The sequence below is a fragment of the Podarcis gaigeae genome (genome assembly GCF_964106915.1).
Source record: "Podarcis gaigeae genome assembly, chromosome: 10".
Taxonomy (NCBI): Eukaryota; Metazoa; Chordata; class Lepidosauria; order Squamata; family Lacertidae; genus Podarcis; species Podarcis gaigeae.
The window spans coordinates 57,194,318-57,338,496 of NC_139686.1; the positions used below are offsets into that span (position 1 = coordinate 57,194,318).

Here is a 144,179-nt window from a genome sequence, read left to right on the forward strand (position 1 = left end):
ACACATTTAAAATTGGGGGGGGGGGGGAGAGAGAAAAAGAAAAAATACCCAAATATAAGCTACTCCATTCCTCGCTGCTCCTGGCTGCATACTGGGCGGGGGGTGGGGAGCCATGCTGCCTTGGTGGTGGCTTTCCCCCTTCCTCGCTCTCTCCCTTCCCAGCTTTGGGGGAAAGAATAGGGGACTACGCATGGGGCGGGTGCCTCTTTGCTGCACTCCTGGTACTGTTTGGCCCGCACTCCTGGCTGCCTACCGTAAGGTTGCGAATATAAGCCGCACTTTAACTCTTCATGGTTGGAATTTGGGGAAAAAGTGAGGCTTATATTCAGGCCAATACGGTGATTTTCTCATCCATTTGCTTGACCGAAGCAAGTATTCCCCAAACATATGTATTATGTTCTCTTTCCCCAGTTACGTTAATAAATCTAATGCAGGGGTCAGCAACCTAAGGCCCATGGGCTGGAAGCAGAGGTCGTTTGACTGGCCCACAAGCTGCCCCCAAACTGAGCTGCCCGCTCACACACCTCACTAAACCGGCACAGCGCGGCGCAGGGACTTGCTTCAGCGGTACTGAAAATCTTGTCTGTGCATGCACAGATGTCAAAAATCGCACACACACTTGCGCACTCGTAATCCGGCCCACAGAGGGATCTCTGCGGGACTAATCTGGTCCAGGCAAGATTTCTGACCCCTGATCTAATGGGTTCGCCCATTGGGCATTAACTTTGCAAGCCTACCCATGTCCATTCAACTCAATAGTGTTTAGCCCCAGGCAAGTGGATATAGGAATGTGGCCTTAAAAAATTATTTGAAGGCCTTGATGACTACTTTAAAATGTCTTCAGATGAGGATGGGCATATCTGAATGTGAACAGGGCCGACCCTATCATGAAGCTGAGTGAGTTAACTGCCTCAGGAGGCATATACTAGGGGAGCAGTGATGGCAGCCCGACTTCCTCACCTGCTTGAGGGCAGAACTGTGTGTGCTCTGCAGCCTGCCCTGTGTTTCCTCAGCTGTGGTGGACATTGCTGCACCATCGCCAGTATTGAAATAAGATTAAATATTCAGTCCAGTTGGTTTCTGTATGTGGAATGGGGTGGTGCCGCCATCTTGTTTCTTTACCTCAGGAAACAATATGTCTTGGGATAGCTCTGTTGCTGACACCCATTTGTTGATGCTAGCATTAAAACCAATTGGATAAAGTGGTTAGAGTGGGCTGGACTTGGATTGGGGACACCTGGATTCAAACAACCCCCCACATGATTAATGTAATTTTAAAATAAATCATCCATAATGAATCAGAAAAAAAATGTTTAAAAGTACTTTCCCAGAAAAACCAGAGTCCCTTCTGTTGGGGATAATTCAGACTGAAGTTCCCAGGTGTCAAAAAAGGTTATTTGTGTATGCCACTACTGCGGCCTGTGTTTTGTTAGCCCCAAAATGGAGAATGAGAGAGGTCCCAACCAAAGAAGAATGGCAACTTAAGTTGACAGAATATGCGCAGCTTGCAGAATACGAGAACAAGAAAAACATACGTTTATAGAAGATTGGAAAACGTTTATTAAATATATGGGAAATAACTGTGTAAAGCTGTAAACGTTGGCTGCTTTAAGATAAATTCAGCTGTGTAAATAAGTTTTGATGGATGTAATAATGGAATACTGAATGGTATAGTTTTTGTAAAATATGCAGGGAGTCTTTCATATCTTAAGGATGTAAAAATGAATACTTTAAATTGAAAAACAGAAAATTTAATTTAAAAATTATGTACAAAAACAAAAAACACCAAACATATACTGCAGTTTTGAAAGGGTCAGTTATCCTGTCTTGCTTCAAGATGGTGTCCAGTTATATCCAAACATAGATTGAAACCTGCTCCTTGATCTCAGGAACCACCATTTTTTGATCACGACGTTTTACAAAGCGTCCAAATGCATGCCTACAGGGGTGGGCTTTGTTAATCTTTTGTAATATGGCGCCCTGCGCAAGGCCAAAATTTGGCACCCCAAAATGGATCTTCTCAATTATGGATCTTCTTCATTTTGTGACCCCCTCAAGTATTGTGCCCTGTGCACGGAAACTGCCCATACTGCCGCCAATCCAGCGTTGATTGTAGGCAAACAATGTTCTAAAACAAAAAGTAGAAATATGTGTGTGATGTCAGGCTTCCCAGCTGAAAGATACAAGATGGCCACCATTTTGTAAGAAGCGGGGCTGAGTCAAAACCACTGATGTTGTTTCAGTTTTGCTATTACCACTCCCGCCACTAATTTGAACATGCCAGTCATCATGTGGAACCTCACACAATTAGGGGAAGCCTCACTCACAATACATTTTTGCTCTCCAAACTGAAGAGAACATTTATAATAATTATAAAAATAATTTATTATTTATACCCCGCCCATCTGGCTAGGTTTCCCCAACCACTCAGGACAACTCCCAACAGAATATATGAAAAACACGATAAAACATCAAACTTTAAAAACTTCCCTAAACAGGGCCGCTTCACTTCCTCCAAGACTGATGTTTATCATATTTTGCAACCAGGTTCATATTGTTTGGAATCCTCCCTGTGGTTGACTTGGCACTGCAGATTGTTAGAGCAAAAGGACACTCCTTGGTATTTAGGGAAGTGAATAATTTTGTTCTTATCAGCAATCGGATATCAGTATGAGGGTGGATAGGCATGATTATTCTGTCATCTGAATATAATGTTTATGAATAATGTGTATGATACATCATTCATAAATAAGGATGGAGAAGATTTTCTCTCTTTTTTGCATTTAAATGAGAAACTACCTGATGTATACTTCTTGAATGAATATGAGAATTGAAATTCGCACTTCTCTGGATTTTGTAACGCAGTTGTACAAAAATGTGTACAAAAATGCACAGTGAAAAATAACATACCGAAATGCATTATATTCAGGGAAATTGCTTGGTATACTAGTCAAAACTGCAAACAAAATGTGTTTGTTAGGAGAAATTCACACCAAAATGCTCATTTTCAGAGGAATTTTTATTTATTTATTGCACACAGTGGAGATCTGAATTTAAGACTGGAGAAAAATGAGAAACTTAGAGGACTAAAATGGACAGATTTTTCCATTCTGATAATGTTATCTGTTTACCTCACACTGAATAAAGAAGGGCATAGGGAGGTACCACTGAAATTTGAAGCCACTGATACTATTACATAATGTATGGGTCATGACCATAGACTGATAGGTATGAAACTGTTTCATCCCTGAGACGATCCCTTTTATTAATCCACCTGAGCTTTTCTGTTGCAAGGAACATTGCCTATATAGAGTGCTGTCTGTACTTTAATCTGGCCGCGCTGTCAAAACAGTCAACGCAGTCTTAACAGGAATCTCACCAATCAACATTCCTTTCCTATGTGGAAAAGACAGGATTCCTGTCTGTTGTGGAAAATATAATTGCATATTCTATGATTGTTTAAATGACTCAGTGCACTTCATTTAGCTTAGCTACAATTAAAATTTAAACTACGACGACTGCCTCGTTGTGTTCCTGAAAAAAACAAACACATGCTACCCATCTAAATGTGAGGCCAAACACTGGAATTGACCGTACTCTTTCAAATGTTTTTGCAAACTGAAAATTGCTCTCTGAAGCAGGAGTGGAGAACCCCCTTTTCAGCCCGAAGGCCACATTCCCCCATGGGAAATCTTACGAGGGCCGCATTTCAGTGATGGGCATAAAGTAAAGGTAAAGGGACCCCTGACCATTAGGTCCAGTCATGGCCCACTCTGGAGTTGTGGTGCTCATCTCACTTTATTGGCCGAGGGAGCCAGCGTACAGCTTCCGGGTCATGTGACCAGCATGACTAAGCTGTTTCCACATCTCATTTTTGATGCTTTATAATTCTCTGTCCCTGAGTCCACAATTCTCAATCATGTCAAACACCATATACTTTCATCCGTCGAATACAGCTTTATTAGTACCTCTGGTTATGTACTTAATTCGTTCTGGACGTCCGTTCTTAACCTGACCTCCGTTCTTAACCTGAAGCACCAGCTAATGGGGCCTCCCGCTGCTGCCGCACAGCCAGAGCATGATTTCTGTTCTCATCCTGAACCAAAGTTCTTAACCCGAGGTACTATTTCTGGGTTAGTGGAGTCTGTAACCTGAAGCGTCTGTAACCCGAGGTACCACTGTATATATATTTCCAACTGTGGGAACTTTCTACTTCCAATTTGGGTTGAGTGCCGGTATTCAAAGGTGCCCTCAGACCATCTCTTAACATCTCATGGCCCACATTTACACACCCACACCCACACACCATGCGAATGATGCTATGTGCTCATGGAATGCCATTCCCAAGTGACTTCTGGGGAAAAAATGGCAGCTGCAGGTGGAGTCCCAGAGGAGCGTTTTTAAGGCACCCTTGAATCATTATTTCAGCTTTCACCCCAAGTTTGTGCCCTGAAAAATGTCAAAGCCACTCCCATTTCATGGTTTGTGAATGAAGTATTAAAATGGTGGTGACATATTTATTCATTTTTAAAATAATTGTTTCTATGTCATTTTTTTTTCAGGTAAGAAAGAACATTTCAAGTGTAACAAGAACAACAATGTATAAAGGACAAAACAGGCATTTGACCCTGACAACCGTTCTACCCTTTCTTCTCATCCTGACATAATATTTTTGAACATTACAGTATTTTGAAACAGCAACTTGGCTAATTCATTTATCTAAAAATATATATATTAAAAATCCAGAACTTAACCTGAGATGCAGACAGACCATAGAATAATGATCATTTGTTTATGTACATAACAGATGGAAACAATAACATTGTGAATTAAAATCCTTCCCCCCTCCTAGTTCTTTACTCATGCTAGTTTCATGTGTACATTTGTTGTTGTTTTTGTGTGCAGCTGGAATATCATTCAGGTGTATTTTTAAAAGGGTGGAATGATTCTTGGTACAAAGTTTTACTCATTGAAATTAATGAAAACACTACTAAGTTAGGTCCATTAATTCCGTCCACTTTCCTTGAATGGAGACCTCCAGTTCCTCTCTGCTCAATCCTGCAATCTTTCTGGATTTCAAAAACTTATGAAAAATGCTTCTTTCTTTGGACCAGGCATTTCCCAACTGTTAATTGTTGCCTTGTGTTGCTCAGGATTTACAGTGTTTTTAAAAGTTCTTTAGTTTGGATATTCGTTATTTGTAGGTCTGTGTTGTGCTTTAATGTATGCTTTAGAGTTTTGGCCCTCTTAATTACAACCCATTTTGAAATAAAGGAGGTGGTCTATGGCCTCAGCTACATTAGTCCAAAAATAGTGTTTTAAATGTGTTATAAACATGCAACACCAGAGGGCTCTGTAGAGCACAAAACTTTTCTATGCGATTTTACATAGCGTTTTTTTCTTTTCTTATAAAAATGTAATTTATGCCTTATTTATGCCCCCCACCGTGTAGATCCATCCTATCCATTGATTACATAAAATAAATAAAAGTGTCATATATGATAAATAAAACTTTCAAGACAAGCTAAAAATTGAAAGGAAATGTAATAACGTGCTAGAGTTCTAAACTGGATATTTTTTTTTAAAAAATGGGGCACATCAGCAGGCTCATTCCCATAATGTCACTTAGGCATTGATGTGCTCAGACAATGCCACATGGGACCTGTAGTTCCTAGATAAAGTAATGGAGAATAAGACTACAATTGTAACTTGGATCCCAAACGCCTTGTGAGTCGAACGTTTTGGCTCCCGAACGTCGCAAACCCGGAAGTGAGTGTTCCGGTTTGTGAACATTCTTTGGAACCTGAATGTCTGACACAGCTTCTGTGGCTTCTGATTGGCTGCAGGAGCTTCCTGCAGCCAATCAGAAGCTGTGCCTTGGTTTTCAAACATTTTGGAAGTTGAACGGACTTCCGTAACGGATTCCATTCTACTTCCGAGGATTGACTGTATTGGTGTCTACTAGCCTTGTTCTCCCTCCACAGTTGGAGACAGTGTGCCTCTGAATTCCACTTAGTTACTGGGAGTTACAAGTGAGGAGAATGCTGTTGCACTCACGTCCTTCTCAAGAGATTCCCATAGACATCTGGTTGGCCACCACGAGAAGAGAAATCTGGACTAGATGGGCTGCAGAACGGCAAGGATGGTAAGTCCTCTCTCCTAGTCTCCCAGCCCCTGTGTCTGCCAATGTTGACCTTGGCATACTGTGAAGGCCAGTTTCATGATGATGGCTGTTGTCTTGATAGCAGCTGTTCTAGTGGTCAAAATTGTGGAAACCTTTTGGAAAAAGTGTATTTCTGAGGTTTGATGGCTCATAACACCACTTTTTTTGGAGTAATACCATAAAATTACATATCAATGGAAAGATGATTTAATGAAGAATGTAATACAATAACTTTGATTATTTATGACAACAACGGTCCTAAAGAATAAACATGCAACACACAGAAAAAATGACGTATACAGAAATTCTCACCATGACAGTTAATACTTAGTTGGGTAACCTGTAGCTTTAATGATGGCCTTACAACACCTTCCCAAGGAGTGAACCAAGTTTTTTTAGTTCTGCAGTTGTAATAATGTGAAACCAAGATTGAATTATTGCCTCTGTTAATTGGGTTTTATTGTTGGGTTGCTTCTAACAAGTTTCTTTAGTCTGCTGTCGTAATAAATAATCTTTCATAAAGGTTATTGCATTACATTCATTAAATTATCTTTCCATTGATATAAAATTTTATGGTAAAAGGTAAAGGTAAAGGGACCCCTGGCTATTAGGTCCAGTCGTAGACGACTCTGGGGTTTCGGTGCTCATCTCGCTTTACTGGCCAAGGGAGCCAGCATACAGCTTCCGGGTCATGTGGCCAACATGACTAAGCCGCTTCTGGAGAACCAGAGCAGCGCATGGAACCGCCGTTTACCTTCCCGCCGGAGTGGTACCTATTTATCTACTTGCACTTTGTGCTATTACTCCCCCCAAAAGTGGTGTTATGAGTCATCAAACCTCAGAAATACTTTTTCCAAAAGGTTTCCACAATTTTGGCCCCTAGTGTAGGTGGGAGGGAAGAAGGAAACAAGAACTCTCCCTCTACTCCTTCTGGTGCCTGGTGATGCTGAACTTACCTCTGAAAGTGGGAAACACATGACTTTGATTTCCATTCTTTAGCCAGTCTGCTGTGTTCCAGCGCTCTCTTCTTCATTATACGGTTCAGCATTTGAAAACAGCAACAACAAGGACCGTGCTAATTGGAACAGAACAATCTTGCATTTTGTGCAATTATTCAAGGCCTAGTAGATGAAATTGCCCCATCCTCTCCAGATCGTGTTAATATCTCATTAGTTAACAGCATGCCCAATAGGAGGACGATGAGGCTTTAATATAAAATGCAGCAGCTAGTGTATGTCGTTCTGCCAAGTTTTCTTCTCCTGATTGGCTCTCTAGACGTAAGTACCACTGTCTTCATCAATAAATATGTATAAACAGCACAGGGTTTTTGGGTGTGCTTAGAGGCTAATGGCTTAAAACTCCTGAAAACTCCTATTTATTAATAGAATTTCACCCCCAGTCTTACAAGTTGACTGCAAGCTCAGCTTTGCTAGTATACGATTCTTTCTTTTTTTTAAAGTGTGTGCCATGAATTTATATATATATATATATATATATATATATATATATATATATATATATATTGGCAGCATAGAAAATGTTTGCAAATAAATTAAAAAGTGTGGATTATGAAAAACTGAAGGAAACCTCTCTGGACATAAACTTCAGTGCTAAATAATGCCAGTTGTTTCTAATTTAAATGTTTCAAGATATAAGTACACCCCACAGTGCTCTGAATTAGAGGCATAGGGTTAGGTTTATCTAATTTGATAATGTTCAAAGATTTTGAATTTTAGATATAGGTTTCTAGGATTTTTAATATTACGGTTGAAGCATTAATAATTGGGTCCGGGTTTAAAAATGACACAGCATGCACTGATTTCAAAAAGCCGTCGAAACTTCCTACTTATAAGATATTCAGGGAAAGATCAGAATTTGCTGTAAATCTAGATTCAAACGGGGTGGGTGTAGGGGAATCATTCATTAAACGACAAAGCAAAATGACTAGTTGGTTGGATCTTGAATACTTACAATATGAATGAAAGGATCATTTAAATGAGCAGGCAAGATGCGCTGTGAACATCTCAGGTGCAAACCTCACTGAAATGAATGGGGAATTGTGTTCTTCAGTAGTCCCAAGTATTGGCGCCTTGGCAAATATATATTCTTTGTAGATGGTGCTTTATGCCTTCAAGCATTTGTCCCACTAACTAATGTGAGTTGAACCTACAAAATTTAGTGGGGCTTACTTTTGACGAAGCATCTGTAAGATAGGGTGATTTTCTTGAAACCCAGGCTAAATGGTTGTAGATTCTTGTAGAAGCAGGTTGTAAAAACTTGAATGGTTCAAATGATCTTTGCTTTTTAGTGAGATGAAGTGCACCTCTCCTGATTTTATTTTCAGGGGGATAAACGTCTCTTCTCTCCAGGTTATACCACAAAGGACTAAGGATATCAGGAGTGACCATATTCTGTTCCTTTATTGTGCCTCCATTTTGCCCAAGGAACTCTAAGTTCGATTCCATTCCATTATACCCAGTGTTCCGTTCCTCCTGGGCACCAGTTTACCTCAGAGAACTTCCAGAATTAGTTGCAGAATTGAAAATGCAGCCATTTAAGGTAGCTCTCAGTTTCTTCAGTTCATTGTGTCTTTTTCAGTGTTACTGATGTAATCTTATGTACTTACAAAACAATGCAAAATGCACTTATGTCATGGATGGAGAACCTGCAGTCATCTAGATTTTGCTGGACTGCAACTCCCATCATGCTTGATTATTGGCCATGCTGACTGGGGTTGGTGGAAGTTGGAGGAACAATATGTGGCAAGTCATAGCTTCCCAATGCCTTATTTATATGATTTTATGCACTTTCTTTTTATACAGTATTTTACAGATGTGCACATCAGTCCATGCACATTATTGAAATGCCACAGAGAAGAATCTTGATACTACTGTGGATACAGTCACATTAAAATTTACATTTTTTGTAGTGTTTTATCAGTTCACATTGTTAAAACACCAATACAATGAATTTGATGTAGTAGTGCATGTATTTTTTTGGGTATCATTCATTTTGCGGTTTCCCCCCTAATGCATACATACAAATTGGATGAAGACATGAAGGAAGGAACTGAAAGCTGTGGCAAGCTCCTTAGGTACAAAGCTCTGTACAGTGGTTCCTTGGTTCTCAAACGTAATCCGTTCTAGAAGTCCGTTCCAAAACCAAAGCATTCCAAAACCAAGGCGCGCTTTCCCATAGAAAGTAATGCAAAATGGATTAATCCGTTCCAGACTTTTAAAAACAACCCCTAAAACAGCAATTTAACATGAATTTTATCTAATGAGACCATTGATCCATAAAATGAAAGCAATAATCAAAGCACTGTACTATAAAATAAGACAGATAATTTTTTTTAAAGGTGATAAAAAAATTAATTTCCCCCCTTACCTGCACTGATGATAGTCATTGTTTAGATGGGGGACTTTTATCCATTTCTGTAATCACACGATCAATCAATCAGTAGCTTGATTGAACTCAGTTCCACACCATCATAAAAACAAATTAACTGAATAAAGGCTCAAAAACAAAAATGCAAAATAAATAGCAAAAACAAAAGCGCCAAGCTTAATCCATTCCAGAATTCTGTTTGACTTCTGAAATGTTCGAAAACCATGGTGCAGCTTCTGATTGGTGCAGGCGTCCCGGAAACAATAGCCGAAAGCCGCATCGGACATTCGGCTTCTGAAAAACGTTCGAAAACCGGAACACTTACTTCCGTGTTTTTGGCGTTTGGGAACCAAGGCGTTTGAGAACCAAGGTACCACTGTACACAATTTAGGAATAAAGAACAAAACAAGAGATAATCCCTAATGCAGTTGTTCGGCTGCAGGAGGTGGGCATACCTGGGTAATTTGGACCTCTAAAATCTGGGTGAAAAATTGGTTGAGGAACATTTTGGAAGTATCACTAAAAGGGGAGGGTTTTTAGTGCCCAAGCCAGTAGCAGCCAGTGTGATGGGGCAGAGTTTACCTGGACAGGGTTGAGGTGGGACAGGGTGGCAGTGAGATTGTGTGGATGCATTGAGAGAGGCAATATGGTAATCTTGCTGGTGCCCTCATGCAGCCCTGTCTTCACCACTGTCCTTGCCTTTCCCTTGCTCTGTCCAGGTAAGCTGTCGCAACATCAGCATTGGGAGGGGACTTCCTTCAACTCTAATCCACCACACCAACCGCCAATGCCTCAAGCATTGGTAGTAAAGTCCAATTTCCCTTTGCTAGCCCCATTGCTATGATTAAAGACATGTATGTAAGGCCAGGGGCACCTATTGGCTAGTGTCAGTAACATCATGTGAGGTGTGATACATCGTTTCTCTCGTCTGTGGCCATGCAAAGGTTGCTGTTGTTTTAAAACTTCCACTTTCTGTATTTTTTTTAAAAAACACATTGCTTTTATTTAAAAATATGTCGGCATCAGAATATTGATGTGGCATTGTGTTATAATGCCTTAAATGCACATAAACTATACTGCTTTATACTGAGTTTGAATGACCCAGATTTCCCTTCCCACAATGTTTTTCTAAAGGATAAATTAATTTTGACGTGATTTAAAACAACATCTTTCTAGTTCCCTATAAAGTGGTACCTCGGGTTACAGATGCTTCAGGTTACATATGCTTCAGGTTACATACGTTTCAGGTTACAGACTCCACTAACCCAGAAATATTACCTTGGGTTAAGAACTTTGCTTCAGGATGAGAACAGAAATTGTGCAGCGGTAGCGCAGCGGCAGCAGGAGGCCCCATTAGCTAAAGTGGTGCTTCAGGTTAAGAACAGTTTCAGGTTAAGAACAGACCTCCAGAACGAATTACCGTATTTTTCGCTCTATAAGACGCACCAGACCACAAGACGCACCTAGTTTTTGGAGGAGGAAAACAAGAAAAAAAATATTCTGAATCTCAGAAGCCAGAACAGCAAGAGGGATCGCTGCGCAGTGAAAGCAGCAATCCCTCTTGCTGTTCTGGCTTCTGTGATAGCTGCGCAGCCTGCATTCGCTCCATAAGACGCACACACATTTCTTCTTACTTTTTAGGAGGGAAAAGGTGAGTCTTATGGAGCAAAAAATACGGTAAATTCTTAACCCGAGGTACCACTGTATTCTTGGGCGAGATACATCCCTCACTTTTCTCTACTGCTGGATAGAATAGGTATCCATCAATGTGTGCTAAATAAAACAAAAAATTCCTTCCAGTAGCACCTTAAAGACCAACCAAGTTAGTTCTAGGTATGAGCTTTCGTGTGCATGCACACTTCTTCAGATACCTGAAGAAGTGTAATATTCTTCAGATATCTGAAGAAGTGTGCATGCACACGAAAGCTCATACCTAGAACTAACTTGGTTGGTCTTTAAGGTGCTACTGGAAGGAATTTTTTGTTTTGACTATGGCAGACCAACACGGCTACCTATCTGTAACTGCTAAATAAAAGCTCATTTTGGAGATGCTTTATTCCAGGCTGAGTTGTTTCTTTGTTTCTCTACATGAGTGCTGATAAAACCCTTTTAAAAAGCGGCATTTGTGAGCAAGTTCCCCCTGCAATTTCCAGCTCCAGGACTTTGAGGACACTCGAGCATAGTGTCCGTAACTGACCTCTGAGACCTGGAAGAGGAGGGGAATGGAAACTGAAAATTTCTCGTGTTGCCTTTGACCATCATGGATGTGGTGCTTCTGACCACATTGGATATCCTCCACAAAGTGAGAATACTAGCTGTATCTGTAAAAATACAAACAAAAAATTTCAGCATAAAACACCAAATATAGCAGGAGGCTAATAATACCTGTGATATTGTCTGGGCAACTCATAGAATAAATTAACTGTTAATTGGAATGTGTATAAGCTATAAATTCATATCCACGTTACTTATACACGTAATTATGTGCTGTATTTGAAAAAAATATTTCCATGTTTCCAGAAGGAAGGAAACATTTCAAATAATGCAGCCAAGTGTCACGTGGGACCTTAAAGACATTTATTATGGCATAAGCATTCACGGACAGGAAACGATTCTTTAATACATTTAAACCATTCGCTTTGCGAGAGTAAAACCGAGTAAATCTTTCTCATCATTTGCTGAGGAATTGACAGGGGAAGATAAAACAAGTTGATGTATTGTTTGGCAGACCACATCAATTTGCTGACTATAGTTAATTTTGTGAATCAAGGTTCCCTTTGAAATGCTCCCATTGGTTTCAGGAAGCTTGGACACAAACCTTTAACTCGTTCATTTTCAGGGGACCTTTTTGTGTTTAAAATATGGAGCAGAAAAATTTCTGCATGCTTTTCCTTTTGGGACTCTCCTATGACTAGGAGAGAGATGTGCATCCTTTGGATGTTTAACTAAGCATGACAATGTGGTATTGACTGAGAAATGTCAGAGAATCTGTACCAAGCTGATAATGAGGTAGCAAACTGAATCATTAGCGCCTATGCTCATTACAGAGTTTGGGATTAAAACTATGCAAGATAGCCGTAGAAGAAAAAGAAGCGGCAAAAGGAACGAAAGACACCAGTGCCCCTTTTTTTGAGCAATACACAATAATAAGCAATTTATTTATCATGGGATTTGGATACCACAGATTATTAATCTCCCTAAAATTCAGCTTTGCATGGTTCAAAATGTGCTTTTTACATATCACAACTGTAGGAAAAATCTCAGCGATACGATTTCTCATTATTGCGTGGACAGGCAGAGTCCCTCAAACCCTGCCCCCCCCATGTGGAATAACAACTCAAGACAACGTGCTATGGGATTCAATTAGCCACAACTTTATTATATTTCAGATGTGGATAGACCTTGGCTCAGGCATTGGGTGTTATCCCTCCCCAGTCCCCAGCCGGGGTTCTAGGGAACATCAGGGTTATCCAGTGTGTGTGTGTGGGGGGGATGGGCCGGCTCTGGAGAACATATGTTCAGGCAGAGATAGCCACCCCCATTATGCCGCCATCGCAGGGGAGAGCAATGACGACCTCTCGGCATATGGTCAAAGCCTCCCCTCAGAAACCCCTTTAACGGGGAACCCTGGTATCGCCGCTGCAAAGAGGAAGGGGCGTGGGTCATCGCTGCACTATTGTGTGGGCAGGTAATCCCTCCCCTACCTGGCCTGGTTTCCTTGGCAACGCTTCCCCCAGATGGGATTGGACAACTGATTGAGGTAGGTGGAGACCTCCAGGTATCCCACCTGGGGGAAGGAGAAGCCAAGCCTGTGCTGATGGAGCCGCACTGGCTCCAGGGGCTGCATGTGTCCATGCAAAGGGCATCCCCCATTTAATGAGGGGAGCGGTCATTATTGAAACAGAATATGGAATATTTTATGGCATCTTCCAAAGACTTACTGTGCCCTCCAGTGAAGATTTGAGTAGGCGTAATGATGTCAATTTCCGTGGGAAATCCTGATCGATTAAAAGCAATAGAAAGGTTGCCTACTCATAGCCTAATCTCATGAAGCTTCATTAACAGACAGTTTCATTGGCACACCCCGGTGGCTTCACAACTTTGGAGATGGTAGAGACCACGGTTTTCCCAAGGGAAGGTCTCAAGGCTTGCTTGGGGAACATTGCCTTTGTGAGGGAAGAGAGCTTAAAAACAAAGAAAGAAAGTGGTGATGGAGGAAGAATCTTGGATAGCTAACAATAGCAGCTGCAACAGCCTGTTCACAATCCCCTCTAACAGGTCCCACACCGCGCCTACCAGGCGATTCACATAACACCATTCTAAAATGACAGATTTAAGGACTCTCAGCATTTCTAGGGTCCTCCAGATGTGGAGAAACTGCTTTGAGCTGTTGGGGAGAACCTGATATGGCCACCTGAATATTCAGCACCATAAGGCAGTCTACCAGGGTGTGAATGGAGCCCATGGACAGGTGAGACGTGAGAACTAGGGCATGTGGGAAGACCATGCTGAAGTTCAAGGAACCAGCCTTTCAACCTGCCTCACTGGAGCAAGCATATGAACATGGCCACCCCTCCCAACACTAATATCCAATGGAGGGGATCGTGTAGATGTGGGAGGGTGGTAGAAAAGGGGAGCACACTGTGTGCGGAATGGTCATATGTTCAGCTTTCCATGTGGCATACTGTTCATAAAACTGACCTCATGCTCCATCTCTTTTACCCCAGCTGCTGTGGTGGTAATAATAATAATAATAATAATAATAATAATAATAATAATATATTTATACCCCGCCCATCTGGCTGGGCTTCCCCAGCCACGCTGAGCGGATTTCAACAAAATATTAAAATACAGTAATGCATCAAACGTTAAAAGCTTCTCTAAAGAGGGCTGCCTTCAGATGTCTTCTAAAAGTCTGGTAGTTGTTTTTCTCTTTGATATCTGGTGGGAGGGTGTTCCACAGGGTGGGTGCCACTACCGAGAAGGCCCTCTGCCTAGTTCCCTGTAACTTGGCTTCTCACAGTGAGGGAACCGCTAGAAGGCCCTCGGTGCTGGACCTCAATGTCTGGGTAGAACGGTGGGGGTGGTTGTTGCCACCTTCACTGCTATCACTGTTGCCACACAATCCAGTGCTGTGCCATCACTGTAGAGTAATTTGGCAGCTACTTGGCCCGAGATGCAGAGGCCTGGTAGCTTAAAACAGTGTATTGTGGGAGCTGGCGGATGCGCATGATAGGAATGGGGAATCTAAGAGGTACCTAGTGAAATTCCTAACTATAGGAATTATCCCCTGCCAGGTTCCTTCTTGCATTTGAGGGTTCGGAAAAAGGTTACCAACACCCTTAAATTCACGTTTCTTGGAAGATGTCAACAGGCATGGAAACCAAGGAGAAATAGAATGGTGAGATTATAATGGAACAGAACTTCAGTACACAGAAGGAATCTGATGAGGAATGAAGGACCAGGGATGGTTACCACCAAACCTGTTGGAAGCATCAGAGGAAGTGATGAGCAAATAATCTATCTCCTTGGCGGTCCCTGCTCTGCCTACATATAGGGTTAGTGTTTGGGCCATGAAAAATATAACAGAGTCAGAAGCAATAGTGTAGTGTAAATGGCTTGGCTCTTCAGTGGGGCTGGGGGAAGATGATGGGGGAAGTCATTTCCCAGTAAGGGGCCTCCAAGGAGTCTGCCTGCCTCTTCCCACTCAGCCGCCCTACATCTGAGGGGGAGGCGGCGGGCAGAACATTTGGCGCAGCGTGGAGCCTGTGAGCATCCAAGCCACTGCGTCACTCCCAGGAGAGATGCGTGGCTCAGGCGCGCTGCAGGCCCCATGGTGAGTGCCACCCTTCATTTTGTCACCCCCCTCCTCAGTGGTGACACCCGGGGTGGCCCGCCCCTACCACACACCCCTTCCTCCACCCCTGGTTAGGCTACTGTACAAAGGCAAAATTTCCATTCGTTGATCCACCCACTTTGAATGAAGGGATTTGAACTATTCTACCCACATAACACAGCACGACAAATATAGGCATTATGGTGGCATGACAGTAACATCAAAAAATGTTGCAAAATGATGAGCCAATGGAAATGTTTAGCATTGAGATATTGCTGCTGTGTCATAAATTTCATCTTGCAAAACACTTGCTGGAACAATTTCTACGTTGTCAATATGCTGTGTATTACATACATTCAACAGCTAGGAATAATAATAAAAAACTAATAAGAACCAGTAGGAGGGGGAAATGTATGTTTTATTTAATGTTTTTATAGCAATCAAACCGACATAGCAGGGATTTGCTGATTAGTGCACGTTCCCAAGCCTCTCTCTGTAAATATTGAGTAAAAGCAGATGGCAAGGCGTTGGCTCCTCTGCCACCTGATAATAGTAATAGTAATAATAATAATAATAATAATAATAATAATAATAATAATAATTTAATATAATTTATTATTTATACCTCGCCCATCTGGCTGAGTTTCCCCAGCCACTCTGGGTGGCTTCCAATCAAGCATTAAAAACAATACAGCATTAAATATTAAAAACTTCCCTCAACAGGGCTGCCTTCAGATGTCTTTTAAAAAGAAGATAGCTGCTTATTTCCTTCACATCTGAAGGGAGGGCGTTCCACAGGGCGGGCGCCACTACCGAGAAGGCCCTCTGTCTGGTTCCCTGTAACCTCACTTCTTGCAATGAAGGAACCGCCAGAAGGCCCTCGGAGCTGGACCTCAGTGTCCGGGCTGAACGATGGGGGTGGAGACGCTCCTTCAGGTATACAGGACCGAGGCCGTTTAGGGCTTTAAAGGCCAGCACCAACACTTAGAGGGGCAAAGTTCTTCCCGACTCTTGCTTGACACTGTTCATTACCGTTTCTTTTTTATCTCTTTCAGTTTTTCCTTTGATGAAGTTACCTCATACTATGAGCCACCTGTGGATTAAATATCTAGCACTGTGGGTGTTGCTGATGGTCGACAACGGAAGTGAAATCATGCAGGCCAGAGCGCCACTGTTCCCTAACAAACCATTTCTAGTAGTTTGGAATGCACCTACTGAGCAGTGTCGGCGGCGCTACAAGGTCGATTTGGACCTCAACGTTTTCGACATCCTGACAAACCCAAACGAGACTTTGAGCGGCTCCAGTGTGACAATATTCTATCACACTCATCTCGGGTACTATCCCCATGTAGAAGACAATGGCGAATCCATCAATGGTGGGGTGCCGCAAAATGAGAGCCTCATCAAACACCTCATCAAAGCCAAGGCTGACATTGAGCATTCCATCGCCATGAAGAAATTCCAGGGACTCGGGGTCATCGACTGGGAAAACTGGAGACCCCAGTGGGATAGAAACTGGGGCCATAAAGCCATTTACAGAAATAAGTCTCTTGAACTTGTCAGAAAGCAGCATCCCCAATGGCCTGAGAACAAGATCAAGAAAGTTGCGAAGGAAGATTTTGAAAATGCAGGGAGGGGTTTTATGAACAGCACCCTTTTCCTAGCTGAAGATATGAGGCCAAATGGGCTCTGGGGTTACTATCTCTACCCAGACTGCTACAATTATGATTACAAGAACCACCCAGACAAGTACACAGGCAAATGTCCAGACATTGAATCGTTCCGGAATGATAATCTACTTTGGCTGTGGAAAGAAAGCACTGCCCTTTATCCTTCCATATACCTGGAACACATGCTGAAGTGCAGCCCAAACGCTTTGAAATTTGTACACCATCGGGTTAAAGAAGCAATGCGCATTGCTTCGATTGCTCGGAAGGACTATGCTTTGCCTGTTTTTGTGTATGCTAGGCCATATTATGCCTATACATTCCATGAGTTGACGGAGGTAAGGATGCCGGTATCTAATAAGCTCCCAGATCCACCAACACGTGTTACCCCTTCTGATATTCTTGCATATTGACGGGATTGTACAGAGGTGAAAACCATAACATTAGAGAAAGGGACTTATGGAAGATTGCAGGACAGCTTTTGCTAGTAATCTGTACTTTGAAACCAGGACTCCCTGCTATGGAAGGTGGACTGCAGACTTCTCTTAAATCTGAGGGTACACTAGTGATGCCAAACATTCACATGAGCAGCAATGTGCATAAAAGAGACTGCAAAGGTGGTATGGGAACCAGGGCCTAGCAGTTAGAGGTCCTCAAAGATGTTTCTTTATGGCAGGGATAGGGAACCTGTAGCTCTCCCAGACATACAACTCCCAGCTTTCCTTTTTTAAAAAAATATTTATTAATTTTTCAGGTATACATTTTCCACAATTAAATATACAATACATCAAATGACTTCCCTTCTTCTCATTCCATGGTTCCTTAGACTTCCAAAATTAACTGCATATTCTATTTCCTCCATCTACTTTCCCCCTTTCCATTATATCTTAATCTACATTATACTGTTGAATTTACAATTTTCACTTGCTTACAGTTGTTTTCCAAATACTCCACAAATATTCTCCATTCCTCTTTATACACCCATTCTTATTGTTTTCTTACCTTGCTGGTTAGGCCTGCTAGCTCTGCACATTCCATCATTTTCAGTTGTTCCTCCTTCTCTGGACCTTCTCCCACCTTCCATTTCTAAGCTAACATAATCCAAGCTGCTGTTGTTGCATACAGAAATAGCTTATTTTGCCCCCTGTCTGTACCATACCCAAAAGAAATGCCTCTGGGTTGTTTTTTTTTGGGGGGGGGGGGAATGTTCTTTTAAACAATTTTTTCATTTCATTATAAATCATTTCCCAATACAGTCATACCTTGGTTTTCGAACAGCTTAGTTCTTGAATGTTTCGGCTCCCGAACGCCACAATAGTTCGGTTTGCGAACTATTTTTGGAAGCCGAATGTCCGGGGGGGCTTCCGATTGGCTGCAGGAGCTTCCTGCAGCCAATCAGAAGCCATGTTTTGGTTTCTGAATGTTTTGGAAGTTGAACGGACTTCCGGAACCCATTTCGTTCGACTTTCAAGGTACGACTGTACTCCTTAACTATTCTGCATGACCACCACATATGATGAAATGCGCCTTCTGCTTCTTTCCATTCCCAACAGATACCTGCAACTCCCATCGTTCCTGACCATTGGCCACATGGACTGGACTTGATGGGAACTGGAGTCCAACAACATACAAGTTTCCCATCCTCGTTTTAGGGAAATGCATATTAAGGCTATCCCCAAGGCTTCATTGAGAGGGGAGTGGGACTCACCTCTCAAAGCACTCACTGGTGACCATGCCTCAAAGTTTTTGCATTTGGCATCTGTGAGGATGGGGTTTTATGTGGGTACATCTTCATGCTGTTGGGAATCCTGACTGAACCTGGGTTCTTGACGGTACGTGTAACATCAGGGAACTGTGGCTGGCAGGCATGTTAATCCCATTCCTCTCAAAAATTCACTAAAGTTACCTTTGCCCCATGGGAAGGTGCTTATGTATATACCTCAGCTTGATTGGCAAACTGTTAAATGTCTCATGTAAAAGCACTGATCTAAAATACAGTGGTACCTCGGGTTATGAACTTAATTCGTTCCGGAGGTCCATTCTTAACCCGAAACCGTTCTTAACCTGAGGCATGCTTTCGCTATCCACTGCCACTGCGCCGCCGGCATGCGATTTCCGTTCTCGTCCTGCGGCAAGGTTTGCAACCCAAGGTACTACTTCCGGGTTAGCGGAGTTTATAACCCAAAGTGTTTGTAACCCGAAGTGTTTGAAACCCGAGGTACCACTGTAACCAGAATAATTATGCAGTGATAGATTGAACTATTTTTATACAATCATGCGCATTCTTTGTAAAGTATTTTCGCAGTCCACTCTATTTTCTGTGTTGGCCGGTATGAGGAATAATACAGGGCCGGCAACAAACAGAGGCTGGTGTGAGGTGTATGAGAATGTGAGGGGAGGACGGTGTGTGATTTCTATTACCTCAGTGAGAACAAGGCCTCAGAAGCTGCTTCCAGATAAATGCAGTGTATAATACATCAGCTTTATTTGCTCTCTCCGGTCAAAGAAACGTCACAGGTTGACTGTGGTCACCTGCTGAATTACAAAGGCCAGAGTGAAATTGCCAGAAGCAGTTAAAATGACAAGACCATATAAAACAAACAAACAGAAAAGCACACCACTGATCCAGCGTAGTACTGAAACTCAGCAGTAATTAATAATCAGCACCATAAAATACAATACAATATAAAAATAGCTCATTAACCAATGCAGAAAGAAAATATTCATCATAAATGTGCACTTAAGGACGATTGAAAGCAAAGAATTAAAAACGTATTTTTATTAAAATGTTTCCAGGCTATGTCTCATCTTGGGGAGTGCACAACAGTTAATGAAATAAAAAATACTAAAACCATAAAAAGTCTAAAATCAAATATACAATGATTGCAAACATTACAGATCTCATCCCTCCACAGATGCTCGACAGCACAGAAACATTTTCATGTGGCAATGAAAATTTGGAAAAACAAGCTTTCCCACATCCCAGCAGTTTTTTTTAAAAGAACTGGCAATATATATTTCCATTTTCACAGTCACGCAGAACCTGCAGAACATGTAGTTTCCAGACCATCTTCAAGAGCAGCCTTATGTATAGCATGTTACAGTTGTACCTTGCTTTTCGAACGCCTAGCGACTCGAACATTTTGGCTTCCAAATGTGAGTGTTCTGGGTTGCAAACGTTTTTCGGAAACCGAACGTCCGATGCAGCTTCTGCAGCTTCTGATTGAGTGCAGGAAGCTCCTGCAGCCAATCGGAAGCCACACCTTGGTTTTTGAACATTTTTGGAATTTGAGCGGACTTCTGGAACGGATTCCGTTCGAGAACCAAGGTACGACAATTCTAGGAAGTAAAGAAGTTACTACTACTACTATTAATAATAATAATTTTTATTTATACCCCACCCTCCTCAGCCAAGGCTGGGCTCAGGGCGGCTAACAAGCAATAATAAAAACAAGTTGAATGAATACAACTTAAAAACAAGATTAAAATACAACATTAAAATATTGAAACTTTAAAATATTAACATGCAGCCTCATCACAGGAGGAGAAAGGAAAAAGAAAAAAGAAAAAAGAAAGAGGGGGAGGGAATCAAATTGGCTCCAAGCCAAAGGCCAGGTGGAACAACTCTGTCTTACAGGCCCTGCGGAAAGAAATCAGATCCTGCAGGGCCCTGGTCTCATGAGGCAGAGCGTTCCACCAGGTCGGAGCCAGTGTTGAAAAGGCCCTGGCTCTGGTTGAAGCTAATCTAACTTTCTTAGGGCCCGGGACCACTAGGGTGTTGCTATTTATGGACCTTGATGCTCTTCATGGGGCATACCGGGAGAGGTGGTCCCATAGGTACGAGGGTCCTAAGCTGTGAAGGGCTTTAAAGGTCAAATCCAGCACCTTAAACCTGAACCTGTACTCCACTGGGAGCCAGTGCAGCTGGAAAAGCACTGGGTGAATATGAGGAGCCTCGCTGCAGCATTCTGTACCCGCTGGAGTTTCTGGGACAACTTCAAGGGTAGCCCCACGTAGAGCGAATTACAGTAGTCAAGCCTGGAGGTGACCGTCGCATGGATCACTAGGGTTTAGACCATCATGGCTAGGCAACTCCAGGAAGGATTTCATTTGGCAAACCAGCCATAGATGGCAATAGCTGTGGCTGCATCCACCTGGGTTTCCAATGCTGGTTCTGGGAGTATGTTCACCCGATTATGCAGAGATTTCCACTTCAGACCTCCCACATAGGTTTGACACTGAAGCTGATGGAGGTGTTGGGGGGTAAAATTAGCATGCAGAGCCCCTTCCTCTCTGTCAACATGTAGGAGGAGGCAGGTAGAGCAAGTGATCAGGGCTATGTCATCTAAATTTTCTATCACTTGTATATATTCAAGGCAGTTCTCGTGGATACAAAATTCCCTACATTTCAGTTCTGTATTCAAGCTGTGTACAGAACCATACGCTTAAATCACGCAACTTCCTCTGAAAAATCTGGGGAACTGTAGTTTATTATAAAGGTGGTAGAAATTGGAGCTCCATAGGAGATAAACTAGGATGCAAGTGGCAATGTGGGTTAAACCACAGAGCCTAGGACTTGCCGATCAGAAGGTTGGCGGTTCAAATCCCCATGACGGGGTGAGCTCCCATTGCTCAGTCCCAGCTCCTGCCCACCTAGCAGTTCAAAAGCATGTCAAAGTGCAAGTAGATAAATAGGTACCGCTCCAACGGGAAGGTAAACGGCGTTTCCGTGCGCTGCTCTGGTTTGTCAAAAGCGGCTTTGTCATGCTGGCCACATGACCCGGAAGCTGTACGCCAGCTCCCTCGGCCAATAAAGCGAGATGAGCGCCGCAACCCCAAAGTCGGTCACGACTGGACCTAATGGTCAGGGGTCCCTTTACCTTTACCTAGGAGATTTACCCTTTACCTTTACCTAGGAGGTTTACAGTTCCCAGGATTCTTTGAGGGCAGCAATCTACTTTAAATGTATGGTGTGTACAGAACCTCTCAAAGCAGGACACTTTATGTCATCTGTAATTCGGGGTTGGTACAGGGATGGGATATCACAGGATCAGTGCTGAATTATATAGCTGTCATGGGATGGGGGTATAGCTTTCTGGATTCAGAACTTTTGAGTTTAATGGATGGTTCACTTTGCTTCAAAGGTTATATGTTTACTGTGCTCTAACCTGATCATTTGGCTGTCTCTTGAAACTGCCACCATTGCTTTTACTGCAGACAGTGTTTGCTTATTTTTTTAAAAAGAGAGTTGATAGTGGTGCGAGAGAGGTATTATTGCCTATGATGTGTGCATTCAACTCACTGAGATCTCTGGCAAACAGGCGCTACAGAGTATTATTGTAGTGTTTCAAAAACCATCCAAACTTGTTTCACAAGAGGTGACCCCCCCAACCCCCCCCTGAAAAAATGGGTGGATACAAAATGGGCAATGATGCTTTGACTGTGCATCATGCTCTATTAGGGTCGCCATGTGTCCTCTTTTTCCAGGACATGTCCTCTTTTTCAGGGGTGAAATTTCTGTCTGGGTGGATTTTTAATTTTTTTTTTTTTTTTGCCAAAATGTCTCTGGCTATACTTTCTGGATGAGACGTAGACATAATGGGTGGCTGAAGACTTGCTTTCCTCTTCTCTTCTCTTCTCCTGACTCCCTCAGCAATATATCACAGCTACTATAGGGACGTGGGTGGCACTGTGGGTTAAACCACAGAGCCTAGGACTTGCCGATCAGAAGGTCAGTGGTTCGAATCCCCACGACGGGGTGAGCTCCCATTGCTCGGTCCCTGCTCCTGCCAACCTAGCAGTTCGAAAGCACGTCAAAGTGCAAGTAGATAAATAGGTACCACTCCTGCAGGAAGGTAAACAGCATTTCCGTGTGCTGCTCTGGTTTACCAGAAGCGGCTTAGTCACGCTGGCCACATGACCTGGAAGCTGTACGCTGGCACCCTCAACCAATAAAGCAAGATGAGCCCCGCAACCCCAGAGTCAGTCACGACTGGACCTAATGGTCAGGGGTCCCTTTACCCTTTCCCTTATAGCTTACATGTCGTAGGGGTATTTAGAATGAGAGCCGTCACTGCATACTCTTCTTTGCTCCTCAAAATATGGCAGACCTATTATATTATGCGTATCCGTGGCTTACTTTTCAGGAAGACTTGGTGAACACTATTGGTGAGAGTGCAGCCTTGGGGGCAGCAGGAGTTGTCCTGTGGGGAAGCATGCAGTATGCCAGTTCTAATGTAAGTGAATTTGGGTTAAGAAAATGAGCTAAGTTTTGCAGGAATTCTTGGGACACCCCCTCCTCCTAAACATACCCCCAATCCCCAAAAGATGGCAGCAAAGATAGCAGGTTCTTGCTATTTCTATGGCCCACAGATCTGGGAATGGCAATATGCATTCCAAGATTGGCCTTCCCAGGAAAAAGATCTCCAATGGTTTAGCTCATGGGTAGGCAAACTAAGGCCTGGGGGCCAGATCCGGCCCAATTGCCTTCTCAATCCAGCCTGTGGACGGTCCAGGAATCAACACGTTTTTGCATGAGTAGAATGTGTACTTTTATTTAAAATGCATCTCTGGGTTTTTTGTGGGGCATAGGAATTTGTTCATTTTTTCCCCTTCCAAAATATAGTTTGGTCCCCCACAAGGTCTGAGGGACAGTGGACCGGCCCTCCTGAAAAAGTTTGCTGACCCCTGGTAGCTCACACAAATCCCCAAATCAAATTTATTTTATTTTATTTGTTGGTACTGATCCAAAGATACACAGAAATGCATACCCATTACAAAGTATCTTTTTATAATATACTGAGATAAAATGACTAATTAACCTAAAAAAGAGCAAAGAAAATACAAGAAAATGAGAAATCTAAAGAAGGAGAAAACAAAAAAGAAGGAAAAGTAACAAAAAAAACACCTAAAGAAAGATAGAGTAGAAGAAAAGGATTTCTGGCTCTCTACAGCTACATATGACATTCATTCTTTAGAACACAACCATTATATCTTCTGTAAGCTAGTATTTTTTTCAACCTTCAAATCCAGATAGGATTATTTTCTCTTTTATGCAAAAGTCCATAAGGAATTTCCAATCCTTAACAAATGTTATTAATGGTTTTTGCTCTAATGTTGGTTTTGCCATCTCAGCTAAGTCTAATAATTTTATCAGCCATTCTTCTGTAAGTGGGTAAGGCACACTTACACATCAAATTTAGAATACATCTGTACAGGACAAGCACGGTGGCTCATCTGAGTGAGAGGTAAACCTAGAGATTTGCATGTGGTTGTTGTGCGCATGCATTTGGAAGAATACGGGCTCAGCTACATTAGTAAAGAAAAAGCGTTTTATATGTGTTATAATACTGTGACGCCAGGTGGCGCTGTAGAGTTCTGCCTTTTGCCAATGTGATTTCCCACTTTGAGGTTTACAACACGTTTTCCTGAAACGCTTTCCTGATGCATCTAGATCCAGCCTATAGCAACACTTGGGGTGTCAAATGTAGAATGCACGGGCTGTGCAACATTTTGTGCTGAAGAACTCAAACCCAACTTTTAATTTTTTGGTAGCGTGTAAATAGAGATATTCTAATGAATGTACTCTTTTTGTGCATGTGCAATTTTGGCTTCAAAGATCTGTGATCTACCAAACCTATTTATGCTAGACTTTGAATGGGGAAGCAAAGACGAAGTTACTACTTGCCTTTAAGAGACTGGAGGATGGGGAGAACCTGGTACTGGGATTAGCAAAAGTCAGACCAAACACTTTCCTTACCCACCCATTTTGTCATTGTCCTCCGTACTCCAGAAATTTAGGAATAAACAAACCTGAGATTTTTGCGATTCAAAGAACTTTCATAGTCACTCATGACTGAACCCATTTCACATCCCCTTGAACAAATATCTGCGCTAGTCATTTAGACAATACAGTGGTACCTCGGTTCTCGAACGAAATCTGTTCTGGAAGCCTGTTTGGCTTCTGAAACATTTGAAAACCGAGGTGCAGCTTCCCATTGGTTGCAAGAGCTTCTTGTACTCAGTGGAAGCCTGGAAGCCACGTCGGAAGTTCAGGTTCCAAAACACGTTTGGAAACCGAAACACTTCTGTGTTTTCGGCTTTCAGGAGCCAAAACGTACAATAACGGAAGTGTTTGGGAACCAAGGTTTGACTGTAGTGCCAACTGCTTAGAGGTGGAATCCTATAGTTCTGCTTACTATTTCTGTGAAGACATCTATAGGATTGCTCTGTAAGTAAACCTGTCCTTGTTTTCTTTTAGGACAGCTGTTTAACTGTGAAAAAGTACGTCGATGGTCTCTTGGGACATTACATCATGAACGTGACCTCTGCAGCCAAGCTCTGCAGCAAAGTTCTCTGTAAGAAGAATGGAAGATGCATTCGGAAAAACAGCGAATCAGATGCCTACCTGCACTTGTCTCCTGACAGTTTTAAGATTTGGCTCAATATCTCTGAAACGGAGAGAAGAGTAGTTGTACAAGGAAATCTGAAGCAGGAGGACATGGAGGTCATGAAAGAGAAGTTCATCTGTCAGTGTTACCAAGGGTGGATGGGGTTATTTTGTGAACTGCCTACTCACCACAAAAAGCGGTGCAAACCTAATTCAGTCTAATATTCAATATTTCATTACCAAACTCTTACTGTGGAGTGTTAGTCAGATTTTAATCAAAAGCAGACAGACGTTTATTGACGGATGAATTCCCCAATACAAAGCAAATTACCCAAGAACCCAAGTATATTCATAAATCCATTTACTCTAAAATCAGCAAGTTGCGTATCCCATACAATTAACAGAACTGTGGAATAGTCTTGAGTGAATACTATACTGCAGAACTCTCCGAACTTTTCATGCTGGTGACCAATGCTTTTCTAAAAAAATGTTTAGGGGTACTCTCATTTTAACTTAAAGAAAATCACCATTTTATAGGTCAGACCAGGGAAAATAAATACAGAAAAAAGTACAAAGATTCACAAAATGTTTAGGGATACGCATACCCCTGCATCCCCCCAGAAGAAAAGCACTGCTGGTGACATACTTTTTAGATATGCATCATTTCATGACACCGTAATTTAGCTTTATTAGCAAACCGGAGGTTAAACTAACCTCTTTCCATTCCCGGGAGGAGCGCAGGGAGTGTTTGCATGACACAACTATACACTACAGCCGACACGATGACGTGTCGCAACATACGGTTTGGAAAGCTCTGCTATACTGGGTCCAGGAGGATAATCCTCTCAGATTCTGTGAGAGCAGGCTGAAGCTATTTCTCACGTTGAGATACCCAAATCTTCCAAAGATCTATTAAGGAAGTCCTTTAAAAAAACTTTCTACATGCAAAGCTTATGTATCTCAGCTGCTATGCAGAATTAGTGATAGTTCACCTGTTCTCAGAGGGCTTGAGGTTGTCCTATCAAAGGGGTATAGCTCAGCAGTAAAGGAACGCAGACACCAGTATCCCCAGTTAGGACTACTGCCGGTCAATACTGAGGTCGATGGACTTGGTATAAGGCAGTTCCTATGTTCCTTGGTGGATAATTGTTTTATATGTCTTAGCAGAAGAGCTGGTACCCACCCCAGGGTATCTCGTTTGTGCCTTCAGGATACACTTGTTATTATTATTTATTGAATTTAGATACCACCTTATACCTGGAGGTCTCAAAATTGCATGTAGCATTGTGATCATTGAAATGTGCATCCGTGGTGTGTCATCGTTTTCAAAGTAACATCACCTTTATAAGAAAACACAATCCTTGATCAATGATGTCTTGATCTGGTTTGCATGTAACACTAACACTAACTCTTTTGTAAAGTTCCTGAATTATCTATCTCATGTATCTGTTTCCACTCAGGTAACAAACCAGAGCTCATTCACTGCTGCATTGATGGCACAGAGGTTGCTGTCACTCCTCAATGCAAGGCATAAACAACACTTAGCTTCTTGGCTTCCTAGAAACTTCAACCATTTGATATGCCAAATACTCTGCTCAACATAGTTCAGCATGTGAAAAATGGCATCAGAGAAATGTTCTACCCAACATAAAAACCAGCACATCCCAGTTTTACCTGCAAGGGAAAATTCCATTTATGCCAGACATAGACAATGTGATTCTGACACAGCCTCCAGGCAGCATGGCCAACGCTCAGGGATGACAGAAGTTGCAATTCAGTCCAGCAACATCTGTAGGGTATTAAATTGGCTACCCTTGATTCATGACAACTTTCCCCCCATAAGAACAATGCAAGATTCACATTGTGGGTTAATATTAAAGGTGTCTACTGCAGCAAAATAAAGAAGTACATTCTTCATCAGATCTAAAAGGACTTATGGAATAAGGAGGTATTCCTCTGTTCTTGAGAATGGGCATCAATACTGTGGGATTTTTTTGGTTACAGTGGGACCTCGGGTTACATACACTTCAGGATACATATGCTTCAGGTTACAGACTTCACTAACCCAGAAATATTACCTCTGGTTAAGAACTTCGCTTCAGGATGAGAACAGAAATTGTGCTCTGGTGGTGCGATGGCAGTGGGAGGCCCCATTAGCTAAAGTGGTGCTTCAGGTTAAGAACAGTTTCAGGTTAAGAACAGACCTCCAGAACGAATTAAGTAATTAACCCGAGGTACCACTGTATAAGCTCTCTTTAAAGTTCAAGTTCTATATTCTATGGCCCCATTTGCACCATGTCTTTAAATCACTCTTATACCACTTTAACCGTCATGGCTTCCTCCAAAGCATCATGGGAACTGTAGCTTGTTAAGGTAGCTGAACATTCTTAGGAGACCCCTATTCCCCTCCCAGAACTATAATTCCCAGAATTCCCTGGGAAGAGGGATTGATTGTTAAAATCGTTTCCCAACAATGTTTATGCCATTAACAAACTACAATTCTCAGGAGTCCTTGCAGGAAGCCATCATTGCTTAAAGTGATACGATGATGCTTTATGTGTATAATGCAGACCTTATAGCAAACTCCTTTTGCCTGCTTTCTAGCGGCTTTCTTTTACTTTGTCCAAAACACCATTGTTGCCATTGCTAGTTTTAACTTTCATCATTCTGAAGTAAGATAAGAAATACTAAAGGACTTGAATTATCCGCAGTATTCATTTCCCAGTGTGCTATGATTTTGTAGAACCAAATCTCTTACACTTCTCATATCTCCCACCTGCACATTTTCTTGGACTGCTTTTTGTGTGGTGCTTGCCCCTACATAAGACTTGTTTACAAGATTTTTCAGTGTGTTTGATGTTCTGTCATGTTCAGTATTTGCTCTATCCAGATTGAAGAAGAAAATCAGAAAATCTTCCCATCATTCATTCATATTGCAGCAATGAGGTTTACATGACTCTCTGAATCATACTGTTTATTATTTAAGATCCTCTTCAGCTAAGACTCTTGTATTTTTAAGATTTCATAAGAGTTGAAATTTGAATTTGGTATTAATATATTTGCCTAATTTGACTATTGATTCTTTAGCTCATTAAACTCTAAGAGCAGTATCCAGTGCATTTAAATTCATGTATCATACCTGGAGTCAACGGCAAATAATTCTCAAACAAAAACTTGTGATATTTTCTCCCCTCCTTGTCACAACTCTTTATTTTTTTCATATTCACTGGGTCAAAAGGAAGAAGGGGGATAACTCTCTGTCTCTGTTTCTTGTAGAAACTTTATTGCTTTTTCCTAGTGTTTATCCTAGGGAGAATTTTAATAATGGTTTCCTGTTGAAAATTGTAGCAGAAAAGATGAGTGAGTGTTCCAGTTTGCGAATGTTCTTTGGAACCTGAATGTCCGATGCGACTTCCAAGAGACCTTGGTTTCTGAAAGTTTTGGAAGTCAAATGGACTTCTGGAATGGATTCCGTTCAATTTCTGAGGTAACACTGTATTGCCCAACATGCTCCTGGATTAATTTCACCCCTGAAGAAACTGGGTGATTTGTAGAATCCAAGTTACACACTATCCCATGTGAGTTTTCCCATCCCCATACAGAAGGACACCTAGATTTTTTGATGGAACTGTTCCACCTAGAATTTGGGAGAGGGGGAAGATATCCCAAAATTCATCTGGTAGCAGCATTATTGTATTTTTTCTTACATGTATACCCAACCTTTCTTCCATCCTGGAACACATGGCGGCATGCAAGTTGTCTCCCATCTGGGTAGCACTGACCAAACCGAGACCTGATTAACTTCAGGTAGACAGTGGTCTGACTGATGTTATAAGTCCCACTGAATTCGCTGAGTTGTACTTCTGCATAGACATGCTTAGGATTGGCCTACACGAGTCATGGCTCATAATAGAATCGTAATGAATATTTTAAGGCGGTAATGGCCAGTTTAAACCAAGGCACACAAGTGGGACTGACTTCAGTTAAATAGAGATTTAGCGAAAGTCTCCAGTTTTACTCTTTGCCCTGAGTCACCTCTGTAATGACATGTTTGGTGGAAAGCAAACAGAAAAAGGTTTGACATTCAACTTCTCTCTTCTGCATGGGATAGCTGGCATGACTGATGGCAAATCGGAAGGTAATCATAACTGTATTTTTCATTTAAAATGCGGACCTCTTCTTTTAGAACCAAGTTGGAAGTCTTGAGATTTCTGTTATTTATTTTACCTGTCTAGGGTTGACTTTTAGTATCCATTGTTTTTTGTTTTCTTGCTGGTGCCATTTGTGCCTTGGGCAAAATTAATCCAAACTGTTATTTTGAACAACATGGAATTTAATATACATCAGGAATTATATTCTTAGATCCTAGTGACATCCCAACAATACAGAAAAGTGCTCTTAGATGCTACCTGCAAGAGACCTAAAATTGGCAGTGGTAAGTAATCTTGGGGAATAACTGTATTGCTGAGAATTATTCATTTTTCATTTCTGCATTATGAACAACCCTGTGTAATTCCAAAGCTTGCACACCAAAATAGCAACTTTTGTACTTTAAGATTCAAATTTAACAGGTGCAACTTTCCAAACAGGTGCAACCTTCAAAAATAAAATAAATGTCTTCATTAAAGGGTGCAGACTACTAATTCCCTTCAAGTAGGTTATTTTACTACCGCTCCCATTCTATATTTCCATTTCCCTTATCAAATTGGCACTCAATATTTCACAGCTATTGAGCATGCTCAATTCCCACTGGACTGTTTTTTGCCCCATAGGTTTGTTTCAAATCTTTTTAAGTTTACGTCTGCAAATTTTGGTGTTCTCCTGAGCATGTTGATACCTTCTTCTCATTTTTTGGTCGCCCCGTTTTGCCTCTAATCCAGCCAGCACACACCACCTGAATTCATTTTCCGAGTGAATGATGATCATTATGCCGTTCATTCTGCAATGTTTGCTCTTATTCCATTTTGCACGTGCTTCATCTGTTTAGATTTAGAAGAATGAAAAAAAAACAAACCAAAACCAAAAACAATTAAAACATACAGGAGTCCTAGAGAGCCAATGTGATGGGATGGCAATAGATTGTTGGACTGGGACCTGGGAGACCAGCATTCAAATCTCCACTCAGCCACGGGTGATGGTGGGCAAGTCACTGCCTCTGTCTAACCTATCTCACAGGTTGTTGTTGAAAATAAATGAGGAGGAGGAGAGCAATAGATACCATCTTGAGATCCTGGGAGGAAAGGTGGGGTATGAACGGAATAAATAAATATACTGCAGTAGCACAAATGAAACTAAATTCTATATAGAATACATATTCAGATTATGTCGGATGTTTGTCTAATTTCTCCCCCCTTAACAACCCAAACTGCATGTGAGTTCCAATTACCCAAACCTTTGATAGCTGTGATCCTGATTTCTGGAACTGACCGTGTGCTACTATGGCCAACAAGGAAACATTCAGATAAATGGGCCATTTTATTTGCCACATTTTAATGATGCTCTTCCTCAAAGCAGCTCAGTCTAACTTGTATGGGAGAATTCCATTTTATCTCCATAACACCACTATGGGATAGGCTAGGCTGGTGAAGTAGGTTTGCTGAGGGCTGCCCAATGCAATGGGTGGTTGAGTGGAGATTTGATCCCAGGACTCCATTTCCAGTTCTAACATTCTAGCAATTGCACCAGAAGACCAGCTTTCAGGCATGTGAATATTGCATTTCCTCCTGAAGCATGATTGTCTAGCCTTGAGCAAAGTTTACCATCTTGATTCAATGCATTTGAATAGTTTGTTACTGAAGCTGAACTTATACCCTCCAACATTTATCCGATGAAAATAAGGATGTCCTACTTAATTAATTAATTAATAAATAATAATAATAATAATAATAGTAATAGTAATTTTATTATTTATACCCTGCCCCTTTGACTGGGTTGCCCCAGCCACTATGGGCGGCTTCCAACACATATAAAAACATAAAATGTTAAAAAAATTCTCTATACAAATTTCTCTATTTAAATGCCTTCTAAAGGTTACATAGTTACTTATCTCCTTGCTTCAGGAGTCACAAAACCCTCCAATGAACATTTCTCCAATGAAAATACAGATGTTCTAAGGAAAAGCGGGACATTCTGGGATCAAATCAGAAACCAGGACAGCATCTTTAAATCAGGGACTTTCGCTGGAAGATATGGAGACTTGGAGGGTCTGTGAACTGGGGCTATCATTTCAATAAGCATAGGAGCCAACTCCTAGGGGCTGAGGTTCCTTCACCTCCCCAACAGAATATTTGAGAACCACCCTACACCAAGTTAATGGGCATTGCTATTCAAATGTACATGTAATGCAATTGATGATGTGGGGTGGGATTTACCTGCCCATTAACTTTATTAAAGTCGGCACCCCTGACAATAAGGGGTACATTTTCATTGCCTTACAGAAATAACAAACTGTCCACAATTATAGTTGATTGCCAAAATCTCTGCAGTGCAAGTACAATATATTCCAAAAAGTAGCTTAGTTTAGAATACAGTGGTACCTCGGGTTACAAACACTTCAGGTTACAGACGCTTCAGGTTACAGACTCCGCTAACCCAGAAATAGTACCTCGGGTTAAGAACTTTGCTTCAGGATGAGAACAGAAATTGCGCGGCGGCAGTGGGAGGCCCCATTAGCTAAAGTGGTGCTTCAGGTTAAAAACAGTTTCAGGTTAAGAACGGACCTCCAGAACGAATTAAGTTCTTAACCCAAGGTACCACTGTACTGGCTAATTGTACAATTCTATACATGTCCATTCAGAAGCAAGTCCCACTGAGTTCATTGGAGTCTGCTCCCAGGTTACTAAGTTCACAGTTTCCACTATGAGAAAGTAATACAGTGGTACCTTGGATCCCAACCGCCTTGCGAGTCGAACATTTTGGTTTCCGAACGCCGCAAACCTGGAAGTGAGTGTTCTGTTTTGCGAATGTTCTTTGGAAGCCGAATGTCTGACACAGCTTCCGATTGCGTGCAAGAAGCTCCGGCAGCCAATCAGAAGCCACACCTTGGTTTTCGAACATTTTTGGAAGTCGAACGGACTTCCGGAATGGATTCCGTTCGACAACCAAGGCACGACTGTACCTTATAAAAAGACTCAGCACCTGAAACTGATTAAAAATGATACCTTCCCAAAGGGTTACACATACTGTATTAGCAATCGTACTCTAAACATTTTTTTAATGAGACACTTGCAGAACACAATTCGTTAGGAAATCAGATACAGCTTTTATGTAGGGAACACATTTCTCTTTACATTACAGGAAAAGTCATTTCCTGTCAATCTGTGCCAGGTTCAGAGAGTGGGAGTGTTTGCAAATACAGGTTGTGCTAAAAATAAATTGGAAATGATAGTTTTGCACACAGAGAATGAGAGTCTGGAAACAATTTGGGGCTTCGGGAAAAAACAACAACCATACCAACCTAAGCTTCTATGAAACATGGTCGCTCCAATCAAGATAAGGATGCAATAAGGATTCCATGCATAGAACATCTGCTGGATTCAGATCCATGAGCAGGAACTAGATAAGCATTAGATGCCCATTTGAATGTGCATCTGAATGAAGCTGTTATCCATCTGTACTGAGTTACTTTCTATGGGCTTCAGGGAAGAGTGTTTGCCTTTATTGCATAAGATGAAGTCATTACCTCTTTATATTTTTATCGCACAAGATCAAGACATCACCTCTTTATATTTCAAGAAACAGCAATACCTTTTGCATAAGATTAAGGCATTGCTTTTTTATATTTAAAGTGGCAACAGTACTTTTTAAATTTCCCATTAACAGCATAATACATATGGCATTTTCACTGCAAGGTCATTTGGTACTTGGCAATCACATTCAAAGTCCCCCCTGCAAGCACTTATACTACTCCTGCCATATGTCTGGAATTTTCCGGATATTGCCAGGATTTGTCTACAAAAAACAGTGTCTGGGTGGAATTTTCAGAAGTCGGTTAAAATGTTTGGGAAAACCAGAATTGGGGGTGGGTTGTTTTTTTTGGCAAATTTCCTTTAAAAATAGCTTTAAAACTTCAATTTTTACTATTTGAAATATGACAACCCTAAATTATGCACATGTGCAGCTGAGGTTTTCTATCTTTATTGGGTCTCAGTAGCTCCTCAGCCGCAGGGAATGTCATCTGACTCAGAAACCATGGGGGATGGTAGAATCTTCCAATTTCACTTTGAGAATTTCCAATTTCCCCCGTCTTAAATCAAGTCCCCCCCTCACAGTTTTTCACCTTTTTGTAGCAATTGACAATTAAAAAATAAATACAAATAAAAACTATTATGAAAATTCATTGGAAGTTTAGTACGAATTTCTCATAAAAAACATTGAGGTACCCAGTTTTGACAAATCTACACATTTTTTGCAAAGCAATTTCCCCTAATATAATGCATTCGTGCATGTTCTTTTCACTCACCTATGCATTTATATGCATGCACATTTTTTACCCCATTTGTACACATTACCTGGCTGGGATTGCAAAATTCATAGAAATGCAAATCTCAAAAGTTTGCTGTGTTTTTGGTTTACTCAGAAGTATTGAGCTCAATGGGACTTTCTCCCAAGTAAGTATGCATAGGTAGCTTTAATTTCTATTGAACTCCTACTTCTTTAAGCAATGTTTTTCTTGGCTAGTATAGGCTCACCTAACACACACAGGTATTATTTTCTTCTTGATCTGTACTTTTAATTGTAGTTCACCCCCCTTCTCCATTTATTACATTCTGGAATGTCTCTCTGCCCTTATTCCTTATTCCCTTAGAGACCTCACCCCTAAGCAGAAGATTAGTCTTTGTTCTGCTTAGTTCCTCCTGCCACTTAGATTAACCTCTAAGCCACATTGCATTTGGAAAATACTTCTTAGTTTCAGCTGTATTCCAGTTTCCATACCCATGGAAAAGACCAAACACATATATACACACATATGCAAAACTGCACAATTTACTGAGACTCTCTTTTACTGTATGTAGCAGCAGAAATTAAATCAGCACCCACGTTAAATTGAGATTCCCTATTACTGCCAATTAGGAACGCGGGTGGTGCTGTGGGTTAAACCACAGAGCCTAGGACTTGCCGATCAGAAGGTCGGTGGTTCGAATTCCTGTGATGTGGTGAGCTCGCATTGCTCAGTCCCTGCTCCTGCCAACCTAGCGGTTTGAAAGCACATCAAAGTGCAAGTAGATAAATAGGTACCACTCCAGCGGGAAGTTAAACGGTGTTTCCGTGCGCTGCTCTGGTTTGCTAGAAGCGGCTTAGTCATGCTGGCCACATGACCCGGAAGCTGTACGCCAGCTCCCTCGGCCAATAAAGCGAGATGAGTGCCGCAACCCCAGAGTCAGTCACGACTGGACCTAACGGTCAGGGGTCCCCTTACCTTTATCACTGCCAATTAAACTACTGAATAATTTCATCAACTTCAAGTGTATAACTTTGGATTTGTCTAGTTGTTCTGCTGGTACCTAACCTTTGAGATTTTTTTTTTGTGGGGGGGGGGGAATCTCTCATACACATGTTGGAATGATTATAATTTTTCCCCAGTCACAAAATGCTAAGCAGACTTTCATAGTGTTCCAACACATTCTTTCAAACACTGACCTGCCATTTATTCCCCCTTTTATGCTGGGCTACATTAATATCACTTCCTCTTGCTAAGACAAATGTTCTCGCAACTACTTCTAGCTGTGAATAATGCATAGCGATGCCGTGAGCTTTCCGCACATGCAATGAAGTGATGAGCAGAATGCCCTAATGGCATAGCACTGCAGTGAATGTCTTGCGCCCTGAGGCTCGAGCACAACAGGGAGAAGTTACTCACCTCAAGATTATGCAGTGAACAACTGATGACTGATAATAGGAAGGTGCATCGTTCCAGGCTATGAACAGGAACATTTGGATAGGAAAACGAAGCAGCACATGATGATTTCGGCAAGATCCTTTGTTGTGCTCATAGGTAAAGGGACCCCCGACCATTAGGTCCAGTCGTGGCCGACTCTGGGGTTGCGGTGCTCATTTCGCTTTATTGACCGAGGGAGCCGGCATACAGTTTCCGAGTCATGTGGCCAGCATGACTAGGCTGCTTCTGGCAAACCAGAGCAGTGCACGGAAATGCCGTTTACCTTCCTGCCGGAGTGGTACCTATTTATCTACTTGCACTTTGATGTGCTTTCAAACTGCTAGGTTGGCAGGAGCAGGGACCGAGGAACGGGTGCTCACCCCGTTGCGGGGATTCGAACCGCCGACCTTCTGATTGGCAAGTCCTAGGCTCTGTGGTTTAACCCACAGCGCCACCCGTGTCCCTTGTGCTCATAGGTAAAAGGTATCAATAACATTCCACCATTTTTTTTGATAAATCAGGATCTCATCCCCAACATAGGCACCAACTCTAGAAGGGTGAGGTGTCTTGAGCCCCCCCACATGTCTACTGAGATGGGGCTGAGCTCCCCACCCCAATCTTGAGGGGCAGAGGAGGCTCTGATCTTGACCTCCTCCAAATGGTTGGCCGCCTCTGCCCAGCCCCTTTCTTGCAATGGGGCAGCTAGGACTGTCCAGAGTGTCCCGGGGGTGTTATATCATGAGGTTGCGGTCCTCACAAAGTTTCCTGGAGGGCAATGAAAGTATGGCTGCCCTTCGCAGCACTGAAACAGTGCTGTCTGTTATGTATTCAGTGGTCTGTGTTTGATCACTGTCTCTCAAAAGGTCTCCGCCTCTCTCCTGGTCCAGTCACCTTGGCCTTGGTTGCCCCTCCTTCAAGCTCACTTCTGTTGCAGGACCAGTTGCGACGAGGCCAAGGAGCCAGGAGATGAGCCAATGCAGGGCGCAACCTGGCACCTTCTATCCCCATGAGAAGCCTCCTATCTCCTCACAAGAAGAGAAGACTCCCTGGAAAAGACTCTGATGTTGGAACAAAATAAAAAAAATATCCTTCCAGTAGCACCTTAGTGACCAATTAAGTTTGTTATTGGTATGAGCTTTCGTGTGCATGCACAAAGATTGAGGGCACAAGGAGAAGGGGATGAAAGAGGACGAGATGGTTGGACAGTGTTCTTGAAGCCACTAACATGAATTTGACCAAACTGCGGGAGGCAGTACAAGACAGGAGTGCCTGGAGTGCCCTGGTCCATGGGATCACGAAGAGTCGGACACAACTAAATGACTAAACAATAACAACAAATCCCCAAAGTTTGTGAGAGATTTAAACCAGTTGCTCAAAGACCAATTTAAAGAACACTTAAAAGCTTAGTTGGGGGGGTCTTCTGTTTTTAGGACAATTCATACACAGCCACCACACAATTTCTCCTTCCTGTTAGGAACTGCATTATACCAGCGAAAAGACCAGGTGAGAAAACTTATGAGTGGAGAAAACAACAACTACTGTTATTGTTATTTGCCGTTTGAAAGCCAAGGCACGGCTTCCAATTGACTGCGGGAGCTTCCTGTACTTAGCTGCGGAAGCTACAGCGAATGTTCAGCTTCCAAAAAACATTTGCAAAGCGGAACACTTACTTCCGGGTTTGCAGTGTTCGGGAGCCGATTTGTTCGGGAGCAAAGCCATTTGACAACCAAGAAACCACAGTTTTTGTCACTTACTACAGAAAACGTCTCAAGCAATTTACAGTGGAATCTTGGTTTTTAAATGTAATTCATTCTGGAAGATCGTTCGACTTCTGAAATTTCCAAAAACTGAGGATCAATGGGCAGTTGGCAAAATCCATTGAAAAAATGGAGACTTGCAAGGCGCATTCGAATATGGAAGCAATTACTTCTGGGTTTTCGGCATTCTGGTTCCGAATCGTTTGGCTTCCAAGACACTTGAAAACTGAGGTTCCACTGTACAGTTTTATAAAAGCATACAAAACCATGGCAGCTTAACAGAGAATTGTCCATGGTTAACAATCCAGTTAAATTTAGGATTGCTGTGGCCTTTGAGGAGATTTTTATCTAGTTTTCTGCTGGAGAAGTGAAGAATTATTCCCTTTCACACCCAATGCCTGTCTCATCACGAGGATTCCTGGGTTTGTTTCTTAAGGAAGCAGCACTCAACAGTCCCAGGAACTCGTCAGAACTCCTTTACCTTTTAAAAGTATATTTTTCTTGCTGGATTTGATCTAGGAGATCTTACAGCCGCTATTCTATCAAAGCAGAACTCATTACCTCCCAGTGCCATGGATGACCAAAGCAAATCTCTGTAGTTAGCTACAGTTTATCCCGTGCAATCGATCACCTGTGATGAAATCTGGGGAAATGGATGTAAGGGGGTTGATAGCAGTCGGAGCAAAAAGCAGAAGATATGGAGTTGACTATGAGCTTATAATGGGAGGAAGACTGCACTATGATCCCACAGATGGCAAATGACATCGCTTTCAATTATTACATTTTCCTTTGGGTGTTGTAGATCAATTCCTCTTGACAGCTGAGTAAAAAAATTGATCTATTTATAAAGCTCAGATGATGTTATGCTTGCTTGTTGCTACTCCACCCTAGCAGAGGTCATAGTCATTCACCAGGGGCAGTTCTGAAAATGTTTGTTTTCTGTTTCAAAACCCAGTGTTAAAAAAGCCATATATTTTTAAACAGAGGCATTCCCGTGCCACTTTGGTATGTTATTACTGTTTAGTAAGAACCCAAATTAACAGAAACCCATTCATCTAAGTCCAAACACTTGTCCTTAAATAGCTTTGTTTTATTTAAATGGCCCATGAAATAGACTGGCAGTGACATCCAGTGGCAAAATTGAACAGCTACAACTTGGTGTGAAGTGCCGCAATTTCTAGGCCCAGATTTGTGACTTTCAGGCATGGTTCCAAGCAGGGTTTGGGTTTTTTGTTTTGTCCTGCCACCTTCACTGGGGAAACTCGCTTTTTACTGCTGAATTGGAACAATAGTCAATTGGGTTTTCTGCAGGTTGACATCAGTTCCATGGTAAACAGGGGGGTTTCCCAGGGAAGGCAGCAGGTCAAAACCCCCACAAAACCTTGCTCAGACCTGTGCCTAGTTATCACGGCAGAAATAATTTTATTTGTGTTTTAAAAACATTTATGTTTTCATAAATGGAAGCGGCCCACAGTGGCTCGGGCAACCCGGTCAACAACCACCACAACAACAACAGAATAGGACATCCCTATTTCCCTCAGATAAATATTGGAGGGTATTCTATTTTCCAGTGACAGTCCCAGGTTTACAGAAGCCATCCTGGTTTCTGATTTGATCCTGGAATGTCCCATTTTTCCTTAGGACATCAATTTTCATTGGAGAAATATTGGAGGGGAGGTCTCTATTTTCATCAGAGAAATGTTGGAGGGTATGCCAATGGCCCATTTTCTTTGTAAAATTATTATTATTATTAATTGAATTTATGTACCATTGTATACCTGGAGGTCTCAAGGCGGTTCACAGAACAAAATCAGAATATAAAACCACAAAATATATAATCAAAATAAAAACAACCCAATAACACTCCCCAAAAAACCATCATATTTTAAAAGAGCATAGGATGTCAATCAAATCAGCCAGGATACTCTCTGAAAGTTTCTGAAACTGTGGGAGCCAAAGATCACCTCTGGCTTAGGTGTTATATTCAGCTTTAGATAGTTTTTGTAGTTCTTTATTGTTATTGTTCTCATTTTATTTTCCTTTGCACTTGGTAAAGTTGGGAGATGTACTTGCAAATATTTTCCCATAACGGCAGCCATATTGAAAACCCAAATATTGCTTTCTATTATCCAGCAGGTCCACTTCACAACTTGGATACATATGACATTTGTGTGGAGTTCTACTTTCACCATGAAGCCAGCTCAGCTCCCTGTTTTCCGAAGGAAGCCTTTTGTGGCAGCCTGGAACGCACCGACGGATCATTGCTCCATCCGATACAACGTAACGATTAACCTGGAAATGTTCCACGTGACTGGAAGCCCGTTTGCCAAAGCGAGAGGGCAGAATGTGACGATATTTTATGTCAACAGGCTAGGATATTATCCGTGGTACACACCACAAGAAATCCCTGTCAATGGTGGCCTCCCTCAGAATTTCAGCTTGCAAATGCATCTGGAAAAAGCTCTCCAAGACATTGACTACTACATTCCCGATAAAGATTTCACTGGGCTAGCAGTCATAGACTGGGAACACTGGAGGCCGCAATGGGACCGCAACTGGAATACAAAGGATATTTACAGGAGGCAGTCGAGGAAACTGATTTCTGAAATGCACGAAAATGTTTCGGCAAACGCCGTTGAGCGTCTAGCTAAGCTTTCCTTTGAGCAATGTGCTAAGGCGTTCATGAAAGAGACAATTGAGTTGGGGATTAAAAGTAGGCCCAAGGGCTTGTGGGGATACTACTTATATCCTGACTGCCACAATTACAATTTCCGTGACCAGAACTATACTGGTTCCTGTCCAGAAAATGAGGTTTTGAGGAACAATGAACTGTCATGGCTATGGAACAGCAGCGCAGCCCTGTATCCTTCCATTGGCATTAAGAAATGCCTTGGAAACAGTGATAATATATTACGCTTTTCACAGTTTAGGGTGAACGAATCGATGAGGATTTCCATGATGACGTCACATGGTTACGCTCTTCCGGTATTTGTATATACCCGACTAGACTATAGGGACGAGCCTTTGCTATTTCTATCCAAGGTAAGCTATTTGGGGAAAAGTAGGAACTGCTATGTTAGACCTGGTTTAGCATAAGGATCCCTGGATGGTTAAATCCAGTTAAAAGCAACTATGTGGTTCCAGTACTCAACTCGCTTTCAGGCCGAGGGAGCCGGCGTTTGTCCACAGACAGTTTTCCAGGTCATGTGGCCAGCATGACTAAACCTCTTCTGGTGCAACGGAACACTGTGATGGAAACCAGGGTGCACAGAAACGCTGTTTACCTTCCCGCTGCAGCGGTACCTATTTATCTACTTGCGCTGCCGTGCTTTCAGACTGCTAGGTTGGCAGGAGCTTGGGCAGAGTAACGGGAGTTCACTCCATCACAGGGATTCAAACCGCTGACCTTCTGATCGGCAAGCCCAAGAGGCTCGGTGCTGCAACCCCATAGTCACCTTTGACTGGACTTAACCATCCAGGGGTCCTTTACCGGTTTAGTATCCTGAACTAGGAAAGCTTTCTTCACATTTTACCTCAGCCAAGAGCTCAAGAGATGGACCTAAGCAACAAATTATTTTTCCACCTTATCCATGCATCTTTAATAGGGGTATAATAATAATTTTGGCTTACTTAATACAGTGGTACCTCTAGTTACAAACTTAATTCATTCCGGAGCTCCGCTCTTAACCTGAAACTGTTCTTAACTAGAAGCGTGCTTTCGCTAATGGGGCCTCTTGCTGCCGTTGGGCCGCCGGCAGATGATTTCTGTTCTCATCCTGGGGCAAAGTTCTCAACTCAAGGTAACTCTCCCAGGTTAGCCTGAGGCATTTGTAACTTGAGGTACCACTGTACTGGCTTTTGTAAAACAAATAAACAGAAAAAAAACACCTGCGAACTGCTTTATATGTTCAGGAAAAAAAATATATATAAATGCTAAGCATTATATATAAATGCTAAGCATTATTTCACATTTCACAGAAAGGCTTAGTGCATTAGACTTGGGTGCATAAACATTTATTTGAGTTGACTGTGTTAAGAAACTTCATTTTGCACTCTTCTCCAGAGTATTTAGACGGTTACAAATTGTTTTTCAAACCGAAGTTTTCACTACGCTGGGGTAATAGATGAGAAGAGCCTATTATAGGCCTTCGTTTGCTATATTTAAGGTAATTCCAGGAAGGAGTGAAGATTTTGAGTGTTGCAGTTTGCCCCAAGACCTTCCAATACAACAACAGGCCTCCTGCTGCATTATGGGAAATGTGACCCCAGAGTACAGAAATACAAGGGGGAACCCAACTAAGTCATTATTCTAGTTTTACAATTCTAAAAAAGAAGGCCTAGAAACAATACGCATTAGCTCATAATACTTGAATTATTATTTTCTTTGATTTTTGAAAGAGACAAGTAAACCTACTACTAGGCTGTAGACTAGTTCCCTGAAGAGTAGCCCCTTGTCCACATGGCCCATTTATCAGTTTTTTTAAGTAACTGTTTCCCCATCTTTAGCAAAATTTGTTGAGAATAAACAGTAATAGACACTGATGATGTTTCCTTCTGTTTCCAATATAGCAAGATCTTGTTAGCACCATTGGAGAAAGTGCTGCCTTAGGAGCTGCGGGAATTGTTATTTGGGGAGACATGAATTTAACATCATCTGAGGTAAACCCATGCCTTGGTTCTTCCTTGTGGATATTATTTAATCTAGTAGACAGAATTTCTATTGTATGCCATTTTATTTTATTTTATTTATCTTTTGAGGTGCAGTTTATCTGACAACTCAACCATTGCTAGCCTGTCAATAGCATATGGAATGTGTTCATGGGTCACTGATAGGAAGGAGAGAGTGGCTGAGTCTAGGATCTGGATCTAAGTTTTGAATAACTGTCTGTTTAAGTCAAAACAAAAAAAAATTCCTTCCAGTAGCACCTTAAAGACCAACTAAGTCAGTTCTTGGTATGAGCTTTCGTGTGCATGCACACTTCTTCAGATACACAGATACACATGGTGTATCTGAAGAAGTGTGCATGCACACGAAAGCTCATACCAAGAACTGACTTAGTTGGTCTTTAAGGTGCTACTGGAAGGAATTTTGTTTTGTTTTGACTATGGCAGACCAACACGGCTACCTATCTGTGTCTGTTTAAGAATTGACATGTCTTTTTGCCCAGATGGACAGATACTTGAAGTAAGAGAAGGCGACTTTCTTCTTATAGTCAACAAGGCAGGTCATCCGCAGTACTCTACAGTGGTACCTTGGTTCTCAAACTTAATCCGTTCTGGAAGTCTGTTCCAAAACCAAAGTGTTCCAAAACCAAGGTGCACTTTCCAATAGAAAATACTGCAAAATGAATAAGTCTGTTCCAGACTTTTAAAAACAACCCCTAAAACAGCAATTTAACATGAATTTTACTATCTAACGAGAACATTGATCCACAAAATGAAAGCAATAATCAATGTACTGCACTATATAATAAATAAGACAGTATTGTAGATGATGAAAATGAAAAAAATATTTTTTTTCTTCCCTGCATTGATGATAGTCATTGTTTGGATGGGGGGCTTTTATCCATTTCCGCAGTCACACAATCAATCAATCAATCAATCAATCAGTAGCTGAACTGGGTTCCACACAGTCACAAAAACAAATTAACCAAAAAAGCCTCAAAAACAAAAACGCAAAATAAATAGCAAAAACAAAAGCACCAAACTTAATCCATTCTGGAAGTCCGTTTGACTTCCAAAATGTTCAAAAACCAAGGCACACCTTCTGATTGGTGCAGGGACCCCAGAAACAATAAGGAATGACCGCATTGGACACTCAAAACTTGCTGATTTGAAGGTTGGTGGTTTGAATCCCCGTGATGGGGTGAGCTCCCGTTGCCTGGTCCCTGCTCCTGCCAACCTAGCAGTTCGAAAGCACATCAAAGTGCAAGTAGATAAATAGGTACCACTCCAGTGGGAAGGCAAATGGTGTTTCTGTGCTCTGCTCTGGTTCACCAGAAGCAGCTTAGTCATGCTGGCCACATGACCCGGAAGCTGTACGCCGGCTCCCTCGGCTGATAAAGCGAGATGAGCACCGCAACCCCAGATCATGACTGGACCTAATGGTCAGGGGTCCTTTTACCTTTACCGGGGGTGCTGAGTGCCCGCAACAAAAAATTTGTGGCTGCTTGTGCCCCAAGGACCCCCTATAGTTTCAGGTTACCAGATTTTTTTCAATGAATCTGGGGACACTTTTCAACTTTGAAAGGGATTGATTTTGTCAGGGACTGATTTGTAAATCCAGGGACTGTCCCTGGGAAACGGGGAAGTCTGGTAACCTTACTATAGTTGGCTCCAGTGATCAATGCCATCTGGTCAGCAATTAGTGGTGGCACCACAGTAGGATCCCCCTGCCAATTCTAAGGCTCAATATCATAAGACCTGAGCTTACAGTGATACCTCGGGTTACAGACGCTTCAGGGTACAGACTCCGCTAACCCAGAAATAGTACCATGGGTTAAGAACTTTGCTTCAGGATGAGAACAGACGTCCAGAACGAATTAAGTTCTTAACCCGAGGTACCACAGTATAGCATAAGGCTCGTATAGTTTTTATACCTGAGTAGATGAGATAATTTAAACACGTGCAGCTTGTCATTCAGCAGTGTTGTAGGAGTACAAAAAGTAAAAAACAACAACCCATCAATAAGATAGTAAAAAACAAAACAAAACCTTAAGCATTGAACAGCACTGAACAGCAAAACAGCTATGACATAATCAAACCAAATCAGTTGTAATCTTTGTCTTAAGAGAAATCATACTTTCCTTTTATGTCCCATCCTCACGCACCCTCCGCTGTGTTTTATTCTGCACTATTCATAATGTTCACAACTAGACTTCCATCTTCTGTATCTTCAAAATTGCCTAGAACAGGAAATTTCAGTAGCTGCAGCTTTCCTCACCCTTTCATGCCAAGCCTTGCCTGCCAAAATCATTTTTTCTCCTCAGCGGCTAAGGAATCAGGACACTTGCTCTTCCTTATGTAAGAGCATCTGATTGGCAGGAGAAACAAATTCATCTGGAAAGGCATTGTTAGAAATCGTAACGTTTCTACGGAACTCATGGACTTTTGAGGTGTCATGCAATATAGGCACCATTATACTATGCTGAGGCTGGCGCTGTGGGTTAAACCACTGAGCCTAGGGCTTGCCGATCAGAAGGTCGGCGGTTCGAATCCCCGTGATGGGGTGAGCTCCTGTTGCTCTGTCCCAGCTCCTGCCAACCTAGCAGTTCGAAAGCACATCAAAGTGCAAGTAGATAAATAGGTACCGCTCCGGTGGGAAGGTAAACGCCATTTTTGTGCACTGCTCTGGTTCGCCAGAAGCAGCTTAGTCATGCTGGCCACATGACCCGGAAGCTGTACGCCGGCTCCCTCAGCCAGTAAAGCAAGATGAGCGCCTCAACCCCAGAGTCGGTCACGACTGGACCTAATGGCCAGGGGTCCCTTTACCTTTATACTATGCTGAATTGATGTTAATTGAGAAGGGCATGCCTTCACACAATTTTGCAACTTCTTATTTTTCTTCTTGCTCCATCCAGGTCAACTGCACAAAGGTGAAACAATTCGTTGCTTCCGAGCTGGGCTTCTACATCGTCAACGTAACCAAAGCGGCCGAGGTGTGCAGCTGGCATCTTTGTCACAACAACGGGAGGTGTGTTCGAAGGAACTGGAAAGCCTTAGATTACCTCCATTTAAATCCTCAGAACTTCCAAATAGAAGCGTCAGGCGGCCTGGGCTTTACTGTAAGAGGGGAAGCATCACCTGTCGACCTTCAAATAATGGCAGAGAAATTCGCCTGCCATTGTTACCAAGGGTTTGAAGGCACTGATTGCAGGGAAATGAAGACTACAGGCAGCCAACCAGGAGATTCTGCCAATTTACTCCCATCTGGAATGGTAGTTGTGATAAATTTGACTTTGTTAATCTTTTTAATGCCTGAGACTTCCGTCCTAAGAGTCAAATTGCAGTGAGTCCCTCAGAGATCTGTTACATCAGAGGAATTAAAAATCAATTGCCCTATGCATTTTTACCTCCGAAGCAACATGCAAATATTAAGCAAGATAAGAGAGATTAAAAGATACCAAGAACACCATTGGCTAGCAGAAATGTCTGACAGTGTCACAAAACTATTAATGTGATAGAGGTGATCAACACAACAAGTCATGACCCATTGTTTTTCAGCTGAAACCATTTCAGATAGCCTGGTGAAATGTGTAGACCAGCTGTCCACATTGGCACAATTTTTTGGGGGGGGGGTCAGGGGGCTTCTGAGTGATCCATTCCCCTTTCAATCCCCTTACAGTGCCAGTTTGATGCGAATATGTTGATATGGACTTAGATCCTAATATAACAGAACCTGCAGCGTGATCCTATACGTGTCTGTGCAAAAGCAAACCCTTGCTAATCCCAGGCCAGGGGTCGGCAACCTGCGGCTCCGGAGCCGCATGCGGCTCTTTAACGCCTTTGCCGCGGCTCCGGGGTGGAGGCGAGGGGAGGAGGCGCATTTTCCTTTGTTCCCGCCCCAAGCCTCGCGCGCCCGACGGGAGCTCCTGCCGGGCGCGCAAGGCTTGCAGACACTCGCCCGAAGCACGGGGAGCCCTCCGGAGGGCTCCCTGTGCTTCGGGCGGCAGGCTGCCGCCCCAAGCCTCGCGCGCCCGACGGGAGCTCCTGCCAGGCGCGCAAGGCTTGCAGACACTCGCCCGAAGCACGGGGAGCCCTCCGGAGGGCTCCCTGTGCTTTGGGCGGCAGGCTGCCGCCCCAAGCCTCGCGCGCCCGACGGGAGCTCCTGCCGGGCGCGCAAGGCTTGCAGACACTCGCCCGAAGCACGGGGAGCCCTCCGGAGGGCTCCGCGTGCTTCGGGCGGCAGGCTGCCGCCCCAAGCCTCGCGCGCCCGACGGGAGCTCCTGCCGGGCGCGCAAGGCTTGCAGACACTCGCCCGAAGCACGGGGAGCCCTCCGGAGGGCTCCGCGTGCTTCGGGCGGCAGGCTGCCGCCCCAAGCCTCGCGCGCCCGACGGGAGCTCCTGCCGGGCGCGCAAGGCTTGCAGACACTCGCCCGAAGCACGGGGAGCCCTCCGGAGGGCTCCGCGTGCTTCGGGCGGCAGGCTGCCGCCCCAAGCCTCGCGCGCCCGACGGGAGCTCCTGCCGGGCGCGCAAGGCTTGCAGACACTCGCCCGAAGCACGGGGAGCCCTCCGGAGGGCTCCCTGTGCTTCGGGCGGCAGGTTGCCACCCCAAGCCTCGCGCGCCCGACGGGAGCTCCTGCCAGGTGCGCAAGGCTTGCAGACACTCGCCCGAAGCACGGGGAGCCCTCCGGAGGGCTCCGCGTGCTTCGGGCGGCAGGCTGCCGCCCCAAGCCTCGCGCGCCCGACGGGAGCTCCTGCCGGGCGCGCAAGGCTTGCAGACACTCGCCCGAAGCACGGGGAGCCCTCCGGAGGGCTCCCTGTGCTTCGGGCAACAGGCTGCCGCCCCAAGCCTTGCGCGCCCGACGGGAGCTCCTGCCGGGCGCGCAAGGCTTGCAGACACTCGCCTGAAGCACGGGGAGCCCTCCGGAGGGCTCCCTGTGCTTCGGGCAACAGGCTGCCGCCCCAGCAGGCAGCCGCTGGCTGATTTGCTGCTATTGCTTTGCAATTTGCAGCTACTGTTTTGAAGGGGAGTGAAGAACACACACTCAAAAAAAGGTAACTTGTTAATATAACGTTTATTTCTATGAGGAGGAGTAATTCTGAGGGGTCAAACAAAAAATAATTAAAAAGTGTCAAAAAAGTTATTTTTATAATGACGAGGATAACATTGGGCTAAGAAACAATGTATGCAGTGTTATATTTGTTTTAAATGTCGCAATGGTTTTGCGGCTCCCAGTTGTTGTTTTTTCTTCGGAAACGGGTCCAAGTGGCTCTTTTTGTCTTAAAGGTTGCAGACCCCTGTCCCAGGCTAAGGGAAGAAGTTGCTTGATCTGAATTTTTGCAGCAGACCAACCTGATCCAATGTTCCTAAATTTTTTTGTGTGGAACGGAATGTAACTTCCCATAGGATCATGCAAGTCTCTTGATTTTGCAGCACAGTTTGGGTTCATAAAAGTGCGAACAATGGATTTTTATGTAAAGTTGCATAAAAAGTGTGCATTTTATGGGGGGAAAGTGTTGAAAACTACATATTTTACAGTAAAAAAGTGCATAGAATATGTGCAAAAATGTGGGTGTGTTCTTTTAAAATATCTGCACAAAATGGGGTGGAACAGACCTTTGATTGAGTGCTAACAAGACTGAAGCAGGACAGAATCAGCTGCTCGGACCATCTGGGCTCCCAAGTAAGTGGGCAGAAGATTGCAACCCTAAGGAAGTTTGTGGAAGGAAAGTTCCCTGTCTTCACATTTCCCCTGCAGCCACCTGTGCCCCTAAAAAGCCTCCTGAACAACTTGGATGGGGTGTAGTGCAGGGCTTCCCCATTTTTCCTGCAAGGCAGTTTTGGGCAAGCTATGCCCACCCATTGTACCTGGGACAGGTAAGCAGGGGCTTCAAAGCAACACTTGAGCACTTAAAGTGATCTCCTGATTATTTGCTTGCTGGAACAGCCGATGGGTGGAGAGACTATGCCTTGGTCCAGGAGGGAGAAGTGGTCTCCACTGAAACTGCTGTTAAAGTGGAGACAGAACCTCCAAAAACAGGATGCTCTAAGATGGGGCTGTTTAAAAGCCCTTTGGCAAACAGCCCTGTACTGTTCTTTGAACCTCTGGGATTTGAAGATTTAAAGAGCAGTGTGGGGCTGTTGCTCAAGGGGCTTTTAAACAGAGCCACAATGTGCTTTCAGGACATGAAAACCAGGGTTTCAAAGTGAAGCATCGGCTGATGTCATAGTGACACCAGGTGATTGACAGGTGGGCAAATCTCCCAGCAAATTTGGCCCTCCAGCCAGAAGGAGGGGCAGTAAACATTCCTTCTGTAAACCTTAAGTTAATTTTTCTTAGGATCCAAGCCACTGTATTTATATGTGTGTGATTGTCCCAGAGAAACAAGCAAATATCTTTCCCCGTGTTGTAGTTGTAGTGTCAGTGGGGTACACTGCAACCCTCAACATGTCTACTCAGAAGCAAGCTGCATTGCATTCAATAGGAATAGCTCCTTGTCCAAGACAGGAAAAAGATTTCATTTGAATTTGTGTAGTGTTTGAGGCACTTTTGAAAAACTGGAAAGATCCTTACATCTAAACAATGCCGGATGGTTTAATATTTTCAAGAATTATAATATTATCTGTATTAAAATAAAATAAGAAGGTATATCACTCCTAAAACATTTGGATGTTACAAAAAAAAAATCTATTTAGGAAGCTCAGCACTTTCCCCCTGCTCTGTTCTATAGCTGCCATGATTCTTTGTGCAATATTACAAAGACTTTTATTAACCGCGAAATAAATATTGATTTAACAAAGAGGGAAAAGATGAACAGTTTTATGATCCAGCAAATTCATTGTGAATATCCCCATCCTTTGGGGTGGGGCCATGTCTTTTCAAGCCCCTGTATAAATTGGGGCTGCAAACTATCATCAGCTTAATTGGGAGAATAATTAACTCAAGCTTAATTGTGGCATTACAATCATTAGGCTGCTTGGTTGCAAGTCAGCTTGAGTATTTGACGGGGATGTGATTGACTGATGCTGTAAAAAGAACAAATAATGAATTACTTGATGAATTGGTGGAGGCATGTAATTGGCAAGGTAGCATTAGGACGCTCCTATAAACACACCATCAAACTGTGTGCGTGGTGTATGTGTGTGTGTTTAATTTACTAAATTGTGGGAATGCTTCTCTCCAAGCAGGACTTCAGTTACAGAAAGAGAAATGTCTTGATAGTAATTGACCAGTTTTAGGGCTGCCATACGCCCAGAATTTCCTGGACATATCTGGAATTTGTCTGCTGGAAACAGCGTCTGGTCGGAATTTCCAAAAATTGGTAAAATGCCCGGGAAAACCCTGGTGTGTAGCAACTTTGGCTCTCCCCCCCCCAAAAAAAAATAGCTCAGCAACTTATGTGTCTCTCCCTTGTATAGAAGTATCTGTTGGGAATGCTCTGCTTCACGGGGTAGGAAAACAGATGAAATGACTTGCAAAGCCCTCTGCAATTCTATGAATCGATGGAATTCAAAGCACTTTTGAAATATACTCGGAGTCAAGTGTGAATTTCATGCTCTTTATTCAGCTCATAGTAGCAATGAATTAATCTTTCCCCAAAATGTCTAGCTATATATACATTAATTTACACAATGGGCCCCACGTGATTGGCTAATTCTGGGCTTCTCCTGTAGGTCAATCAGGTTGTGGATTCATCTCCTCCAGAAACCTGATTGGCTGCTGCAGGCCAATCAGGTTGCTGATTCACTTAATCCAGGAACCTGATTGGCTGCTCCTGCAGGCCAATCAGGTTGCTGATTCACTTCCACCCGGTGCTGGATTGGGTAGCTCTTGCGGACCAATCAGACTGCTGCATTCTGGATCCTATTCTAGGATTCAGCTCAGTACATAACACCTTTTCTTTCATTTTTACTTATTTACTGAATATGTATAGGCCCCCAATCAACATGTCTCCTCTCATAGCCAAAGGAGAGAAGGAAGCTGAGTAGACCGCATGTCTGCATGCACCCACTGACAAGTAGCGATGTGTTGCCATATAACTGGAGGCATGCTTTCATTTTATCTAGAGAGAGAAGGGAAAACAAAGCTATAAACTATTTTGTGTTTGAAAATGCTTGTTTGCATAAGGGGAATCAAATGTAAGCAGCTTGTTTTACAAGACACAGGTTAATGCATGAACAGGACAGGGGGAAAGTTATTATACAAATAAGACATGAAGCTGCTAAAAGCAATTAAAGCTATGAACATAACAATGCATGAAATCTATTATATACATTTCAAGCTTCATAATAAAACAGCCAGTAAGGAGTTTGTTTTTTTACTGAGGACACAAAAACATAGTGCATGCTTCAGCAGAAATTAAGTCCCAGTGGTTTCAGTGGGAGATACTCTTGCTTGCAAAGTAGGAAACCTTGTAACTCCACGATATCTACTTATAGATTTGAAATCCCCTTTGTAGTCAAACACATCAGTTGCTCCCGGCTGCCATTGTTTGAGACTTGCTAAAAGTTCATATAACAATACAGTAGTTTCTCTTTTTTTCTTCATGCGAGCACTATAGCAAGCAGTGAGTCTAATATGCTACATGGAATATGTGAATTAAATTGTATCAAACTCTTTGGTAAGCCTCACGTACCCACCTGCATCTCAGGATACAGCATCCTTGCCTGATTTATTCCTCACCTTGCCTTCTTCCAATCAGCCTGCAGTGGAGACAGGTAAATTCAGGTGTGTCGCTGCATCTGATGTGTCGGCTCATTCATCACTCCTGATATTAAGATGCAGCAGAATTACCTGGCTTCATGAGGCTGCTTGTTGTATGAGCCACTGTTTTGGGCTGTCCACTGTTCTTTGAATTAGGAGGCCTGCTAAGATCAGCTACAGGGGTGATGGCCTCCTCCTGGGGTAGGTAATTCCCCCCCCTTTTTTTATTGTTAAGAGTGAAACGTACCACCAGCTCTACCTCAGAAAACCCATCTCAAAAGATTGTGAAATACAGAAACCGATCAAAAAGTCAAATCACTAGAGGGCAGCAAAGAGATGAAATTTGAAGATCTTTCACAACTGAACATAAATAGTGTTTCCTCCCCCAGCCCTAATTTCTACCTGTATCTCCTCTGTGGCATGCCCATACAGGTGCTTTAGCACATATCTCTTTTTACAAATTTATATAGGAAGGCAAAGCAACATTTTGAGAAATCTCATTTGCACATAAATAATGGTGAGATTTGCTCAGTGATCTAATCCTGCAATGTAACCAGGGGCAATTTTACACCCCGCTGCAGGTAGAATTAAATGATCCAACCACATGGTGTCAGCCAATGGCATGGATTTTCTCCAAAGAACTGGCATTCCTGCCCTGATCCTCTTAAGGGGGGATCACATTATGGCTGTTTTTAAAGAGGTCTTCTTTGGACCCAGGAAATGACTGGCTAGTCTCAAGCAGGGACAGCACACCCTGTTTCGCCGCCTGAGGTTAAATAGGAAGTCTCTCCCTACCATTGCCCTGCTGTGTTGAGAAGACCCCACCAAAGCATCTCTTGTGGGGTGGTGGGTTTAGGTGAGATTTCACTGGAAATTGGCACCAATGCCACATGTCATGGACTGGTTGGACACAGAAAAATGGTGGGAGGAACCAGTTGGGGAACTTGCAAAGGAAGGATGCTCAGAGCCCAGGAAGTGGTGGTGGGACAAGGAAGAGTGGTCAGAGAAGAAGACTGTTTGTTGTTGTGTCCACACTGCGAGATGTGAGCTTACAAGCAGGGCCGGATAATAATAATAATAATAATAATAATAATAATAATAATAATAATAATAATAATAATAATTTTATTATTTGTACCCCACCCATCTGGCTGGGTTTCCCCAGCCACTCTGGGCAGCTTCCACAAAGACCAAAAATACACTAAGATGTCACACATTAAAAGCTTCCCTGAACAGGGCTGCCTTAAGATGTCTTCTGAATGTCAGGTAGTTGTTTATCTCTTTGACATCTGATGGGAGGGCATTGCACAGGGCAGGCACCACTATCAAGAAGGCCCTCTGCCTGGTTCCTTGTACCTTTGCTTCTTGCAATGAGGGAACCGCCAGAAGGCCCTCAGCGCTGGATCTCAGTGTCCAGGCTGAACGATGGAGGTGGAGACGCTCCTTCAGGTATACTAGGCCGAGGCCGTTTAGGGCTTCAGATGAAGGGATTTAGATGAAGAGAGGCCTAGGCTACTCCACTTGTGACGCCCCTCCCCATCCCCCACCCTCACAACTAGAAGAAATGATCGCTCCCCAGTGGCGTAGCGTGAGTTGTCAGCACCCGGGGCAAGGCAAGTAATTTGCACCCCCTAACCCGTGGATTTGCGCCCCATAATCCGTGGATTTGCGCCCCCAACCCTAACCCCCAGATGTTGCGCCCGGTGCGGCCGGCCCCCCTGCACCCCCACGCTACGCCACTGTCGCTCCCCGCATAAAACGGGGGGCGACCTTTGCATGGACACGCGCAGCCCCTGGATCTGGAGCGGCTCCATCAGCATAGACTTGGCTTTCCCTTCCCTCAGGTGGGATACCTGGAGGTCTCCACCTACCCCATTCAGTTGTCCAATCCCACCTGGGGGAAGCGTTGCCAAGGAGATCAGGCCAGGTGGGGGAGGGATTACCTGCCCACACAATAGAGGGAGGATCTTACCTGGGAATCCTCACTTGATTCCAGAGCTTCTCCCACCCTACCCACCCTCAGTTAATGCCTTATTTTGCAGGTTAACTTTTCTTCACAGGTTTTGCAGGTTAACTTTTCTTACAGGTGTGCGGGCGCTGCTACGTTAAGGTCGCTGTCAAAGGGCCGGAAAGGAATTTCCCTGCATTGGCAGGTTTCGCCTTTCCCATAGCAAAACGTCACAACTTTGGCGGTATCAGGCCTTGGGTAGAATCCTTTTGTCCATCTTCCTCTTGCAGCGGTGATACCAGGGTTCCCCGTTAAAGGGGTTTCTGAAGGGAGGCTTTGACCGTACGCCAAAAGGTCATCATTGCTCTCCCCTGCAGCGGCGGCATAATGGGGGCGGCTATCTCTGCTTGAACATATGTTCGCCAGAGCCGGCCCATCCCCCACACAAACACTGGATAACCCTGATGCTCCCTAGGTCCCCGGCTGGGGACTGGGGAGGGAGAACGCCCAATGCCTGAGCCAAGGTCTACCCACATTTGAAATTTAATAAAGTTGTGGCCAATTTAATCCCATAGCACGTTGTCTTGAGTCATTATTCCACATGACGGGGGGGTGGCGATCGGGATCTGGGGACTCCGCCTGTCCACGCAAATGGAAGAGTGTTATAAGCAAAATTGAGTGAAGCCAAGGATGATGGATATTTAAAGTTCTACAATTCACAATTTCTACTCTAAAGGGCATAAAATATTATTGTTAAATACCATGGTGATTTTAAAAAGTGCATAAAATTAACACTGAAAAACTTTTGCAATAACTTTGTAAATCTTTTGTGGCCTGGGCAGGCCTGGAACTAGTTCCCATGTCTTGTTCCTCTCTAAGGAATCAAGTTCAGCCTTTATGGCATTTAACCGTGGCTCAGCATCCTCAGAGGTTAAACTTTGGCTCTCTTGGAAGCTTGAAGGTTCCCAAACCTTCTCTGAGTTACTAACAACAGCTGTATCTGCTATGACTGTTTTACCAAACCCTTCAGCATACCTTCTGGGTGGTTTGTGGTCCTTTCAGATCTGCATACTATACACAAATCTTCCATGCTATGCTTCTCTTCTTTAGGAGAATGGTGGGCTGGCCACAGGGTCGTCCTCTAATATACCTGCTGGGATTGACAAGGCATCTGACCCACACCTGAATCTCATAGCTCTCATGCAGCTGACTCTGAATAGTGTTCATTTAACTCTTGGGGGAAATAATTAGCATCACATGTCATGTGCATGGAAGTTGCCGAACCAATTAACCAACTAGAAGGCTTATTGTTAATAGCACCAGTTTTCCTATAACTTGATATTGCTGGATAGTTTTGATGAACTGCACTGCAAAAGCATTTTTTAATTTGATTTCTGTTGCCACCCTGGAACTTTTCTTTATTAGTGCCACTTTGTTTTGTACGATTCCTTGCAAATGAAGGAAAACAAATTTTCGGAAGGTAGCCCTGCTCAGGGAAGTTTTAAATGTTTGATGTTTTATTCTGTTTTTAATCTGTTGGGAGGGACGTGGATGGTGCTGTGGGTTAAACCACAGAGCCTAGGATTTGCCGATCAGAAAGTCAGCAGTTCAAATTCCCTCTACGGGGTGAGCTCCAATTGCTCGGTCCCAGCTCCTGCCAACCTAGCAGTTTGAAAGCATGTCAAAGTGCAAGTAGATAAATAGGTACCACTCTGGCGGGAAGGTAAACAGCATTTCTGTGCGCTGCTCTGGTTCGCCAGAAGCGGCTTAGTCATGCTGGCCACATGACCCGGAAGCTGTATGCCAGCTCCCTTGGCCAATAAAGCGAGATGAGCACCGCAACCCCAGAGTCGGCCACGACTGGACCTAATGGTCAGGGGTCCGTTTACCTTTTTAATCTGTTGGGAGCCACCCAAAGTGGGCAGGCCACAGAGTGGCTGGGGTAACCAGCCAGATGGGTGGGGTATAAATTAATTACTACTACTACTACTACTACTACTACTACTACTACTATTACTCACTGGTGGGGATGAAATTTAGCTTGACATCCCGGTCTATTGGACAGAAAGCCACAATTCCATAATGGAACAGGTACTGCAATGTGAAAAGAATATTACAAAACAGAACTTCTAGTATTATATTAGGGAAACTACTGCAATATTCTTCATGTTTGGGGTTGCAAGCGGCTGCGCAGTGATTGGTGGGTGGGATGAGGAGCAAATGAGAAACTTTCCTTCTATGAACATCCTTAAGTTAACTTCTCAGCAGTATAAACCTTATACAACAGATAATACCCAGAGTCTTTCCCCTCAACCTGACAATCAGTGGGAAATTAGGTCATCTGCCTCTCAGGCTTGTGACTTGGTTGGATTCAGCTAGAAGCCTCCAGGTTATCGCTGCTTAGTCAGCTGCAGAGATCCACTGCAGGTTGTGAGGTGGATGAAGGTAAAAATCAAAACACTGTTGCTTACTCTTCCATTGGCTTCCCATGCCTCCTCTGTGGACAGCTTTCTCCCTCCCTCCCTCTGTCTCAGATTGTTTTTACCTCACCAAATCATCTCAATCTCTTGCTGCAGATTTCTCAAACCCCTACAGCTCCTTCTCAAACCCCGCTAATAAGATATGAACTGGAGAAGGCATATTCTCTTACTAGTTAGCTGTGCGTGCCTCAGTCCCTTGGAAGGATGAGAGTAATTCTTTAACTCCTGTGCTGAAGAAATGGACGTTTTGGAAGCTACTCTAGAAATTCTACAAACATGGGCTGAGATTTCTGAGGCACTGCAGAGGGGATTTATATTTATTTTTAAGACGCGTGGCCTTCGATTCTATTGAAAAATATCGATCGGAATTCTCATGGGCTTCTTCTGTCCACTATGTTCCAATAGCTACATCCAAAGCTTCCAAAACTATACATTTGACTCACGGCTTCTGAGAATTAGAGTCATTTTGAAGCTTATAAATTATTTCCAGTTTCTCTTATAAAAGCTTCTTTCTTCTATGCTTCTAAACCCATATTAAAGTCAGACTGAGGAACACACTGGCATTTCCTTCACCCTTTCATGTTATTGCCTCACTCCAGTTAGTGAAATTCCCATGAGTGGCAGCAAGGCCAGTCTAAGATATTTTGCTGCCTGAGCCAAAGCAACAACTTGTTTCTTTCTTCCATCGTGGAGCACAGCACCCAACGCTGGTCAAGTTATTTTGGCACCTGAGGCGGAAAATCCTGCATGTGTCTTTCTCTCTTGAAAGTAAAAATAAAACAAAAATAAAGTAACTAATAATTTACTGCATATACATGACACCCCAAATCAGGTGGCTGAGTGACTATTAAGGTAAAGGTAAAGAGACCCCTGACCATTAGGTCCAGTTGTGGCCGACTCTGGGGTTGCAGCGCTCATCTCGCTTTATTGGCCGAGGGAGCCGGCGTACAGCTTCCGGGTCATGTGGCCAGCATGACTAAGCCGCTTCTGGTGAACCAGAGCAGCGCACGGAAACACCGTTTACCTTCCTGCTAGAGCGGTACCTTTTTATCTACTTGAACTTTGGTATGCTTTCAAACTGCTAGGTTGGCAGGAGCAGGGACTGAGCAACGGGAGCTCACCCTGTTGCGGGGATTTGAAATGCCAACCTTCTGATCGGCAAGTCCTAGGCTCAGTGGTTTAATCCACAGCGCCACCTGTGTCCCATGAAGTGACTATTACACACTGTCAATTGTTAGGGCTGGTTCTGTATGCTGGAAATTTGCCATACTTTTATGCAGTGCCGGATTTACGTATAAGCTAAATAAGCTATAGCTTAGGGCCCCACTCTCTTGGGGGCCCGCACAAAATTTGAAGAAAAAAAACCTGGATGTACATTTCCCAAATATAAGATAAGTAATTGGTCCTGCCTGCTAGCCTGCTCCCTAAAATATCACTGGTTTGCTCATTTCTATATATGGGGTTCCTACATTCTGCATGGACTGGTTGCATAGCAGCATGTGCCAACGGCTTTAGATACCTATTAGGTCCACAAATTACCATATAGAAGAAGAAGAAGAGGAAGAAGAAGAAGAAGAAGAAGAAGAAGAAGAAGAGGAGGAGGAGGAAGAGTTTGGATTTGATATCCCTCTTTATCACTACCTGAAGGAGTCTCAAAGTGGCTAACAATCTCCTTCCCTTCCTCCCCCACAACAAACACTTTGTGAGGTGAGTGGGGCTGAGAGACTTCAGAGAAGTGTGACTAGCCCAAGGTCACCCAGCAGCTGCATGTGGAGGAGCGGAGGCGTGAACCCAGTTCACCAGATTACGAATCTACCGCTCTTAACCACTACACCACACTGGCTCTCATATATAGCATATATCCAAAACAAAAAACAGCAGCAATTTGTTGTTGACAAAGGACAGCTGGACATATAAAGGACCCCAGTACCTTCAGCAGCTTATGGCCTCATCAAACCTAAATCCGGCCCTGCTCTTATGTAGTTGGGATATCCCCAGTAGCAACTGGGACTCTGTTGTTCTTCTGGCTTCTCAATGCCATAGTTTGTTGGTGTTACCAAGAAGGAGAGGGGAAGGGGTGGTGAGACGTGGTGTCAGGGACTGGATGGATGATGAAGAGTGCTGGGAGGCACCAGCCCAAGGATCCCTAGGGATGACACAGAGGAAGAAGACTTATGAGACCCAGGACTTGTAGACCCAGGACAGTGGTGGTGGGACACCTTTGGCCAGCAACACAGTGGTGCAGGGGGAGGTGGAAGAAAGGATTCAACATTCCACAGCACTCTTGCAAGATCCCATCATCATCTCATAGGATCTTGTGAGACGGTAGAAGGGGCTAGATACATTCAAAAGAAACGGGGGTCATTTTGAATGTGAGCTTTCCCATCCTTCACCCTTTGGTGTTAGGGCTTTACTGGGCTCCTGGGTCCCTGGTTGACTGGGCCGGATAGGAATTTTCCCTCCCAACCTCAACTGGCTCTGGTTTGAGAGCTATTCTGCCCTTCCCTCAATGAGTGCTTCATCATATTAGGCATCTTTAGCCCTCTATCACAACTTAGTCTTGTAGAAATGTCACTGGGTGGGATCTTAACTCCCCTTTCCCCTGGACCAGGAGAGGTATGAAGCAAGAGGAGCAAAGGCAGACATGCAGGCGCAGTCTCTGATTGGAGGAGACATAGGCAACTGTGGGGAGGCGGGGACCTTGACCTGACAGAGATGAGTCGCTGTGCTCATTAGGCCTGAGACCCCTGTGTAGATCCGGTTTCTCTAATAAAGAGTTAAGTACAACTCACTTGGTGTGATTTACTGCTGCTCGCTCCTATCATTACCTGTGTCAGGAGTGTGTGCCCTGTGACCGGCAGGGCTTCACAGAACTAGGGCTTTCCTAAGTTTGCTCTGAAGAGGCACAGGCGAGGCCGAATAAGTAACTCACAGCACCTGGTGGCAATAGCCAGGAAGGGATATAAGGTCAGCATTTCCCTTTGGATCTTTGACACAGCAACACGCTTCCTGCCTTGCTGAGTTTGGCTTCTTGACTCCTTGCTTCCTGACCCTTGGACCCTTGACTCCTGGTTTCCTGACCCTTGGACCCTCGGCTTCTTGACTCCCGGCTCTCTGACCCTTGGACCCTTGGCTTCCTGACTCCTGGCTTACGGACTCCTGTTCCTGCTCCCACCCTGCCGTCTTGCCCCTGGTCCCGACATCCTCTACCAGGACTTTGACCGCCCGTAAACCGGACTGTGACAACCTGTTGTGTAATCAATAAAGTGGTGGCCTGATGTCGCCCAACAAGGTTGCCCATTTTGTCCCATTTCCACTGCGCCCACATGCCACAAATCTGCATCTTTGTGGGCAAGATTCACTCCTTCTCCAACATCTATCACCATTTGAGTGACACCTTGTGCTGGGCTGTAGTCTAGGTGTTTATTGTACTTGGATATCTCCTGTATAGGGACACGGGTGGCACTGTGGGTAAAAGCCTCAGCACCTAAGACTTGCCGATCGAAAGGTCAGCGGTTCGAATCCCCGTGGTGGGGTGCGCTCCTGTCGCTCGGTCCCAGCGCCTGCCAACCTAGCAGTTCGAAAGCACCCCCAGGTGCAAGTAGATAAATAGGGACTGCTTACTAGCGGGAAGGTAAACGGCATTCCGTGTGCTGTGCTGGCTCGCCAGATGCAGCTTGTCACGCTGGCCACGTGACTCGGAAGTGTCTGCGGACAGCGCTGGCTCCCGGCCTCTAGAGTGAGATGAGCGCACAACCCTAGAGTCTGTCAAGACTGGCCCGTACGGGCAGGGGTACCTTTACCTTTACCTTTACCTTTACCTTTACCTTTACCTCCTGTATGTTGCACTCTGCTTAGTTGCACCACACAATCCAGGCTGCTAATAATTAAGGCTACCGCACAGTCACAAAGCGGGTGCCACAAGATTTCTCCCCCGCTCCAGATTTCTTTAGTATTTAGTTGATTGCTTCTTATGGCCCTGCGTCCCCTAGACACCACCTCTGTAATGTCGCAGAATAAAAGGTACATGGTGAAGTGCTCTGACTCTTTATTTATGTTGAGGTGGGGGGGATACAAAAGACACAGCTGCTGAATGATCACAGTGATAGCAAACAGTACATGACTTGTTTACAACTCAGCTTTGTACTTATATGGTGCCTTTCATCTGACTATCTCAAAGCATGTTTCAGAAATGGAGAGGTCTTATTAACCTTATTTTTTTCAGCAGAGAAAGAAAAACACAGAGGGAATTCGAGTGACATTTCAAAGACAATAAGGCTAGATTCTTGGTCTCCTTTGTAATGGCAGGACTAAGGACTCTGACTCAGTTTGGAAGAAAAAAAATGTTTATTTGGCAGACTTTAGAAATACCAAAAAAACCTTGTGTATGATAACAAGATTTTGAACAGTTGGGTTCCAGCAATTCAGGCTATTGGGGAAAAAACACCCTAGGTTTTAATAGAAGATTATATGTTATTTTGAGTTATGCGTGTGTAGGATTTAAGCTACGTTTATAAATAGATGAGATGCAAAAAAGTGGGGGGATGAGGATCATAGGAATAATTTTGTAAAAGTTCCTTATTAACAAGGAAAAAATAATGGAGCAAGAAGCCACATTCATCAAATCATATTGTAGATGCATTTATTATTTTTGTTATACCCATTACATCACTAAATTTGTGTATTATGAGTTGGTTGGATAGTGTGTTTATAATTAGGTTAAACATGAACTGTTTCTGCATACAGTGAGCCTTAACATCTTTTATTACACACACACACACACACACACACAGAGAGAGAGAGAGAGATAGATTATTTTTTTACATTGTTTTGTCCATATACTTTACCATTGAAATAATGAAGTAAATACAATATGGGAACAATTATAATGCAGAGCATTCTTCATCCATCTTCCAAAACAGATTCCACTCTTTTCTCTGGACTTGCAGCTCCTTTGTTTTTAACAACTGCATGAAAAGCTGACAATCGGTAGGTGAACCTTTTCACACCAGGCATCTATATGCCAGGGCAGGCTGAGCTGCTTTCTCCAAATCCCCAGGTTTTCCATGTGACAGCTAAAGAGAAATGAGAGATGAAGAAAATGGAAAGACACATGGCCTCAGAGGAGGACGCGGTGACCTTTCTTGCCTGAAACCTCTTGAAAGGATGATGATGGTGGTGATGATGATTAAATAAAACATGCAAGAGGCAGATACCTTTGTGTTCTGCTCTTTACAGGGCATAAGAAGCAATGGGGTGCATTTGCGTGGACAGGCGGAGTCCCCCCAACCCCAGGTGACCCCCGAGTGGAATAATGACTCAAGACAATGTGCTATGGGATTAAAATTGGCGACAACTTTATTAATTTTCAGATGTAGGGAGACCTTGGCTCAGGCACTGGATGTTTATTCTTCCCAGTCCCCAGCCGGGGATCTGGGGGACATCAGGGTTATCCAGAATGTGTGGGGATTGGGCTGGTGTGACATTAACATATGAGAGTGCTGGAGGTGAAATAGTTAAACAAGTTACCCAATCAGAACCCAGGGGGGTGGAGTCAGAGGGACTATAAAACCAGCTCTGGGAGGGGTGAAAGGGGAGTTCATTGGGAGTTGGGTGGTTGGAGTGAAAGAGTCTGTGGGTAGGTTGAGTTAGTGTAAAGAAATAAGTGAGACAGGAACAGTTAAGAGCTAGGAAGACAAGTAAATATCTGAGAGGTGGTTTAGTGAGTGAGAGCAGGTAGCGGAAGTTATAGGTCTGGATAGGCACCCTATGATTGTAATTGACCAATACCGTTTATGAAACCACACACTTGTTAAACTGCAATAAATAAACAGAAGTTTATGTTCCAATTTAAACCTGACTGGACTCAGTATTGTACCAGGTAGGGCCTGGGTGGTGGCAGCGAGAAATCAAGTGGTGGCACAGGGGTCAATAGACGGTGAAACGTCCGGGGACCCTGTGTGATCTTCACAGAAAGCTCTGGAGAACATATGTTCAAGCAGAGAGCCCACCCCCCATTTCACCGCCGTCACAGGGGAGAGCAATGACAACCTCTCGGCGTATGGCCAATGCCTCCTCTGAAGACCCCTTTAACAGGGATCCCTGGGATCATTGCCACAAGGGGGGCGTGGGTCATCACTTTATGTCCCCCCATTTAGGGAAGATAGACTAAAGGATTCTGCCCAGGGCCTGAAACCGCCAAAGTTGTGACGTTTTGCTATGGGGAAGGCAAAACCTGCCAATGCAGGAAAATCCCTTTCTGGCCCTTCAACAGTGACCATGATGTAGCAGTGCCATTGTACCTGTGGAGAAGAGGTTAACCTGCAAAGAAGGCTTAACTGAGGGAGGGGCAGGGTGGGAGAAGCTCTGGAGCCAATTGACGCTTCGCAGGTAAGATTTACCCTCTGTTGTGTGGGCAGGGCGGTCCCTCCCCTTACCTGGCCAATCCCCTGGCAACGCCTCTCCAGGCGGGATTGGGCGATTGGCTGAGGTAGACGGAGACCTCCAGGTCTCCAGACTGGGGAGGGGGAAGCCAGCTTGTACTGCCAGGAGCCGCATAGGATCCGGAGGGCTGCACACAACCACACAAAAGGCACCCCCCCCCGTTTGATGTGGGGAGCGGTCATTTTGTTCTTCTCAAATTAGCCTGTGAGCACCTTGGTGCATAAAAACGTTAGAAAGGTCCACCTAATCTGGCATCCTCTTTTCACCGCGTCTGGTCTGATGCTTATGGAAAGTCTGCAAGCAGGGCAAGAATGCAACTGTGTTCTTCCTCCTTGTGGCTGGGGAGGGCGGGGTATAAATAAAATTTATTATTATTATTATTATTATTATTATTATTATTATTATCAGCAACTGGTACTCGGAGGTATACTGCCTCCAATGCAGAACATTGCCATCATAGTTAGCAGCCATTAATAGCCACTGATTTGTCTAAACCTCTTTTGAAGCTATACCAGTTAGTGGTCTTGTAGGAGTGGATCCTATAGTTGAACTACGCAGTGTGTGAAGCTTTCTTTCATTGGTCCCAAATCCTCCAATAGCCAGCTTTCTTGGATGGCGTTGATGGATGATGGTTTCTAAAACAGGCTCATTCTGAGGAAGAGGTCCTCTGTCTCCTCTTGTGTCTAGGACGCCTCTGTGTAGTGGCTCTCCTACCTCAGTATGGATGGTAAGGTGGCTGCTGCTGTAAAGGTGAGCTAGTTACCTGGCCCATGAAGCTCATCTTCTGTCAACAGAAGCAAGAGTAGTACCAATCAGTAGAAGACAGTATTCTGGGGCAGCGGTGCTCATCTCAAATATCAAGTGTCTGTTGAATCACTGCTGCCTACTAAGAAGCAGAGTGGGAGGCTGGTCAGTGTGGTTCTTGCCAGAGATCGGCAAGGTTTTAACAAGTTTAATAGGTTGCGATTCGGTGCTTCTGCGTATTCGACTCAGCCCCAGGGATAGAAGGGTTGAGGACCCCCGGTCTGCACTATGAATTGCCCCTTCCCAGTTCATTCGATATCACATTTGTGTTAGACGTAGCCACAAGAGCCAGTGTGGTGTAGTGGTTAAGAGCGGTGGACTCGTAATCTGGGGAACCGTGTTCGCGTCTCTGCTCCTCCACATGTAGCTGCTGGGTGACCTTGGGCTAGTCACACTTTGCTGAAGTCTCTCAGCCCCACTCACCTCACCGAGTGTTTGTTGTGGGGGAGGAAGGGAAAGGAGAATGTTAGCTGCTTTGAGACTCCTTTGGGTAGTGATAAAGCGGGATATCAAATCCAAACTCTTCCTCTTCTTCTCCCCACCGCATCCTGTGTTGCCGTAGCAACTCAATTTTGGGGTGCTCAGGTGAACACCCCCCAATGGCAATGCATGTGGCAGTGGTAGTACCACACAGCCGCTCAGCTGAGAGAGAAACTTGCTGGCTATGTAAGAGGAATGAGCAACAGCTGGCTTTTACTTTTAAAAAGCCTGCCACCGTTGCACCATGTCTTTTGCTCCTCAGCAGCTGAGCTGGTGAGCCTCATTGCATCCATGCTCTCCCGAATGCTTATTTGCACATATGCACAAGGCCATATCGAGGTGACAGTGCTCAGGACAGTTTCTCCAGCATCTTGGGTTAATGGCGGGAACCCTGCCATTTTATGGACTCCAGATAATAACACAAAATTAATATTTTTTTGTGAATAAACAACTCTATGTTATCATTCTGTTCCTTGGGTTTAATTATTTACTTGCGTTGTATCTTGATTTTTTTCCCTGTGAACTGCCCCGGGATCTTTTGATGAAGGGTGGTATATAAATTTAATCAATCAATCTATGAAATAAACAGAGCTGCCTGACTGTATGCCTTGAGGAAAATTAATGATTAATTTTAATACCACAGGAATAGGGAAGGTTTCTCCTGGTGTTAGGAGTGTGATAGGAGAAGGAGAAAGTCCTTGTAGAGAGATTATTTATTGAAATGAATCAGCTTGCATCATAGATAGGCTTTTCACCCTGATGAAAAGGAAACAAATGACGAGATGTATTCTGGATACTGAAGGCTAGTTGGGAGGGTATATGCGTGTGTAAAAGGAGTGAGTGTTTTTGCTTGAGGCATTTTTGCTGCCTGTCACATTTCCCAATCGTTTGACCCAAATGCAATCTGCCACCATTGCTTCAGAGCGCTTGCCCAAGGACCCCTTCGCAAGTGCAGTGAAGCAATCTTCCTCTGATAACTCAATGCTCGGGAGCATATACATTCCTTGCTCAAAAGGAAGCCCACAACCAAACTCGCCCCTTGTTTAATCTCCCATTTCCATTGCTCTTGACAAAGGCACCACCTTGTCGAATCAGAATGCCAGCCCCACTGACTTCCGGAAACTTCCTCTCTGGCACTGGGAGGTTGCACAACAGTGCAACAATCAAAAGTGGGAGAGGGGTAAAAGGTAAAGGGACCCCGACCATTAGGTCCAGTCGTGACCGACTCTGGGGTTGCAGCGCTCATCTTGCTTTAGTGGCCAAGGGAGCTGGCGTACAGCTTCCGGGTCATGTGGCCAGCATGACTAAGCCGCTTCTGGCGAACCAGAGCAGCGCACGGAAATGCTGTTTACCTTCCCGCTGGAGAGATACCTATTTATCTACTTGCACTTTGACATGCTTTTGAACTGCTAGGTTGGCAGGAGCAGGGACCGAGCAACGGGAGTTCAGCCCGTCACGGGCATTCGAACCGCTGACCTTCTGATCGACAAGTCCTAGGCTCTGTGGTTTAACCCACAGCGCCACCCGTGTCCTGAGGGGACACAGGCCTGAATCATCAAAGCTCAGTGACTTCAAAATTGTTCTGTGTTGTTAGTCTGTTGCTGGGGATGTGGGGGGAAACCCCAATTCTCTTCACAATTATGGGCAAACCTACCTTATTTGCACTTTCTGAAAGAATAGGCAAGCCGAAACACATCACCCTTCAAAATTCACACTTCCTTGAACTTTGCAATGCATTTCTCCAGCCAAGTAAATTTATATACTGAAGTGTGCATTAAATATGAATGTTCTGTATCTGAGGGATTAAGTAGGGCTGTTTCTGCCTGCTGTACAAAGCCATGTGACTTGAGTGGTTTTAAACGTTTGAGTATTTCCTCCTTTTCTATAATCACTTTCCTTTACCAACACCACTTAGTTACTTTCACACAAAGTCAACATTAAATATTATTGCGATTCACAATGATGTAAAAGAATCCTCACCTGTTCTCAAAGCGCATGCTATAATAATAGGCAGTGGTCTGAGCACTTGTACAGTAGACCCTCGGGTTACATTACTCTCGAGTAATGTAAACTTCGGGTTGCAAAAGCGGCAAACCTGGAAGTATTTTTCTGGGTTTCGCTGCTCATGCATGCGCAGAAGTGCTCCACAGTGGTACCTCGGATTAAGGACTTAATTCGTTCCGGAGGTCCGTACTTAACCTGAAACTGTTCTTACCCTGAAGCACCACTTTAGCTAATGGGGCCTCCTGCTGCCACCGCGCCACTGGAGCACAATTTCTGTTCTCATCCTGAAGCAAAGTTCTTAAACTGAAGCACTATTTCTGGGTTAGCGGAGTCTGTAACCTGAAGCGTATGTAACCCAAGGTACCACTGTATTGTGCCACATGGATATGGATTTTTCAGGTTGTGCATGGACCCCCGGAACGAATTAAATTTGTATCCAGAGGGTCCACTGTATTGCTTCATAGCCGACTTTATCATTTGATTCTGAGCAGCTTTAAAGCAGCCACAAACTTTACCATACCCTCTAACATTTCTCTAATGAAAATATGGGCATCTTATTCCACCACCACCACCACACCCCACCCATCTGACTGGTTTGCCCCAGCCACTTTGAGTGGCTTACAACATATAAAAAAAATAATAAAACATTAAACATTAAAAAACTTCACTATACAGGCTGCCTTCAGATGACTTCTGAAGGTTGTATAGTATAGTCCTGGAGTGTCAACACAAGGGGGCTTGTGAAGAAGGTGCAGCAGAGACTGTACTTTTTGAGAATTCTAAGGAAAAACCATCTTCCGCAGAAACTGCTGCTTGCCTTCTATCACTGTGCCATTGAGAGCGTGCTCACTTATGGCTTATGTGTGTGGTACGGAAGCTGTACTACCCAGGACAGGATGGGGTTGTGCAGAGTTGTTAAGGCAGCAGAGAGCATTGTTGGCTGCCCACTCTCCACCTTAGAGCAGATTTATGCCACAAGGTGCCATAGGAAGGCACTGGACATAGTAAAAGATCCATCGCATCCTGGTCACTGTCTCTTCGAGCTCCTGCCGTCGGGACGGAGATACAGGACGATGAAGACAAGAACGAGCCGTCTTAAGAACAGCTTCTTCTCCAGAGCGATCTCAGCCCTGAATGGGAAGCCTGGACTTTGAAAGTCATCTAATCTTCCTTGCTGTATTATACTGTATTGTTTTAATTAGTGTTTTTATAGTTGTTTTGATTTTGTGTGGAGTGCCCTACCTGGGTGGATGGAGCAGCCAAGTAATTTCGTTGTCCCCGAGAGAAAGATATTATTATTATTATTATTATTATTATTATTATTATTATTATTATTACTTATTGCCTTGGCTCGGGGGAGGGGGGTGTAGCACAACTTCATAGCCTCCAACATTTATCCAGTGAAAATAAGACATGGGTGCTGCTGTGGTCTAAACCTCTGAGCTTCTTGGGCTTGCTGATCAGAAGGTTGGCAGTTTGAATCCCCGCAACGGAGTGAGCTCCCGTTGCTCTGTCCCAGCTCCTGCCAACCTAACAGTTCGAAAGCACGCCAGTGCAAGTAGATAAATAGGTACCGCTGCTGCAGGAAGGTAAACAACATTTCTGTGTGCTCTGGTTTCCGTCACAATGTCCCGTTGTACCAGAAGCGATTTAGTCATGCTGGCCACATGACCTGGAAAGCTGTCTGTGGACAAACGCTGGCTCCCTCGGCCTGAAAGTGAGATGAGCGCTGTACCCCATGGTCTCCTTTGACTGGACTTCAGGGGTCCTTTACCTTACCTTTTACCCTCTGATATTTCTCCAATGAAAATAAGGACATTCTATCATACCCTCCAACATTTCTCCGATGAAAATAGGGACGTCTGAAGGAAAAGCCGGACATTCCAGGATTGAATCAGAAACTAAGACTTGCTTCTGTAAATCCAGGGCTGTCCCTGGAAAACAGGGACACTTGGAGGGTCTGCTTTACTAAGCAGTAAGTATGCACTGGTGTAATGATTGTACAGCCATAGACTTATATGTCATGTCTTTAATGTTCCTAAGCATCTGGGCCTAGATAGCAAAATCTGCCTTTAAAAAAATGGCAAGAAGCCAAGGCCCTCCTAGATGATGAGGCATTGGGCTGCAAACACTCTCAGCCCATATGTCAATCTGGCACTGATTCCTGGAGAAGAGGTTTGCATATGCAAACAGTCAGGAAACGCATGCTTGGCTTCTGTTTCTCATTTGCTTACAAACAAACATCTCCCCTTTAAACACTGCAGAACAGACACCGCCGACATGCAGCAAAACTCCTCTAGGTATAATATGCGCAGCGGCCAATGATTCATTGTTTAGTGGGCCTAGGTTATAATAGACTCTCCAGCTTTATTAATGGGCTATGGAGAGCCCAAGGAGTGAGTGTCACTGATAAAGATGGATGGGAATTAGTAGCCAGCGGCAGCTACCACCAGCTCTTCAAAAAACCAACAGCGACTGGATAAAGAGTTGAGCGAAGGGACCTCGCCCAGAACATTAGGAGCGCTGCTTAGTAATGAAAGCTCACAATGGACTCCATTTATCAATATTGACACTAGCCGGTTAGGGAAAACCTACAGGCCATGGAGTGAAGAGGAGAAACACCACACATGATTAAATCATTTGCCTTCAAGGAAATAGCTCGCTGCTCAAACCATATACACTACAACAGTTGTTAGGAGCAGATTGCCTTGCTAATGCACTGTTATACTGAGGCAGCAATCCTGTGCTCATTTGCATGGAAGTAAGACCACTGAACATGCCGGAATGTATTCTTTGAGCAGACATGGATAGGGTCACGCCGTCAAACAACTTCTTCCCAAGCACTGGGAATCTTGCACAAGGCTTCTTTTGACTCCTGAAATTTGACAGAGTATTGTCTGCACGATATTCCTTGATAGACACTGTAAAAGGTAAAGGGAACCCTGACTGTTAGGTCCAGACACGGACGACTCTGGGGTTGCAGCGCTCATCTCGCTGTACTGGCTGAGGGAGTAATCCAAAGCAATCCAAAGCAGCGCACGGAAACACCGTTTACCTTCCCGCCGGAGCGGTACTTATTTATCTACTTGCACTTTGACGTGCTTTCAAAGTGCTAGGTTGGCAGGAGCAGGGACCGAGCAACGGGAGCTCACCCCGTTGCGGGGATTCAAACTGCCAACCTTCTGATTGGCAAGCCCTAGGTTCTGTGGTTTAGAACACAGCACCACCTGCTGTAATTTCCTTTAAAACGGAAACTGGTATTTTCAAGAAGCTGAATTTTGCGCCAAATTTCAGCTTCTCTGCACTTGTTCAGTGGGACTGTGGGATATGTACATAGGACAGTTTATACAGGGGGAGGGATCCACACTATCTGTTTAAATTAAAGGTAAAGGGACCCCTGACCATTAGGTCCAGTCGTGACCGACTCTGGAGTTGCGGTGCTCATCTCGCTTTATTGGCCGAGGGACCAGCATGACTAAGCCACTTCTGGTGAACCAAAGCAGTGCACGGAAAGGCCGTTTACCTTCCCACTGGAGCGGTACCTATTAATCTACTTGCAGTTGACATGCTTTCGAACTGCTAGGTTGGCAGGAGCTGGGGCCTAGCAACGGGAGCTCACCCCGTCGCAGGGATTCGAACCTCCGACCTTCTGATTGCCAAATCCCAAGCTCTGTGGTTTAACTCACAGCGCCACCAGTGTCCCATCTGTTTAAATTAGAGGCTACAAAAAAAAAAAAAAGGAAAAATTGCTATCTGATTTAAGTAAAAGAGTTATAGTTCAGCAATATTTGAAGGGTCACTAGGTAGCCTTCCCTGCTCTGGAGACACATATATGTCTTGTTTGACAATAGGGATTTTTAACCTTTTATCTCTTTAACATGGAGATGTAGGGAGCAGAACATTTTTCTGCTTCCCAGTAAAGCCAGATGGCTTGCCATCTTCAGAACTTTTCAAAACATTTCTTCTCTTATATGCATGCTCATTCCCTAACAGCTGGAACAGCGATAGAGGCTGATATTATTTACAGGTATCATTTGTGCTTCAGAGGGGCATCTTTGATATTTTCCCAGCAAACTCTTTAGAAAGGTAACACCCAGCTAGTTTTGTAAGAATAATGGTAACTCCCTGCAGGCTCTTCATCCCCATCATCCCCTTTTATTTTCCTTTGAAACTAGTTCATATGTACTCATTTGTATGCTTTTTATTATTCTTAACTAACCTATGGAGCAGAGATTCTGTGAGACATCTACTGCAGATTTTGTATTGTTAAATTTTAGCCGGTATTATGAGCTGGAAATGTAATGAGCTCTGGCTCTTTTGTCATCCTCATGAAAGAAAAAAAGAAAAGCAGGACGAATTCCAGCAGAGCTAATAGGTGCAAGAGCCTCAACATCTCATGCATTTTCTCTCTCTTGAATGAATGCCTACACGTTATAGCAAAACAGGGTAGCATTTGCTTAATCAGCCTTATAAAGCATAAAATCATTCCGTGCGATAGATGCTCCAGATTCAAACTTTATTATCTCTTGAAATGCAGATGTAACTTTAGCATCATCTCAGCCTCTTACTGCTTACATTCTCCAGCTGTTTCTAAATATAAAACAACCATCAGAGTTGTAGTTGTGTGTGTGTGTTTAAAGGCAGTTCAGTCGAAAATGTCACAGGAGTCTCTGTGGCATGTATTGTAAGTGGGGGTGGGCTACTCTGTTTCGCTGCTTGAGGTGAAATGAGAAGTGCTATCCAGGCCTGCCACGGCCACCAATGTCTGTGCCGCTCACCCAACTGCCACCACCACTCATTTCAGGTGAGGTCTCTTCCTACAGCCAATCGGAAGCCAGGCCTTGGTTTCTGAATGTTTTGGAAGTCAAACGGACTTCTGGAACAGATTCTGTTTGACTGTATCATGGTTCAAAGTTGACTCATAACATAACATGCCAATAAGAACACACAGAATGTAGCATTGCAACCAATTAACAAAACAATTGTTATTTTCGGCTACTAGGTCATCTATACAGACAGCTCATAATATAATAAGCAAATACTTCCTTCTGTGTGGAAAATATACACTCTAGGAAACAACAGATGAGTCAAATGAAAAGGTCTCTCTCTTCCTGGCAGAGTTGCAGCATGGGATTTAGGAAGCATGGTGAGGTAGCTCCAGCTCCAGATTATAAAATGGAAAACTGGAGACTTGGAGAAACTACGGATCAAAAGGCCAGGTTTGATAAGACGGTGCCTGTGAAATTGACACAGTGGGAAGGTTTATGTCAGGTTATGGGCAGGGTTGAAACAAAGCTCAAATTTGATTACAACATGTTGTCCCATCACGAAGGAATGAAGGAACATTGGGTCCTAGAGGTAACAAAAGACCAGGCCTGTAAAATTTGTCTAAAACACCTAGGTTTACATGACATTTTCATACATTTGAACCTCTCCACCCTAGGTTTACATGACATTATCATATATTTATGACTGCTCCTTCCACATCTGTTTTCTCTACCATGTATGAAAGTTGCTAGAAGAACACCTAGGAGATGGATTTGTGGTAAGGTTATCAGTTAATCATGCAGATAGACCCAGAACTGAACTTCTTGCATATTTTTCTGGCTTCTCACTCTAGGGTGCTGTTAGAGTAGATGTTTTGCAGGATCTCTCTTCTTCAGAATTGAACTAAATGAAGAATTACAGAAGCAGCATAAAATCTTGCCGAGACGATGCCAAAAGAACAGAGGCAATACAAATAATATTGATGGAAATAGCAGTTACAAGAGAAATTAGTTGGGATATTGAAGTGGGATTGTTATTGATCCTTCCTTTAGTAAAATAAGGAGTCGGAAAGGACACAACACTAAGGACCACGTGAGGTGAGATTTCACAAACAAAGGAAAACATGGGTTGTATGTGATAAGTAAATGTGAAAAAGCAAAATATTTACCATCAAGGGCAGTTATAGATTTCTGGTACATTAAAGGTACCCCAGGTATGAACTTGGCCCATTGCTTAAAAAAAAAAAAAAAAAGCTCTTGTAAAAACAATGCCTTTGTAATTCAAGGCAACCTTTGTGGCTAGTGAAAAGGTCTCATTTATCAAAACAGTGCACTGACCTTTCTGATGTTGAAATAGCTCCAGTATTTATTTAATACTATACGGCTATAGGAGATTAAGGCCATGGAAGTGCCCATCTTCACCACTTCAGTGGGATTTCTGAGATCCATTTATTTTCCATCTATTACACGGATACTGTTTTTAAAGCCTGGTTCATTAATCACGTTAGCTTTCAAAGATAGGCAGTAACATCTCTACTCTGGAGAACGACAGATGGTGGAAATAATTGGCTGTTCGACCCGAAAGAGGCTCTTGGTAAAGCAGTGATGGAGCAATTTCCTTACAAACAGGTAAAATGTTGATATGCTTCACCAATAACTCCCAGTGAAGACCAACTATATCTCAGAAGCTTTTGTGTATCTTACAGAGTGCAGGCTAAAAATACTTAGGAAGGAGCATTATTGCACGATTTCCTTCAGAAACATGGAGGATCTGTGAGCAGCTGTCAACCACTTGAGAAGAGTGGTTGCAGTTATCTGTGGAGTTGTCCTACTGACATAACATGTCATTCAACAGGTAGCAAGTTGGCTTGCAGGAACACTGGTGTAGTAAGGTAATTTTAGACTCTGGCTTTAATGGTCTTACTAGAATCCCCCTGGCAACTTTAGATGGTAATGCATATTTCTTCACATATTTCAAAACACTGTAAGACAGCCCTGCTGTGTTTGTGGAGTCCTCCTGCTGATTCTGGGACCCGAGACTTCTACTCCAATTTCCTGCCTTGATTGTTCCACTGGGCAGAATCTCACATGACCCAGTCAGCTGACCTACTGAAGAATCTTGGGGGTAGATTTGGGTCAGGAGGCAACAGGCCTGAATAAAGGATCCAGAAAATTTTGGTTGAAAACTGCTTTGAATTCTTGGCTGTTGGGTTGAAACCTTCCACCAGGCTAGTGTGGAGATGCCAGGACAGTGGCTGGTTTTCCATTTTGATACCCTCTGCAACATAGCCAATGATGAAAGCAATGCCTTTAGATGAGGCAATAGATCTCTGGAGCAAGATTCACAGGAAGAAAGGGATGGACTTGGGGTGGGGGGGGTGCCTGAATGCATGGGATGATGAGGGCTTCTTTTGACTATCTTATGCCGAACCATGATAAACAGATAGGCAAGAGAAAATTTGTTATTAGAATGCAATATCCAACTTCCTTGACCTCAAGGTCACTTCTTCTGAGGGAGCTACTGATGGGCCACAGTTTAAATATTTAATTATAAATAATAGAGTTTAAAAGACTTGCAACTCAATTTGCATTCTTGTTAAGATAAAAGACTTGAGTGCTGATGCATTTCTGTTGGCTCCAATGGTACTAAACTTGTTTCGGTATATTTCCATGTAATAAGGTTACAGATCAGGATTCCAATTAAGCAAACAGTGCAATTATTTCATTAAGGACCGATTAAACCTTAGCTTTTTGTCACTGCTGTCCCTTTTGAGCAGTCCTGATGGAATTGCTGTCTATCTGAAGTTCCAGGCAGTGAATCTCTAGATGTTATGTCAGAAATGCTTTGGTTTATTAAAAAGTAAATCCCTATTAATCAAGGGATCTAGGCGGCAAACCCAGAAGCAGGGCTTTTTTTCAGCCAGAACTCAACGGAACTCAGTTCCTGCTCCTCTCAGATAGGCACCTTTGACATTATAAGAGAACAAGGCATTCATTCATGGTGATCTGCGGCACCACATTCTCTAGAAAAATATCACTGCCCAGAAGATCCACTACCCAAGACTGTATTAGGAGGAGTGAAAGTAAGTAGAAATAGAGAGACTCAGATGATCTTCCAGTGGGAAGCAGCTGAAAAAGGAATCAAGTAAGGCTACAGCTTTATAAATATGTCTTTTGGCTAGTCTGATATGTATGAGCATTTTCTCTTAATTAATCTAGCATTGTCAAAACCTATAACGGGGGTCGAGAATATGGTGCTCTCCAGATGCTTTTGGACTCCAGTTCCCATCAGCCCCAACCAGTATGACCAATGACTATGGAGGTAGTAGCTCAGAACATCTAGAGCAGTGCTTCTCAACCTGTGGATCCCCAGGTGTTGTTGGACTACAACTCCCATCATCCCTGAGCTAGCTAGGGGTGATGGGAGTTGTAGTTCAACAACATCTGGGGACCCACAGGTTGAGAAAGGCTGGTCTAGGGGGTGCCACATTGGCTTTCCAGGGCTTATAGCAATGGTCAACAATGGTTTTTGTTTCTCAAGAAAACCAGAGTCCTTTCTGTTGGGGATAATTCAGATGGAAATTCCCGGGTGTCCCACTGCGGCCTGTGTTTTGTTAGCCCAAAAATGGAAAACGAGAGAGGTCCCAACCAAAGGAGAATGGCAACTTGCGCAGCTTGTGGGCCTAACATATAGAATAAGAGAACAAGAAGAACGTGCATTTAAAGAAGATTGGAAACCGTTTATTGAATATGGGCAGGGGGAATTGTGTACACTTGAAAATGTTGGCAGCATTAAAATAAATTCAATAGTGTAAATAAGTTTTGATGGATGTAACATTGGGATACTGAATGGTTCAGCTTATATAAAATATGCAGGGATTAATGTTGTGCAAAATGAAGCATGGAAAGGGAAGTCATATATATATATATAATTTCCAGATGTCATATAAATATATATATATAATTCCAGATGTCATATATATATATATAATTTCCAGATGTCTGGCAAGCGGGATGTGTCGTCACGCTTGTTCATGTTGTGAGACATCTGGAAATTAGCCCTCCCCACAAAAACTGACACCAGATCCAGAGGCACACAGAACGCCAACACCAATCAACCACACCAGACCCAAACCCAGACCCTCTCCACAGATGAATTACTGACACCATCCAGTAGCCAATCCATGGTGGCACCTCCGGATGCTGCACCCCCCTGCAATCCCTACACAGATCTGGCTGACACAAGCCACAAAACCACAGCTCGCCCCTATACACGAAGCCAAGCCAAAACACAACTAAGTGCAATACAGCCATCTTCTCAGGAAAACTCTTCACAAAGTTCAAGAGGTCAAGACACAAAGACTTTAGCAACTAATCCACACCTAATGACCCACCTAAGTGGTACTCAGGATATCACTCAAGAAATCACTCAAGGTATCTCTCAAGTAATTAAGGAACAAAAGAAGAAAAGGCACACTAGCCTGGGAACTTCCTCTCTGCCCAGAACATTGGAGGCTAGACACCACACCCCCTCTACAGTATTTATAGGAACTCAAACATTGAGATCCCGCTCTGTTCCAGTAACAAGAAGCCGAAAGCACCAGCCTGAAGATGACGAGTGAGACCTCGTCGAAACGTCGCCTAGACACCCCAACTTTTACACGGGAAGACACCCGAGGACACCAAAACCTGCATTCCTGTACCCGTGAAAATCTACGAAAGCAAATATATATATATATATATATATATATATATATATATATATATATATATATATATATAATCTCTCTCTCTCACACTATTTGATGGGTAGAAAGGAAGGAATGGGATGCTGGGACTCTCTGGTTTCCCAGCAATTTATTTACACTTTCAGAAATGACTGATCACATCTTAGACAGTACACCCCTGGTTCAGAAGACTGGCAGGTGTATAACTGGATTCAGTAGTACCTCAGTTTACATAACCCTCTGGTTACATGAACTTCGGGATGTGAAAGTGGCAAACCTGGAAGTACCATATTTTTCACTCTATAAGACGCACCAGACCACAAGATGCACCTAGTTTTGGGAGGAGGAAAACAAGGAAAAAAATATTCTCAATCTCAGAGGCCAGAACAGCAAGAGGGATCGCTGCGCAGTGAAAGCAGCAATCCCTCTTGCTGTTCTGGCTTCTGGGATAGCTGCGCAGCCTGCATTTGCTCCATAAGACGCACACACATTTCCCCTTACTTTTTAGGAGGGAAAAAGTGAGTCCTATAGAGCAAAAAATACGATATTTTATCGGGTTTTGCTGTGTGACGTGAGCATGCGCAGAAGCGGTCTTCCGGTTGTGAAAACCTCAGGATCTGGCCAGATCTCCGGAACAGATCCCGTCTGCAACCAGAGGTACCACTGTACTGAATTTGGAACTGCCCCTCTGACTCCACAGCAGCCCTTTGGCTTCTCTGGATTAGGGCAATCTTCAAAAAAGACAAAACCCGCCGTGTGAGTTACTGTAATATTTAATTTAGATTGCTTCATTGACCAATTAATCAAGTAAAAGAAAGACAGTGAATGAGTAATGACCTTGAGTGGACTTCTAATATCCCTAATAAATTAAAATTATTGATCCCCTGCCTGTAACCAGGAAATCCCAAAGCATTTTCAGGCCAGGCTATAAAATGTACTTATCTGTGACATCAAATAAGCACTGTGCTTAGTCAAAGGAACGTTCTCCCTCTCTCTATTTTATAATGTACTTCATCTTCCCCATTGCACAATGGCTTTTAAAAATATATAATAGAGCTGTATATGGCTATGAGGGGTTATTCTAGTCATTTGACTTATCTTCTTCATAGGTGCTGCCAAAGATGGCTTGAAAATCCTCCCCAAGGACAGGTAGAAGAAGCTTCAGAAAGATGACTAAACTGCTTGTGCCCCGGGCAGTTGGCAAACTGTTCCATCCCTCCTGTTTTTTACCCGTACAGTTCATTTCTTTAGTGCTTCAGTAATTAACAGACACCAGCAAAAATAGATGTGTGCCTGTTCGTCCTTTAGACATTGTTCCAGAAGCATCAATAATAATCAGGGCTGGCTCAAGAAATTTTGCTGCCTGAGGCAAAGGGGGGAAAATAGGATTCCAACTATTTGACATATAGAAGCTGACTGTGCTGGGAGTTGAATCTATGGAGCCCTCCAGTTTGGTGTGGTTTGCAGATGCATTCTGCACCATGTCATTGACACCATAATAGTGGATTTATGCTGGACCAGCACACATAATCTCTCTTGTTAAGTTGTTCTGTGATGCTTCCCCAACGTTATCAAATTACTGCCATCTGGACTGGGGCAAGCTTCCTCTACAGCACAACTAAACTGGGAGAAAAACCAAACCCTGGAACATTTGTGGTATAAAAAGTTATAGGGTCTCAGCAGGAAGTTACAGCAGGTACAGTGGTACCTTGGGTTACAAACGCTTCAGGTTACAGACTCCACTAATCCAAAAATAGTGAAAACAAAAAAAATCCTTCCAGTAGCACCTTAAAGACCAACTAAGTTAGTTCTTGGTATGAGCTTTCGTGTGCATGCACACTTCTTCAGATACACACCATCTGAAGAAGTGTGCATGCACACGAAAGCTCATACCACATGTGTATCTGAAGAAGTGTGCATGCACACGAAAGCTCATACCAAGAACTAACTTAGTTGGTCTTTAAGGTGCTACTGGAAGGAATTTTTTTGTTTTGACTATGGCAGACCAACACGGCTACCTATCTGTAACCAAAAATAGTGCTTCAGGTTAAGAACTTTGCTTCAGGATAAGAACAGAAATCGGGCTCCGGCAGCGCGGCGGCAGCGGGAGGCCGCATTAGCTAAAGTGGTGCTTCAGGTTAAGAACAGTTTCAGGTTAAGTACGGACCTCCGGAACGATTTAAGTACTTAACCCGAGGTACCACTGAACTGAAAGTGCTATTAGTTGGTTGGCATCTGTTCGTCTCAGGAGACAATGGAAAAGTGCACTCAAACCTTAGGAGACTTACAGCACCTGCTGTGGCTGTAGAGATTGCTACAGGAGAGACATGTTTCATTGCAGCTGGGGCAGAGGAAGGTGTCTGGTTGTGTTGCTGCAGATGCATCATGGCGTTTCTTTTTTGTGTGCCCCCCCTCCAGCTGTCATTCTTCCTCTGGTCACTGTTGTGGATAAGCAACCTGACCAATTGTCTCCAGGCACTGTGGTCATCTGCAAGGGATTTCTGCACAGCGGGGTTAATGTCGCCAGCCTTCATGTCTTGTTTGCAGACATCTTTGGAACACAGACTTGGTCTGCCAGCAGGCCTGGTGCCTGAAGCCAGCAGGAGATCCTGCTGCCATCTGTGCACTTGACCAAGCCATTGTAGAGGTTGCTGAGACAGGAATGTGAATGTGTTGGGAATGTGGGCTTGGGAGAGCACATCTTTGTTTGAGACTCTGTCCTGCCATGTGATGCCCAAACAATTCCCGACACAGTGCATGTGGAAGGCATTGAGGTGTCGCTCCTGGAGGATGTATTATTATTATTATTATTATTATTATTATTATTATTATTATTACTATTATTATTTATATGCCGCCCTATACCCAGAGGTCTCAGGGCAGTTCACAAAACAGATCACAATACAGTGGTACCTCAGGTTAAGAACTTAATTTGTTCTGGAGGTCTGTTCTTAACCTGAAACTGTTCTTAACCTGAGGTATCACTTTAGTTAATGGGGCCTCCCGCTGCTGCTGTGCTGCCACTGCACGATTTCTGTTCTCATCCTGAAGCACAGTTCTTAACCTGAGGTACTGTTTCTGGGTTAGCAGGGTCTGCAACCTGAAGCTTCTGTAATCTGAAGCGTCTGTAACTGGAGGTAAAGGTAAAGGGACCCCTAACCTATAGGTCCAGTCGTGACTGACTCTGGGGATGCGGCGCTCATCTCGCTTTATTGGCCAAGGGAGCTGGTGTACAGCTTCCGGGTCATGTGGCCAGCATGACTAAGCTGCTTCTGGCGAACCAGAGCAGCGCACGGAAATGCCGTTTACCTTCCCCCCGGAGCGGTACCTATTTATCTACTTGCACGTTGATGTGCTTTCGAACTGCTAGGTGGGTAGGAGCTGGGACCGAGCAACAGGAGTTCACCTCGTTGCGGGGATTCGAACCACCGACCTTCTGATCGGCAAGCCCTAGGCTCTGTGGTTTAACCCACAGTGCCACCCGAGGTACCACTGTATATAAAATCAAAATCAAAATAATAACCCAACAACACCACCCAAAAAAGAACTACATTTTAAAAGGGTATAGGATGTCAACCAAAGGCATGGTTAAAAAGGAACATTTTTGCCTGGTGCCTAAAGGTGTATAATGAAGGCACCACGTGAACTTCCCTGGGAAGAGCATTCCACAGGTGGGGAGCCACTGCAGAGAAGGCCCGTTTTTGTGTCACCACCCTCCAGACCTCTCGAGGAGGAGGCACACGAAGGAGGGCCTCAGAAGATGGCCGAGTAGGGTCCGAGTAGGTTCATATGGAAAGAGGCGGTCCTTGAGGTATTGCGGTTCTGAGCCATTTAAGACTTTATAGGTCGAAACCAGCACTTTGAATTGGGCCCGGAAATGAATTGGTAGCCAGTGCCGTCAGACCAGGATCGATGTAATATGTTCAAACTGTCTTGCAATCTGCAACCTGGCCGCTGAATTCTCCACCAGCTGAAGTTTCCTAACAGTCTTTAGAGGTGTAAGTTGCCCATGTCTCACCACACAAGCCTGGTAGACCTTCATCTCAGTATTGGTTGGTATTGAAAGCCTGGATACCATCTGTCAGGAGTGTGTCCAGGAGCCAGGCCTTGTGACTGGTAGGCCATCACAGGACTAGGGCCTTCCTGAATTTGGCCTGGAAGGGCAAGGTGTGGCCACACAGGTGAGGGTGGACAGAAGACTCGTAGCACCTGGTGGCAAGGGCCGGGAAGAGTATATAAGACCAGCATTTACTTCTGGCTCTTTGCCACAGCAACATACTACCCACCTAGCTGAGCTTTGGCTTCATGACTCCTGGTATTCTGACTCTTGGATCCTTGGCTTCCTGACTCCTGGTTTCCTGATCCTCAGACTCTTGGCTTCCTGATTTGTGGACTCCTGGCTTCCTGACCCCTGGACTGCAGATTCCTGCTTCCTGACCTCTACCCTGGTCCCAACGTACTGAGCCGGGACTCAAACTGCCTGTAACCCAGACTGTGACACCATCATGGGCACAATTGTCATGAATGCACAATAAAAAGGACGCGTGGAGGGCATTTAATTCGACATTGGTAACGGAACAGCATCCCCCACCAACTCTGAGGGCAGGAGGCTAGCTTAGAGGTCACAAAGCACACACAGCTCTATCAGAGAGGAATGGCTGGGGTGGGGGAACTCAGGAAGAACAGCTGGCATGACATCTGCCTCTCCACTCTGCTTAATAATGATAATAACGTTAGTAATAATGGCAATAATAACAACAGATGCTAGTTATCCACCTAAAGACTGTCTCTACGTCTATCTAATGTCTGAGGCAGCTCCAAGTGTTTATCTTCAAATGCTTTGAAAAGGTTGCTTCAGCTATGCTTCATAATTTATATAATATTCTGGAATGACCAAGAAGTTATTATAGTGGTACCTCGGGTTACATACGCTTCAGATTACATACGCTTCAGGTTACAGACTCCACTAACCCAGAAATAGTGCTTCAGGTTAAGAACTTTGCTTCAGGATGAGAACAGAAATCGTGCTCTGGCAGCGCAGCAGAAGCAGGAGGCCCCATTAGCTAAAGTGGTGCTTCAGGTTAAGAACAGTTTCAGGTTAAGTACGGACCTCCGGAATGAATTAAGTACTAAACCCGAGGGACCACCGTACTGGGATGAGTCCTACCATTAGGTAAAAGCCCTGTCTGACTGAGTACAGTGGTACCTCGGGTTAAGAACTTAATTTGTTCCGGAAGTCCGCTCTTAACCTGAAACTGTTCTTAACCTGAGGTACCACTTTAGCTAATGGGGCCTCCCACTGCCACCGTACAGCCACTGGGTGATTTCTGTTCTCATCCTGAAGCAAAGTTCTTAACCCAAGGTACTGTTTCTGGGTTAGTGGAGTCTGTAACCCGAAGCGTCTGTAACCCGATGTACCACTGTATTCTGTTCACACAATGGCCATCAAGAGACTTATGAGAAGCCCACAGGCAGGGCAGGAGTGCAACAATATTTTCCCCTGCAACTGGTATTCAAAGGCATACTGCCTCCATTAATGAAGGTCTTCCTTTATAGTCTTCCTTGAAAGATAAGTACCAGGAGATATATAGATATAGAATCAAATAAGAGGTGAGTATTAAACCTCTGAAGTTCATTTCTGGCTATAGTTTCGATCCAAACTGGAAAACAATTCCTCCATCCTTCCCACTCACAGAGGCTGACTTGGGTAATACGGTGTCCTGTTTGAGGCCAAATTGACACCACCCTCCCTCATGCTACATTTCCCAAAGTCAGTTAAGAAAGGTGCAGGGCTTTGGGAAGGAGGTGCAAGGCTCTGGCAGGTAATAATAATAATAATAATTTATTATTTATACCCTGCCCATCTGGCTGGGTTTCCCCAGCCATTGTGGGCGGCTTCCAACAAAACACTAAAATACAACAACCTATTAAACATTAAAAGCTTCCCTAAACAGGGCTGCCTTTAGATGTCTTCTAAAAGTTTGGTAGTTGTTATTCTCTTTGACATCTGGTTGGAGGGTGTTCCACAGGGCGGGCGCCACTACCGAGAAGGCCCTCTGTCTGGTTCCCTGTAACTTGGCTTCTCGCAGCGAGGGAACCACCAGAAGGCCCTCGGTGCTGGATCTCAGTGTCCGGGCTGAACGATGGAGGTGGAGACGCTCCTTCAGGTATACTGGACCGAGACCGTTTAGGGCTTTAAAGGTCAGCACCAACACTTTGAATTGTGCTCGGAAACGTACTGGGAGCCAGTGTAGGTCCTTCAAGACCGGTGTTATATGGTCTCGGCGGCCGCTCCCAGTTACCAGTCTAGCTGCCGCATTCTGGATTAGTTGTAGTTTCTGGGTCACCTTCAAAGGTAGCCCCGGGAAGGTATCTCCTTCCCAAAGCTGGGAAAGCACTAACTACTGGTAGGCTTTGGGAAGGAAGTGAGTGGACTCTAGGACCCTGTCAGAGACTCGTGCCTCCTTCCCCAAACCCGATGTCTCTCTCACTGGGCTTTGAGAAGGCGCCCCCCTCTGCACAGCACCCAGTGTGTGTGCACCTCTTGGACAGCCCTAAATCCACTCCTGCCACTCACATTGTTAGGCCCCTGCTGTTTGATTTGACAGGAAATTCAAACTGCTGTCTGGTGGTAGTCTGTTGCTTCAGGTTGTGACCACTGGGATGGTATATTAAATGGCTCAGGACCGCAATACCTCAAGGACCACCTCTTTCCATATGAACCTACCCAGACTCTGAGATCATCTTCTGAGGCCTTCCTTCGTGTGCCTCCTCCTCAAAAGGTCCAGAAAGTGGCAACATGAGAACGGGGCCTTCTCTGCAGTGGGTCCCTGTCTATGGAATGCTCTCCCCAGGGAAGTTCGCCTGGCGCCTTCATTATACACCTTTAGATGCCAGGAAAAAACATTCCTTTTTAGCCAGGCCTTTCGTTGACCTGGTCAACATCCTATATCCTTTTCAAATGTGGCTCTTTGAGAGGGGGGTATTGTTTCTATTTTTATTTTATATATTGTGTTTATATTTTATATATTTTATATATTTGTTTTATATATTGTGTTTATATATGTTATGTATTGTGTTATATATTTTATACATTGTATTTTATATATTATATATTGTGATCTTTAAATATATATGATATTTAAATATATATCTTTAAGTATATAAATTAATACAATAAAATAAAAAGATTATACATGCTAAAACCTTGGGCTTTTCCTGGCAGCATGTTTATGCCTTGTGGGTGAGAGAGATAGAATGGATCTGGTCATGCAATGGGGGGCCCTGTTATGACTGCATGGTAAGTGGTGCCTCCCGTGTATGCTTAATTTGGGAACACCATCAGGAATAATATCATGACTGACAAATGATGGAAGAATTGCTTAGAACTCTGTAGGCGGAGCCAGTTTGCTATATTGCCTCTCTTTTTCAACATCTCCTGCTGCTATTATCCTTTTGATGCTGCTTCTGATGAGAGCCAGTGTTGTGTAGTGATTAAGAGCGGTAGATTCGTAATCTGGTGAACTGGGTTCGCGTCTCCGCTCCTCCACATGCAGCTGCTGGGTGACCTTGGGCTAGTCACACTTCTCTGAAGTCTCTCAGCCCCACTCACCTCACAGAGTGTTTGTTGTGGGGGAGGAAGGGAAAGGAGAATGTTCGCTGCTTTGAGACTCCTTTGGGTAGTAATAAAGCGGGATATCAAATCCAAACTCTTCTTTTTCTGGTAGAGCACAGATTGGTGTGAGCCCCAAAGTAGCAACAGCCATCTCACCTGTACCATATATTTTTGGCCTGCACACACACACAAAATCAAATATCACACAGGAGCTATTTCCATATACTTACGACATTTAGGTCGAACAGTTTCTACTTCTAGCAAGATAACCCTAAAGCAATTAGTGCTAATATATTCCAAAAATATTGACTTTTTGACAAACACTGGGCTGCTTTATTACTCAAGTCACTTAGACTTAGGCTCGCAGAAAGAGGCTCAAAAGAGCAACATTTATTAGACTCGTCATGATTAAGCTGGGCCAAAGGCAATCCTTTTTAACTAGGAGCTATCAGGTAAAAATAATCTATTAGCTTTAGCACACAACTCCATTACAGAAAGACCCAGGGGCAAAAATTGGTTCCTAACAGTCAGATGAGCAAATCACTGGGAAACTGACAAACCTAGGAAAGGCTTTCTACCCAGATTATCCGCTGCCCAGGGAAACCTGTGATTAGTGCATTAGTCAAATGACAAGTGGGCCATGCAAAGGAATAGGTTGCATTGTGGAAAGCTCCCTGTTCAGGATTCTAGCCATTGCACAAACCCAGTTTTACTCCCAGTCAATTGGCATTCCATGGCAATTGAGTCCTCATTAGCCTGTTTTGCATTCCCCAATTATTGGGGGTTTTTTTGTTTTGTTTTTTGCAGTCTCCATTTGCCCCCCCCCCAAAAAAAAATGTTTTGCATTTCTGCTTGCTGATACATCCCTCTTGTGCTTGCATGGGACTATAGTGGTACCTCAGGTTACATACACTTCAGGTTACAGACTCTGCTAACCCAGAAAGAGTGCTTCAGGTTAAGAACTTTGCTTCAGGATGAGAACAGAAATCATGCTCCGGTGGTGCTGCAATAGCAGGAGGCCCCATTAGCTAAAGTGGTGCTTCAGGTTAAGAACAATTTCAGGTTAAGTACGGACCTCCGGAACGATTTAAGTACTTAACCCGAGGTACCACTGTATTAGGTATTTTGTGGTTTTATATCTTGATTTTATTCTGTGACCCGCCCTGAGACCCCCGGGTATAAGGTGGTATACGAAGAAGAAGAAGAAGAAGAAGAAGAAGAAGAAGAAGAAGAAGAAGAAGATACAATCTCAGGGAGAACAATAACATCTGACTATGTGTACCCATGGTCTGTTATGATTATTCTCTCCCTACTGAGATTATTCTCTCCCCACATGTTAGTCTGTCCCCCTTAGTGCTAGTGAGTGGATTGCCAGATTTAAAGTAGGTAGTGTATTTGTTTCCAAAAGTGAAACATTTCCTCTTCTCACCCTACAGGAAAGCTCCAATTTTCTTGGTGCAGCATTTCTCCTTTGCAGTAGGAACAGAAAGGATCTTTGTGTCAGTTGCTAACTACCTATGTACAACTGGAGTGGAAAAGAAAAATGGTGCCCATCCAAACAGAGTAGTCCATTTTAGATAGTTTGGTGGTGCATGAATGAGTGGAAGAAATCTCAGTCTAGTGTATCCTCTCCCTTATCCAGTTGCCACCATATGTCCAATGGCAGGGAGCCTGGAGAAATGCCCTCGACAGGACAGCGTATGCAACAACATCTGTAGGGCCACAGATTTCTTGCTCCTGACATAAAGGATCTTCGTTATGATACCAAATCCACAGAAAGTTAATAATAATAATAATAATAATAATAATAATAATAATAATAATAATAATTTATTTATACCCCACCCATCTGGCTGGGTTTCCCCAGCCACTCTGGGCGGCTTCCAACCGAATTTTAGAAACACAATACAGCATTAGGAATTAAAAACGTCCCTAAACAGGGCTGCCTTCAGATGCCTTTTAAAAGTAGGATCCTTGCTGGATCGTTGCTTATTGCCTTGACATCTGTTGGGAATGATATTCAAAGGTTGTGTGGAGTATCTCCGCTATTCCATGTTGTTTGTTTTCAAGAGGCGCAGGCAGAAATCATTTCTCTACAAGGCTTCTGCAAGCACAGTTAAGATAATATCTCCTTTCATCCGTGGGAAGGGGCACACAGTAGCTGTGCCCGTTATAAAATCTTCTGCATCTGTGGGGAAGATTAACAGCTATACTGTACATGTAAATACATACTTCTCTAGTTTGAAGAGGTTAGCTCTAGTCATTAGATGCCCTGCCATTTTGCTCGTGCGCCTTTTGATTAGCATCTGAGAAGCATCGCCGAAGACCCAGTTCACCCCTAGTGCACTTCAAAGCTTCATTTCAGTGGATCTTTATTGCGATATCATCCATGCCACATAGCACTCGCTAGCAGCAATACTGTTGTTATTTTGAAGAGGGGAGTACCCACTCAGCCAGAAGAGATTTTCTGCTAGCCTAAATTATGACAGAGTGCTACTTTCCTTCTGGATCTGAACTTGCAATGACTGATTGGTATGCAAGCAGGCATATTCCACTCAGAAGTGGAGAATAAATGGAGCTATTTAATCTTCATGCTTAAATTCCAAGGGGAGACCGTGAATTTTCAGCCATCAACTCTGAATATGAGACAAGATGTAACTAAAGGATCCAAAAGCAGAAACAGTTGTTTTCCTGGAATAAAGAATGTAAAAGGTTTACAAAGTATTTATTGGAGTTTCTAAGTGTACTGTTAACAGTCATCTTGTATTTTTATTGATGAATCACCCCTGATAGCTACAGACGAAGGGCGGTATACAATTTTAATAAATAATAATAACAATAAAATAATCAATAACTGCATGACTGGGTAAAATCTTAGAGGGAAGGAGACTCGTCAGTCTGTTGTAGCAAAAGCAACTAAGGCTGTGTCCAGACTGTCAATATTTTGTGGGACAGATTTAGGTGCACAGCAGAATTTTAGGTCCGTGCGATTCATCGGCTTAATGTGCTCTGTTGCCCTAATGCAACAAATAAAACAAAATGAAAACCTGACCTTTTGTGGTTTGAAATGCAATCCTCTGAAAATATTGAGATAGAATCATAGAATTGTAGAGTTGGAAGGGGTCCCAGGGTCATCTAGTCCAACCCCCTCCGATGCAGGAATCTTAACTAAAGCATCCATGACAGATGGCCACCCAACCTCTGCTTAAAAAAACGCCAATGAATGAGAGTCCACCACCTTCTGAGGAAGTCTGTTCAATTTCATTGACAAGATACTGCCTTTGGACTCAACTGCACGTGTGACACCCATTCCTAAAAATGAAAACTTGATACACATCGATCTTTATATGCATTAACTCAGTGAAGCAAATCCTAGATCCAAGCAACTGAATGGGAATATTCAGTAAGTTCAGCTCCCTGAATTAATATGTACAAAAGACAAACAAGTCAAAGAAAATGACACAACATGTTGGAAGACAGCTGAAGGCAGCCCTGGGAATCTTTTGATATTTGATGAATTATTGTAGTTTAATATTTTGTTGGGAGCCACCTAGAGTGGCTGGGGAAACCCAGCCAGATGAGCGGGTATAGATAATAATAATAATAATAATAATAATAATAATAATAATAATAATAGGTTGTTGTTGTTGTTGTTGTTGTTGTTGTTGTTGTTGTTGTGTAGTTATTTATCTCCTTGACATCTGAAGGGAAGGTGTTCCACAGGGAGGGCACCACTACTGAGAAGGCCCTCTGTCTGGTTCCCTGTAACTTCACTTCTTGCAGTGAGGGAACCAGCAGAAGACCCTCAGAGGAGGACCTCAGTGTCTGGACTGAGCAATCGGTGTTTGTGTGTATATATGTTTGTGTATGTGAACCTGAATTGTGGTGTGTGTGTCTCTCTCTCTTTGTTAAAGCTCCACCAGAGTCCTAATGCAGATCACCCTAGATACCCACTTCTAACTTTGAAAGAAAACCATTCAAATTGCTTTGAATGTTAGTTTGGCCCCTTTGTGGTTTATCTCACACCAACCTTTTGTGGTCTATTCTGGATTAAAATAACAAGAAATGCATTGAATTCAAGACCATGGCAAAGCCAAGAGCTGAGAGGTAAGGAGAGATATAAACATAAAGGGAAAAGGGGTAACAGAATGTTCCAACTGCAATTTATTTGACAAGCATAGTTAATTTTTAATTTTGATAACATAATTAAGTAGCAAAAGCACCATAGGCTATTTTTAAAAATTAATAATGCTTCTGTCCTACAAGGGCTCACAGGAATGTGGAAGAAATACTGGAAAAAGAACAACAACCCACAAATAGCTGAGATTCACAGAGGGCAATTGCACATGAACGAGGGTGTTGGGTAAACTTTCCTTTGTGGATCTATTTGCAGAACCTCCCATTCCCACAGGATCAACCAACTAGATGGGAGAGCAGATCGGCTTTCATCTTCAGGAGTGGGAGCTGCTGCAGGGACAATTTCAAAGGAAACTTCCGCTGCGTGCATGAGTTCCACTCTTGCGTGAGAACGACTTATTTGGCTTGCAGCTTCAGGTTGCTTCGACTCCTAAGAGAGCAACAGACCTTTCACGAAGATGTCATTTCAAAGCCATCAAATGTCATCAAACGCATGGTGTGAGCTAAGAAGGCAACGGGAATGCACAGAGGACAAGGTGCAAGCAAACACAGTCCTTTTTCTCTGTACTCATGTAATTCGTACCTGGACTGAAAAGCACCTCAGAAGTGGTTCATTTTTTAAGCCCCGATCCGTGCCCAATAAGCAAGGGATGCCTTTGCTGGTGGCTTGGTAGCCCATAGATTGCAGCAAAATACTGGGCAAAACCTTGCCCAGTATCTCCTCTGTGTGATGGGCTCATGGGGAAAAGCTGTCCCGCGAGCCCTTGCTGCAGTGGGGAGGGAAAAGCCTATATAAGGCTGCTTCCCCCGGAGCTTACAGCCATTTTGCTTTGGGAGCTTCTTGCCTGCCCACCCTCGGGTTAGAGCCTTCACTGAGCAGTTTTGGGTAACTGGTTGACAGGGCCAGAAAGGAATTATTTGCTCTCAACCTAATTTGCACTTGGTTGGGGTTTTTGTTGTTGTTGTTTTGCCTTTCCCACAGTGAAATTATGGCTTTCCTTTGTTAAGTCTTTTAAAAATACTTGTTCTTCCTGATTTCTGATCTTTCCCATCAGTCTTGCCATTTCTGCATATTCCATCAGCTTGGTCTGCCACTCTTCTCTGGTCGGTCCTTCTTCCTCTTCCCATCTCTGGGCAAGAAGCATCCTTGCTTGCTGTCGTTGCATACATAAACAGCAGGGATGCAGGTGGCACTGTGGTCTAAACCACTGAGCCACTTGGGCTTGCCAATTGGAAGGTCGGCGGTTCGAATCCCCACTACGGGGTGATCTCCCTTCACTCCGTCCCAGCTCCTGCCAACCTAGCAGTTCGAAAGCATGCTTTCTCTGTGCGCCAGTAGCGGTTTAGTCCTGCTGGCCACATGACCCAGAAAACTGTCTATGGACAAACACTGGTTCCTTCGCCTGAAAGCGAAATAAGTACCACAACCCCATACTCACCTTTGACTAGACTTAACCATCCAGGGGTCCTTTACCTTTACCTTACATAAACATCATTTTATTTTATTTTGGTAGTTTTGTGTCTATAATGCTTAACAAAAAAGCCTCTGCCTTTTTAACGAAAGTTATTTTTGTTAAGTTGTGGGTGAACATATCAGATGACACAGCGATTCTTCAAACGGCTTTTGTTTATTCACAGGCCAGAACAGAACTGAACTGAAGGGTTCAGCCAGGCTGCTTATATAGAGCTCCACTACAATGCAACAGTAACAACTTTCTGTAACTATCCGATCACTGAACATCACTTTCAGTTCCTTATTTGCATATGTCGACCTGAGTGAAAACTATCTACACTATCCCCCTACTGGCCCAGGGTGAGAACTTCAGTACATAACAATTTTAAACATTTTTTTCATTATATATCATTTCCCAGAAAGCTTTTACCATCCCACATGACCATGACATACGATAATGCTCCACCCATTGTTAACATGAGGCTCCTCGAAGCTTGCCCAGGAGCAATGTGGTCCTCAAGGTGAAAAAGCTTCCTGAGTCCTTACCTAGTTCAATACCACCTCCTTTTATAATCATCCCAATAAGCTAAAATTACCCTGCCAAACTAATGAATCTTCAGGTGTATTTGGACAGCCTGAAGGAGACCATAACCATTTCTAGAGCAATTTATAACTTGAATAAATCACAACCTCCCATTGATGCAGCTTGCCTTGCTAATGGAATTCTACAGTATTTCTGATTTAGTAACCTTTGAGATTATAAATATTATGTCAATGCTTACCTTAACTTGGCCCACACCGTATATAAATAATCCCTGTGGTCTGTGCCCTTGAAAATGTTCACATTGTCATTCCTAAGAAACATTAGAGGCAAGTGTGTGAAGGTTTTAGATTTAATGCGCCTAAATAATGTTCTTATGGTTTTGGACAGCAAGTTATCACAAAGGAGTGAAAACCTTTCCATCACAAGTATGGATCTGCGACTGCCAGCGAAATAGTATTTCTGCCATTAAATGTTCCAGGTATTCTCATCTATAAAAGCGTTTCAGATCTGCTACAGCGCTAAGATGAAAGATGCTTTCTTAATTTTAGAAGGGGGAAATTTAAGCTGCAATCCTGTACCCACTTACTTGTGAGCAAGCCTCACTGAAATCAATGTAACTTACTTTTGAACAGACTTGCACTGTTAACCATAGTTCTTTCTTCCGTTCTTACATTTATATTCTGCCCTCTTCCTCCCAGTGGAGCCCAGGTTGGCAGGCACACGAATGATAAAAGAAGGAAAACATCTAAAAACACATCCAATACAAGTGCAGACTGGGAAAGAGCTGTACTTAAAAGGCTTGTTGGAAGTGGAAGGCTTTCAGTAGGTACTGGAAAGACAACAGAGAGGGTGCCTGTCTTATATATAATAGGAGTTGGGGTGAAATTCCAAAGGGTAGGTGTCAAAATGGCTCCCATATGAACAAGCTGTTTGTAGAGAGAGATTATATTCAGCTGCCATTTTTAGAATATATATACATATATGGGACGCAGGTGGTGCTGGGGGTTAAACCACAGAGCCTAGGACTTGCAGATCAGAAGGTCGGTGATTCGAATCCCCGCGATGGGGTGAGCTCCCGTTGCTCGGTCCCTGCTCCTGCCAACCTAGCAGTTCGAAAGCACGTCAAAGTGCAAGTAGATAAATAGGTACCGCTCCAGCGGGAAGGTAAACAGCGTTTCTGTGCGCTGCTCTGGTTCGCCAGAAGCAGCTTAGTCATGCTGGCCACATGACCCGGAAGCTGTACACCGGCTCCCTCGGCCAATAAAGCGAGATGAGCGCCGCAACCCCAGAGTCGGTCATGACTGGACCTAATGGTCAGGGGTCCCTTTACCTTTTTATATACATATATATATAAACAAACTATGCTATATTTGTGTCCTTGTGACATCTCCCCTGATCCCTTGAATCCCACCCAGCAGGAAGGTTTTAAGTCTTCTTTGTGATCATATATTTTGGTTGTGGAGTGGACTGTAACTGGGTCCCAGTTTCCAATTTCCCTTCAGACCTCCCCACCCAAAGCAGGAATGTTGGAGGGTGATTGGCCTTGTTCTCTATGGAGACCATCAATGAAAGCTTGAATAGGGTGAGACTTCCGGTTCTGGACGCTGACAGTGAGGGAGCGCAGAAAGCTCCGTCTTGGCTTTCTGTGCGTTGTAGAGATTGGGGGAACGCGCAAAGGCTCAGCGCACCCCCGAAACTCCAAGGGGGGGACCCTTGGGGGATAAGGCTTCGGCAGCGTGGGAGTGGTTCCTTCGTTTCCTCCAGACCGTCTGGACGCGAGGGTGAAGGGACCGCGAGCGCAAACGAGGAAACACCGACTCTACAGCGCGATGCCTCGAGCTTCCGCTGGGTACGCGACGAGCCTCCTTAAAGTTTGAATGGGAGCCTCAGTGTTCGGCGGTTTTGTTTTAGCGCTTGATAAGCGTTATTTTTGGTGAGAACTTTGATTTAAAGCTGAGGGTTACCTGGATGCTTAAGGATTATATTGCGGAGTCCACTTGGTGGTGGAGTTAAGATGGCGCAGATGAGAAGTCGTAAGAATGAGGAAGTTTTTGTTTACCAATCTGACTGAGTGAGTATGGACTGAGTTAGAACTGAGAACTCACGATAAACTCATTGAGGGGACTGTAAAGATCTTGTTTTAGCCATAATTAACAATAAGGTCGCTAGCAGGGTTTATTTTATTACTGTTGTTTAACCAAGCTAAAACGGACCCTGCCCGCAGGGTTTTCAACGCCTACGCTCGTGTTTATGCCGCCCACCCCATTTTTGTGTTTTATACGCTACTTCCTTGAGACGATCTGAGGCGTTCGCAGTTCTCCCCCTCTTACCCTGCCCGGGAATAAAGGCTATAAGTGGAGAGGATTGGCTGGAGGAGGCGGAAAGAGGAGCTGCAAGGGGAGAAGGAGAGAAGATTGGCGTGGAAAACTTCATGTTGCAAGGACTGTAAGGACTCTAAGGTTCGACTAAGGACTAAGGACGGAGGGATATAGCGGGGGCTTCCCAACTACCCTTACACGTCTCCATGGACTTTTGTGAGTGAACTATTGAACTATTGAACAGAGTCTATTGGCGAGATTACTGGAGGGCTGATTTGGACTATACAGGACAATACCCCATTTGGACTATATAGGACAATACCCCATTAAGGTCTGATCCGGGATCAATAATACTCTCCAGCACCACTATTTTGGTTTGATTTTGGCTTGAGGAGGGGAAAGTGTGTGAGAGTCCCTCAGGACCCAGGGTAAAATTAATCGGCGCTCCTCCTCTGGAATCTTTCTCAGGGATTACCTGGGGACGTCCAAATTTTTTTTTCTTTTTCTTTTTCTTTTTTTTTCTTAAGATCAGGGGCCTGGGGAGGGGGGAGAAGTCTGTGAAACCCGTGAATCAGCTGAGGGAGAGAGTTAGTAAGGATGTGGAAGGACGGGAGAGAAGTGAAAAGAGGAGGTGGCACTCCAGGGGATAGGAAATCATCCCGCCAGGAAGAAATTAAAGACTTAGATAACTTATGGGCAAGAATAAAGGAGGAATTTAAGCAAAATGAGTTATATATGGAAAACAAACTGGGAGAAGTGCAGGAGATGATTGATAAGAAGATCGAAGGTGTGGTTGGAGAACTCTCAACCAAGATTCAAGAGTTATCTGCTAAATCCAAAATAGTTGAGGAATCTAACAAAAGATTGCAGAAAGAGGTGAGAGAACAGAAAAAGGAATCGGTTAGGATGAAAGAGGAGCTAAGAGAAATAAATATATCACAAGATAAGATTTGGGACAACCTGGCCATGGCAGAAATGCGACAAAAACAGCTCCACCTCAAATTTAGGGGGGTAGCCGAGGAAAGAAATGAGGATATTAAAGGGAAAATGATTAAGGAACTATCCAGGTGGTTGGGTTTAAAAGAGGAAGAGGTGGCCCTGGCGGTAGAGAATATATTTAGACTGACAAAACCCCCACACTTAAAAGTTAATAGATTCCTGGGGGATTGCTTAGTGATCCTTAACTCATTGGAGATGAAAAATCTGATTTTAAGAACGAGCTACCATAATAAATTAAAAATTGACGGCAGGCCTATTGTTATTTACAAAGAAATACCAGTTAGGCTGTTACGTAAAAGAGAAGGGTATAAACGGCTGGTGGCAGCCTTGAAGAGGAATGGTATCCAATTTAGATGGGAATTCCCAGAGGGGATCACCTTTTTCTACAAAGATAAAAAATTTAGATTGATGGACTTACAGGAGGTGGAGAAGTTTATGAGAAGGTACGAGAAAGATCTTGGGAAGGTAGAGAACAGAATGAGGGTTAGAGAGGTCGGAGAGGAGGAAGAGAGAGAGAGAGGCCAGGAGAGAGGGCAGGGGAAAGAGGAGAAGGGGGAAGAATCAGGAGAAGATGAAGATGAGGCCGTGGTGGGAGAAGAGGCGGCAGGAAAGGAGGAGTCTCCAGGAAACAAAAGCGCCAGCTTATAATTTGTGAGCTTGACCAGAGGGTTTTTAACAGTTAAAGGTAGATTATAGCTGACACATTAAAATTTTTGTCTTGGAATGTGAATGGGCTGAATGAAAAGGTTAAGAGGAATAAAATTGAGAAAGCTTTGAAAAATAAGAAATATGATGTGATTTGTTTTCAGGAAACCCATATTGCTAAGAAGCATAAGCATATTCTGGTGAATAAAAGATTGGGAGTAGAATTTGTTAACTCGGAGATAAATAAAAAAAAGGGGGTGGTGATATATGTTAAAGAAAAGTGGGCCCCAGTATTAATTTGTAAAGATGATGAAGGAAGAATATTGGGAATTCAATTAAATTATCGGGGGGAAAAGATTAACGTTGTAACGGTTTATGCACCGAACACAAATAGAATGGAGTTTTTTGAGAAATTAGAACGTATCTTATTAGAATTGGAAGATCATAAATTAATTTTGTTGGGGGACATGAACGGGGTACCGGTACCAGAAATGGATAGAAGCGAAAAGAAGGGGAGGTCAGACCGAGGGAAACTTCCGAAATCTTTCAGTGATATGGTAGAGAATTTAGCATTAATTGATATATGGAGGTATAAAAACCCGAATAGTAAGCAGTTTACCCATTACTCTGAGCCCCACAAGAGCTGGGGCAGAATTGATCAGATCTGGGCATCAACCGCAATTTCGTTGAATGCAATAAAATGTGAAATTCAACCTAGGACCCTTTCAGATCACTGCCCCTTGGCCTTGGAAATAAAAAATGTGGTAAAAGGACAGTATAGGTGGAGGATGAATGATTATTTATTTGAAATTGACGAGGTAACGGAGAAGGCTAAAAGTACCCTGAAAGATTATTTTGACTTAAATTTGAACGGAGACACCCCTATAGATATAGCTTGGGACGCTGGGAAGGCGGTCCTAAGGGGCTTTTTAATACAACAAAATAGCTATAGAAGGAAACTCAGGGAACAAAAGAAAGAACAAATCCTCACCCAATTAAGAGACTGTGAGAGGAAATTAATTACAAATCCGGGAGATGAAGTGAGTATTCAAGTGTCTAAAGTACTACAGTCTCAATACTCGGCCATATTAAATCAGGAGGTAGAACGGAAAATCAAATATACGAGGCAGAAATATTTTGAGTCGGCAAATAAGATGGGAAAATTACTAGCATGGCAGTTAAGAAAAAGGAATAAACAAAAGGTGATTAATAAGCTCACAACGGAGGATAATACGACCGAAGACCCAGATGAGATAGAAAGAAGGTTTATCCAATATTTCGAGAAGCTGTACGAAAAAGGAGAGGAAGCCAGTACTGAAATAAGAAATTATTTGGACCAAGGTGGGGGTAGATACCTAACAGAAGATGATAGTCTGCAACTTAATAAGAATATTACAATAGAGGAGGTGAAGGAGGCTATTAATAGGATGAAGCCCGGTAAGGCTCCGGGGCCGGACGGCTTGTCATCAAAGTATTATAAAACGTTAGGGGAATATCTAGCGCCGGTGCTTACGGACGTTATTAATAATATCCTTCAAGGAGGAAGGGCCCCTGATTCCTGGAAGGAGGCATTCATTACTTTAATACCAAAAACGGAAAAGGAAAAAGCAGATATAAGAAATTATAGGCCAATCTCACTGCTCAATAGTGACTATAAGATCTTCGCTGATATCATGGCTAATAGATTAAAGAAACATCTAAAGAAATACATTCATAAAGATCAAGCGGGATTTTTACCAAATAGGCAGCAGAAAGATAATGTCCGCCATATATTGAATATAATTGAATATCTAGATATGAGGACAGACATCCCTGCAGCCTTGATGTTTATTGATGCCGAGAAGGCCTTCGATAACGTTTCGTGGGAATTTTTATTACAATGTATGAAAACAGCGGGAATAGAAGGTCCTTATATGGAAGGCATCAAGGCCATATATTCAGGGCAACGGGCCAGGCTGATTATTAATAGTAATCTATCTAAGCCCTTCCCGATTATGAAGGGGACAAGACAGGGTTGTCCCCTGTCACCCCTGTTATTTATTATGGTTTTGGAGGTTATAGCAAATAAATTGAGGGAAACGTTAAATGTAAGAGGGATAAGAATTGGGCAAAAGGAATTTAAGTTAAAGGCGTACGCCGATGATCTGGTTTTGTCGATAGAGAATCCCCTGGACAGTGCTAGTTGTGCAATAGACTTGTTAGAGGATTTTGGCAAGCTGTCTGGATTTAAACTTAACAGGAAAAAAACTAAAATCTTAACAAAAAATTTGGACGCACAGGCAAAAATTAGGTTGGAGCAAAAGACAGGAATCCAGGTCGTGAATAGGGTAAAATACTTGGGAATCTGGTTATCACCGAAAAATATAAACTTAGTGGAAGATAACTATAATAAGATATGGCAGGAAATTAAGAAGGATTTAGATCCTTGGCACAGGCTGAAGCTATCATGGACAGGAAGGATGGCTGCGATAAAGATGTGTGTTCTCCCGAAGTTATTGTTCCTATTTCAGAATATCCCAGTAATTAAGGGTACCACCTGCTTTAAGAGTTGGCAAAAATTTTTGGCTAAGTTTATATGGCAGGGAAAAAGAGCCAGAGTGAAGTTTAAATATCTTACGGACTCGAGAGATAGAGGCGGATTTGCAGTCCCGAATATAAAGCTTTATTATGAGGCAGTCTGCCTTTGTTGGATAAAGGAATGGGCCATTTTGAAGAATGCAGATTTGCTGGATTTAGAGGGCTTCGATATAAGATTTGGTTGGCATGCCTACTTGTGGCAGGAGAAAGGGAAGGTGCACAGGGGCTTTTCCAACCACATTATCAGAGGTCCGCTACTTGAAGTCTGGAATAGATATAAGAACGTGATTGAAAGGGGCACACCCTGGTGGCTCTCCCCGTCTGACATTGTTAAAATTAAAAAATTAAATATGACAGATGAAAGGTGGACATATGAGGATTTATTAGTTAAATCGGAAGAGGGATGGAAAATTAAGCCTTATGAGGAGTTAAAGGATAAAATTAAGGAGTGGTTACACTTTCATCAAATCAATGCATTGTGGGGAGATCACAAAAAATTAGGGATGAGTGAAAAAAAATCGAAATATCAAGTGGAAATTCTGGAAGGCAACAATAAACTCCTCTCTAAAATGTACAAACAATTACTGGAATGGGACACTAAAGGGGACGTAGTGAAAGGTGCGATGGTAAAATGGGATAGGGATCTTGGGCACAAGGTGGATTATAATAAATGGCAGATACTGTGGAAAAAGGGTGTGAAATTCACGGCCTGTGCAACCCTCCGAGAAAATTTAGAAAAAATGATATATCGCTGGTATTTGACTCCGGCTAAGTTAGGAAAGATGTACAGGAATGCTGATAATCTATGTTGGAGATGCAGGGATAAGGTGGGAACTTTTTTTCATGTTTGGTGGACTTGTGATGTGGTTGAGAGATTCTGGGGGCAAATCTATGACGAGTTGAAGAAGATCTTGAAATATAACTTTCCTAAATCCCCCGAGGTGTTCCTGTTGGGTATGATTGAGGAGGAAATAAAAAACGCAGACCAAACCTTCTTTCAATATGCCATTACAGCGGCAAGGATCTTAATTGCTCAGAAGTGGAAATCTCCTGAAATACCTTCGGTCAGAGACTGGCAAGTGAAACTGTTTCAATATATAGAATTAGCAAATTTAACTCAAAGAATTAGGCATCATAATATGGCTAAAGTTAAAAGTGACTGGAATAAATTCTTAAATTATATTAAGATCAATCTGGGAATTAACAATATAGCAGTAGATATGAGTTAACACTTACGGCATTCTGAGTAATTACTATAACAACTGCAGAAATTGTATAGGATTATGTAACCCTAAGCTGAAGTGGTTGGAGGTCTAACTCATACGTATTTTTTATATTCTATGTTATGTATCTTAGTTATACTGATACTACGTATCTGTACATATTTTTGAAGGATTTCTGTTCTTTTTAAAAAATGTGATCAATAAAGTTTATTTTAAAAATTTTTTTTAAAAAAAGAAAGAAAGCTTGAATAGGGTTAACCTTTACAGCAGCTGTAGGGAATCTTCAGCCCTCCAGATGTTGTTGAGCTACAACTCCCATTATTCCTGGTCATGGGCCATGCCTCCTGGGGATGACAGCAGTTCTAAACTCCTGGTTCACAGGAGTCTCTATTTTCTATCCATTGCAACTTAATTATACACACAAACAAGTGGAGTTTGATCTTTATTTATTGCCGGTTATTGGGGCCCTCAGGTCCCCTTCCAACATTATAAATCTCCTCTTCAACAGCACATTTTTTTTCTAGAAAAAAAATTCTGTTTTTTCTAGGAAAAGAGGTGCTGGAGCTCACAACGAACTTCTCCCTTGTTCTCTTAGAATGGCAATGGCAATGGTGCCCACCTGAGAGGTGCTGGAGCTGAGCTCCTGTAAGCTCTGGTTGAAAAAATAAAAGCCCTGCATTTATGTAGGAAAAAGGCATGAGGCATGATATGCATATTGATTAATGTAGGTGGAATTCAACAAAGTCCTACTCAGAGTAGACACATTTATGCTCCACCCTCATTGTTCAGCCCGGACACCGAGGTCCAGCTCCGACGGCCTTTTGGCGGTTCCCTCACTGCAAGAAGTGAGGTTACAGGGAACCAGGCAGAGGGCCTTCTTGGTAGTGGCACCCGCCCTGTGGAATGCCCTCCCTTCAGATGTCAAGGAAACAAACAACTATCTGACTTTTAGAAGACACCTGAAGACAACCCTTATTTAGGGAAGTTTTTAATTTTTGATGTTTTATCGTGTTATTAATATTCTGTGGGAGCCGCCCAGAGTGGCTGGGGAAACCCAGCCAGATGGGCGGGGTATAAAATTATTATTATTATTATTATTATTATTATTATTATTATTATTATTATTATTACTGTTGTTGTTGTTGTTGTTGTTATGACTCTATATATGAAAACTGCCTTTTTATTGTTGTAAAAAATCCTACTTATAAAGAAGAAAACAACCCAGGAGCTCACAATAAATGGGGAAGCGATATAGTTCATTGGTAGAGCATTTGTCTTGCATTCAGCTTCAATCCATGAGATGGAGGGCTAGGACCGTATCCTGTCTGAAATCGTACAGAGACGCTTCCTCTTAGTGCAGACACCACTGAGCTAGCTAGATCAATTGGCCACTCAGCTAGAAGGATCAATAGTCCGACTCAGGACATGACAGCGTCCTATGTTTCTGAACATTAAAAAAGAGATGGAAACCACTTTAAAATAGAACAGCAAATAAAAACAGCTGCAGATGCAAAGAAATTGTGGAAGCATCAGATCGAACCACAAATAAAACATGCTGTACAAAAGTTTTTAACGGAGGGAAACGAAGTAGCTGCTCTCTAACAGCTCCGACAAGTAATAATAGCCTGGCACCTAAAGCTTAATAAGAAAAGTATGAAGCAGAGTTCTCTTGGGAAGGCATTCCAGAAAGGTATCCCCCATTTTACATACTGTGAGTGTGTTTGTGTTTGTGTAGGGCGGTTTGGGCAGGTTGGTGAAGTTCCTTAGTACTCTATAGTATATGGTTACTGTTATGTACTGAAGTTCTCACCCTGGGCCAGCAGGGGGATACTGTAGATAGTTATGTAAATAAGGGATCGAAAGTGACATTCAGTGATTGGATAGTTTTAGAAAATTGTTACAGTTACGTTGTACTGGAGCTCTATACAAACAGGCTGACTGAACCCTTCAGTTCAGTTCAGTTCTGGCCTGTGAATAAACCAGAGCTGTTTGAAGAACTGCTGTGTCGTCTGATATGTTCACCCACAACTTAACAGTTACCAGATTTTTTCAGTGAATCAGGGGACACTTTTTTTTGAAGCTGAGTAGCAACATGGAGTCAGTAGTGGGGATGGTGAGCCAAAAGACCCTGGGCCCAAGCACACATGCATATTGTATAAAGGTGCACCCTGTGAAACATAAATGTGCAGAGTTTTTAAAAAACTGGACATCGGCTGGCTGCGCACAACTCCAGAGTCTCCCCTGATCAGTCAAAACAAAGGGGGAAGGGGGCAGGAGATCTTTACTGCTGGACGTCCCCGGTTCCCCTTCAGCAGTGGCAGCAGCAGCGGCAGTCAGCAGTCCGGAGCCAGCCTGGTAGCGCAGTTGACTCTGGCTGGCTTCAGGAGCTGCTTGCTGCTGTGGCGCCCGCCATTTTGCCTCGCCGGAAGTCCCCATATGATGTGTTGTGACTTCCCACGAGGAAAAATGGCGATTGCTACGGCAGCGAGCTGCTCCTGAAGCCAGCCAGAGCCAACTGTGCTACCAGGCTGGCTCCGGACTGCTAAGGCAGCCGCTGCCACATTTCCTGGGGACAGATTTGCAAATCTGGAGACATTCTGGGAACGGAATTTGTCCGTGGACAGATTTGCAAATCAGGGGACATCTGGTAATCCTACTATAGTAGTCATTTCCTTCTCCTTCTCTGAACGCTTGGCCTAGGAGAAGGTTGAATGTGGTGATAGCATTTTAATGTTTTGGGGTTTGAAGTGTAGGAAAATAGCAGAATATATTAAGAAACATGTAGAGAGGCTGAAAGCAGATAAGAAAGAACCTTAAAATGCAAATGTATGCAATTTGAGTTTGAAATATCTTTGTTGGGTGAGTGGAAAGTCACTAGTTCTGCTGAATTGGAATGTAAATGTCAAGTAACAAATGTAACTTTCCACATGGAAAAAAGAATAAAATATTATAAAAAAGAGAGCCGAGTATATGAGAAGTGTCAAAATATCCCATTATTAAACTGGATTTTTGAGCAAAAAACAAATAAAACACTGTGTTTTTGTCTGGGGCATTCTGGTGGACGAATGCATTGCAATGAGCAAAACAACAACAATCAAATCCCCTATTCTCTCAAGCAATCTTTCCCCCTTTAGATATCACTTTTCTCTCTTGTTTTCATGTATTATGAAAGTAGACTTCTGCCATATATTGAATTTGAAAGCGAGATTCCTCTGTTTTTGTGACCATTTCAAAGCACCCACACACCCCTATGCCTTACTGTGACTCAGATGGAAAACATCAGCTGAAGGAACACAAAAGTCAATGCTATTCTTTGACAAATCAGGCAGGTACAGGAATGAGGACTGCAGGACCAATTTTGGGGACGCTTCTGTAATGTTGGGCAGATGGTGCTAGGAAGCCCTAACTGCTGAATATGGCACCACCGAGTTCCAAACCTGTGTCCATGCCACCTGCTCAATCCAATAGCATGAATGAGAATCCGAACGCCGGTGGACGGCTCCTAAATCACAGACAGGGCAAGAAAAATCTGTCCTGGAAGGAGGCTACGCGTTTTATGAGACTATTAAACAATTTCTCTCTTGCTTTGGTTATTGCAATTATAGCACCCTTGTTCAATGTCACAGCTGCTGTGCATTATTCATTTGAGAATAATAAAAAAGACTGTTAAAAAAGAACCCCTGTAATTAGCATGTTGATCAGCCTGTTCGTTACTAGCAAGTAGTGACAACAAGAGTCTTTGCTCTCCTATAAAGTGCCATTACTTAAGGAATAGGGATGTGAATTAATCAAGATGATTGTAAGGGATACTAAAACACCCCCCCCCCCAAAAAAGCACACATTAAGGATTATTTCTCTTTTTTAACATATTAGCACATATTTCTTAATGAAACAGCATTCAGCCAGCAAGACTGTTCACCGAGCATTTATAATTTGGATAACATATTGTTACAAGTCTTGGAGCCTCAGCTTCAGGATCTGTCCTTCCAGTGAGCACTCAGGGCTAATTTCCATCCATTCTTAAGGAGCCGCCCAGAGTGGCTAGGGAAACCCAGCCAGATGGGCAGGGTAATAATAATAATAATAATAATAATAATAATAATAATAATAATAATAGCTTTTAACCCTTGTTGATTCTCTTGTTCATTTCTGTTTCCAGGGTTCTGAAATGTGTGGAGAACCTACATGACTGGAGTAGGCTGACCACTTCAGAAGGTCTCACTCCAACTTGTGGAGGGTGCAGAAAATGGTGAGGAGGCAGGAAGCACATCCTGGAAACCCCCTTGAGCCTGTTGGAACACACCTGAGGGGCACACACAGCCCCCAGAATGAGACAAACCTCTCCAGGCGTCTTCCTGATGCAGCGCAGCCTGGGACGTCTATAAATCTTCAGTCCCGGCATGAACCGGCGACACATATCAGAAGACTATGTACACACTCACTCAGCAGAGTATAGCAGAAGCGAAGTGGAGCGTTGGTGTGTGCATTCTAAGTATTTATTAAGCAATATATACATGACGAGGGACACGGGTGGCGCTGTGGGTTAAACCACAGAGCCTAGGACTTGCCGATCAGAAGGTCGGTGGTTCGAATCTCCGCGATGGAGCGAGTTCCCGTTGTTTGGTCCCAGCTCCTGCCAACCTAGCAGTTCGAAAGCACATCAAAGTGCAAGTAGATAAATAGGTACCACTCCGGCGGGAAAGTAAACGGTGTTTCTGTGCGCTGCTCTGGTTTGCCAGAAGTGGCTTAGTCATGCTGGCCACATGACATGGAAGCTGTACGCTGGCTCCCTCGGCCAATAAAGTGAGATGAGCACCGCAACCCCAGAGTTGGCCACGACTGGACCTAATGGTCAGGGGTCCCTTTACCTTTATATATAGTTATTCTGCAGAGAAATGAAGTTAGAAGAGCAGGTGATTTGCTAAGTACTTAAGAGCGTTCTCCCTGCTTGCATGTCCTGTCTCTCAGAATTTGAGGTAAATCCCTGTATTTTGAGGCGGCTTCTTTTTCCACTTCCAATTTGTTTGACTAGCAAGTGACATTTTCTTACGGAAGCCTCTCTTTTGATCACTGAATATACACCAAATGCATTTGCCGTCATGTTGACATTATGTGGCAAGCCTTCAAATATTTCAAGTGGGTTTGTTCCCCCCCAAGCTTGTGCAGATTATCAATGCTCCTTGCTCATTAACACAGAGAATAATAGCATCAGCCATTGGTACAGTATGTCGCCCTCTGGGCAGAATACAGACAGTCTGTGTGTGATGTCTGCATTGGCCAGGGTTTTAATCTTCCCCTGTGGAGCTGAGTTTCTGTTCCTATCCAATTTACATTTGCTACCTAGATTGGTATTCTGAATCTTCTGAATATATCCTATTTTGCCGGGAGACAGAAGCTGTAGGCATCCCTGAGTTCTTTAACAGCTGGATAAATTTTCCTCATAAAACTTTGCCATCAGTCCTATCTAGGAAGCTACATTATACCCTCAGAAGACTGGACCACCTAGCTCAGTATTGTACATTCTGACCATAGCTGTCAACTTACAGATTTGAAAATAAGGGACCAGCAGCCTCGAAAATAAGGGATCAGCAGTGAAAATAAGGGATTTTAGTCAACCAGCTCCTTTCCTTTCCCCCATAACAGTCAATTGAAGGAGCCTCCAAAACAAATCCAAAAGCCCCCCCTCCCACGAGGTCGCTGCCCGCCATTGTACTCAACCAGCTCCTTTCTTTTCCCCCCACTATGTGCCCCCACTCCAGACAGACCTTTTCCCCGGCAAGGCTGAGTGGGCTGTCGAATCCATCTGATTCCGATCTGAGCACTCAACACATGTATGTTCAACTTCTGAACCCCTCCGAGCCAAAGGTAGAAAGCCCAGCCATCAGCCATCAGCCAAACGAAGCCTCAAGCCTCAAGGAAAACCACCGTCACCTCTCTGCTGGGAAGCGCTGAGCAAAGGCAAGTCCCCAGGCAATGCAGCCAATTTGATCAGCACAAGGCATGCAAGCTCCACCCCCCAGTCGTTCTTAGACTCCTTATTGGATGAGCAATGCAGTCAAGCAACACAGTTGGAGCCTCCCTCCTCCCTGGCCGGCAAGGAGGGAGGGAGGGAGAGGAGCTGCTTCCTTTGAAACCCAGGAAATTTAAGGGACATCATCAATAAGCGACAGCAGCGGGACACGGCGCTGGGATAAGGGAGTTTCCCACCAAATAAGGGACGGCTGACAGCTATGACTCTGACTGCCAGCAGCTCTCCAAGATTTCAGACAGAGTCTTCTGAGACTTACATGGCGATGCCAGGAGCAGTGGCATAGCATGGGTTGCCAGTGCCTGCGGCCACATGGAGGAGGGGTAGAAGGGAGGGAAACAGGCAGAATACGCAAGCACATCCAACTGCCTAATGGTGTCCGCATCACCCAGGATATTGCAACACAGAAATAAGAAAAGAGTTGTTCTGTTCCATTGTATGGAGAGGTCACTTCCTGCTTCGCATGGAGAAGCCATTTTCAATGAAGCCTAGCAACAGAAGTATGCAGCTGTATTGAGGCAGTAACTGGTGCTAAAATTTTGCACCCCCTAAGAATTTTGTACCCAGGGCAACTGCCCCGTGCCCCCCTCCCCATGCCACTGACCAGGAACTGAACATGGGACCTTCTGCATGAAAAGCATGTACTCTATCACTAAGCGATGGTCTCCATTTGAATAGGGATAGATGGAACAGTCAATTTTGGTTCTGCCGGTTTCTCATATTTCCAAATTTGTCCTCTTCTGATGTGGAACATTGGTATCTCTCCAGCAGGCTTCTTCTAATTTGTAGCCCCAGTCATTAAAACATAAATTGAGCTAAGGAGAAGAATAAGAAAATGCACACACACTTTAATAAGCTGTTTTCACTTGAAACAAATTTGGGGAATCTTACTTGGGCAAAAGATCTGAGGGATGCCGAGGGAAGCCAAAGGACGGAAAACTGGAGAAGCTTAAATGGTGCATTTCCCAAGAAGATAAGCAAGGCAGGAGATGAAACAAACCTACCAGTGTAAGAAGGAACAAATCAATGCAACTTCCACCATGTAAAGTGAGTCCATTTCAAGCTGCAGCCTTCTTCAGGGATACCTGTATCGATTTATAAATAAATGTAATACACATTTTACTGCTGCTGCTAATGAGTGCTGCTATTAATTATTGTATTAATTTTCAGCTTTAATATTGCATATTGGATTTCTGTTTCTTTGGTTAGCTGCTTGGAGAATTTATTTGAACCGAAGAGCAGGTTAGATGCATGGTCATCGTCATCATCATCATCATCATTGCCACGGGCATCTGCAAAGAACTCAGCACTCAGAAATTTGCATTTCTATCTTCCAAGGAACCCAGATCAACATTTTATTCTCCCCACTTCAATACACACTAGGCTAAGAGAGTAAATTTCACGAAGCTTAACACCTGAGTGAGGAACTGAGCTTGGATTTTCCACAACCATATGCAACATTCTAACCAATGCATCACTCTGACAGCATTTCACAGTTCTTAGTTTTCTATGAGCCCACCCAACAGGCACATACGGCTCTCCCTGATTCTTTCCTCCTTCCAGTGTACAAGTTAGAAAGAGCTCCTCATCCATACTCCGTATCAGACCAATGTACCATGGAGCACAGAGCTGCAAGGCATCCCTTTCAATCAGCATAGCATTTACTTCAGTACAGCTACCTTTGCAGCAAAGACACTGTGTGGGCCAGGGCTGGAGAAATCTATAGCCCTTCAGATTTTTTTGACTACAACTCCCATCGTCTTTCCTCATTGGCTGAACTAGCCGGGGCTGGTGAGAGTTGGGAGTCCTACAAACTATGGAGGGTCACAATTGTCCATTCCTAATGATTCCATGTTAACCCATTGTTATTTTATTGTATATTCCTTACTGAAAAATAAAAAGTACAAAACTACAAGTGCACAAAGTAAGATAAGACACACAGAAAAAGAAACAAGAAACAGTACCCATGCAGAAAACAAAACAGAAAAAAGATATTGTGTACATTACGAAAAAGGGGGGGAATTGTTATTGTAGTTAACCAGGACTTAACCTAATATGGCATTTATAAAAATGAATTCCAAATCTTGTTAAATGGCAAGTCTACATTTCCATACCACTTGTTAATTGTGTAGCGAGTTTGTAGATATCTTCAATCCAATCATTAAAGGGAGCTGCATTTTTACTTTTCCAGTTCATCAGTACCAGTCTTTTACTCCTGATGGGCTATGTCTGAATAATTGAATTCTTTGGTGTCAGAAAGTATCTAAGGAAACTATTTAATATTGAAGTAAGATAGGGATTTACATAGCACTGCTAAGGATTTAGTAGGACTTTCAAGGGGTGAGTGAGGCTGTAACTTAGCCTGTGAGCCAGAATCCTTCAGCCTCAGAAGGAACTAGGGGTATGCAACATCAGCCCATATGACTGGCTGGCTTGCAGTATGCAGCCCTGGAATTGGTCAGATCTGCTCTGAAATAGAATTGCAGAGCTGAAAGGGACCTTAGTAGTTATCTAGTCCCACCTTCTGGCAATTGCAGGATTTGCAACATGAGATGCAACTGCAGGATCCCCAAAAGATGGCTGTCCAATCTCAGTTTGAATACCACCAGGGAAGGAGAGCCCCCATTTTCAAATAACCCATACTATTAGGATGTGGGTGATGCTGTGGTCTAAACCAATGAGCCTCATGGACTTGCCGATCGGAAGGTCGGCGGTTCAAATCCCCATGACGGGATGAGCTCCTGTTGCTCTATCCCAGCTCCTGCCAACCTAGCAGTTCAAAAGCACACCATTGCAAGTAGGTAAATAGGTACCGCTGCGGCTGAAAGGTAAATGGCGTTTCTGTGCACTCTGGTTTCTGTCACAGTGTCCAATTGCGCCAGACGCGGTTTAGTCATGCTGGCCACACGACCTGGAAAGCTGTCTGTGGTCAAACACTGGCTCCCTTGGCCTGAAAGTGAGATGAGCGCCACACTCCATAATCACCTTTGACTGGACTTAACCGTCCAGGGGTCCTTTACCTTTTACCTTACTATAAAGAAGTTTCTTACAGGGTTGAGATAAAACCTACTTTCTGGCCACTTCTGCTTGGTGGTGCTAGTCTTGCCCTCTGGAACAACCTAAAAGAAGTCTGCCTCATCTTTGGCTCAACAGCCCTGGAGACAACTTCCAGATAAGGCCACCAATGACAATTGTTACATTGACAGATATTCGCACTCTGGAGCATTTGTCAGCTCTGAGAAATATTATCATCTGCAGAAATTGTTTGGAATAAGTCTAACAATTGTGAGTGTTAGTAAAAAAATTTTTTATGGAACTACAATGTGCTTCTGAGATTTAGCTTGAGCCATATCTTGCAGTTTTAAGTCTTCTCTTTATGCTGCATTAAGGTAGTAAATAATATTCTTTCTCACCCCCTCTTGGCAAATTCTTGGGCATTTTTATAGGCCTTGAAGTATTGGTCAGCTCTTGGTACAGCTGCCTATAAAACGCCACGAATATTTTAGCAAAGATTGCTGCTGCAGCAAGAGGAACTTGAAATGTAATCTGTTTTAAAATCACATGGGAATATTGATTTGGGTGGTGTGTGTGTGTTGTCATTTTTCAAATCAAGTTTCCTCAAAGTTTCCCTGACATGTTTTGGGCAAGGATAATCCCCCCTCCAATTATACTGATTATTCTGTCAATGATCACCCATCTTTAAACATTAAGGCCTAAATCTAATGCGGAACAGAACATGCTATGGGCAGGATGTGGGTGGCGCTGTGGGTTAAACCACAGAGCCTAGGACTTGACGATCAGAAGGTCGGCGGTTCAAATCCCCATGACGGGGTGAGTTCCTGTTGCTTGGTCCCTGCTCTTGCCAACCTAGCAGTTTGAAAGCATGTCATACTGCAAGTAGATAAATAGGTACCGCTCTGGTGGGAAGGTAAACGGCGTTTCTGTGCACTGCTCTGGTTTGCCAGAAGCGGCTTAGTCATGCTGGCCACGTGACCCGGAAGCTGTATGTCGGCTCCTTCGGTCAATAAAGTGAGATGAGCACTGCAACCCCAGAGTCGGCCACTATTGGACCTAATGGTCAGGGGTCCCTTTACCTTACATGCTATGGGCAAAGGTAGAATATCCACATTGCATGCACAAAGTTTCAGGTTCAATCCCTGACATCTCCAGGTGGCCATCAATAGGTATGTCCACTTGGGTGAACATATGTAGTACTCACATGAGGGCAAGTTGCTGGTGGACCCCTCAAAACTGGGGCAATCCCCATAGCTCTCAACTGTCCCGATTGGAGCACGACATCCCAGAATTACAAAAGCCACCCCAGCTTCTGTATGGATCCTGGAATGTCCCCCCCCCTTTTTTAATTCGTCACTCTGCTGTGAGTCAGCACTGGATCAAAAGATGCTCATGTCAGCTGGTGCCCCCGAGAGCAATGGACCAAAAGATGCTCAGGTTTCTCACACTCTTGAGTCAGCTGGCTCCCATGAGAGCTTGGGACCCAGACACAAACATCCTGATTTTGATCAATGGGATGTTGGAGGGTATGCAGCCCTGGTACAGTAAATCACAAGGAGAATATAATCACAGTGGTACCTCGGGCTAAGTACTTAATTCATTCCGGAGGTCTGTTCTTAACCAGAAACTGTTCTTAACCTGAAGCACCACTTTAGCTAATGGGGCCTTCTGCTTCCACGGCGCCGCCAGAACATGATTTCTGTTCTCATCCTGAAGCAAAGTTCTTAACCCGAGGTACTATTTCTGGGTTAGCGGAGTCTGTAACCTGAAGCGTATGTAACCTGAAGCGAATGTAACCCGAGGTACCACTGTACTCACCAAATCATTTCTGGGGTCTCACCCTGTCTCTCCTGCCTCTTCACCCATTGCATAGATAGCTAGATATTGCGTGCACATACACACACATACACAGGCAGCCAGGGACGGCCCAACAATGAGGTGGAGTGCAACAATTTGCCTAAGGGGGCACATTTGACCCCTTCCCCAATCAAGCCGCTGTGCTGCTGCCAGCCCCACTGGGACTTCGCTGCTGCCACTGCCACAGTGTCCTTGCTGTGCCCTTGCTGCCGCATTGTGGGAGCAGGGCAGGCATGATGACAGGGGTTAGGAGAGGGCAGGGGCCCAAATTTGGGGAGGGGCATCATTGTGGGGGGCAGGGCCTTGTTTTGCTTATACAGTGGTACCTCAGGTTACAAACACCTTGGATTACAAACACTTCGGTTTACAGACTCCACTAACCCAGAAGTAGTACCTCAGGTTAAGAACTTTACCTCAGGATGAGAACAGAAATTGCTTGGTGGTGGCGCAGGGCAGCGGGAGGCCCTATTAGCTAAAGTGGTACCTCAGGTTAAGAACAGTGTCAGGTTAAGAACAGATCTCTGGAACAAATTAAGTTCCATTGTAGTGGAAAATGCATTGTGCCAGTGCAGCAGCCCACGGGCCACTGCAAACCACAGTTAAAGCATCTTAAAAAGCAGAGACATTACCTTGCTAACAAAGGCCCATATAGTTAAAGCTATGGTTTTCCCAGTAGTGATGTATGGAAGTGAGAGCTGGACCATAAACAAGGTTGATCGCCAAAGAATTGATGCTTTTGAATTATGGTGCTGGAGGAGACTCTTGAGAGTCCCATGGACTGCAAGAAGATCAAACCTATCCATTCTGAAGGAAATCAGCCCTGAGTGCTCACTGGAAGGACAGATCCTGAAGCTGAGGCTCCAATACTTTGGCCACCTCATGAGAAGAGAAGACTCCCTGGAAAAGACCCTGATGTTGGGAAAGATTGAGGGCACAAGGAGAAGGGGATGACAGAGGACGAGATGGTTGGACAGTGTTCTCGAAGCTACCAGCATGAGTCTGACCAAACTGCGAGAGGCAGTGGAAGACAGGAGTGCCTGTCATGCTCTGGTCCATGGGGCCACAAAGAGTCGGACACGACTAAACGACTAAACAACAACAACAGAGTTTAAAAGTGAAGGCTGGTGCACAGGCTAAAATCTATGGCCACTTTGCTCCCTACGCCATGTCTGTGCTATTTCTTTGGCTTCACATTATGACTGAGCCAAGGCTGAGCCCCTCCATTATGAATTAACAACACCCCCCAAAAAATAATATTCTTGAACGGTAAGCCCAAAGCAAACCTTGCTTACAGCTCAGAGGTTGTTTAGTGGGAGATAAACCACAAGCCCATGTTTGGATGTAGCACCAAGCTAACACACAGGGTGGATTTACACACAGGGGAAAAAACCACTATAAATAAGTCAGAAATGAGATCGAAATAGGGTTGCCACATGTCCGCAATTTCCTGGACATAGCCAGGATTTGGTGAAATTCCTTTAAAATAGCTCAAAGACTTAAAAAAAGTTTTTTGAAATATGGCAACCCTTTAACAAAAGAAGAAAAACCCTACGAAAAATTGTGTACAGTGGTGCCTCGCAAGACGAAATTAATTCGCTCCTCAAGTTTTTTCGTCTTGCGAGTTTTTCGTCTTGCGAAGCACGGTTTCCCATAGGAATGCATTGAAAATCAATCAATGCGTTCCTATGGAAACCACCTTCAGACCAGGTCCGGGGACAGTCTGTCCCCCGACCTCTTCTGAAGGCTGGGGGGGGGGGGGGACAAGGGCTTTTCTTCCCACCCCCAGCATTTAAAAAAACCCCAGGACAGCAGAGGACTTCTTCGCTGTCCCGGGGTTTTTTTAAATGCTGGCGGGCGGCAGCGCTGCCTTCAAAAGGCGTTCGGGATAGCAGAGAAACGCACTGCGTTTCTCCGCTCTCCCGAGAAGGCAGGCAGGGAGGAGCAAAGACTTTTGCCCCCCGCCGGCCTTCAGAAGTGGTCCAGGACTCTTCTGAAGGCCGGCGGGGGGCAAAAGTTTTTGCTCCCTCCCGTCTGCCTTCAAAAGCCGTCCGGGATAGTGGGAAGTGCTTCCCTGCTATCCCGGACCGCTTTTAAAATGCTGGCGGTGGGGAGCAAAGCCTTTCGGCCCCTGCTGGCCTTCCTGGACCTCTTCTGAAGGCCGGAGGGGGGGGAAGGCTTTGCTCCCCTCCGCCAGCATTTAAAAGAGGTCCCCGGAGATTTCCCTATGGGCTTTCTTCTTGCGAAGCAAGCCCATAGGGAAATTCGTCTTGCGAAGCAACTCGCAAACGGAAAACCCTTTCGTCTTGCGGGTTTTCCGTCTTGCGAGGCATTCGTCTTGCGGGGCACCACTGTATAATTTTTTTTGCTCTCTGGCGCCATCTGGTGTTGCATTTTTATAACGCATTCAAATCGTCATTTCTCTACTAATGTAGCTGAGTCCACAGTTTAGCTCCTAGCAGCATGACAGCAGCAACAGAAGAGGGGTAGGATCTAAGTACCTGGGATTTCTGTCCCATGTACCAGTATGCTGTGTTTTCACCTTTGAACCCTAGTTAAACTTGACTATAGTTAAGTGACATGCTGTATTGCACTTGTCGTGGAAGGAATTTATCATATATATATATATATATATATATATATATATATATATATATGAGATAAATTCCTTCCACGACAAGTGCAATACAGTTAAAGAACTTCTCGCTCTGTTTTGTCTTAAAATCAGATAAATTCCATTTGGGAGTGGGCACTGAACTATATTTTATTACAGAGATGTCTTGCAAACAACATTTGCTTTCCTAACAATTCCACATTTTCAAGTATCTTGCCCTTTGGTGCAATTTCAGCCCTCACTGCAGAACCTGCCACAGAGCATGGTGGTTGTGGAAAAGATTAGTTATTAATTTTTAGGTTTTCTTTAAAGTAATCTAATTATAATGCCTTTGTGATGTTCAAAGCAATTTGCTCTCTTTATGGAACAAACAATGTGAATAACTTTGAACATCATAAATGCATTTAATCAGAGTACTGAAAAAGAAGATAAAAACGAGTAACTAATCTCATCAGCGCACTTGATGTCTCCCTGAATTTCAAACATTACAGATGCACATTGATGCAAAGAACACTGGTTTCCCCAAGATTTAGTTTGTATCCCACCAGTTTGCCCAGTGATGTAATATAAAATGGTCTGTCTTTATAGTGCTGTACTTCCTCTGAGAACTTATTACAAAATGGGTGGTGGTGATTTAAAGGATGTGTATTGTTTGTGCAAAGTGGTCTATTTCACACAACAAAGTAAACTATAGTTTACTAGTGCTGTGTGAATGTGCAGGATTCTGGAAGGGAGTTCATATCCACTTTCCTTCTCTCCAGACTTTATATCATGGGTAGGCAAACTAAGGCCCGGGGGTCAAATCTGGCCCAATCGCCTTCTAAATCCAGCCCACAGATGGTCTGGGAATCAGTGTGTTTTTACATGAGTAGAATGTGTCCTTTTATTTAAAATGCATCTCTGGGTTATTTGTGGGGCATAGGAATTCGTTCACCCCCCCCCCAAAAAATATAGTCTGCCCCCCACAAGGTCTGAGGGACAGTGGGGGACAGAGATGCTGTGTGTGTGTGTGTGTGTGTGTGTGTGTATACACACATACAGTCGTACCTTGGTTTTTGAACAGCTTAGTTCTTGACTGTTTTGGCTCCCAAATACCGCAAACCTGGAAGTGACTGTTCCAGTTTGTGAACTATTTTTGGAAGCCGAATGTCTGACGGGGTTTCCGTGGCTTCCGATTGGTTGCAGGAGCTTCCTGAAGCCAATCAGAAGCTATGCTTTGGTTTTTGAACGTTTTGGAAGTCGAACGGACTTCCGGAATGGATTCCGTTCGACCTCCAAGGTATGGCTGTATATCCGAACCATACTTACCTAAGTCCAAGTTTGACTTAGCATGTTGTCTCAACCCAGAATTGTGATTAAGCTCTCTCCTTGCGAGTAGTCACAAGCCAAGGTCAATCTCTTGGCTAAACAGGAAGTGGGAAATAACCATTTTTTAAAAAGGGAAAAAAGAGCCCCCCAACCAATATAACTTGCATCTAAATAGAAAAGCACAATTCCAGAGTATCATGGCAACACAGATGGAAAAGCAAAGTCAAGGCAGTAGGACATCAACGTTCAACCTAAACCATACATTAAATAAGGCTTTCTTTCCCAAATGATAAATGAACCAGGGGGAAGCAAAGGAATGTTGGGTTCTTGTTAAGATAGGAAATAAACGGAAACTGTAGGCAAACAGTTTAAGCTGGATGTGTAAAAAAAGAAGAAACCAACTTCCATTTTGAGTCCTGCTGTTCTTCCTGTTTTTCAGGTGAGCCCTGAAATTTTAGATTTCAGCTTTAAAAAACAAAAACAAACAAACACTAATTGAGAGCTACTGTTCTCCCGTAGTTCAGCAATATTTTGGGCCAGCCTGTTTCTGACCACTGCACACATTTATATCCTTCAGTGCTGCGTCTTATGATTTGGTTTGATGTAGTTAAGTATTGAGCTTCTCTTTATTTACTACGCTGGTTCAGAGGTGTTATAGATTTTAGGGCAACTTTATTAAAAGGGGAAGACAAGTGAGGCATTTTAACGAATAGCAGGCATTGCAGGCCACTGTGCTTGAGACTCATGACAAGATCTTTCAGGAACAGTCATTCCTTCCTAGTCTTGAACATGTTTTGAATATATTTTATTTATTTAAGAATATGTTTATATACTGCTCTTCATAGAAAAATAATTCAGAGCAGTTTACAACAGTTACACATAATACAACAAAATCGTAGAACGGTGTATTTCTGAAAATCCATGGTAGATTTTTGGAGGTCAAATATCTCTGTTCATTTTATATCGCCAGACACTCCACTTAGAACTGCACTGGTATCGAAAAGTATAATCTTGTCTGATAGCTAAGCAAAGCACGACCGACCCTTTACTGTTGCTGCTGAAGCCATCCCCGTTTCCCAGCAATGAAGATGCAACATGTGTAAAGACTAATATTTCTCTTGAAGTACCCACAGTGCAAGGTGATGACAGTTTTATGCTTGACTGGAAATAGAAGTGAGGTCCCCAAACTCATTCTGGCAGGCCACCAAGGCACATGCTTTTCGGAATTACTTCATGAAAACTATCTTTCAATAAGATTTTACTGAGGGGGATTCTATCGTGCATGAATGAGTCCAATAAGATGATTGCTTTGCTTAAATGAGTAAGGCATCTGTGACGCGGTGAAAATGTGACGCTCATGGTTGATGAGAGCACAGTTAAAGGACTCAGCTATTCAGCTGCAAATGAAACGTTTTAAGTGTGTTGCAAAGCGCATTCTACAAATTTGACTGTAGATGGCGATGATGAGTTATGGCAAATTCAATATATATTTTAAAACTTTTTTTAAACGTTTTTCATATGTGTGTAGATTCCAACAAAGACTACCAGGCATTCATTCATTAATTCATTTATTCATTTATTTAATGTGCTTACATTTAATAGCCCATATTTATTCCTTGTCAGGCGTGGAGAGTCCTTCCCTCCCTTCAGTAACTTCACAGACAAGAATTAACGAGCAGTTTATATTTTATAGTCCTTTTTATTCAGTCATCTGGTTGCAAGCAAAAATCCACATCTCTTCACAAGGAGAGCAGTTGGCTACCCTGAATTCTCCCCCTTCCATCCCTAGCAACATCCTGCGTACCAAAGGGAAGTTCTTGTTCCTCCTCTCTGCATTCTTTGTTTTCTAATACAGATGGACCTCCTAGTTCTTGGGGAGGCAGGATCTCCCAAATTCTCTAATGATGTCTCTGCTGGCTGTTCCCTCCCTTCTATTTCTCTTTCCATTATCTCATAGCTAGGCAACTCCCAGCCCTCTGATTCAGACCATTCCCTGACATTCCATCATGGAACCCATGGGATTCCCAGGCAATTTGCCTTCCAGCACTGACCAGTCAAAGACCCATTTAGTTTTAGGAAGATGGCAGCTTTGTGTACCTTCAGACGATACATTGGCTTCAGATTGGAAGGGACTTTTGGGATAGCAGCAGTGGTGGACTTGACATCTCAAATTTCAGTGGTGCCCCGTGCGACACCAAAATATGGTGCCCCCACCTCTTGCCTTCCATTGGACTTCATAGTTTCAGTGCCTGCTGTGGTGTCCCAGAAGCTCAGTGGCTGGTGTGACCTAATTGGTCACGCTCCCTTAGATCCACCTTTGATAGCAGGTCCTGGTGGACCCTCATTGTAGGTAGCTGTGAACCACCATTCCATGGCCCCTTGACACAGTTACTCCAGAGAAGCATGAGACCTCAAAATGGTGGCTTAACAATCTAGCCACTCAGTGTGGGAGACTCAAGACATGTGTTGGCACTGTAAGGCACTGCTGGGGCACTGAGCCACTGAGAACTTGACTAAGGCCTGGATGGATGGATGGATGGATGGATGGATGGATAGCATGTCAAGATGCTCAGAATAGCCGCTCTTGCCAGAGGTTAAGGTTGTGGGAGATATTTCATCCAGTTTGCATTGAAATACAAACTTGCCAAATTTGCGTTTTCTAGATCGATATGTGAGTCAAAACACGGCATTCAAAATTTGCACTTGAATATTGCAGTGCAGGTCTCCAGTCAAGTAATGTGTACACAGTGAATATACAAGGGTAAAGTGTGCATTAAATGCATAGGTTGGTAAAAAATAATATACAGAAATACATTATATTGGGGAAAATCTACTCTACAAAAATGTGTATGTAGGCATGCAAAAAAATGCGTATCAGAAGAAATTTGCACTTAAATGCTGATTTACATGAGGTAAACTGAAAAAAATAGTAAACTGAAGTGAAAATGTGGAGAAAGAAATATAAGATTGGTAGCATAACAAACTGAAATGGACAGATTCACTCATTCTTACTGGTGAGTACTTACTGTGAGTGTCTGTGACAAAGAATAGCAACCATCTGTGTGTTTGTGTAAGCTTCCAGTTTTCATAGGTGCAGCAATTTAGTGTAAATGCTCATCAGAATGAACAAAAAGAAGTCTTTCAGCTGAGCTGCGCTGCTTCCATTTCAAAATGGAGTGAGTTTCAAACCCAATTTAAGCTTACCTACAGCAACAGTCTGACCCAAAGGCCTCCAACGTTGTTTTGCCTCCCTCCATGTGCAGGAAGAGAGCCTTTGCCCAAATAGAGCAGCTAGCTTAGCCTCCAGTGGAAGTAACAGAACTGTAATGAGCACTTTAAAGAAACTGACCCTAGACTGCCCTGTGTTTCTTCTGTATATCTGCTAGGAGGGCCAAGTCTACTTGGACATGCCCAGAGAAGATGGGGGCCTTTGCTCATACATTATTGATCTGATGAGCTCCAAGTGCCATAATAAAGAAGTCACTCTTGATTTGGGGACATATTTTGGTGTCTTTATTAGCGGAATCTTAAATACAAGCTTTCTTTAATGGCTTTGCTTTCATGCATTTTAATGCCCCCAGATGCATTAAACTGCACAAGCAACAAGCACATGGGCTTTTATAATTGCATCTCATAATAGGAGGTTGGTATTCAGCTGTCTGAATACTGAATAAATAGAAGAATTTCAGCTGTAGGATGCTAAAGCTATTCACTGAATTTACTTTTAAAAGACACCTTTCGGCTTCCTAGGACTAAACATACACACACACAAACACAAACACGCACACACACTTACTTAAAAAAACACTTTTCAGGTATGTAGGACATTATGCATGTGCCAGCTTTAATAAAGGCTTTAATAAGAGACCCAACATGGAGGCCCATTGGCCTAAATATTGGGAAATAATTGAAAAAATTGGAGACAATTGGAGGCTGCTAAGTTTGGAGAAATTGAAAACTAAGGTACGAGATTGGCTGCACTATGCGCAAATTCAAGAGGTATTCAAAATAGATAAAAAAGTTGGATTCCAGGTGGAAAAATCGAAACTGGAGATTGAATTGTTAGAGCCAAAAAGTAAACTACTTTCGAGAATGTACAACTTGCTGCTTAAGTGGAATACACAGGATGAGACAGTCAAATCCGCCATGATAAAATGGGCTCAGGATGTGGGGCATAACATTATGTTTGCAGACTGGGAAAGGTTATGGAACACCGGTTTGAAATTCACGGCTTGCACTGCCTTGAAGGAAAATATTATGAAAATGGTATACCGGTGGTACATGACCCCAGTCAAGTTAGCTAAGATATATCATCTGTCTGACAACAAATGTTGGAAATGTGGAGAGGCGGAAGGGACATTCTTTCATCTCTGGTGGACCTGCCCGAAAGTGAAGGCCTTCTGGGAAATGATCCATAATGAACTAAAAAAGGTACTGAGATTTACCTTACCTAAAAAACCAGAGGCCTTCCTTCTGGGCATGGTGGACCAGAGAGTGTTTAAGAAGGACAGAATCTTTTTTATGTATGCTACCACAGCAGCAAGGATCCTGATTGCAAAATATTGGAAGACACAAGATTTACCCACGCTGGAGGAATGGCAATCGCAGTTGATGGACTATATGGAACTGGCTGAAATGACTGGCAGAATCCGAGACGCGGGAGAAGAAACAACTGAGGAGGACTGGGAAAAGTTTAAGGACTATTTGAAAAAACATTATAAGCTGTATGAATGTTAAAAAATGCACCTTTCAGGAAATTCTAGCTTCAGCAAATGTAAGTTAATGATATGAAAATTAAGACACAAGAATTCAGAGGTAAAATAATGAAACAACTTTATTGTGTTTAATACAAAATATATAAGAATTGAGCTACAGTAAAATTGAAAATAGGGAACATGATAAAATGGAAGTTACAATAAGTTTTGAAATAAGTTAACAAATTGCTGATGCTTTATAAGACAGAGAACGCAGGGTTCGGAGGATGTGGGGAAGTCCTATAGAATAGATGGAAAAAGAATATGGAAACTTGTTACTTATACCCTATCTTCTTATAATCACTCTTTATTCTTTTTTCTGTATTTTTAAAAAGCAATAAAAATGTTTATAAAAAAAAAAAATAAAAGCCCTGCCCCACATAATCACATGACACAGTGCGTGCACACAATAGCCAGTTAGTTGGAAAAACAACAAAAAAGCACTTCTCTGCTGATGAAAGAAAAGCAGAGAGGGGGAAGGTTTAGCCTTTTGTGGTACAGTGGTGCCCCGCAAGACGAATGCCTCGCAAGACGAAAAACCCGCTAGACGAAAGGGTTTTCCGTTTTGGAGGCGCTTCGCAAAACGAATTTCCCTATGGGGTTGCTTTGCAAGACGAAAAAAATCTTGCATCCCCCGTGGGTTTTTTTCGCCCTTTTCTTAAGCCGCTAAGCCGCTTATCAGCTGTTCCACTGATAAGCCGCTTAACAGCTGATCGCTGGAAGCCGCTTGACAGCTGTAGCGCTAATCCGCTAAGCTGTCAATGGGCTTGCTTCGCAAGACGAAAAAACCGCTAGACGAAGAGAATCGCGGAACGGATTATTTTCGTCTTGCGAGGCACCACTGTAGTAAGTTCCGCAATTTGGGAGCAACCACCGAGAAGGCCTTCTCTTCTGTCCTCACCTAATGTGCCTATCAGGTTATTTCAGAGAAGAGGCCAGGCCAAAGTGGATTCTTAACAGCTTTGTTGCCATCAAGAACGGTCCAGAACAGCAGCATGACTGACAGTTGGACGCAGCGACACCTACACTTGGAGTAGCAGTATAACACCTAATGGGATGCAGGTGGTGCTGTGGTCTAGTGGTTTGAATCCCCATGGCGGAGTGAGCTCCTGTTGCTCTGTCCCAGCTCCTGCCAACCTAGCAGTTCGAAAGCACACCAGAGCAAATAGATGAAAAGGTACCACTGTGGAAGGAAGGTGAACGGCGTTTTTGTGCGCTCCGGCTTACATCATGGTGTTCTATTGCACCAGAAGCGGTTTAGTCCTGCTGGCCACATGACCCGAAAAGCTGTCTGTGGACAAACGCCGGCTCCCTCGGCCTGTAAGTGAGATAAGCACCACAACCCCATGGTCACCTTTGACTGGACTTAACCATCCAGGGGTCCTTTACCTTTTTAAAAAATAGCACCTAACGCTACATCACAATGCCTGTGAAGGTGGTGGGGCCAAGGCAAGGGCCTCACCAGAAGTTCTCAAAGGCCAGGCAGGCTCGTTCAAGGAGATACGGTTCTTCAGGTAGCCTGGACCCAAACTATATAGGGCTTTGTAGGTCATAGCCAGCATTTTGAACTGTGCTTAGAAACTAGTGGAGATGTTGTAAGGATGAGTTTCTATTCTCTCTGTAATCGACTCTGGTCAACAATCTGGCCACAGCATCTTAGACCTGCTGAAGTTTCTAAACACTCTCCATAGGCAGCTCCACAGTAATCCAAACAGACCTAGATACAGTGGTACCTCGGGTTACATACGCTTCAGGTTACATACGCTTCAGGTTACAGACTCCGCTAACCCATAAATAGTACCTTGGGTTAAGAACTTTGCTTCAGGATGAGAACAGAAATCATGCTCCGGTGTTGCAGCGGCAGCAGGAGGCTCCATTAGCTAATGTGGTGCTTCAGGTTAAGAACAGTTTCCGGTTAAGAATGGACCTCCGGAACGAATTAAGTACTTAACCCGAGGTACCACTGTATATCTTTGGACCTGCAGGATTCCCTACCCCCACCCTTGCACCCAACAACCTTGGAACATTGGAACAGTGACTCTCCTACTATTACTGCTTTACATTCACTGCTTAACTTATTTCGATAACTTGCCTTCCTCTTTAGCAATCTAATGGCCTATCTTTTACCTTGGACCATGGGTTCCTTCTCTCGCTGAAATCTTTATTCACACTTTATTTCATTTCGTTAATTGCTTGGACTTGCAGTTCCCCCTTCTAGCTGTCTTAAATCTTTACACTTCAAATGCAAATGCTTACCTTTACCTTTGTTTTATATAGAACTACAGTCTCCAGGGTCTCCCATTCTAAATCTTTGACCACCTCTAAGTACTCGTAATTAAATATCCTGCTAACAAAAGCCCTTTAAGGCAAGTGACACTTTTGAATGGATATATACTAAAATATGTGGCTTTTAGAATTCTAAGGCTCTGCTGGCATCTCATTCTTTCTTTTATTTGTGACAGAGGAGATTATTTGTGTATCCTTGCAGGCTGAACATCACAATGCCCCATTCAGGATTCTAAACAAAGAGGATGATATCTTTCAAGGGTGGCTACTTTTTTCTGCATTGGGACATTATGAATTTGTAGATCTCGAGTGACTTTTTCAAACGTTTAGGCAAAGAAAAGAACACACACACACATTTTTAATATCAATTTTTATTAGGACTTTTCAACATAGGTTACAATAAAAACCCAACTAGTCTTAAAAAAAATACAAAGAAGAAAGGAAAGAAAGAAAGAAAGAAAGAAAGAAAGAAAGAAAGAAAGAAAGAAAGAGAAACAGAGAAAAGAGAGAAATAGGAGAAATATAATACAGTGGTACCTCAGGTTACAGACGCTTCAGGTTACAGACTCCGCTAACCCAGAAATAGTACCTCGGGTTAAGAACTTTGCTTCAGGATGAGAACAGAAATCGTTCTCCGGCGGTGTGGCAGCAGCAGGAGGCCCCATTAGCTAAAGTGGTGCTTCAGGTTAAGAACAGTTTCAGGTTAAGAACAGACCTCCGGAACAAATTAAGTACTTAACCTGAGGTACCACTGTAATATAATAAAGCACAGTTGTATATTTATAGCTCTCTATTATATCTTAATTTTCAACCCACATACAGCAAATAACACATATTTTTTACTATCTGTAAAACAAGGACAATCACAACGTTCTTGTTTGCATACTTATAACTTTGAAATCAACTTTGAATACTCATAAGTATTCCTAAGTCCGTTGGCTATTTTCTTTTAATTGGTTGAGACAGTTGCAAGACAAGCATAATAAGAAGTTGTTTTAAGAGGCTGACAGACGCAGGAACTCTGCCAATTAGGAGAAACACACAAAATAGAGAAGTGTTTGCTTACCGATCCACATCCTGCCTCTCTGGAAATACTTTGTTATTGGGGGTCTTGAACAGTGGAGAGCAAATATATTACTCATTATACTTGTAATAAGAACTGTGTGGCAGGAGTTGGCCTGTCCTTCCATCATCTCTGCTCCTGAATCTCCTCTGGTAGCTAGTATGCTCCTCTCGTATGCTCCTACAACCACCATCCAGAACCACCACCGACATTGGTTGTAGCTTTAAGAACTCTTGCTTGAGCTTGCTTTCCCCTCCTCCCTCCAATTCCATTTTTCCTTGTGTGTGGTGTCTTTTTAGACTGTGAGCCCGAGAGCAGGAACTGCCTTAGAAGTGACCTTCGCAAGCTACTCTGAGAGCTTTTGGGGCTTCAGAATGGAGGTTCTAAATGCTGTAAACACACACACACACACACACACACACACACACACACACGAGTTCATGACATGGTATTTGTTGTTGTTTAGTCGTTTAGTCGTGTCCGACTCTTCGTGACCCCATGGACCAGAGCACGCCAGGCACTTCTGTCTTCCACTGCCTCTCGCAGTTTGGTCAAACTCATGCTGGTAGCTTTGAGAACACCATCCAACCATCTCATCCTCTGTCGTCCCCTTCTCCTTGTGCCCTCCATCTTTCCCAACATCAGGGTCTTTTCCAGGGAGTCTTCTCTTCTCATGAGGTGGCCAAAGTATTGGAGCCTCAGCTTCAGGATCTGTCCTTCCAGTGAGCACTCAGGGCTGATTTCCTTCAGAATTGGATAGGTTTGTTCTTCTTGCAGTCCATGGGACTCTCAAGAGTCTCCTCCAGCACCATAATTCAAAAGCATAAATTCTTCGGCGATCAGCCTTCTTTATGGTCCAGACATGGTATTTATTCTCCTATAAAAGCCATATGAATGAGAAACCACAGAAGCTGATTATCATTGGGAGCAATGCTCCTCTCTGCTTGTGAGCTGGCCTCGGGGTGTGGAACCAGCCCCAGCTCGCAATCTACTTGAATAAATCAACAGCGCTGAGCAGGGGAGCACCTTTCGGAAGAGGTCATCTCATTACCTGAATTCTTTCCCTCTGTCTTGCTGTGCAACCTTGTTTCTCAGCCCCAGGCAACAGCCGAGGCAGATTGTGACCCAGGCGTATCTGTTCAAAGCACGAGCTCCTGTGTTTCCCCCTCTGGAAGTCTTCCTTGAAGGTAACGTTTCAAAGTGGGATCAAACCGCTGCTGCCAGACACATTGACAACGAGGGAGCTGGAGGGAACCTGCATGTCAATATTGGTAGTTGCCTTCTATCTGAAGACGATGATTCGCGGGCAAAATAATATTGCTAAATAACGGAAAGCTTGGGCAGTGCTTTCCAAATATTCTGATAAATAAACACCAGCTTCCATACCCTACTTTCTCAAATGTTCACGAAGAAATCTGAGGGCTCCCTTGGACAAAAAAACAAGGACACCAGCCAGGAATACCAGAGCAAAACAGCAGCCAGTAGGCTTGGTCTTTATTGAAGATTGTCGCAACAGGATTCCCACTTCCCACAAGGTGGAACAAGATGGAAGCCCCCAAACTTTAATTAGCTGCTAATCCCCATGTTACACCCACCCAAACTACATCACTCATACATCACGGTTACATCATGAAAGGGGAGGTCTGGTGGCAGTAATCTGAGCATCCTGGACCATGGTTCTCCTTGCCCTCCACCAAACACCCATCAAGCGTAACAAAAGAGATATTTGCATCTCCCTGTTTCCCAGCTAAGTTAAGCACACCCTTTTGTCTTCATCTGGGTTTGTTATTTCTGGAATGGCTACCTGTCTGGCACTCAGGTATCAGGATGCCAGGGATTATCACTCAGGCAGAGGGGCTGCTGAGTAGCTGAGCTCACATGTCTATATGAATTTCTGAAGTTTTCCCAGTGAGCCAGTACATAGATACATTTATCAGTGAATTGTTACATTTGGTATTGTGCAGCAAAGGCGCTTTGAATAGATAGGAAGAAACTGTGATGAAGTGTTTTGTGGGGACAAATCACAAAGTCACAAAAGCGATTGTGCTGATTTTGGTAGTGGGCTGCATATGCATGGTATCTGCTAGAGGGGCAACCCTCCCCAACCCATACATAAATTCCTGCAACACAGACTACAAATGGAAACACAGGATATGTGGATCAGTGTTGCTACTGGACCTGTGTCTGAAGGCAGGAAAGGGCTGAATTAATAAACTGAAACTGAATCCTGTTAAAACAAGGGTGCTTTGATTGGGTGGTTCCCAAGTCTAGCATGTGGGGACCAGGCCTGTATTAAACAGGTTTGCTCTCTCCTTGAAAGGACAGCTTTGTAGCTTGGGACATAGTTCTGGATCCAGCTGGAGGCCCAAGAGAAGTTCCCATTTCCATTGCTCAAGAGCTACAGTCATTCCTGGATCAGGATAGCCTTGCCACAGTGACTCATGCTCTTGAAGCCTCAAGGCTAGATGACTGCAATGCTCTCCGTGTGGGGCTGCCCTTGAAGAGAGTTCAGAGACTGTGGCTGCCTGTGATCCACAGCAACTGCCTGTCCACTTCTGAGCTCACATTAAGGTATTGATGTTGGCTTACAAGATCCCAAACGGCTTAGGAACCAGGCACCTGTTTGAGCACCTTTCCTGATATATGCCAGCCCAACAATGAACTCGTGCACTCATTTCTGATGGCTATGTAGCCAAAACAGGGTTACTGGTTAGAATGTGATGCTGATCATGTTGAGGTTGCAGGTTTGATCCCCATATGAGACGGCTGCATATTCCTGCATTTCAGGGAGTTGGACTAGACGATCTTCAGGGTCCCTTCCAACTCTACCATTCTATGGTTCTAGGAACTCTATTGTCAGGGAATACGCTGAAGACGAAGGTTGGGGAACGCAGTCGCAGGCAGACCAGCTCAGTTCAGAGGAGGAGGGGGAATATTCACGCCCCCACCCTTGCCTCCAGCGCTCCCAGAAGCAGAGAGAGAAGGTCAGACTTACACAAAGCAGACAAACAGCTTGGAGCTACCCAGTTTTGAGACAAGGATGAGAGAACTGGAAGGAGGGGGGCAGCTGGGTGATATGTCAGTCGAGAGTGTGGGGGAAGCCCCTTCCCCTCGGACTAGATGGTCCAAACATATCAGAGAACAAAGGAGACAGAGAAGGGGAGGGACTTCCTTTTGGCACACTCCTTGCTGTGGAAGTCGCAAGGATGATTCAGAGTAGGCACATGATATCCTAATTTAGCCAGCTAGCCCTGGTGATCATCTAATGTTTATTGGATGGATTTCCCCCCTAAATTGATTTTTGAATTCTGAATTTATTGTTATTCATGTTTTATACTGTATTTTATGCTGTTTTTTTGTTGCATCAATTAAGTGTTTTAAATTTGTTGTTAGCTGCCCTGAGCCCGGTTTCCTGAACCAGGAAGAGCGGGGTATAAATAAAACTTTATTATTATTATTATTGCGGAGGGTTGCCTGTTTGTGCTCGTAACAGAATACTGTAATAAAAGGACTATAAATCTACCAAATGGTCATTAATTCTTATCAGTGAGCTACCGGAAGGGAGAGGGGAACTCCCGTACTTAACATCCATTCTCTGGGGAGCCCTGAGGTTTACAGTGGCCGGGAAACAAAGGGAGGGAAATTTCATAGCATCCCTGACCCGTAAAACAATCCAATATGGACTTGTTGGCTGCAATTGATTGAGGAAACAGAAAATGGGGGGGGGGGGAGCTGGAATGACTCATCCTGAAAGAAGGCAAGGCTGAATGGAACAGTGAGCAGGAGTATTCCACAGGAAGGCTTCCATTACAAGTGAAACAGGCACCTCTATTATCCAGAAATGTAATTTGTATCTCATAAATGTAGGCCACAATTTTCTGTCATGGTTGAAAGTGCAGCACCTGAATATTGTAGATGGAAAGCTTTCTAATCCCTGAAGACTGTACTGAACTAATGTAACTGTAAATAAACTTGTAGGGTGGGGGGTGGGGAAGTGATCTGCTTTCATGTAACCATTTCATTGTGCCATCCATAGATCTCTGAAGAAAGCTGCTAATTAGCCTGACAGTGATTTGTTGTTTACTCAATGTATAATTTGCTCCTTTCAAAACATTCCCTCCCTCCAGTGAAAACGGTGGCAGGCTTGTGTATGCCCTCTTTTCTTACATTCTCTTTCGAAGTATAAAATCAATGAATATATGTTCAACATCCAGTGGTCCCCACGGAATTTAGAGCAAAACTATTGTGGCGCTGTGGGTTAAACCACAGAGCCTAGGACTTGCCGATCAGAAGGTCGCGGTTCGAATCCCTGCGGCGGGGTGAGCTCCTGTTGCTTGGTCCCTGCTCCTGCCAACCTAGCAGTTCGAAATCACGTCAAAGTGCAAGTAAATAAATAGGTACCACTTCGGCGGGAAGGTAAATGGCGTTTCTGTGCGCTGCTCTGGTTTGCCTGAAGTGGCTTAGTCATGCTGGTCACATGACCCGGAAGCTGTACACCGGCTCCCTCAGCCAATAAAGCGAGATGCGCACCACAACCCCAGAGTTGGCCACGACTGGACCTAATGGTCAAGGGTCCCTTTACCTTTTATTTTAAAATAAATGTCCCTATAGGCTTTGCTCAGCCGGGAATTGGAACCCCACCCCCCAGTGTTTAGAAGGCCATAGATTGTTCAATCTTTTATGGAAGAAGGTTTTGCCTGGCAGGTGAGCCTTCCTACGACAGATTTTCTTGGATAACCTGTGCAAAGTGGGGATGGCTATACAGTGCCAAATGGCTAGTTTCCCCACCCCTTCAGAGTTGCTTCCAAGCCAGTTGGTATCATTGAGTGGCCAGGTGTCCTTATTCAGAGAAGACAGTTTCTCTTCATCATCATCAAACCTTTTATTGGCATCACATACATACATCCAAAACAAATCAATACAGAATTACCACTTCCCCAGTGGCACAAAACATTTGCTAAAAGAAAGGAGGCAGAGCAGTCTATCGTCACATCTCTAGGTCTCCAGGGAGATCAGACGCCTGCAGTGTATTTCGACGACAAAAAAGCAAATAGAGATATTTAGCCACTAACTTGGTAAGCTCCTGATCATTCCCCAGTAATAGAAAATGTATGACCTCCAACTCTGGTTTCCATTTGGGATACAGAGTTGATCTAGAAATTGCTGATGGAGATCAGAATATAGTTTACAATTAAGAACCATATGTGTAAGGATTTCCACCAGGTGGTCTTCACATGGGCAAGTTCTTTCTCCTTCCACCCTGCCTGAGAACCTTCCCCAAAGGAGGTTTGATGGATTTGAATTAAACCTGGCCAGCGAAAATGCCCTTCTTTCTTGAGGTTTTCTTTCTTGAAAGTTTTCTATTTGAAGGGTGTCAAAGGACAGTTCTATGTTTGAAGGGCTTTCTAGGTTCAAGATAAAGACCCCTAAGAAGGAACACCAGGAGTTGCCCAAACTGCCAGTTTTAGGCCACCTGGTCATATTCCTTGCCATGGTAAGATGTACTGTATTGTAATTACCTCCACATTTGCAGAAAGATTGATACATCATCAATAGCAAATCTGTGTCTGTGGACCTTTTTTTATTTTTTAAGATTATGTAGCCATGCTACCAGTGTGCAAATTCAGGAACACGTGTCTAGCCTTTTTGAAAGTTGCAAACTGTCGCAGAGCTCTCCTTCCAGCATAATGTGTGCCCAGGGTGTGTTTTTTTCCTTTTCCTTTGATGGTGAATTTAGATTTGCTCAAGTTTTGAAAGGGGGTGAGTTGATAAAATTGCATGGGGGAAAAACCCTAAAGGCTAGAATTTCAAAAGCGCTGTGTATGAAACTTTCCTGAAGCATTTTATAGAACATTTAATGAGGGTTTACAGGGGGAAAAGAGAGCAGTTGAAGGAACTTCCATTAATCAGTCTCTTTAAAAAAAAAATGGCTTAAGGATTAGAACACAGCAGGATTAATTTTCTGAATGCAAAATCAGTTTATTGATGTTTGCATTGCTAAGCTTTTGTTACATTAATTGTTCCTGCTTAGAGTGTTTTGAGAAGAATTTGGGGAGGGATTTTAGAAAAGGTAATTGTGATCCAGATTACCAAATGGTGGGAAATAAAGAAGAAATGCCACAGCAATCTATTTAGGATTAGACAAGTCAAGGGGGTTAACTTGTTCCTTGTTGTGTACAAAGCTGTCTAGGGTGGTCTTCATTTAAAATCCCCACCCACCCATATCTATATAAATTCTAATTCATGAAAATTGACTTTTTGGCTGTTCAAATTTACTGTTCAAAGGACAGGTAGAAGGTCAAAGATAACTTATTGGAAACCACTTAAAAAAAGGAATGGTGGAAAACCACAAATGCAGAGGTGTGAAATGAAGACTCCTGCATGTTCCTTCCATGGCTAATTTATCTCTCTTTTTGAACCTTGTCTCCATCTGTTTCACCAATGCAGAGGCAATTTTCTGCTTCTCCTTCTCCTGTGTATCGCCTTGCAGGAATGCAAAAAAAGCACCACCAGTTCCACGATGTTTATATTAATCTCTTTTTAAAGGTCACAGATGAGTGTTGACAAGAGTAGGGATTAGGGAGAGATTCAATTCAGTCCATATTTAAAGGTGAAGTACCTGATTCGCACTGCCCAAACAATGCAGGCACCAAAAGACAGCCATCCGTCACACTTCTCAGTTTTCTGAATTTTGCAATGTGGTTCTCCAGCCAAGTGATGTCTACAAAAATGCCCATAGTGTGCATAAAATAAATATATAAGTGAAGATAGCATTAAGAAGTGATTGTATTGGGGGAATTGCTATGCAAAACAGGCAAAGGGAGCAACATTGCTTACAAATGTATGTATTAAGAGAAAATTGCACTAAAATGTTGATGAACTTTCATGAGGCCTCTTGTTTTTTTTTCCCTTAAAAAGTTCAAAGATTGATACAAAATAGATACATGGTACAAAATAGTCCATTTGCAAAAGGGACCACAATTTAGTGGTGCTCCCAGTGGAAGAAGAATCATAAAACCATAGAGCTGGAAGGGACCCACAAGGGTGATGCAGTGGTACCTCGGGTTAAGAACTTAATTCATTCTGGAGGTCCGTTCTTAACCTGAAAATGTTTTTAACCTGAGGTACCACTTTAGCTAATGGGGCCTCCCACTGCCACCTTGCGATTTCTGTTCTCATCCAGAAGTGAAGTTCTTAACCCGAGGTACTATTTCTGGGTTAGCGGAGTCTGTAACCTGAAGCGTCTGTAACCTGAGGTACCACTGTATAGAGGAGAGGCAATTGCTGCCAATTCACTCTCCTCCCTGCAGCCCTCTGTGCAGGGGTGGTAAATTTTGCAGGTGCTGCTGTGAGAATTGAACGGACCACTGCCCTAATCCAGTAAGCTCTTTGTTCTTATGTTTCTACAGAAGATATAAAAAAGGTAAAGGAAAAGGACCCCTGGACCGTTAAGTCCAGTCAAAGGCAACTATGGGGTTGCGGTGCTCATCTCATTTTCAGGCTGAGGGAGCCAGCGTTTGTCCACAGTCCGCTTTCCTGGCCCTGTGGCCAGCATGACTAAACCACTTCTGGCACAACAGAAGACTGTGATGGAAACCAGAGCACATGGAAATGCAGTTTACCTTCCTGCCGCAGCGGTACCTATTTATCTACTTGCACTGGTATGCTTTCGAACTGCTAGGTTGGCAGGAGCTGGGATAGAGCAATGGGAGCTCACCCCATCATGGAGATTCAAACTCCTCTGCTTTCCTGCACCACCTCTGCCCCCATTCGACTTCCCACCCTCTTCCAAATCTTCAGGGTAGCTTTTCTGGGAGGTGGGGAACTCAGGATGCAACCTATATACAAGGTCTTATAATGAGTTCTTTCAAAGGTTTCCATTTTGGAATTTATTTATGAACTTGATAATACTTCTTCATAACATCTTCATAGTATTTATTATTTGACTGGGTTTCTGTTGTCTTTGCAACAACACAAACAATAAAGTTCTACTCTACTTTATTTCTGACACATGTAGAGACTTAATTAACCTTGGTTTCATGGACTAGGGCAGTATATTAATATTAAGACTCCTTGGAGGGCTATAAGAAAGGTCTTATTTAATGTTCACTATCCATTGGAGGACAATAGATTAAGCATCCATAAGTAATGTTCCTTTTCACCCTGCCTTTTCTAATGAGGAATTAGCATTTATGAGTGAAAAAAGATACAGTGAACCGCATATAATTTAGCTCTCCAGGAAAATTGAAAAGATGGTTTCTCAATATATTTTTATACTCCATAAGGCATATGGAGTATAAAATGGGAGGGATGACTGTGTCTGCTCCTGCCCTTTGAAAATAGCAGAAATGAAGGAGAAATGGAGGGGATATTGAAGTTTGGAGAAATGGAGAAAATGAAGTTTAAGACTGCAGTCCTAGACTGGCGCACCAGTTTTACTTCACCTCCAGGGGAGCACTCCATTGTATCTCGGGACAGATAGGTGCAAACAACTAGAACATAATCGAACATCACAAATACAGCATTAATAAGATAAAATAATCAGCAAGTCATCAATAAAACAATTACAATCAATTAAACACCATTAATAACAGCAGCCAGAATCTTATACGTGCAGAACTGGACAGAAGGGGAAAAACCAATGAAACAACGAAATTAATGGACCAAGCAGAACTGGCGAAGCTAATGGCAATAATAAGAAATCAACACAATGGACAATTTATGGAAAAGTGGCAGTCTTTTTTGGATTATTTGGAGAGAAAAAGCCCATAATAACCAAATGAAATCGCAGGCAGGATTTGAAATTTGAACAACGGACAGAAACGTTAATGTATGAAATAGAGGAATATATATTAGATGAAATGTGGGATGTAATAGAGGAATATGTATGGAACGAAAAGTGTGATATTATGCAGTACATAAAAGGGGTAGGTATAAAAACAGCATGGAAGGTGGGAAGTCAAATGTGGAACAAATTTGAAGTTTGAAATTGGTTGAAGTTATGAAACTATAATAAATTTTTAATAAAAAAACCTGCGCTATTAATAAAACAGCAACCAAAAAGCTAAAGAGAATAATTACAGCATTTATAATCGATGAAACAACATTAAGGCTGACAATGGCTTGTGGTCATGATGGCTGTATTACTTCACATACAAAAGGGAATGCGCCTCCATGTACCAGTTGTTGTGTTGATGTGCTCATGCCCTTCTCACAGGCTTCCCATGGATATCCGGTTGGCCAATGTAAGATCAGGATGCTGGACTAGATAGGCTTTTGGTCTTCTTATGTTTGGTCTTCTTATGTTGTCATACAGTCATACCTTGGATCCCGAACACCTTGGTACTCGTCCGTTTTGGCTCTCGAACACTGCAAACCTGGAAGAGAGTGTTCCGGTTTGCAAAAGGTCTTTGGAAGCTGAACATCTGTCGCAGCTTCCACGGCTTCTGATTATTGGAGGAATCTCCTGCAGCCAATTGGAAGCCGCGCCTTGGTTGTCAAACATTTTCAGAAGTTGAACGGGCTTCTGGAACAGATTCCGTCTGACAACCAAGGTACGACTCTATTTTTATTCTATACATTTAATTAGGGTATTCCAGTTGACATATGTGTGTGTGTGTGTGTGTGTGTGTGTGTGTATACACACACACACCAGTAAATTTTTCGGTTAATCCCAGCTTTAGCTGACCATCTGATTTGGAAAATAAAAATTAAGTAACATATTTGTTTTTGTACAAAGCACTTCCTATTAAATTCAAGGTGATTTGCATTCATTCATTTTGCTTTCATTCAATGACACTTCGAAACTAGGGCATTCAGTGTTAACAATGGACTTCAACATCCTTGTTTGAATGTCTGAGAAATCTGTCGACAAAGCAATTGCCTTTTAATTCAGTAGCTGATGTCATCCTTGTCAGAATTGCACTATATGTCTAATATCAGGTGTCAAGTTGTCCAATCAGCTGTTGAAATACCAACGTCAGGGTTCACATTCCACTATGGAGAATCAAATTAGACATCAAAATCCTAGCAGGGATCAGCTGTCCCGAATATTTCAACATGCAACCCCATGCTCTTTGTGTGTGTAGCAAGCCTGGGTTATTTTGAAGGTGGCGTTCATTCTGTAGGGAGACAAAACAGAAAACCGCTCTGCAAAGCTGAGTGCTGAAAGATGAGAGCTAAGAGAATATATAGAAGTTAGAGAGATTTGGATAAAAAACAACAACTGCTGGAGAAGAATAACGAGAACTTCTTGACCTCAGATGGCATTAGAGGAGAAGATTGACTGATACAGTGTCCTTCTGTAGCTAAAAGTTAGCATCATAAAAGGGGAGAATGAAACAGTTACTTAAGTAGAGTGCTGATACATGTCCTATACTTATAAAAATAATCTTTTTCAGACAAGGATGTGATAGAACTAGGATGTGGAACATGTGGCTTTCCAGATGTTATTGCATTCCAGTTCCCAGGCAACTTGGCCAATGGTGAAGATAATGGAAGTTCTGGTCCAACAGCATATGGTGAGCCACATGTTCCCTGCCCCTGAGACAGAAGACTAGATGGAGGAAAGGTCAACTGAAGCGATTTTCAAGAGGATATAACAAAAGTGTACCCTAGTGTACCCCCAAACTGGGAGGAAAACAATGTTGGTTCAGAAGCTGGCCTAGTTTCTTCTTGTTTATCCCCCCCAAAAAAAAATCAGGAACAAGGGGGGAGAATCGATAAAGAAAGCAACTCCCAGGAAACGTCAAATTCATGTAAGAACATAGCCTTGCATTGTGTTAAGGCTTATCTAGGACTTTGTTTGCCGCACCACTTTCCCTTGGGAAAACCCATGGTTTAGTATTGAATTGGAACAAAGCGCAACTGAGTTTCCCGTGGATTGCTGCTTGTTCCAATTTAGTGGGTTTTCCAGGCAAAAGTGGCAGGGGAAATGCAAAAGTTCTCAGACTCATGGATAGAAAGCATGGGGCAAGTGAGAAATGGCTTGGACCTGAGCTTTCTAGGACAAGCAGAAGTGTGGGGAAGCCCTTAGATGAGACACAAGAACCATCATGACTCACCTTAAGACTGAAGCTTTTCTTATCAAGATTCTATACTGGAAACTCAGCTCTGCAGCTGCAAATATAACATTTTAAGTGCACTTTAAGTGTTTTATACAAATGTAGAGTGGCGCTGTGGGTAAAACCTCAGTGCCTAGGGCTTGCCGATCGCATGGTCGGCGGTTCGAATCCCCGTGGCGGGGTGAGCTCCCGTCTTTCAGTCCCAGCTCCTGCCCACCTAGCAGTTCGAAAGCACCCTTAAGTACAAGTAGATAAATAGGTACCGCCTTATAGCGGGAAGGTAAACGGCGTTTCCGTGTGCTGCACTGGTGCTGGCTCGCCAGAGCAGCTTTGTCAGGCTGGCCATGTGACCCGGAAGTGTCTCCGGACAGCGCTGGCCCCCAGCCTCTTAAGTGAGATGGGCGCACAACCCTAGAGTCGGACATGACTGGCCCGTACGGGCAGGGGTACCTTTACCTTTATCTTTTACAAATGTGACACTAGATGGCGATGGCATATTCAGTATATATATATATATATATATATTTGCTTTATATATATTTTAACAGCATTTTTTATATGTGTCTAGATTCCATCTGGGTCTTCACTTAGAACAGGGGAACTGGATCTGACTGGCGGATCCACCTTGGTCAGCCACTTTCATAGGTGATCAGGGCTCCACACTCCTGTCAATCAAGCATAGGTCAGTTCTGTGTCCAGGACAGCTGTCTACCAGATCCATCGGGTACTCAGGCTGAAACCCTCCCTGCCCGCGGACTGTCTCGCCAGAGTGGTGCATGCTCTGGTTCTCTCCCGCTTGGACTACTGCAATGCGCTCTACGTAGGGCTACCTTTGAAGGTGACCCGGAAACTACAACTAATCCAGAATGCAGCAGCTAGACTGGTGACTGGGGGCGGCCGCCGAGACCATATAACACTGGTCTTGAAAGACCTACATTGGCTCCCAGTACGTTTCCGAGCACAATTCAAAGTGTTGGTGCTGACCTTTAAAACCCTAAACGGCCTCGGTCCAGTATATCTGAAGGAGCGTCTCCACCCCCACCGTTCAGCCCGGACACTGAGGGCCTCCTGGCGGTTCACTCACTGCGAGAAGCCAAGTTACAGGGAACCAGGCAGAGGGCCTTCTTGGTAGTGGCACGCACCTTGTGGAACGCCCTCCCAACAGATGTCAAAGAGAACAACAACTACCAGACTTTTAGACGACATCTGAAGGCAGCCCTGTTTAGGGAAGCTTTTAATGTTTGATGCATTACTGTATTTTAATATTGTGTTGGAAGCAGCCCAGAGTGGCTGGGGAAACCCAGCCAGATTGGTGGGGTATAAATAAAAATAAATTGTTGTTATTCTTCTTCTTCTTCTTCTTCTTCTTATTATTATTATTATTATTATCACCACCTGACATCACTATGACATCAAGTGGCCAGTTCTTTCTTTTGCAGCAGCTTGATCCAAGCCTAGTGATTTGAGTCAGGGAAAGAGAGGAGGGAGTGAGCCTGCAGGCTGAATTCTACATAAGAGGTCAGTGTACAATTGATTCATTCTGCCTCAATACATCATGGGTATTGAATGCACAAGACGTTGCCAGGTAAAGCAAGAAACCCTCATCTAAGGTAAAGGGTAAAGGTAATGGACCCCTGGATGGTTAAGTCCAGTCAAAGGCGACTATGAGATTGCGGCGCTCATCTCGCTTTCAGGCCAAGGGAGCCGGCATTTGTCCACAGACACCTTTCCAGGTCATGCGGCCAGCATGACTAAACTGCTTCTGGCACAATGGGACACCGTGATGGAAGCCAGAGCACACGGAAATGCCGTTTACCTTCCCACCGCAGAGGTACCTATTTATCTACTTGCACTGGTGTGCTTTCAAACTGCTAGGTTGGCAGGAGCTGGGACACAGCAACAGGAGCTCACTCCGTCGTGGGGATTTGAACCGCTGACCTTCCGATCGGCAAGTCCTAGGCTCTGTGGTTTAGACCACAACCCTCATCTACTTCTCTGTGTGCCACCCATCTGCACGGATTCATTGCAGAGAAGGGTAGCATAAAATGGCTTGTGCCAGAGGTTTGCTGAGGCGAGGCTTGCTAAGGGATTTGCTTGAGTACCCAAAAGTGCAGTGTCTATGAAGTAGCCCTTCGTTTGTGGTAATGGAAGATGCCAGCGCAGATGAGCCCTTTGTGTCGGTGATCATTCCACCAACCCCAAAGAGTTAAGCATGTCACCTATCATCTCCTGCGCAGAGTGAGCTGAGCCATGCTCTGCTTGTGGTAGATGACAGAATGACTGCCGCAGCTGCTGTGCGCTGACAGATTGTATTTGCAACAAGACGTGTCATCTCCAAAGTCTGTTTATGAATGCATTTAATTAAAAGCCATCCGTGCAGATGTAAAAGCATTAACCCCATGAGGGAGCTATGCCAACACTATGGAAAGGTTGCTAATTCCTAGAGTTTTTCTTTTTTTTAAAAAAAAATTGCTGTTAGGAACAATTTGATTTGTTCCATCATTCTTGGCATGTCTCCCTGGGGCCCTATCAGAATAACATATATACACTTCTGGAGAAACGTGTGGGAAAAGCTTTGGGGGGGAAACAAAGACATGAATATAAATACAGTAACGCTGCAGTAACTGTGTCCCATGTCAGCAGTCAAATAACCGTTTCCTTGGAAATGTAGAGTAGACCTAATGATTACTCAAGTCCCAGAAGCGCCTTGATTTTGTAGTTTGGTTCAGGCCATTCTGAGGATAGTGCTGCAATATGGCCAGTGGACAGACTGGCTAAAGTGTTGTCCAATCCAAGCCTGTTTTTTTTTTTTTAAAAAAAAAATACCATAAGAAGGGAGAGAAGTTGCCCCTCACAGGGGCAGCAAACTTGAACATGGTTTTCCCGTTTAAATTATAATAAGCACGTCCAAATCTGCATCTATACACATAGATAAGCACATGCAGATTTTATACAAATTATGTCTTCTTGTGTGTGTGTGATGCAGGGCAAAGGATCACATTTATCAAGACCTGAGAGCCAAATCCAACACACTACATGGTGGACTTTCCATGAGTGAAATCGCACCTGAATTCTGCACTGTTTTCTTAGTACATAAAGTATTCTTTGTACATAATTCCAATACCACCACCCCCTCAAATCAGAGTCTTGTGTCTCCTTCCTAAAGCCTGGGAGCTGCCTTCTGGATTAGAGAGGGAGACATGATGCTCTGGCAGGAACTGAGAGCTGCCCTTCCCAAAGCCTGCTTTGGGAAGGAGTGTGACTCATGCAACACATTGGTGATTAATATACACAGAACAATAATTATACATACAGTGGTACCTCGGGTTAAGTACTTAATTTGTTCCGGAGGTCCGTTCTTAACCTGAAACTGTTCTTAACCTAAGGTACCACTTTAGCTAATGGGGCCTCCCACTGCTGCCATGCAATTTCTGTTCTCATCCTGAAGCAAAGTTCTTAACCCGAGGTACTATTTCTGGGTTAGCGGAGTCTGTAACCTGAAGTGTATGTAACCTGAAGCATATGTAACCCGAGGTACCACTGTACTTTATCAACTTTCCAAGAAAAATACAAAACATTAAACAAAGCCACAAAGACATGCAAACTACCCAGCCTAAAATGAACTTATAATGTCTGGTTTCAATAGATTTTTCAAATGCTTAACCCAGTCTTTTAGATAAGTTCATAAAGATACCAACAAAAGGTAAGTTCGGTGATATTCACAATACTGAGAGATGATAGTAGAGTTGTTGATAGATGTTAATAACATTGTAGACAATGAAGTTGTAGACGACAGGGTGCCGGCATTTTGCATCTGTTTCACCCTGGCACTCCAAGTAATGAAAAGGCCGCTGTTCACCCCCTATGGGGCCCTTTAACTGGGGCTTGCAGGTAGCACACACCCAAGATAGTTTTCCGGGCTTCTTCAGTGGTCTAATCTCAAAGTCTTGATACATATATTGATATTTAATCTTATAGAGAATACTCTTTCTTACTCCTTCAAAGGTAGCCCTACGTAGAGCGCATTGCAGTAGTCCAAGCAGGAGATAACCAGAGCATGCACCACTCTGGTGAGGCAGTCTGCAGGCAGGTAGGGTCTCAGCCTACGTACCAGATGGAGCTGGTAAACAGCTGCCCTGGATACAGATTTGACCTGTGCCTCCATGGACAGCTGTGAGTCCAAAATGACTCCCAGGCTGCGCACCTGGTCCTTCAGGGGCACAGTTACCCCATTCAGGACCAGGGAGTCCTCCACACCCGCCCACCTCCTGTCCCCCCAAAACAGTACTTCTGTCTTGTCAGGATTCAGCCTCAATCTGATTCAATTGTAGCATGACTGGTAAACATCTAGTCTGGTTGGATCTTGAATTCATCTGCGTTCGGCAGAGGATTTGTACACAACTGCAATCCTTTATTCTTTTTGCCACAAGTGGTTTAAGGAGTGTAGCAGGGGGCACTGCAACAATGATGTAAGAGACAAGGGGACCAAATTCCTGGATCACACAAGCTGCTGCTGGAATTTGAAAGCCTAAAGTCTGCCAATGTCTTTGCCTTTGAGACCCATAACATACCAATGTTTCTTCTTTCCTTAGATATCATGTGTGTACACATGTTTCTGTGTACAATATCCCTCCATTTTAAGCAAGAGGAAATATAAATGCAGCAGTGGTGTGCCACACACTGACTGATCGAGAGACGGTTTCTCCAACTGGAAGCAAGCAGCATCATCTGCCCGAAATATTTTCACAGATGCTGAGTGCAGCGGAATGTTTGCTTTGGAAACAGAAGGAAAGACAAGCGATCACTAACCGAGCTGATTTACAGAAACCACAGGAACTCCTCGCCTTTCAGAAAATAACACCAAGTCAGGGATCGAGGCAAAATAAAGCCTTGCACATGTACAGCAATTGAATAGCTGTTCTATTTAGTAAACACAATGGTGTGTGTGTGTGTCACTTTCCTCGAGAAAAAAATGAATCACAAACTTTTGGATCTTAAAACCATAAAGGAGACCTGAATGTAGGTTGAGACAAGTCTGCAATGGAAGCTTAGTGAGGAATTGACAGATGCCCTTCAGAACAGGGGTCACCACCCATGGCACCCATGGGTGAACATGCACCTGCAGAGCTTTCCTTGGCTCTTATGTGGTCTTCTCACTTTGCTCTTCCTTCCTCTGAAAATAGGCTTTAAAGAAGTCCTCTATTGTAGCCAAGAGAAATGGTTGTGGTGTGTGTATGTGTGCATGGTGCCCACACCTGTTTCTCCTGTTTTCAAATGAGCGCATGGATCCAAAAAAGTTGGCAGCCCTTGTATGAGAAATATATTATTATGTGTGCCCCACTTCCCCAAGCGCCGAGAAGTTCCAGCGACAGTACTTACTCGAGCTTCACTTTCTTTGGAGGAGAAATCACCACAGGCTTAGGGAATTGGTTTACAAAGATAGGAGTATCAATGGAAGCACATAGCCCTTCACTCCCAGCAAGCTTCAGATTCCCAGGAATGCAGCTTCACTTACTTTCTATGGAAAAGTGCGCCTCTACTTATGTATGTTTCTAGTTATGACCGGACCTCCGGAATGGATTATGGTTGTAAGTAGAGGTTCCACTGTATATTATTTCCCAGAAAGCCTTTACCATCTCCGGGACTGCCTCTCCTGGTATGCCCCGCAGAGGACCTTAAGGTCCATGAATAACCATTGTTTAGAGGTCCCGGGCCCTAAGGAAGTCAGACTATCCTCCACCAGGGTGAGGGCCTTTTCAGTGATGGCTCCGACCTGGTGAAATGCTCTGTCCCATGAGACTAGAGACCTGCAGGATTTAACCACCTTCTGTTGGGCCTGTAAAAGAGAACTATTCCGCCTGGCCTTTAATTTGAATTCAGCCTGATCTTTTACTTCCCTTCTCTTCCCTCCCGCTCCCCTTTTATGAAGATCACCCGCTCTGAGACCCCACAGCTAATTCTCCCCTGGCCGCCTTGCTGGCCCAAGTAGGACCAATTCAGCCAGCTAGCCCTGGGGATTATCTATTTGATTTTTTATGTTTATTGTTATTCATGTTTTTATACTGTATTTTATGCTGCTTTTATAATTAAGTGTTTTAAAGTGTTTTAAATTTGTTTTTAGCCACCCTGAGCTCGGTTTTTGAACCGGGAAGGGTGGGGTATAAATAAAAATTTATTATTACAATTATTATTACCAATGTACATGTCCACCACATATACTAAGAAGTACCCTCCTTTAGGCTGAATGCATTCTCAGTCCATTTCTCTCTGACTGTGACCATTTCAAATGTGGAACTGATTTCAAAGTTTGGCAGTGGCTCTTGTTTTATAATCCACCAGCCTTCGGTCTAAATGTCCATAGGATTGTTGTTTTAAGCATGTGTTGGGTATAAAGGCAGAGCCGATGTTAAGTCTGCGTATTCAAATTCGCGGAGCTGAAAGCTTTGCTTGACATGAGTTGAATCATGCCCAGTGATTCATGAAAGCACGTGCTGAATGACAATGAGTTTGCTGTGAGTCAAAAAAATATCAAGAAAGACGAAGGGCTCCTCTCTGACAACAGAAGCAAAATGGAAGGAAAACAAGATTTTTTTGTACAAGTGATAAAAGCCTCTTCATAGGCTATGATCAGTGTTTTCAAAAAAGAAATACACTTCGCCCCTCTAGAAAACTAATGATGAAGTTAATCACCAGCCTGTACCCTACACTGGAACATGTTGAGGAAACTTGCTTTTATTATTATATTAAATACTGCTTTCCTAATACGTTGGCTGTCAGCTAGGAGATTATAATGGGACAATAAATCTATGCTTTCATGCCAGAAGTCTAGAATTCAGTGATAATGTTATTGCCAGCACTGTCTTTGGATAGTAGATACATTTTATAGTATAGATCAATCACATCTCAAATGCCTTCAGTTCGGCAATGACAAATTGCTTTCTCTTTCCCTCTCTATTCTTGTTTGCAAACGTCTGTCTCGGGAGACAATGGAAGAGCATGCCTTCAAAGGTAAAGTTAAACTGTTGCAGAATTACGGCGCCTGCTGTGGCTGTAGAGATTGATACGGGAGAGACATGTTTATTGCAGTTGGGCCAGAGGAAGGCATTCAGTTTTGCCGCTAGAGATGCATCATGGCATTTCTTCTTTCTGCGCTCCTCCCAGAGTTCATTCCTCTTCTGGTCATTGCTGTGGACACATAACCTGACTGTCTGACCCCAGGCACTGCAAGGGATTCCCACACGGTGGGGTTCATGTTGTCAGCCTTCATGTCATATTTATAGACATATGAGTTTAATTTAGAATTGACAGAGATTGTTTTTATTGGGTGTGTGTGTGTTTTATTCATTATTCATTATAAAGCAGTGTCATGAAATTCTACTCAATATCATAGCTGTCAACTTTCCCCCTTTTTTAAGGGAAATTCCCTTATTCCGAATAGGATTCCTCGCAAGAAAAGGGAAAAGTTGACAGCTATGCTCAGTATTGATCCAGAGTAGAACTCCGACATATAGTTAGCAGAGTGAATACTTAAACACATTGCAGGATTCCCCAAAAATAGACCAGAGGCAATTGTATTTCATCCAGCAGAACTTTACTGCTACTGAAGGCAAATGAGCATAAGGGTCACAAATCCAGTACATTCAGGATTGGCCCTGACCATAAGAAATCCAGTTGCAGCAGACTTAACTTAAACTTACAATAACTTATAATAAGTCTAAACTCTTAAGACTAAGCATACTATGTACAGAACACCACACCAGAAGGAAAAGAGACAGAAAGAGAGAATGAAACCCAGGTTCCCTCTGGCTTTACTTTTATAGTCAGCATGACCTTGACAGAAAGAGATAAGAGAACCAGTTTAAACCAGCTGCACTCAGCTTCTCTGAAGGAATAACCCAAACACCATGAACCTTCTCCTTGTTTCTTTCACACAGAGGAGCTTCCAGAACCCTCGTGAATTAATTAGAATAGGAAAGATCTCTACATATCAGATCAATACTTTCTGTACTAAGAAATGCAAACTGACAAGCAGCTCAAGGTGTCCTACATGCTTCTGTAGTCCTCCATTTTATGCTCACAACAATCCTGCAAAGTGGGTTAGGATGGAAAATGGTCCTAGGTCAGCTTCATGCCTGGGCAGGAATTGGAACCCAAGACTCTAAGTCAGTGTTTCCCAAACTTGGGTCTCCAGATGTTTTTGGATTACAACTCCCATCATCCCTAGCTAGCAAGGCCAGTGGTCAGGGATGATGGGAATTGTAGTCCAAAACAAGCTGAAACACTGCCCTAAGCCATACAGGGGACTAGCTCTGTTAATAATGAATTTGTGGTGTGCTAAATCAGTGTTTCCCAACCTTGGGCCTCCAGCTGTTTTTGGACTACAACTCCCATCATCCCTAGCTAGCAAGACCAGTGGTCAGGGATGATGGGAACTGTAGTTCAAAAACAGCTGGAGGCCCAAGGTTGGGAAACACTGTGCTAAATGACCCAGCTTTTCTAAAGAAAAGTTTCAACACTATAAATGCATTTGCTAACAGTACCAAAGACTGGCAATTAGCAAGCCAACATTCACTTTCATCCAGACACCGAGGATCTATTTAGAACCTAATTGGTGTTTTCTCATGTCCTGCTGTGTTTCGGATTGTTAAATTGTAAGGGTATCAAAGTGAATATCAATCAATATGTGCTTCCAGAGGTGCACCTTTCTGCAACCAACTATTTTTGCTAATCTGTAGTTAAAAACTCACAGCATGGTTTGAGTTTCCAGAAATACAGGATAAAACCATGGTTTGGCGCTGCTTCTCCCAGGGAGCAACATTGGTGAAGATCGATTGAAGCTCACCCCAGGGTTCCTGTGGTCCTGGCATGGCCCTAGCCCCTCAAGCGGACTGCGGATGAGATCCAGGACCCCCAGATTCCTTTACTGGAATACCCTATTTCTGGAGGGGCAGGTGATGGCCACATCTCCCCTCCAGCACATTTCTATAAACCAATGCCTAACTGCCAATCCTTACAAAGTTCTGATGATTGCTAACGGGGCTAGGCGAAAACCAAGTGGCTAAAGCCAATCTGCCAAATGGAAAAATTCCTACCCAGCCCCTGCTCCAAAGCAGGCGATCCAATCCAAAGCAAGGCCAAAGCAGCAGCACCTAAAATAGGGAAGGAGGGTGAATGTTAGGCAGTGCGAAGCAAGTGCCCCACCCCCATCGTGCTGCTGCTTTTAGAGGTCCCTGGGATCATGCCACTCGTCCCAATTGGCCCAGACAGCCAAGTGCGATCCTGGGGCCCAACAGACAAGCTTGGGCCATGCCTAGCAACAACACACCACGTGGGGGTGTCTTAAGGGTCACGAGGGCAACCAGGACCTTCAATTTAGGAGGATCTCATTTGGCTAATTAAACTTTCTATGGCATTTTAAATGTGTTTGTGGGAGGGGGGTTATTGTTTTGTTTTAGTTTGTGTTTTCCTTTTGTATTTTTATGTTGAGAACTGCCCTGTGGTCTTCAGATGAAGGGCGGTATACCAATTTAATAAATTGTTGTTGTTTAGTCGTTTAGTCGTGTCTGACTTTTCGTGACCCCATGGACCAGAGCATGCCAGGCACTCCTGTCTTCCACTGCCTCCCACAGTTTGGTCAAGCTCATGCTGGTAGCTTTGAGAACACTGTCCAACCATCTCGTCCTCTGTCATCCCCTTCTCCTTGTGCCCTCCATCTTTCCCAACATCAGGGTCTTTTCCAGGGAGTCTTCTCTTCTCATGAGGTGGCCAAAGTATTGGAGCCTCAGCTTCAGGGTCTGTCCTTCCAGTGAGCACTCAGGGCTGATTTCCTTAAGAATGGATAGGTTTGATCTTCTTGCAGTCCATGGGACTCTCAAGAGTCTCCTCCAGCACCATAATTCATAATTAATTAATAAATGCACAAGTTAATTTTTTAAAACCCTTATCTCGAATCAGGCCATGAACAACGTAATTGAATTTCTTGACCAGCTGCCATTTAGAAGTTCCATACTTTGCAGTCTTTTCATTCATGCAATTGCTACTTTAACTCTTAGCACAAGTCTTAGCACCAAATCAATTGTCCTAATAACATCTCCTTCCTTAAATGGGTGCATTCCCTCTTTAAAGTGAAGGTGTCAAAACCCTTCCAATATTATGTATTCTAATACCCATTGCACAACCTGCAAGCAAGCTACAGCTTGCAATTTTTTTTTGAAAAGATATACATAAAAACTGACTCAGAACGTTACGTTGATTACTTTGGTCAAGGAACAGCAACAAGCTAACAAAATGGATGGCTTCTTGACGTCGATGTTCACTGGAGTCAGCGGGAATTGCCAAGTTTTTATTCTCTGTCGTTATTATTGGACAAACAGATGACGCAAGCAAAGTGCTGCAGAAAAAGTGCCTATACACAGGGTTGTGCTGTCACAACACAATCATTTACCTGGCGTGTCTACCCAGAAGTCACTCCCACTACATTTAGCAGGACTTACTTCCAAGTAACTGATTTCAACAGAAGCAGCTTTACATAAGTTTCTATATTATTTTAAATTGTACCGTTTTGACACTTGGATATTTGCTGTCCTGAACTCCCTTGGGAAGAAGGACAGGAGACAAGTGTAAAAAATAAATAAATAATACAGACACTCATGAGCATAGTCTTGGTATTTTTTAATTGTCTGTATTTTATATTTTCTTTTCCTCCCTCCTTTTCACACCATCCACTTGCCTAGATGATAAAGACACTGCGGGAAGATTTCAACTAATTTCCATGAAATATAAATAGCAATGATCTCACGGACTTCAATAGAAGCAGATCTTTACTTTTTGACTTTGGTCTCTTTCAGTTCTGTAATTGTCTCCCTCTTTTCATCCGTGTTCACTCTCACATCTTCTTTCATCATCTCCATTCCTCATCTGCCACCTACCTTTATATTATTGTTCTAATTAAAGAATTTTCTTCAGCTCCCTCTTATGCCCTTGCTAGCCCCCTCTCTGCATGGACTTTCCTTAATCTCCTCTCTCTTTCTTCTGTGTGTTTCCATCTAAGCTTGTCCTCTTTGCCTCTAAGCATTATTCACTTTTATTTAAAAAATGACACAAGTTTTGAGAGTCGCATAAGAGGCTCCATCAGCCACATACCATAATGGCAGCATGAGGGTGAATTGAAATATGTACCTACTTCCTATAAACAGACAGACAGGGAGAGTAAGATGAACCTAAGATTAAAAGACAGCATACAAGGTTTTTTTCCTGGTCAACTACCCCCAGTGATCTATCTATCTATCTATCTATCTATCTATCTATCTATCTATCATCTATCTATCTATCTATCTATCTATCTATCTATCTATCTATCATCTATCTATCTATCTATCATCTATCATCTATCTATCTATCTATCTATCTATCATCTATCATCATCATCTACCATTTATCTATCTATCATCTATCTATCTATCTATCTATCTATCTATCTATCTATCTATCTATCATCTATCAATCATCTATCTATCTATCATCTATCATCTATCTATCTATCTATCTATCTATCTATCTATCCATCCATCTATCTATCTATCTATCTATCTATCTATCTATCTATCTATCTATCATCATCTATCAATCATCTATCTATCTATCATCTATCATCTATCTATCTATCTATCTAATCTATCATCTATCTATCTATCTATCTATCTATCTATCTATCTATCTATCTCTATCTATCTATCATCTATCATCATCATCTACCATCTATCTATCTATCATCTATCTATCTATCTATCTATCTATCTATCTATCTATCTATCATCTATCTATCTATCTATCTATCTATCTATATCTATCTATCTATCTATCTATCTATCTATCTATCTATCTATCTATCATCTATCATCTATCTATCATCTATCTATCATCTATCTATTTATCTAACTAATCTAGTACTTTTTTTCCCTTTAAAAATGTTTAGGGGTACTCTCATTTTCCTACTCATATTGAAATACTCATATTGAAATATTGAAAACCAAGTCACAGCTTCTGATTGGTGCAGGTGCCCCAGAAACAATAGCTAGCAGCCGCATTGAACGTTTGGCTTCCGATAAACCTTCGAAAAGTGGAACACTTACTTCCGGGTTTTTGGTGTTTGGGAACCAAGGCATTTGAGAACCAAAGTACCACTGTATATGCTTCTGGATCCAGCACAAAAGAAGCCCAATATTGAGTGCATTGCAGTAACCCAATACTGATATTAGTGGGATCATATTACCAAACCTATCTATTCTGAAGGAAATCAGCCCTGAGTGCTCGCTGGAAGGACAGATCATGAAGCTGAGGCTCCAATACTTTGGCCACCTCATGAGAAGAGAAGACTCCCTGGAAAAGACCCTGATGTTGGGAAAGATTGAGGGCACAAGGAGAAGGAGACGACAGAGGACGAGATGGTTGGACAGTGTTCTTGAAGCTACAAACATGAGTCTGACCAAACTGTGGGAGGCAGTGGACGACAGGAGTGCCTGGCATGCTCTGGTCCATTGGGTCACGAAGAGTCGGACATGACTAAACAACTAAACAACAACATTACCAAAGTCAACCATTGAGAGTGACGCAAGTCCAACTCTGTTTTGAAGGTCTGTTTTCTCTCCACCGGGCTCAGGTCTCCTCAACCAGCAGTAGCCCTGCTCATGAACTTGGGGACTTGCTGTATCTTGATGTCACAGCAGGGCTTGCTGTCAGTGCCAGTCATCTGATAGGCACTTATACACAAAGCTCTGCATTGGGTGGGGATCAGGCATGCTCAACCGATCAATCACGATCTACCAATTGATCGCTGGGTTGCTTCAGGTTGATTGTGGGATTAAACAAATTTGGCCAACCAACCAACGGGGAAAAAAGTTCAATAACTATGGGGAATCATCCCCCCCCCCCAAAGCTAAGCTGAATAACTCTGGGTAGATCACTGCCTGGTTTTTTATACTGGGAGTAGATCACAGTCTCTTGGGAATTTGACGTGCCTGAACTAGGTTGTCCCTGACTGGCAAGTCCACAAAGCATCCAATCCGGCCTAATTTGACTCATGGGCCATCAGTACCCAACCTCTTCTCTAAACACCATACTTGACTTTATGGAAGTCATTTTTATTTGACTTTTACCGAATGACCCTGGACTTCTGACTTCTCCTTTGCAAGTCAAAGGTGGCCTGCAGCTAAGATCACTGTGGGAATGGCTCATGAAAGTACAAATCATCCATAGATATCAACATATGGCACAATCTGATGATTCAAATTGCAGTCATGGAACAGATGACATACTGCAGGAGTTGAACTCCTACACAGTCTGAAAAAACTCGGCATGTATCCCTGGAATTATTTGGTTGAACATGGTCAAAATGTTGTCTTTTTCTCTTTACACCCCAGGCTTGACTTCAAGCTGAAATCCCATCTCTAGTCGTGGCTATAACATCTTCTACTTGAATGATTTCCTTTCTTTTCCATCTGGAATTTGCTTTTCATTTGATATGAGAAAGAGGCTGAATTATTCAGTTTACAACTGAGGACATTCTTTTTGTACTCCCCTTATTCTTATCACAGCACATATTCTTGCGCAGTGTCTTTTAAAAAAGGAAATCTAATTTATTGAATCAAATGTAAAGACTGAAACACTGTTGAATGGCACGCAACGGACTTAATCTGCCCGCCAGCCATTATGTAGAAGTTCAAACAGGATAATGGGTTGCCCTTCGACACCATAGACTTGTATGTCAGCCCCACAGTTTTACCTGCTAAATTGCTATTAAAATTCAAAACACAAGCCGTCTAGGATATGCTCTTGCCTTAAGTCATAAAACTGTCACAGGGAGAATGTCTCTGTATATTGACCTACTTTTCTATCCTGTTACCCAGAAGCTTCCTTTCCTTTTAGCATCCTAATGATGTCATACACAAAGGGAACACTGCCCATATAAGCTGAACCAGCTTGATAAAGAAAATACACTGTAGGGACAAGCTTTTGTGTAACACTGCTGGGCTAACAATTTGGCAAATCGTGGATTGTGTATGTGTGCGTTTTGGGAAATCAGACGGTTTCACATCACGGTGTATTTCATTTTCTTGGCCCACTGGATCTGAGTCCTTGAAAATAATGGTAAAATCTAAGAACTGGTCAAGAATGCTGGGGATGATTTAATTTAGGCTCTACCCTCAAATGTGCACCTATTTCTGTTCAGTTAGTTCTTGAGGCTCCTTGAGGCCTGAAGATTTCTTAAACGTCTCATTCCATTGCTACACTGTTCTTAGAGTTCAGATACTTCCCCTCCTGTTAAACTCCAAAATAAATGTGTCATTTTTCCTTCTTACAGCTCCCTGCCACCCCCTAAAATCTCGCTCAGCCTCCTTGTTTCCTGCACTTTCTAATTTGAAAAAACCACCATGAAATGAATTACCTCACAATTTCTCCTCCTGGGCTTTGACGGAATGATGGGAAGCTGATGAGGCCATCTATTAAGCCCCTGAGATCAGTGCACTTGCTGAAGTCCTTTCCTTTTATCTTTTTTTTTTTAAATGCACTGATTTCTTTAAAAGTAGA

At 43.4% G+C, this 144,179-nt stretch overlaps 2 protein-coding genes and 1 long non-coding RNA gene across 5 annotated transcripts; 2 read left to right on the top strand and 1 right to left on the bottom strand.

Moving 5' to 3' along the window:
• Positions 1–9,172: 9,172 nt before the first annotated feature.
• On the bottom strand, positions 9,173–14,917 carry LOC310825728. The gene is made up of 3 exons (XR_014555491.1): positions 14,809–14,917; positions 11,748–11,871; positions 9,173–9,597 (listed from the first exon to the last, which is right to left on the bottom strand). It is a non-coding gene; the product is annotated as an uncharacterized lncRNA (long non-coding RNA).
• Positions 14,631–25,692, top strand: LOC310825557 (hyaluronidase-like). 3 transcript variants are annotated; one of them, XM_083699370.1, is made up of 4 exons: positions 14,631–14,951; positions 16,442–17,391; positions 23,200–23,289; positions 25,314–25,692. In XM_083699370.1, the coding sequence occupies exons 2-4, from the start codon at positions 16,453–16,455 to the stop codon at positions 25,662–25,664; spliced, it is 1,380 nt and encodes a 459-aa protein (XP_083555496.1). In that variant the 5' UTR covers positions 14,631–14,951; positions 16,442–16,452; the 3' UTR covers positions 25,665–25,692. The 3 variants fall into 3 exon arrangements, with proteins under 3 accessions (XP_083555496.1, XP_083555495.1, XP_083555497.1); XM_083699369.1 differs by lacking the exon at positions 14,631–14,951 and adding an exon at positions 14,959–15,108; XM_083699371.1 differs by lacking the exons at positions 14,631–14,951; positions 23,200–23,289 and adding an exon at positions 14,959–15,108.
• A 12,035-nt stretch (positions 25,693–37,727) lies between these two features.
• On the top strand, positions 37,728–45,129 carry LOC310825833 (hyaluronidase-4-like; the record flags this gene model as incomplete). The annotated part of the gene is made up of 4 exons (XM_083699652.1): positions 37,728–37,733; positions 39,213–40,118; positions 41,646–41,735; positions 44,657–45,129. 4 exons carry the CDS (start codon positions 37,728–37,730, stop codon positions 45,086–45,088), a joined length of 1,434 nt encoding a protein of 477 aa, XP_083555778.1. The 3' UTR covers positions 45,089–45,129.
• Between the last annotated feature and the right edge of the window lie 99,050 nt (positions 45,130–144,179).

Excerpts from the sequence above, each read along its gene's own strand:
- LOC310825557 (XM_083699370.1), top strand. The coding sequence starts at position 16,453 with ATGAAGTTACCTCATACTATGAGCCACCTGTGGATTAAATATCTAGCA. Across the intron at positions 17,392-23,199 it reads CATTCCATGAGTTGACGGAG|GAAGACTTGGTGAACACTAT; the intron begins GTAAGGATGCCG and ends CTTACTTTTCAG. Across the intron at positions 23,290-25,313 it reads TGCAGTATGCCAGTTCTAAT|GACAGCTGTTTAACTGTGAA; the intron begins GTAAGTGAATTT and ends GTTTTCTTTTAG.